The sequence below is a fragment of the Schistocerca americana genome, chromosome 2 (genome assembly GCF_021461395.2).
Source record: "Schistocerca americana isolate TAMUIC-IGC-003095 chromosome 2, iqSchAmer2.1, whole genome shotgun sequence".
In the NCBI taxonomy this organism is placed as follows: Eukaryota; Metazoa; Arthropoda; class Insecta; order Orthoptera; family Acrididae; genus Schistocerca; species Schistocerca americana.
The window spans coordinates 522047891-522192069 of NC_060120.1; the positions used below are offsets into that span (position 1 = coordinate 522047891).

Consider the following 144179-nt stretch of genomic DNA (forward strand, 5'->3'; position numbering starts at 1 on the left):
TATCAGATACAACAATGAAACTCCCAAGCCAAAAGAAAGAAAAGGTCTGAATGCGGAAATAGCACCATACAAGGAGATGATAGCCGTTAATGAAGTGAGCAGCGTAGAAGTGGACAATTGGATCTGGTAGAAAGGCACCGGCTATGCGACAATCTGCCATTCACTGAAAGCAAGCTCAGCACAGAATCTAATCCACAACTCCTGTGCGTAACAGGTCGGTAATTTGACTGGCGACTGCAGTCCGGGTGGTGTGTCTCGTCACAGCCAGCTTCCTTCGCGAAGTGGACGAAAGCTTCATTGCCAGTATGATTTCAATCAAACGAAATTATCGATATCGCCTTCTTGACACATCGATTCCAACACTTCGCTATTCCTTTATAGAAGTGGCTTTCCAGTCAGGCTGGTGCAAAAGTTTTAAAGTGCTATTAGACCATATAAAGAGTCAATGAGTAGAAAATATTGAAAAGCTATCAGCCGGAAACAGAAACAAAGTGCTGCCAGTATTGTGACAAGTTTTACTTCCATGATACTTGCCCCTGTTGTTAATCTGAATACCCCAGTCTTCTGCAGACATGGTAAGTAGTATGGGATTCCAGAAAAGTAACTGCCTTTGGAGCCGTCAGTGTAGATATATGTTGCCTGAAGAGACTGTCTCCAAAGTGCGTAAGAGTAATATGAGCCTCATGGTCAAAGGCAATGCCAGTTATTATGTTCACCTTCAACAGCCTCATTGGGTAATGAATGCTAAAACTGTTTAGTCCTCAACCTCTAATGATCATTCTTGAAATCTCTTGACTATCTAAATACGCTTGGACTAGAGGCGGAAGAGCTATAGAGGTCCAGAAGCGTCCATTTAACATTGTATGGTGAGGTTTTTGATTGTTGGATTAAAATTGAATCCACGTAAAAACCAATTCGCCACAGTAATACTGCCGGCGAAGATGGGCTGGAGGTTCATGTGCTTCACGTAAAACTGGTAGGGGTGGTGTGCATTGCGCAATAAAACGCTGTCATAGCTTTCCTGATTATGCTGATTGCAATCTCACATTTCGTAGCCATATATTTTGTGTGCAGCTTTCAGGATAGGTTGCGGTCGATCAAAAGTTACGGGTATTTGACCACCAGTTTCGTAGAGATCTGTTACAGGCCTAATGCTATTTCTGCTGGAAGATTCACTATATGATTGAAAAACAATTCTGCATTTGATTTTGCTGTGGACATAACCAGTCTGTTACCTGTTAGCCTCTGTTGGAATCCCAATTCAATTTAGATCTTACATAAGCAGCGATTTTTCAAGAGAAATAAGTCGCTGGAATTAGGTGGATTTCAATTGCAGAAAAGGTTTTTATAGCGTCCACAACATGATCAAACGTTGCAGGTAATATTCGAGCATACTCCTTGAATGACACTTCAGTTCTTCGTAGATGAAATTCTCTACGCATATATTTTTCCAGGTATTTAGTATTGGTTACACACCTTTTTCGTCGATCATGTTCCTTCACTATGCATTTTTAATTTAAACATTTTTTCGCCCGTCGACAGTGAATGAGCTGAACTGAGTGGGCGTTTGTGCGGATGGTGGAATACTGTTGCTGCGCTGTACTTGTAGAACAGTGTAATCGTTTCGCACCGTTTCACGTGGGTCATTCCAATGTTACGGTGGTCTCAGGCCACACGGTCCTCGCATCAGGTCGTTCACGTAGGGCAAGACGTGACGGTTATAGGGGACTAGCGGCGCTAAATTCCAGGTTCGTCAAACCTGTTCCCTGCTTGCGAAACTAAGGCTCTGCGGTGGGATGATTTGTCATGTCACAAAATGGTTCAAATGGCTCTGAGCACTATGGGACTAAACATCTGTGGTCATCAGTCCCCTAGAACTTAGAACTAATTAAACCTAACTAACCTAAGGACATCACACACATCCATGCCCGAGACAGGATTCGAACCTGCGACCGTAGCAGTCGCGCGGTTCCGGACTGAGCGCCTAGAACCGCTAGACCACCGCGGCCGGCCTGTCATGTCACAGTACAGATATGTGGCGTATTGAATGCCGCGAACGTTGGGATCATTACCCTCCATGAAACACTTCGTTCTAGTGACATCGTAACTCTGTCGAAATGCGCTAAGCTTCGGATTTACTCTCACGGTCCACCTGCCAAAGAGCTATTTACTATCATGCCAGTAAGGATAGGATGCCGCTAACATAGGGCGCTTGTCAGCAGTTAGGTCGCTTTCACCAACTTCACAGTACTCGCAACAACAGTCACCGCCTATTAAAACATGTCTTCGTAAAAATTTGGGTCCAGATCAGAGCAGGTACTTCCCAGTCGTTCAAAAAAAAGCTATTCAAAATTCACGAACAAGAAACGGCATTTATTGTTCGGAGAGGTGCTAAATGAATACCAGATCCTAACGAAATATTAATGGTACACGTAGAAACGGCGTTACTAGAATAAATTTGTATGTTCTAGACCACCAGGACAAATCGCACATTTCAACCGATACCTCAAATTTGTGCAAATGCACGAAAATGCATGAAAATGAAACATCAGAGTTATATTTTTGGGTGAGTAACACACTTCTTCAGATGAATGCATGAAAAATTTGCAACTTTCTCATGAAAATCGCATTATAGTCATATTCCCGTGAGCAACGCAATTTTTATACGAATGCATGAAAAATTCACACCGAGAACTCAAGATCATGATACTCGACGTCTTTATTCGCAAGTTTCTTCTTCTCGTTGTATTTCAGCTCCATTTTTCCCCCACCAACTAGTTCAAGATCCAACTCACCAATCATCTTGCAGTATCTGTTGGTTAAAATGATCTTAAACTCATGATTGACCTCCATACAAATTTTTTCACCAAATTTAGTCTGCAAGTAGTCACATCCGGTGATGGTGTACAGAACATTCGTAACCAACTCAGCAAGTTTCTTAGTCTCACTCGAGACACTCTCGTTGTTGAGCTTTAGAGCACAGCCTCCATTTATATCCAAAATTTTTTGTAGTGTACAAATTTTTGTAGTGTACATGTGGAGAAGCAAGTTGCATATAATTGTGTTCATATGTCAGCATGTTCTACGTGGGGGACATGCGCTAGCATATGAACACAATCATATGCAAATTATACTAAAAAATAGTGTCAGTTTCTGCAAAAAATCAATTCATTAATCAAAAATTTTCAGCAGGTATTCTGTGCTGTGAGTCATAAGTCATATTCTTCTCGCCATACATAATCACGTGTGCAGCTGTGTCGTTTGGAACATTTTCGTTGAAGAATGCACATAATTTCATCGATGTTTTTTGAGTGGTTACAACATTCCATCTCTTGCACATATGGATCACGTAGATCGGGTAATTTTGAATGAAGTTGAAGGGATTCAAGTTCACATCGGTGTTTAAGTGCGTTATTCTCTTAAAATCTCTGAACGCCTCGTAAGTCTTCAAGAACCTATTTGGTGGCTCAAGATCCCATAATTATTGAGGAAAAACTTCGTTTCTTCCATTTATGACATAGAAATTCTGCAACTTGACATGATCGAACAACGAAGAATCAAGCAGCTGATTTTCTTTTGGTTGGTTTGGAAAACAACGAAGATGAAGTAGGGCATGTCAAATTCGACAGAATTGTAGTAGTTTGTGATGTCCAGCTCAAAATTTCATTTTCACTGTAGTCCAGCAAATTAGATTGTTTGGGGCTCAAAGAAGGAGATTGGAATTTTTGGGTTTTTTAGCCTTTCTTGTTGTAATTCAAGCGAATATTCTGGATCATATCTAACAACGGTAACAGGATTTACATATTTTGAACTACAATTTTTCCTTCCAGAGGAAATATATCTTTTATTTTAACTCTAGCGTCATTGTAATCAGATCATCTAAGAAGCACATCTCCAGCACTCAAACTCCAATTAAACATTATTGTCTCCTCTAAGCATCGATAGTGGATACAATACTTCTTGTTCCTTTCTCCATATTTTTTAGTATGTAATATGTGTCCTTCTATACATCTTTCATCAGCAAGAGATGAAGTCAAATTAACAGAACTGATTAAGAAATAAAAGGATGTTCGCTTCTAGACAAAATATTATTTCCCTTCTTTATGGTGATGACATCGAACAAATTTGCCACATAATTCTCGATCAATCTTTTATTGGATTTCCCATCGTATTTTGGATAATCTGACCCATCAACTTTAACAACCGTAAAGTTCATGTACAATTGCGCATGATTTGGATGGACCCAATATTGATGTTAATCTCTGTCTCCTCTTTGGGAAGATTCAAGCTATTTTTTTGTTTTCTCATTCACGGGGAATGAGTAGAATTGGTAGCTCTTGATGTGATTCATGATGTAGTCTACAACCACGTTGACTGACGATGATTTATTTAGGAAAAATTTCAATGATCCAGTTTTAAAATTACGGTGACACAGGCACCATTGAAGTCGATCAAATGATCATTTTAGTCAGTTACAGTGACTTTTAAGTCATGAACGATGTCAAAAATTGGAACATTTACGGGTTAAGGTGGCTCATGAATAATTGGTCCCCCAAATTCTGCATTTGGCTGGAATGAGGTGATGATGTTGGTCTCCCTATGAAAATGGTCTGTGTGCTTCAGAAACATTTCATCAGCAAGGTTAAAATCTATGTTGATCAACTCAAACGGAATTATTTTGGGTACATCATTAGCTACAGTTTTTTGATTGGTTTCAATAATTTGGTTGCTAAAGCCTAAGATGTTGCCTACACAGTCGTCTCTGTCCATGAAAATTTTGACGTCACTTTCGATGGTAACTCTATTTAACGTCTCATCAGCCTTGATGTGAATATTTGGCATCTTTGAGCGAATGAATTTCTCCAGTTTTTTCAAGCTGTGCTGACCAACAGGAATCTCTATTGCTACTTCAGCTGCCGCTGCTTGTGCTGGTGGATAGTATAGTTTATTGTTTTTCGACGTGATGTTTGGCGTCAAAAGGTTGAGTAGAAGTCAATCAATGAGACAATTTTTAAATTTCTTATGTGGACAGTCAACCGCTTCTTGAGAATAGACGAGGTACCATTCAGTAGAAACAGACGACTGCCAACACCATCTTTAGAGTGCGACGATATACTCACTTATGCCAATAAAAACCTAAATAAATGAGTTGTAGACAAGACAACGTTGACAGTCGCACAGATTGGGAGTCAAAGGTGAGGACTCCAGAAAAGAAGTCAAAGAAGAAGCACGGTCAACTTTTGCCAAGTTCAATCCAATGTGCAATAATTGGGCCGAGCGGGTGTGGAAACACAACACTGATGATTGACAACTACATTTTGGCCCCCGGTTGGTTTAACTGGAAGAAGATCAACCATCTGTATGTATACTCCAAAAGTTTCAACCAGCGAAAGTACAATGCATTTATAAAAAGATGTAGAAGCATAGAAGACAGGCGTAATGAGAAGATTGCCTCACTTATCGAACACAGCGATGAAATTATACCATTGGATGCATGTCAAGGTGATTCAGTTGGAGTCTTCGACGACTTCATTCTCAAAAATCAAGACACACAAGACACACTTCACACAACAGTTTTTAGAATGGATAGGGATTGCAACTGCTGTCTTCGGATGCGGGATGAGTTGGCATCCCTTCACTCCCAGTTTCAGGCAGTGTTGGCTTCGGTCACACAGCTTGAGGCTGTTGCCAATGGGCATCACTGTGGGGGTCCGGATGGGGGTTTGTCGACGGCCAGCTCATCCCATGCATCCCCCCGATGGCACTATGGCTGTGGCTTCCTGGGATACTGCCCACATTGAGGCTGACCCCTCACCTGTAGTAGAGTGGGAGGTCGTCACGAGGTGTGGCAGGGGGCGAAAGACATTCCAGAGGGTTGAATGGAAGGCCTCGCCAGTTTGTCTGACAAACCGGTATCAGGCTCTGTCTCCGGTGGTTACTGATCTTCGGCCGGACATGGCTGATTGTCCTGTTCCAGACGATGCCCCTCAGTCTGTAAGATCTGGGCGGACGCAGAGGGTGGACTTACTGATAGTTGGGAGCTCCAGCGTCAGGCGCGTAATGGGGCCCCTAAGAGATATGGCAGCAAGAGACGGGAAGAAAACCAATGTGCAGTCCGTGTGCATACTGGGGGGAGTCATTCCAGATGTAGAAAGGGTCCTTCCGGATGCCATGAAGGGTACAGGGTGCACCCATCTGCAGGTGGTCGCTCATGTCGGTACCAATGATGTGTGTCGCTATGGATCGGAGGAAATCCTTTCTGGCTTCCGATGGCTAATTGATTTGGTGAAGACTACCAGTCTCGCTAGTGGGATGAAACCAGAGCTCACCATCTGCATCGTCGACAGGACTACTTGCGGACCTTTGGTACAGAGCCGAGTGGAGGATTTGAATCAGGGGCTGAGACGGTTCTGCGACCGTGTGGGCTGCAGGATTCCTCGACTTGCGCCACAGGGTAGTGGGGTTTCGGGTTCCGCTGGATAGGTCAGGAGTCCACAACACGCAGCAGGCTGCTACACGAGTAGCAGGGGTTGTGTGGCGTGGATTGGGCGGTTTTTTAGGTTAGATGTCCTCGGGCAAGTACTGAAAGGGCAACAGCCTCAAAGGGTGCGGGGCAAAGACAGGACATGCGGGGACCAAGCAGCAATCGGTATTGTAATTGTAAACTGTCGAAGCTGCGTTGGTAAAGTACCGGAACTTGAAGCGCCGATAGAAAGCGCCGAAGCTGAAATCGTTATAGGTACAGAAAGCTGGCTGAAGCCAGAGATAAATCCTGTTGAAACTTTTACAAAGACACAGACGGTGTTTAGAAAGGATAGATTGCATGCAACGGTGGTGGCGTGTTTGTCGCTGTTAGTAGTAGTTTATCCTGTAGTGAAGTAGAAGTGGATAGTTCCTGTGAATTATTATGGGTGGAGGTTACACTCAGCAACCGAGCTAGGTTAATAATTGGCTCCTTTTACCGACCTCCCGACTCAGCAGCATAAGTGGCAGAACAACTGAGAGAAAATCTGGAATACATTTCACATAAATTTCCTCAGCATATTATAGTCTTAGGTGGAGATTTCAATTTACCAGATATAGACTGGGACACTCAGATGTTTAGGACGGGTGGTAGGGACAGAGCATCGAGTGACATTATACTGAGTGCACTATCCGAAAATTACCTCGAGCAATTAAACAGAGAACCGACTCGTGGAGATAACATCTTGGACCTACTGATAACAAACAGACCCGAACTTTTCGACTCTGCAAGCGCAGAACAGGGAATCGGTGATCATAAGGCAGTTGCAGCATCCCTGAATGTGGAGGTTAGTAGGAATATAAAAAAGGGGGGAAGGTTTATCTGTTTAGCAAGAGTAATAGAAGGCAGATTTCAGACTACCTAACAGATCAAAACGAAAATTTCTGTTCCGACACTGACAATGTTGAGTGTTTATGGAAAAAGTTCAAGGCAATCGTAAAATGCGTTTTAGACAGGTACGTGCCGAGAAAAACTGTGAGGGACGGGAAAATTCCCTGTGTTTCAACACAAAGTTAGGAAACTACAGCGAAAGCAAAGAGAGCTTCACTGCAAGTTTAAACGCAGCCAAAACCTCTGAGACAAACAGAAGCTAAACTATGTCAAAATTAGCGTAAAGAGGGCTATGCGTGAAGCGGTCAGTGAATTCTATAGTAAAATTCTATCTACCGACTTGACAGAAAATCCTTGGAAGTTCTGGTCTTACGTTAAATCAGTAAGTGGCTCGAAACAGCATATCCAGAAACTCCGGGATGATGATGGCATTGAAACAGAGGACGAAATGCCTAAAGCTGAAATACCAAACACCTTTTTCCAAAGCTATTTCACAGAGGAAGACCGCACTGCAATTCCTTCTATAAATCCTCGCACAAACGAAAAAAATGGCTGACATCGAAATAAGTGTCCAAGGAATAGAAAAGCAACTGGAATCACTCAACAGAGGAAAGTCCACTGGACCTGACGGGATACCAATTCGATTCTACACAGAGTACGCGAAAGAACTTGCCCCCCTTCTAATACCCGTGTACCGCAAGTCTCTAGAGGAACGTAAGGTTCCAAATGATTGGAAAAGAGCACAAGTAGTCCCAGTTTTCAAGATCTTTTGTAGAATTTTACAACATGTTTTTTGCTCGCGTATCATGTCGTTTCTGGAAACCCAGAATCTACTCTGTAGAAATCAACATGGATTCCGGAAAAAGCGATCGTGTGAGACTCAACTCGCTTTATTTGTTCATGAGACCCAGAAAATATTAGATACAGATTCCCAGGTAGATGGTATTTTCCTTGACTTCCGGAAGGCGTTCGATACAGTTCCGCACTGTCGCCTGATAAACAAAATCAGAGCCTACGGAATATCAGACCAGCTGTGTGGCTGGATTGAAGAGTTTTCAGCAAACGGAACACTGCATGTTGTTCTCAATGGAGAGGCGTCTACAGACGTTAAAGTAACATCTGGCGTGCCACAGGGGAGTGTTATGGGACCATTGCTTTTCACAATGTATATAAATGACCTAGTAGATTGTGTCGGAAGTTCCATGCGGCTTTTCGCAGATGATGCTGTAGAATACAGAGAAGTTGCATCATTAAAAAATTGTTGCGAAATGCAGGAAGATCTGCAGCGGTTAGGCACTTCGTGCAGTGAGTGGCAACTGACCCTTAACATAGACAAATGTAATGTATTTCCAATACATAGAAAGAAGGATCCTTCATTGTATGATTATATGATAGCGCAACAAACATTCGTAGCAGTTACTTCCGTAAAATATCTGGGGGTATGCGTGCGGAACGATTTGAAGTGGAATGATCATATGAAATTAATTGTTGGTAAGGCGGGTACCAGGTTGAAATTCATTGGGAGAATCCTTATAAAATGTAGTCCATCAACAAAGGAGGTGGCTTACAAGACACTCGTTCGACCTATACTTGAGTAATGCTCATCAATGTGGGATTCGTACCAGATCGGGTTGACGGAGGAGATAGAGAAGATTCAAAGGAGAGGGGCACGTTTCGTGACAGGGTTATTTGGTAAGTGTGACAGCGTTACGGGGATATTTAACAAACTAAAGTGGCTGACCCTGCAAGGAGGCTTTCTGGCAGTCGTTCTTCCCACGAACCATACGCGACTGGAACAGGAAAGGGAGGTAATGACAGTGGCACGTTAAGTGCCCTCCGCCACACACCGTTGGGTGTCTTGCGGAGTATAAATGTAGATGTAGATGTAGACATAGCCAGAGAATATTTTACGAGAGGGAGGCATAAGGGGGTAGATTGTTTTTATTTCACCCAGACATACTCAAAAATGCCTAACAGCTAGTGCGGGACAACCTAAAGTTTTTGAACACCTTCAGGCAGGACGACAGGAGTTTGAGTCATATCAATCATGAATTAGTTGGTGGTGACTTGAAGTTCGACGACTTTAAGGAGCTGTGCAGTAGATGCTGGCATAGAGACAAACACGGTTTCATCACGATTGACATGTTAAGATCAAGTATAGAGAGAATATTAATGATTTTTTGAACGGTGAACGTAAGTGATGAACGATCAGCGTTGAACATTGAACGACGAACTATGAACGATGAAGGATCAACGATGAACATGAACGTTGAGTGATGAACGCAAAGGTAGAATGATGAACGCGAACGTTGAATGAATGAATGCAAACGTTAACGTTGAATGCACGTGTTGAACGATGATGAATGCAAACGTTGAACGATGATGATGAACGCAAACACTGAACGATGAATGCTAACGTTGAACGATGAACGATGGATGTCCAACATTTTTCTTTTAATAAATGTTCGCAAAATACGAGCGCTCTAAAGGGACGAGCATGTTGAAAGCATACGATCCCGAAGCCGTCAAGAAAGCCAGGCAGAATATGGGAGTAAAGGCACAACTAAAGGAAGAGTTCAAAAACCGCGAGGGGTAGCTGCGCGGTCTGAGGCGTCTTGCCACGGTCCGGGCGGCTGCCCCCCGTCAGAGGATCGAGTACTCCCTCGAACACACACGTGTGTTGTACTTAGCGTAAGTTAGTTTAAGGTAGGTTAAGCAGTGTGTAGGCTTAGGGACCGATGACCTCAGCAGTTTGGTCCCTTAAGAATTCACACACATCTGGACATATACGAACAGTTCAAAAGTGGAAGAAGTAGCCAAGGACAGAATATGAAATTTTTTTTTAAAAAAAAAAAGAACCAACTTGATTGAAAAAGTCAAAGAGGCAATTGAAGGCTTGGGTGATAAAGTACTGAAGGCCATTCAAGAGAATAGAGAAGTCGAAAAAAACAACACCATTTTGATGAATTTCACGATATTCCATCAATCAAGCATCCTGATGACGAAGAGAGAGATTACACGCTAATGTAATCTGCTAGCAAAATACGAAGGAGAGCGACGTAAAATGAAGATCAAAGACGATGAAGAACGAGGCATAATGAAGAGCAAAGACGACGAAGAACGAAGTGAAATGAAAGGTAAAGACGTCAAACGAATCAACATAAACGAAAGAATGCTAGAATTTATCAACCACAGTGAAGACCACGTCTTTGGAATAAAGCCAGTTGGCACCTCCAAGTATGTCGGAAAATTGCCGATAAAGTTTGATGATGACAGGTTGAAAGTGATAAGGAGTATGATGGGACTAGTGACCTAATGAGTCTCTTGACTAAAAATGATACAACCTTGAATGATTCTGATGACAAGTTTCATTCTCTCGACTTGCAGAATTACGCAAGAATTTTGTTCGATTCAAACGCTGTGTACACCGAGAGCAACCCCAATAAAATAAAGTCGAGTAAAGGCAACAAGTACAATAACTTAATCAGAATTATCGTTGATGAATAATTCCACGCCTTTTCAGCGTCAAATCTCAACGAGTCATTTGAACGAGCTGGTGGTAGTTCGGACAGTCAAAGCAGTTCTCAGACCATGGTTGGCGACGGTTTGGTTAAAAAATACACAACGAGACCGATAGAACATGTTTGGATGAACGATGTTCGTCAATTAATCGACAGATTAGCAGTTATCCATGGCGAAGAACTATCAGGGAACAAAAATTTTCACAACGAAAAAGTTGGCATAACGCAGGTGCTGACGAACAAATTTAGCGACTTCATCATCAACAATCCCAAGGGGATTCCATACTTGATTTTTGAACAATCTTCAGCACACATTCTGGACGCGTGAAAAACATGGAAAAAGTCTAGTAAACACTCTCATCAACAAATTGCCATTCGAAATGCCTCTTCCAAGCTACAAATTTTGTGGTCTGGGGACGAAGTTAGAAGAAAGATTAGCTAGAGGAGATGAAGGAATCAATCAATTGGATGAGGCATGCAAACGACATGACCTAGCATACAGAGACAACAGAGACTTAGAAAAAAGACATAAGCCGAAAAGAGCTTCAACTAGCTGCAAAAAAAGGAATGCATGCAAGTGATGCTTCATAAGGAGAAAAAGATGCAACTGTAGTTTGAGGAATAATGTACGGCAAACAAAAATTAGGCATGGGGATTGAAACTGACGGGGCCTGTAAAAATTTTTGTTCATCGCTTTTTTACCTTCATAGCTGGGTAGCCTTTCAGTTAATTATACACTGCTTCCAAGCGGTAAGACAAGGCCAAAATCAATCAATTTGAGGTTGAAAAATGAGCAAATATATGCGATTGAGCCATTCTTGACTGATGCCCAAAAGCGGAAGAATGAGAAGGAAGCAGGTGGAAGTTTGCTCGTCACGCTATCCATACCAGTTGTGAAAAAATCATCGAGTACCTAACAAAACAGAAGCATGAGGGTGCCTTTCTTCTATTATTTCTGGCAGCTTTACCATATCTCGCAACAACTGACTCACTTGTTGATGGGTCTGCAGCAATCGCAAAATCAGTCATAAACAAGAAAAAAGGTGATAAAGAGCTGGACGAAAAGAAAAGACACAATCAATTTGGAGATGGAGAAGAACCCTGGAAGAAGTCCTTCAGGTAACGCTGGACAAAAGTAACCAAAAAAAAAAATAATCGAAAAGATGTTTAAAAAAATTGATGATCCACTGTCGAATTTTGACATAGAAACACTGGCTAAACAACTAAAAATTGATCATTTTCGGGGTGTTTTCATGATTGATGAACTGCCGCCGGCTGGCGTGGTTGAGCGGTTATAGGCACTTCAGTATGGAACCACGCGACCGCTGCGGTCGCAGGTTGGAATCCTGCCTCGGGCATGGATGTGTGTGATGTCCTTAGGTTAGTTAGGTTTAAGTATTTATAAGTTCTAGGGGAATGATGACCTCAGATGTTAGGTCCCATAGTGCTCAGCGCCAGTTTTGAACTGCCCAATGAGGAGAAAAATTTTGAATGTGGCATAGTGAACTTAAACACTTCAAACCATGTTGGCACACACTGTATTTGCTACTACAAAAACAACAACATAAAGCTCGTTTTTAACTTGTTTGGTGGGATTATCCCTAAGCAGCTCGCTAGTTAGTTGGGTGAAGATGAGTTGTATCACAACAGCGAGAGAATACAAAATTTTGATGAATTTGTCTGTGGTCATCTGTGCCTGTTTGTCTTGAAACTCTTGTGTATGAATTATGGATTCAACGACATTTTAAACATGTTAAATGGAAACAAACTCGTTAAGAATTTTGAGTCTAACATCGATGGAGACTCAATTGAAGAATTTAGATCAGAAATCAATGATGTTTATGCGTCAATAGACTCAAAGATAGACTTGTAACCAGACGGTTTCGGAAAGAGTTGAAGAACAATTTTAAGGTGGCTAAGACTTTCGTTCACTTTAAGGGAAGAAGGATCGTAGATGTAAAAGACCCTGTAAATGGCTATGATGCTGTTACTAAACAATACCTAGAGAAATAGTGTGTTACAAAACCTGAATGCACGAGTATTCTGACACAATTCCCTCTCAATGCCAAGACCTTGATGAACGAATAATGCAGATTCATGAAGAGGTCTCTAACACAATAAGAAGTCTTGATCAAAATTTAACAAGCATGTGCACAGCCATCACGTTTGCTTTAGACAGGTGTAACAGACTAGAAAATTTAGTACATGATAGACAAATAGTTGAATTTACGTTAATGACTGTGGGCGAGCAAAAAACTGTGATTTCTGGCTTAAAAGAGTGGTTGTTCTTGGTAAGAATGCAAACAGAGACTTGAACTTTGATGACTCTGAAATCACTATAAGCGCAGTTGATAGCCTATATGAAGTAAACAATGGCAATCAATCAATAATGGTACACAACCACTAATCGGCCCAACAAACGCCATTACAGGTTCATTCACACATTGCTGCCCTTCAGTTGTAACCAGCAACTTGCTTCTCTGCTTTTACAATGATTTAAGGGGAGTTAGAACGGGAATTTTTTTTTCACATTTTCGTATATTTATCTCATTATAGAATTTGCAATTTTTCGAATAAAATGATGTAAATATCACTTATAAACTCACAAGGGGAGTATTTTATTTTATTTTTTTAAAATATAATCTACACCAGTTGAAAATCTTAAAATATTTACATGCATTACTTCAAGATCTAATAAAATCGGTAATTTTTTTTATATAGAAGGATGCAGACTGCTGTGTTATAAAGATCATGTCCAGGTGAGGATGGGCACCAGGTTGAGGAAGTTGAAACAAAGTTTGAGAGACAAGAAACTTTCTGATGGTAAAATCATAAGAGGCAGGGTGACAGACAAAATGATTGATAAACTACATCAGTATTATGGGCTAGCCATTAGATATAATACTGAGGATTTGTTGAAAATGAAGCAGGCAGGTTAGCTTCTTCCACGGACTGTCAACTGATGAAAAACTAGTACACCACCTTTGCCCTCCTGGAACTGATTCATGGTGCAACTACAGCAATGCCCAGTACTCAAACGGTTCATAGAGCCATAAATATTCCATTCAAGCAGCAGTCATGGATATCATAAAACCTATTTCCAGAAACCTGGAAAATTCTGAATTACTGAAGAAGTGTCTGCTTGGTGAGACTAAAAATCCCAATCGGTCTTTCAATAATCTTATATGGACTGACTTCCCATGGGCAAGGTCGCATTGGTAAAGCAGAGTATGCAGCACAGTTGGCCACTAAGGAGTCCAGAAAGAAGAAAAACTTGGAAAAAGATCAAGAGGATGATATACAGTATGGTGCAGAGTGCTTCTGAGTGACTAAAAATAAAAAATTAAGCACATACTAAGTGAGTTACAGTCTTTTCAAACTTTAGAAGCCGTTCCCGCAAGTTTACATTTTCTGTTTCCTTTTTTCCCTAAATATAAAAAATGACTTTGAGTAGATTACTCAAATTTTCAGGAAGTAATAACGTATATATTCTGAGTCTACTGAACCAAAAGAAGAACATAATGTTACGTTTAATTAAAATTATTTAGCATAACGTACAAAAAAGTTACATAACATTTTAACCGTGTAATTAAAAAATTGCATTTCCGAAAGCAGTAGCTGAAATGCAATTATTGTAGTTCATTGGACTCTGAAGATACAGTGTAATGTCCTGTAAAAGTTTCATGCCAATGGCTACAGTGGTTCCTGAAATACAGGAAAGCCAAGTCAGTAACTTTAACACTGTGGGGATAGGGCGTTCCAACTCCCCTTAATTTCCCCTGTCATATTACTTAAATTACAATTGAGTGGGTAAGAAGCAAAGGGGTATAAGTACACTTTTATTGTTCCTAGAAGACTGAAGTTAAAGTTCACAGGGATTCAAAATTCTCTCGAGATATCGAAATGGAGTTTCAAGTTTTTAATTTGTACTAGACATAAAAATACTTTGTAGCATTTTCTGTTCTCATGCTGGAGTAACAATTTAATATAAATGATCAGTTTGATATCACAGTTCATAATAGTCTGTATTATATTGTATCTCTTTGATTCCAGAATATTGGTAATTAAGGATATTCGATTCAACTTTTCTCCATAATACTTCATTATTGGTTGTTATCAATTCAGTTATCACACAGTTGCTATCTGGAGCAATATATATATAACGCTACATGAGCACTATCCCTTCTGTGGCTTACGATAGTGACACATACTAAGAATGAATACTGTGTAATGCACTATCTTATTGCTGAAAATATTTCGCACTGTATAGGTCACTTCCTTCTTGTCATGTGTCGTAAAAAGGTTAGTTAGATAACATACGACATAAAAGATCAATATAATCTTACAAGAGTGGAAGTCTTTCGTGACATCTTGTAGCTAGTTTTCTTTTCATTCACCGTGGAGCAATACAGAGTGGAATTTCAGTTGTATCCCTTTGACATGACAGTTTCACTTGCCTTACCATGCTCTAGGTGAACTTACCTCATTTTTGTGGGATATGTCACTTGTAGCCCTTTACTTCTGATCCCTCAATTCACCTTCTACTCACCTATGTAAATTATCCTTAGTTCGGATACTATCAATAATCTAAATTAACTAGCTATATTGATAAATAAAGGCACACCTACAAATTATGTCCGAAATTAGTTGAATATGATACAGTATTACAATCTTCAGGTGCTCAAAGCGTTTTCAGAAGTGATAGTCCCTCAAAAGTTCCAGAAAAAAGTGATACCTTGCACCAGTCCCAGATCCAATACCGCATTATTCCACGTGGTGTGAGATACAAATAGTGGCACGACTCTGCAATTATTTACGTACAAAGTGGCTATGCAGTTTTAAACATCAGATAAATACTGATATCTGTCAAAAGTTTCGAATGATCATGCGAAAGGAAAAAGATTCTTGTAAATGAATTGTAAGAGTTCACTGCTTTGCCTCAACTTTATAGAACAGTGGTTACAGTAACGTATAGTGAACAGGAAGTTCTCGCATTATTTTCACCTCTGACAAATGTTAGACATAAAAAAGGTGGCGTTATTTAAATTTTATACTCCTTTTAATGCTTCATTATATGATTGGGCAGAGGAAGTAGGGCAAGAACTTTTCTCTTATTTTCATGGAAATTAGTAAGTAATTATTTAATCTCACTGTATTAGAATGCGTATAAATAGACTAACATGTACAAACAAGCACACAATTATAAACAAAGTACAAATTAGTAAGCTGAAGTACTGACTGTGCGATATCGGCCGCAGTTAATGTAATCTCATGAAGTAGATTCTATTTTTATAACTAGTCACAGACGTTATTATGGTCTACAATGAAGGTAGTCCGTTAAAAGGATCCTTATGAAGATTACAACGAGTATTCTGCAGCCAAAGTCTGTTCATTGAGGGTCCTTGCCAGATTTCTTTCCTCTGCGGAACAGAGCTCTCGTCCGTGACAGACGATGTCTGGGTCCCACCACGACAGTATCATGTTCTTGAAAAGAGGGAGTGTTGTTTCGTTACAAACGAAGCAAACGAATAGCACTGGTCCCTGCACCATTGTAGCGATATGTACGTAGTACACAAACTGAGCTATACCCTGTGCCTGGTGGAACCCAATTCGAATGATTATTCCTACTCCACTTAAGATTACAGCCTTCACTGACATAAAAAGAAGTTGTTTCTTTGAAGCAAATTTAGCGCCACTAAAAATTTTGAGTTGCTTCATGGAATTCCGAGTACATAGGTACATGTATCCCAGCAGTCCGAGACAAATCAAATTGAAAGATATCGACAGTGTAATACCCAGCAGGAATAATATCCGACTGTACATCAGGTAATGTTTGCTTGTCTTTTCGAAAGCAATACATGCTGCACATACAGTACTCCAGGCTATTACTGCATACAGCGCCTGACGACGGAATATCTGGCTTGCTTCAGCACGTAGCAGGTCGTTAGGGAGTCTGAGATAACGAATGCATGCGAACATTTGGTAGCAGAATGAGTTTAGCCAGAAACAACTTAAAAGTGTGAGGGCGCTATCGATCAGCACTGCTGTCGATAAGTCAGGGACGCCTACCATACGATACACGACCTCGGAGCACAGGATCTGGACTATACCCGTGATCTGAAAGGACAAGAATATCTTTCCAGGTAAATTACGTAACTGGGGAAGGTACATATATACCCCTGCAGTCAATAAGCGGAAAAGAATATTTAGTGTTATAAATGAGATTTCTAATGGTTTTAAGTTGTCAATTTTAAAATCCTTGTATTTCAACGTGGCGCTGTTTAAACCGTATTTGTATTTCAGGGCTCTTTGTGTTGGCTTTCCATACTGTTTGTAGATACCTTCTCCCCAAGTTGCATTGAACACTGTAGAGTACGATCCATCTGAGTAAAGTTTGACGGCACACACCTCTAGAGGCTTATGTGAGGAAAAATCGCGACATTTCAGCAACAGAAGAGCTCTGAAAACAGAGCAGATGGCATCTGTATCGTTCGACTGCAGACACGACTGGTCGTCAGGGCTATCGAAATAGCAGCGAGCATCTTGTACGGACTGCGTCATACTAAAGGGGACGTCCTGACAAATGCTGTGTGAGTTGACAGTCATCCAGGCCAAGAGGCAGAGGTTGACGTTTGTCCTCTGCGTGTAAGCCAGGTAGCTGGTCACAGGTATGTGGGGTGACCTCTGCACCATGTCGTCCCAAAGTTGCACACGGCACTGATCACGCTGCTCGATCCTCTCTGGTGGCAGGTCTTCCAGTGGGCACGTGGGATGGTCCAGGGCATTCACCAACAGCTGCACGCAGCCAGTGTCCACGTAGAGCGTAGCGTTGCTTCTGTCTTCCAGCTGCCACTCCTCATCTGAAAAACAATCACAACAAACAAGTGTTGGTGATGCTCGTATACTGGTGGTATCTGCATTCGAATTTTCCTCCGGACAGCACAGTTGGGTGTCGTTTATCTAAATCATAGATGATCAATGAATAGAATAGGGTAGGTAATAATCAACAAATATCAAGGAGTAATCGCTCACAACGATGTAAGACGAAACGGAAATATAAATAACGTATTCAGAAAAACAGATATCTGAGATTGATGGAGTGAATACCACATACCTCTGCTTCATCTACAGCGTATCCGAGGAGTCCCCGTAACCCACTTGACTTCGTACAATTGAGGAAATGAATAGGTATTGCTCCTGCTCTGAAGCTGACAAATAGCAGTGTTGTCAGTTTGTGTTGTTTTGTTCCAGTGTTGTATTGTTTGCGCTGCGAATCCAATGTCGACACAGATAGATTGCAACGCAGCGATTGGTGGCGGCTACACACACTGTGTAGCTCACAGGTTGGGAAATTCTATTACAGAGAGGATCAGAGCATTTGCAATGATCTACCTAGCAAAGAAACCCTGCGTGGCAGAGAGAAACTTCGTGTATTTTCGTGCTGCGTCAAAGACAGGAAGTACCTGCCATCGTCCCTTAATCAACTGAACTGTCTCCAATGAGATGAGTTTCCAAAGGAGCAGATGAATGTCAAGCACGGTGGCCACAAGGCGTGGCTTCCATGAAAAAAGATCTGAAAATGGAAGGGTTTAGGTTATACGTTAAAGTCCCCTACCGCTTGTTTCTGTCCGTATGTGAACGCTAATCTGAAAAACTAATGTAGGATTTTCACTGGAAGAGGACAGTTTCCGAATACAATGCTGGCCATCCAAAATGCAACTCCAAGAAGGGCCGGAGATATCGCAGCGAAATTTATTTGGGAGATGACACGTTGTGCAAAGATCACATGATTGAAAATACGGCCTCATCTGATGTGAGGAAGATGATGAAGTCAGTATTGATCTGTTGCCACTGCTTGCTCTAACGGCTACTACACGCCTAGGTAATGAATGAAACAGGCTCTGAATGTGTTGTTGAAGCTGCCCACGATACTTCACACATATTGCCAAAGTTGATCTGGTGTAGCAACTAGTGATGTATCCCCGGCCAGGCTTTCCGCAATCACGGACGAGACGTTTCCAAAGGAGAGAGATTGTAAGTACAAGGAGGCCAAGCCTGCAATGCAATCCGATGGGTGAGACGAAGTCTCGAACACAGCATTCCAGATGTGGTCGGTCATTATCCTGTTGCAATGTGGCCATCAGCCAGCCCCGAAGGTATTGGAGGACAGCAGGCTCCAGCACTTGAGAGATGTAACTGTGACTGGCTGTGTAACAGCAGGGCGTAGTTGGGGGGTGCAGGAATTTAATGCAGTACCATCCCAAACCATAGTATCAGGTGCAGGACCAGTTTGGCGGTGGATGAGGCAACAGTCTCTCGCCGCGGTGCCTCCAGACAGTAATGCGACCACTGTGGTGGTGCTGGCAGAACCAGAATTCACCGGTAAAAACGATGTCGCCACATTCGGTTGTGAATGCCTGTCGTTCACCGCATCATTGCCGGATCGAATGCCTGTGCCGTTGACTCAGTGGTAAACGCACTAATGGATGCCTTGCGGACAGTAGTCCACTCTCCTGCAAACAACGTCGTATAGTACGCGCGCACACTACTTCTTGCGCAACAGACTGAATTTCTTCTGATACGGTTGGTGATGTGGCAGAGCGATCCATCACAGCCATGTGCACAGTAAGCCTGCCACCACGTGTAGCGGTGCAGCGAGGTTGGTGCAGCCGGTCCCGTCGGTCCGCCGTTCCTCCTGCGACCAGCGATTGCAGATCTGCATCACAGTTGTTCGGTTCCGTCCGACGTGGTCACCGATTTCTCTGAAGGATACTCCACAATCCATACAGGCAACTATTGTTCCTCGGTCGAACTACGAAACCTCACAGCCTTCTACGAGGCATACTGAAGCTGCTGACACAAAACAGCCGTGCGAAACATCAATTCCGGTACGTCCACACTGTTCCCCGTTTATACAGCGCTTGCAGGTGGAGCTACTGGCGCCCGTGATATGAACATGCACTGAAATGCTAATCGTGACACAAATTGCATCCGAATTGGATGTTTCCTTCATGGTGTTGCATTTTGGATGGTCATCAGTTAATATTTGCAGTGCGTCCAGCTTTAGAAAATGCTACCCATGCAAAGGTGGGGCGAGTCACTACTTTTCTAATAAATGTGCTACATATCGCAGTTCGCACAGGAGGAATACCGTTTTCTAGCCTAAGGAAAACCACTGTTATGTGCAAGAGTTGGAAAGGAACCCACATCGTGTTATATGGCCCAGGATATTATCACGACACATGTCTCGACAACACTTTTTTGAAGGGTAAATGAACAGAAATTTTCATTTGAAATTGAAAAACTCCTGAGCACGATAACAAGGCTGCCACGGATGATATTTTGTGGTTACAGTAGGATGAAGTACAGAACACTTTGATTTTCAGGCGAGATGCTTAACGGTAAACGTCGCTCTCGTTTGGGCATGTGTCTGCAACATCTGCAGCGCCAATGAAGTGGCCAACACGAATTCCAGACGTTACCACGCCAACTGGGATATCTGGGTTCCATGTGGTTGAAGGTTACAAAACCAATGGCAAATTTCGCTAAAGTGAAGCGGAAATGTTTCGGAGCGTCACTACAGGGACGCTTCGCGAGATGAGACGAGGCACAAGGAGAAACATAGTTCCCTAAGGCAAGATGGTTCACATACATAACTGTTAGATACAAATGTTTTCAGTAATCTACGGGTAGCATCTTTGATTACGAACCAACATGTCCTTGGATCTCGGGTTCTAACGCAGCCACTGCTTGAATTTTGAATAGATATCGTCATCAATCGTGGCTAAGGACACCTGGCGTAAGAAGTCACCCTCGTTCTGCCAAAAGCCTTGTCAGGGCGAAGGTGCGGATAGAGCTTCAGTGCAGTCTCTTAGCCTTGACGTGGAAAACTGCCCCTAAAATGCGAATGAGTCGGCAATGATCAACGGCACGAAGCAGAAGGAAAGGGAAACCACTGCATTAAATACACATACTGTGTATACACAGGACATGATTCATATAATAGAAGAAGTGTGATGATAATCTCTGCTGTGGGAAAAAATTCCTGATCAATCTCGTATTCGGATTTCCGGGAGTGCGCTGCCAAGGGGGAGGTAACCATGAGAAAAAGATTGAATAACCAACGACGGGTTAACATTCTACGAGTCGGACCATGGAATATCAGAAGGTTAAACGTGGTAAGAAAGCTAGAAGGTCAGAAAAGTGAAATGCAAAAGTTCAGTCCAGATACTGTGGGAGTGAGTGAAGTGAAATGGAAAGAAGATAAAGATTTCTGATCAGACTAATACGGGATAATATCAACAGCAGCTGAAAGTGATATAACGGGAGTAGGATTCGTTATGAATTGGAAAGTAGGACATGAACGGTTCAGTGATACTGTTGTTCGCATCAGGTTCGCCAGTAAACCAAGGCTGACTATCATAGTTCCGGTGTACAAGCTAACGCCCCAAGCATCGGATAATCAGACAGAGGATTGTATTGGGATACTGAACGGATAATTCAGTAAGTAATAGGAGATGAAAATATGATTGTTGTACGAGGGGGGATTAGAAGATAGGACTTTGGAATGTAATGGGCTTGGCAGAGGAGAAAGGCGGAGTTCCGCAATGAATTTCAACTCGTAATACCGAATACTCTGTTCAGGAATCACAGGAGGGGGAGATATAAGACGTGTAGACACGAGAAAGTTCGAGCTCGATCACGTGATGTTCAGACAGAGACTTCGGAATCAGATATTGGAATGTAAGGGTCTATCCAGCAGCGGATATAGACTCAGATTAGTAACGATTAAGAGTAGACTGAAGTTTAAGGGAATCTACATCTACATCCATACTCCGCAAGCCACCTGACGGTGTGTGGCGGAGGGTACCTTGAGTACCTCTATCGGTTCTCCCTTCTATTCCAGTCTCGTATTGTTCGTGGAAAGAAGGATTGTCGGTAGCCTCTGTGTGGGCTCTAATCTCTCTGATTTTATCCTCATGGTCTCTTCGCGAGATATACGCAGGAGGGAGCAATCGTCAGAAAAAAATCAGTGTGAAAGGAAGTGCGATACCGTAGTAGTGAGAAATGTCGAGACGAGCTTAAAGTTCGCTAAGGATGTGGAGACTGCAAGAAGGAACACCGGAGTAGACAGTTCAGTTGAAGAGTAGTGGACCTCTCTAAAAACGGAAATCACAGAATTTGGACAACAAACATAGTTACAAAGAAGGTAACTGGGAAGAAACCTTCTGAAACAGAAAACATACTTAAACTGATTGACGGAAGAAGGAGATACAGAAATGGCCAAGGAAAGACAGGAATAAAGCATTATAAATTACTTACGAATAAACTAAATAGCAAATGGGGTCAGCCAGTCCGAAATGGCTGCAAGGTAGATGTGAAGAAATGGAAAATAAAATGATCGAAGGCAGGACCGAAACAGTATAAGTATATGAAAGTCAAAAGAACCTTCGGTGAAACTGAATGCAACGGTGTAAGATTAGGAGTACAAAGGTGATTCCACCGTTAAAATCAGAAGAGTGAGTGTGTAGTGCAAATACCATTTAAGGCCTATGTGAGGAAGAGGACGTGTCTCATGAAGTGATAAAAGGGGAAATTGGATTCGATATGGATGACACAGGCGACCCGGTATTACAGTCAGAATTTAAAAGAGCTCTGAGATCAGATAAGGCACAGAGGATAGATTATATTCCACTGGAGTCTCCAAAATTATTGTGGGAAGTGACAAATAAACAAATATTCAAGCTAGTATGTAATATCTATGAGATGGGTGACGTACCATCACATTTTCGAGGAAATGCTATCAACACAAATCCGTGTATAGCTATGGCGAGCAAGTGCGAAAACTATTGAACAATCAGTTTAACAGCTCGCACATCCAAGCTGCTGACGAGAACGGTATACAGAAGAATGGCAAAGAAAATTGTGGATCTGTTAAATGACGATCAGAGCAGCTTTAGGAAAGGTAAAGTGACCAGACAAGCAGTCTAAACGTTGCGGTTGATATCGGAATCAAGGCTGAAGAAGAATGACGAAACGCTCATTCCTCGACCTAGAGAAAGCGTTCGACAATGTAAAACTGTGCAAGATGACGAAAAATATGAGTAAGCTATGGGGAGAGAAGTGAAGTATGTACAAGAAACAAGGAGGAGTCATAATAATTGATGATCAAGAAGCACGTGCTCCGATTAAAAATAGTGTAAGAAAGAGGTGTAGTAATTTTACTCTACTGTTCAATCCATTGATCGATAAAACAATGACGGGAAAAAATAAAGTTTGAAGAGTGGAATTAAAATTCATGATGAAAGGATATCGATGATAAGATTCGCTGATGACGTGCCTTCTCCATTCTTTGGATGGAATGAACAGTTTAACGAGTACAAAATATGGATCGAGAGCAAACTGGAGAAAGAGAAAAGTATAACATGTAGCTGAAATGAGAACGTCAAAATTAGTGATCTTGGAGTAGACGAAGTTGGAACTTGTTACCTTGGAAGCAAAACTGCCCATAACAGACGAAGCAAGGACACAAAATGTAGACCAGCATAGGCAAAGGGAGGACTTCTGGACAAGAGAAGCCCACTTGCATCAAACATAGGATTTAGTCTTATGAAGAAATTTCTGAAAATGTACATTTGGAGCTCAGCATCATAGACAATGGCAACATTAGAACAAAAAAGGATCGAAGCGTTTGAGATGTGTCGCTACAGAAGAATGTTGAAAATTAGGTGGACTGATAAGAAATGAGCAGGTTTGTGAGCAATTGGTTAAGAATGCATGGGGAACACTGTCAAAATGAAAAGATGATAGGTTATGTGCTACGACATATGAGTATAACCTCCATTGTACTAGACAGAGCAATAATGGCAAAAAACTGTGGCGGAAGAGAGAGATATTCTGCGAGTACAACTGTAAAACACTTGTATAAATGTATAACTTCCTTTCACATACATCTCTCATAGTGAGAATAATTATCAAGAAGAGGAAATGGGTTGTACACTCCTGGAAATGGAAAAAAGAACACATTGACACCGGTGTGTCAGACCCACCATACTTGCTCCGGACACTGCGAGAGGGCTGTACAAGCAATGATCACACGCTCGGCACAGCGGACACACCAGGAACCGCGGTGTTGGCCGTCGAATGGCGCTAGCTGCGCAGCATTTGTGCACCGCCGCCGTCAGTGTCAGCCAGTTTGCCGTGGCATACGGAGCTCCATCGCAGTTTTTAACACTGGTAGCATGCCGCGACAGCGTGTACGTGAACCGTATGTGCAGTTGACGGACTTTGAGCGAGGGCGTATAGTGGGCATGCGGGAGGCCGGGTGGACGTACCGCCGAATTGCTCAACACGTGGGGCGTGAGGTCTCCACAGTACATCGATGTTGTCGCCAGTGGTCGGCGGAAGGTGCATGTGCCCGTCGACCAGGGACCGGACCGCAGCGACGCACGGATACACGCCAAGACCGTAGGATCCTACGCAGTGCCGTAGGGGACCGCACCGCCACTTCCCAGCAAATTAGGGACACTGTTGCTCCTGGGGTATCGGCGAAGACCATTCGCAACCGTCTTCATGAAGCTGGGCTACGGTCCCGCACACCGTTAGGCCGTCTTCCGCTCACGTCCCAACATCGTGCAGCCCGCCTCCAGTGGTGTCGCGACAGGCGTGAATGGAGGGACGAATGGAGACGTGTCGTCTTCAGCGATGAGAGTCGCTTCTGCCTTGGTGCCAATGATGGTCGTATGCGTGTTTGGCGCCGTGCAGGTGAGCGCCACAATCAGGACTGCATACGACCAAGGCACACAGGGCCAACACCCGGCATCATGGTGTGGGGAGCGATCTCCTACACTGGCCGTACACCACTGGTGATCGTCGAGGGGACACTGAATAGTGCACGGTACATCCAAACCGTCATCGAACCCATCGTTCTACCATTCCTAGACCGGCAAGGGAACTTGCTGTTCCAACAGGACAATGCACGTCCGCATGTATCCCGTGCCACCCAACGTGCTCTAGAAGGTGTAAGTCAACTGCCTTGGCCAGCAAGATCCTCGGATTTGTCCCCCATTGAGCATGTTTGGGACTGGATGAAGCGTCGTCTCACGCGGTCTGCACGTCCAGCACGAACGCTGGTCCAACTGAGGCGTCAGGTGGAAATGGCATGGCAAGCCGTTCCACAGGACTACATCCAGCATCTCTACGATCGTCTCCATGGGAGAATAGCAGCCTGCATTGCTGCGAAAGGTGGATATACACTGTACTAGTGCCGACGTTGTGCATGCTCTGTTGCCTGTGTCTATGTGCCTGTGGTTCTGTCAGTGTGATCATGTGATGTATCTGACCCCAGGAATGTGTCAATAAAGTTTCCCCTTCCTGGGACAATGAATTCACGGTGTTCTTATTTGAATTTCCAGGAGTGTATAATGGATAGGTCGATGAGTGGTTGAGTGTTGGAATAAAACTCGAAACATCTGCTGTTCTGGGATAGCTGCTAAGATTTCGTTTCTCACTTATCGTTTTCTCACCCCTAGAATGGTTTGGCGACACAGAAAATGCCGAAACTGTGCAATGGCTGGAAGACCACATCAAAGCGTCCGTCTCCCACCAATAAACATAGGTCCATGGCCGGCAAAGCATTGTAGTGTACAAACCAGCTTGACCTCTTACTTTCTGAGATGCACTGGGAGCTGTTTTCTTGAACACCATTCAGATTCAAAATAGAAAGCGAAGAGAAATGATATATACTGTGCATCATCCACTGTATGTTGTGCGTTGGTTCGATGAGTGCAAATCTAGACCCAATAAGACAAATACATTACAAAAGAATGAGATTCCGGCACACAGTTTTAATCTACCAGGAAGTTTCATATTACAAAAGACTCTTATGCACGGGCAGGTATATGCAAGGCCAATAACACGGCTTTGATGTTGATACGTCTTTTTCTTTACTATTAATTTCATTCTCATCACATGATGGAGTGGTGGGCAGACTGCATACATACTGCTACTCCGCAGCAAACTGACATTGTAAAATATTTACATAGTTTTACCGCTAGAATGAATTAAATTAACAAGATTAAGATAAATTAAAAAGCAATGTATCTCTAAAGAAGCAAAGATGGCGATGGTGATGCTGGTGCTGGTGCTAAGGTGAAGATAAAGCTACTGCTTCTGGAAAGTCCTTTGAGGTCAGCTCAAGGTAGCTGCTATAAGGCTATTAAGATAGGATGGAGGTGAGGGCTGAAAAGGTTATATGGATCGGTAGGTTTGTGAGCGGGTGTAGGGAAGAGCGTGGGGAAATTTATGCTCATTGGGAGGTCAGATGATGTATTGTAGCCTTGACATACGGAGGCGATATAAACGCTACAATTATAGCTAGTAAGATGGGGGAATGTCAGCACGCAGTCCTGGGACAGGAAGTTTCCTTGGAATACGATTCGAAAGGTGCTGAACAGGAGGGAGGGTACAACATGTTAATATAGGTGCAACACGAACCAGGGGATTCGTGAGAAAACTGTTGCTTTCTTCTCCAAGTTTACAGGATCTATAGAATTTGTGAGATACACGAGGAACTTGAGAGGAGATGGCAATTTAATCACCTGGTAGAGGTTGTCTGTGAGAGGGGAAAGAGTGCTTGGCATTCTGGGCTTTAAAATGAATTGTAAAGTGTTCGGAGAGTGGAGATCCGAGCTAATTTGGGGGATGTGAGTCTGACACAGATAAGGCTTTAGATAAAACGAATGAAGTAAAAAGATTTGGGATCAGTGTCCTGTTCATGACGAAACCATTACAGACAGAGCACAAGACAGAACTGCGGAATTATGGGGAAGCAACTCAGCTGTGCCCTCCAAAACAACCGTCCTAGCATTCACCTTAAATTGCTTACGGAGCTCCTGGGAGACCTCGAGGGATAGTTCTAACAGTCTAATGCGAAACGCTCATCTTCACGATGGCAAATATCCTTCAACTTTCCCCTCAGCGTGATATGTTCATGTTTTACATCACCACAATCGGAGTGCAGCGACAACCGTCGATCTATCCCCTTTCAGAGCTGCCTCGGGAAAATCCTCAATTATGCAGCGTAGATATTAACATTTTTCAATAAAAATACCAATAAAAACTTCAATGTACATTTTATTCATTGCAACAAACCCAATTTGTCTACTACACTCCACTACGGAGAAAATAATCCTAAATTTGAGCAATACTTTCGTCCATCAGCCTGTCGTTCCTCTTTAAACACCCATATTACTATGTAGTGTAGCCTCTACAGACAGCAATGCAGGTGCTGAGTCTGGCTTCCATCGATCGTAGAGATGGCAAGTACTGTCCTGGAATACGTTTGCCACGGCTGCTCGACCTGTACACGTAGTTGAGTAAGAGCTATTAATGGACGAGTTGCGCGAGTCACTTCTCGTCCCAGCATATCCCTCGCATGGAGACAAGCCCAGAGATCGTGTTGGCCAGGGCAAGTTGGACTTCACAGTCAGCGTGTGGGCGAGCTTTATCCTGATGGAACAACACATCACCTACTGATTGCAAGAACAGCAAAAGGATGGGTCTAACAACATTATGCACGTGCCAAGCGCTGGTTATCGTTCCCTCCAGAAACACCAAAGGTGAACGGGAGTTAATGCTTTTCGTACCTCAGACCATAAGGCTTGAGATGGGACCGATGTGTCCTGGTGAAAGCACTCCACTAGACAGCGCTTACCAGGTCTACGCCATACGCGGAAACGGCCATTACTGATGTGCAAGCAGAATCCGCTTTCATCGCTGGAGACCACAGTGCGCCATTCCAAGTCATCCTCTGACGGGACCAGTCAAGCTGTGCACGTCGATGATACGGCGTGACTGGAAGATGGGCTAGAGGTGAGCGTGCCCGTAGTCCCACTGCTAATAAGTGGTTCACAACAGTTCGTCTTGACACATCTGGCCTCACAAGATCTGTTACCTGTGGTCATGCGGTAGCGTTCTCGCTTCCCACGCCCGGGTTCCCGGGTTCGATTCCCGGCGGGGTCAGGGATTTTCTCTGCCTCGTGATGACTGGGTGTTGTGTGATGTCCTTAGGTTAGTTAGGTTTAAGTAGTTCTAAGTTCTAGGGGACTGATGACCATAGATGTTAAGCCCCATAGTGCTCAGAGCCATTTGAACCATTTGAACCTGTGCTGTGTCCGGCACCGGTAGCTGAGTGGTCAGCGTGACGGAATGTCAATCCTAAGGTCCTGGGTTCGATTGCCGGTTGGGTCGGAGATTTTCTCCGCTCAGGGACTGGGTGTTGTGTTGTCCTAACCATCATCATTTCATCCCCATCGACGCGCAGGTCGCAGAAGTGGCGTCAAATCGAAAGACCTGCACCAGGCGAACGGTCTACCCGACGGGGGGCCTTAGCCACACGACATTTCATTTCACCTGTGCTGTGGTAGCCGTACAATCTGTCAGTGCTGCTGTTCCAATAGGAAGATCCCTGCAGGTGTCTGTGCTGCACGGGCATCCCCAACTTCATCTGTGGTTGCGTCAAAATGTTCACACGACCACTGATACCAGTAGCGCTGCACAAATGACGCAGGGCGTCCAAATTATATGGAAGTTTTACCAAAAGGGCCATTCCGCCACTCGGAAGGCCACGATTTGATAACCTTCCAAACTCGCTCGCTTGGCTGTAGGAGGCACTAGTGCATCTCCATGGCATCGTTGCCTGCTTGCTTCACACGTCTGCAGCTCACAAGCATTCTGGCTGTGAGCATTGGATGTTAGAGGGTAGACACAGACAGATCTCTGGTAGCTACTGCACTACGTAATTTGGTGGCGGACGACGTTGATACGACCAGCACATCTACTATCCCCCAGGTGGCATATGCCGCCACACAATCAAAGTCGACGTCATCTTTCCAGGTGTACCAACTTTGTACCGGAAATGTATATTATAAGCTTATGTTGTGCAATAAACTATTCAGTAGAAAAGCCAAATATTACTCATTAAATAAACATAGAAAGTATGAGAAATGTAGAAGGCTACATCACTTATAACAAAAAATTAAATTGTGTATGTTGCTGTTCCGTTAGAAGGTCAAATTTTCATTTTTATAACAAGCAAGATATACGGTACAAAATAAAATTATGTGCACATAGACTGTTTAGAGAACTTAAAAAGAAACAGTTCTTTATATGATACAATTGTCCAGTGCTCTGTTTCTGCACTAGGGTTATATGAACGTTTTGCTCGTTTTGCTGATAACGATGTTCACAGACGGTGTTCAAACTGCCGTGTGGTGAACGTTGTTTCAGAGATGTTGCTGACCTCCTATGGAAATTGGTTTGTGGACGAAGCTGAAGTGTTTCGTGTATGAGACACCGATAGACGCATCAGATCAGATCAGCTGTTGCCCATGTGGTTGAAGCTGTAACCATTATTCTTGAGTCACCTGTGACTCTGAGCGAGTTAGACAGTCATTAGAAAGTAGGTACCAGCTGTGCATTAATACAAATGCACCACATTTCCATCAAACAGCAGTTAGAATACCACCTCTGAATGTTACTAGCGTCAAAACCTTCCTCGCTGGGATACTGAGCAGCTATGACATTTCTATCACATAAAAATGTATTTTTTATATGTTTTCTATACAGTCTAAAATATTGTATACATAGTTTTTTTTACACCTTGCATAACGAAAGACTCAATAGCACGTCAAAATATGGTATTCATCTTCTGATAGATCCAAATGAAGATTTGCTAACCTTCGAAAAACTGACGACGAAAATAACACATTCAGTTTCCCTGTGTGACACAGAAAGTCATGGAAGATCTAAAACTAAATGCCTGAAGTGATTTGCAAACCTAATTCCTCGAATCAGAGTACGGTTGACTGTCATCAGTACATAAACGCGGAATGGATGAGGCCCATTATTAAACTTACCCACGGTCTTGGTATAATATTTATATTTTTGGTTAAAGTCCAGTGATCTGTAGTCCAGTGCTCTATCATACCAGTAGCGATGATAGAAGTTGTACAGCGCATCGGCGAGACCGAACATTTGTGAAGCCTCTGGATGTTGCACCTCACACAGCTCACTGAAGTCGTCATGAAAGGAGAGATACTCCCCATGGTAGACCAGTAGCGCATCACTCAACAGCGGTCGCCTGTAACGTGGAATGAGAGTTTAAAGAGTTGGAAAACTAATATTATCAGCTTGCTTAATCATGTACAGTACATACTGGACTGTAGGAATATGAAGAATGAATTTTGACTCAGAAGCAGGGTGTGCGGTGATTTGAAACTTCCTGAAAGATTGAAGCCGTGTACCAGACCCAAAATATACATGTTACCAGCATTGCGTGAAATTTCGTTGTTTTTTAGAATGCCTCGGTAATATAAAGAATGCCTGATGGTCTTAGGCAAACTATGAAATATAAGTTTTTTGTGAAACTTTACATACCTTTCGTAGGCAGCTTATATGACCCCTGTGTATTATACAGAATAACCAGGACAATTTACGCGAAGTGTTAAAATTTCGCATCATGAGAAGACTTCATTAATTAATATGTATTAGAAACAGAAAGAACAAAATTACGAGATAAAGGGCAGAATATTCTTACTAGAAAACAGTATAGCAGAACAGAGGCTGAAGTACTTATTGCAGTAAGTACTCACGTTTCTACTTCACGAAAAAAGCACTTTTCATTTTAGCAGTTTGATCTTGTGCATACATTTCGCGATTTATAGAAGAATGTGAACAGAATGCTGTTACCCGTAGAAGACAAAACAGAACTGGCACGACCTATTTCTTGCAACATGAAAGGCTGGAGTGATATTTTGAATTGCACTCAATTTTCTTTTTGATACAATGTCACCTCATATTTTTGCTTTCCGTGTTGCAGATACATCTGAAGAATCCCTGACTGTTTTCTGTGGACTGAGAAGTAGCTGCGGATCGGAGAGGTGTTTTGTGGTCAGGAATGTCTTCAACTCTCATCAAGTTCTTTGGACGTCCGGTGAATTCTGATCTTGCTTAGAGCTGCTTCAAGATTCCTTCTGCAGTCGTAAGTCGGTAAAAGCCTTCCACCGTCACGTTCATAACAAATGTCAACAGTTTGCTTGAGTCATCCCGCCCTTTGTAGACGTCGGGAATCGGTACTGGCGCAGAGTACTCAAAGGTGCAGGAAGAAATTTTTGTCAGAAGCCCTTTTCGTTTATTTCGTATGGACCTCAAGGTTCCATTTCGATTCCATTTCACTTTGGATAGCTTTCTCAATATTGACGTGAACAATGGACAAAAAGCTAACCCCATAACCTCCTACTTCGTCGCCGTCATCGGCTTTACGAAAACGTACACAAATGGCATGAACGTTTCTTCCAAACTTCTGACATATATGAGCACCCATGGTTTCTTTTAAGCAGACGTAAAAGATATCAGAAAAAGAAGGATGTTCGGTAAACACAGGAATGGAAGTCTCATCGATAACCATGGCTTCATCACTGCTTTGGTTTCCTCCATCATGGACTCCATTCACACCTACGTCTTCTGCAGGGAGCAGAATTCATCTCGTCTTTCTTTTCGCTGTCTGTACGCTCTCTATTACATTCTCCAGCTCTTCCTCAGAATCTACAGCTTGTCTTGTAAAACGTCGTCAGGCAAGGACAACGTCGAGAGACCTACTCTAGTCTTTCAGCCGAACAGGGCTTGGTGTGGTGACTTGTTAATTGCAGAATGGAAAGCTCTGTCTTTCGTAAACTGGACTAACCGCAGTCCGTCACTGCAGCAGGTTGTATCCAAGCCTGAAACATATTTTCAATATCTTGATTTGTTCTTTGTACACTCCCCTGACTTTGTGTGAGGCGCGGCTTAGCATAGACCATCTTCAAGGTGGGCCAATAATCCTTTAGGCTGCTTACCACATTGTTTGCAAAATTTTCTGCCTTTATCAGACAGTAGAATCGTTGGAGCACCGAGCAACATAAATACGAGGGTTGCCCAGAGAATAATGCACCGCATTTTTTTCTTCAACTATTCTTTATTGAACATAATGAGACACACACGAAAGAGTGGTGTTTTATCTGCATACCCTTTTTCCCCACGTAATCTCCATCCCATTCTATGGCATTCCTCCAGCGCGAAACACGGGCGTGTATGCCCTGTCGGCACCAATCCTTGTCCTGGTTCAAAGTGGTTCAAATGGCTCTGAGCACTATTGAACTTAACATCTGAGGTCATCAGTCCCCTAGAACGTAGAACTACTTAAACCTAACGAACCTAAGGACATCACACACATCCATGCCCGAGGCAGGATTCGAACCTGCTATCGTAGCGGTCGCGCGATTCCAGACTCAAGCGCCTAGAACCGCTCGGCCACACCGACTGGCCGTTGTCCTGGTGGCGGAGCCAGTGCCTCATTGTGTGTATCAACTCCTCATTGTCCTCAAAATGTCTTCCACAAATGGCATCCTTTAATGGCCCAAACCAGTGGAAGTCCAAGGAGGCTAGGTCAGGGCCGTAGGGTAGATGGGATAATACTGTAGAAACCTGTTTTTCGATGTGTTTAGCCGTCCTCAGACTTGTGTGGGCCGAGCGTTATCGTGTTGCAGAAAAACATTTCCAGCGTTGATGTCGGGCCGAAGTCACCGGAAGCGCATCTTGAGTTTTTTAATGTGTTGACGTACGATTCTGAATTAATGGTTTATGTTCCATAAGATTTCACACACATTTGAACAATTAATGGTGCCGCCTCTTGGAATCACATCAGTGAGAATCACACCTTCGCAATCCCAGAACACGGTTATCAGGGCCTTATCGGCGAAATTTTTCTTCTATGGGGAGTGGGAATGACACCGTTCCACCGACTGTCGTTTCGTTTCTGGCTCAAAATGCTTTCATCACCTGCCACAGTCCGGAACAAGAAGGCCTACCCCTCAGTTTCAAAATGTTGCAACAAATCAAGACAAATGTTTTTTCTGTGCGATTTGTGATCCACTGTTCTGAATATCCAAGAGTACGGATAATTGCATCCACACTTACTTTGCTGATTGACAGAAGAAGTGCCAACTGCCGAGTCGTAATGCGTCTGTTGTCGCGAATGACAACATCAGATCGCTGCAACACGTCATGTGTGACAGCCGTGGATGGTCTCCCTGACCGCTGCAAGTCGTGGAACTCCGCCGAATCGCCTTATGATGACCTGATCTCCGTGCCCAGCGACTAACTGTACTTCTGACAACAGCAGATGCTCTATAGACTATGCACAGGCGTTTGTGAATACTCCTCACTACTTCTTTCTCTGCAGTGAGAAATTCAAGGAAGGCACGTACATCACCTACAGACGCCATTTTGGAACTGTCTGCATCTATGCTATCTGTTGGAAGTGACGGAAACTCGGCGCGCTCACTCAGGAGACCTCAAATAATACATACATAACATTCCGCATTCGTAACATTGTGTTCTGCTGACAAAAAATTGCGGTACATTACTTTGTGGGCAACCCTTATACGTCGATGAGGTTGTAGGCTACTTCTTCCACTCTTTTTTCATTTCAGAGCCTTGAGAACTACAAAATTAGTCAGATGATCTTGCTAGACCTATATAAACTTTTATTCTCTGTGAGGATGGGACTGAAAATCGATAAGACCGACCTGACGTCGGGAACTGAATTCCGGAAAAAAACATTGGCTTGACCACAACGCCTTTTGGTTCCCACCGGCAATGCTTCCAAAAGTGAACGTACAGCTCAATATCATGACGTATAACGTTCTTACACTTGGGTGAGAGTTCTTCCAACATCCTGCCCCGCCCTCCGTGACCCATAGCCAAATGGGCCTTATGGAGTTCGTCAGATAACTCACAGTCTGTGACGTAAAATTGAATAGGACTCATACCTTCTTTAACAGGATAGACAAACTTAGTTTTGTTGTCGACCATTATTACGACATAGTGTTTCAGCAGCCAATAGTCCCCTGGTTCCTTCTTCATGGTCATCTTAGCCTTTTTCATATCGTTGACTATGTTTTGGTAACTGATTTCTACTAGAAAAACAAAGCTCTTAGCAACGTTGATTCTTAGCTGGGATATTTCACTTCGTTGTTTATCGTTGCATGTCAGCATGGCGGGATTCCTGTCTTGAAATTAAACTACCTTGTGCCGATACAAGAACAATGAGGAAGGATGATGGGATAGTATCTGTGGATCTACAGCGGGATTCTATGCACTGGAAATTATTATGGCAATATCCTCGGCATGATATTTGAACATTGCACAACAATACACTGTCTTCGCAACAACTAAACAAAGACTCATACACAACTTCAAATAGGGGTAGCCGGAAGAAAAATAGTGGGATTATTATATACTGTGTCAGAAGACAATCTGACAAAGTATGTAATGCCTAGGCTATGTATAAAATATACATTGACGTTAGATTTTAGGTATTCTGTATATTACCTAGGCATTGTATAGAATACTGGATTTCACATAATTCCGGTAACATACGAGATCAACACCTACAGAAAGCTATCCTGCAGATTGTGTCTGTGCCATTTCTCCGCAGTACCCTTCCTTCCAGAAGTGGTACCCCCTGAAAGTGTGAAAGAGAACTTCTGTGAAATTTAGAACCAGCAGAAGCTGCTGACGAAAGCAAAGCTGTGAGGGCGGGTCGTTTGTCGTACCTGGGGTGGATCGGATGAGAGAGTGGTTTCCCGTGAAAGGGAAATGTCGTGGTTCCCAGACCCAGGCTGACACGCAGGCGAAATCTGCTGATCAGCAAACGAATTCGATGATTCCTTTGTAGTAACCGAAGCGGGCCGTGGGCGCGGCAGAGCAGTGTTTTATAGGCCGTCATTTCGCGGTCAGCCTTTTTCCGCTGTCGGCCAAGCAAGAGGGTGGGAACGCCGTGGCTGAATGCGAAATAACACTTCTTTAGAAACTAGCGGCGCCGGGCATCCTGTCGCCGGCATAACTGCTTTATTAGCGACTGGACGGGCTGTGGGAGCCTGGTCTCCTTATCACATGTGCAGATCCAGGTAAAGCAGCGTCGGGCTGGCGCCCAGCTAACGTGTTTATTACAAGAACAGCGTACCCGGTGAGACGGGACGACGAATTTCTCCGGATGTCGCGTTTCTTAGATGCCGCCTCGCTCCGCCAAAACGCCGCCCACTAAATCGTTTTATGGACGAGACAGTGCTTGTTTCCACTAGGAAGCTTCCCTCATCTTGTGAAATGCGCCAGGGGTTGCGGCTGCAGGACCTCCAGGCATTGTGTACCGTTTTTTCGGAGAACAGAATGTGTATTGCACTGCAGTGATTGGTTGAGGAAGATCGGGCCTCCTTGCTAGAAAACATGATTGGCACTGTAACCACTGCCGGGCCATGATAGGTTTACTTGAGAACATCAGGGGGAACGGGATTTTCGGAAGGTTTTGACCACTTGCTTCTCGACCGTCGCGGAGTACAGTCGCTAGAGTTCTTCCAATTCTACGGAGAGAGCAGTTAGTTGTAAAGACGTCCGGACACCCGGGCGAGACTTTATATTTTCGCGGACGTGAGACAATCACCGGCGGACGTGGGTTCATCTTCCGCAGTACGATGCTTCAGCAGCGCCTGCACGCCGACGAAAGCGTCTCGTCCTTCACCCGCTATATCGGTAACGTGGCGCAGCTTCGCTAAATTCAGAAGACTATCAATCGTTTTCACGACCATCTTTTATTCATAGCAGCCTTTTACTCGCAGTAGTCACTCCCAGTGTCCATTGCATGCTTAATTGTATCTTCACCCGAGAGACCAATCAGTGGAACTATACAGCATAGTGTGCTTGCCTATATTGACGTTCTTCCACTCACGGTAGCCAGTCTCATTTACACTTAAATTTCAGTTCGGTTCCCGAAGTATATTGCCAACCAACCTGAGTTCGTGTTAATGAAATGTTACAATGTTGAAGTTTCTGTTTATATGTTTGTTCTCCCTTGCCCTTGATATTAGTTAATAAATCTCTTTGTGATACCGGAGCTCCTTGTTATTAGCTTTTCAATGACACTCATTCTCATTCTCTACGATGTCATTTTTTCGTTGTGGGTTTGTAGTAATTAAATTAATTTTATGTCTAGTTAGCCAACTCAGGGGTGACCCACACAGGGGCCACTGTTTAACGTAAGATTTCCGTGCGCTATCGATAAATGTGGCACCTCTTGTGTATGGTCGTTACGACTTTTTAGTCATTTGGAAGACGGAGAACTGCCACCATCATACGCTAGCTTGCAAACCATGGAACAGTTGCAACAATTCTGTTTCTCAGTACTGCTAACACTGTTGAAAGCAGAACTCTCTGGCAAAGATGATGTCTAATCGATGGACATGAATGTAACGTAAAATAGGTCCCCTTATCCAGTCTCTAGCTTACAATACGTTTGTTGAGGATAGCACGATTTGATCACTTGATGTATTTAAAATCCTTCTTTCCAACTACTGGAACTGTGTAATCATTTTACCATACGCGTTTTGTTTTATTAGCTTAAAAATGTCAGTGTTTGTGTTTCCATGGGGTTTCTGCTTATGTGCAGAATTGTTGTGTACATCCACATTTGCATGTACTCATGCGTTTGAGACTATTTCGACCTTCGTGTATAGCAGTACTAGTTTCCAGACATAAAACACAAAGAAATAACGCTACACTGTTGCAGAGAATTGTTTGTATACATGTTTTTGCAATCAGTCTCTGGGGACATCTCTTCGTGAGTGGGGCTTTGGGTCCCTTGCTCGACAGTGCAAGTTTCAAAGGGCACTTGATGTCCGTAAGACAAAGTAGATTCGATGTATGTGTATCACGTACATCGCATCATGGGACAAGGGAATGAAGAGCAGTTACTTGAATTCTGACACAGTTTCTTTTTTTTTTTTTAATTAATGTACGATTGTTTTCCCTGTTGGATGATGGAAGGTACAGATACAGCCAGTTAACATGCAGAAGAAGTCATTCCCTCCTAGAGTGGTCCTTGTATATCAGCGTTATCCTATTCTTTGACGTGATCAAATTTGGAGACACATGATCTGTTGTGTTAAAGCTATGGATTGAAAGAAACCCCTTAGTAATCTAGATCACAAATATGATTTTTTTGCTTACTACTTTTGGCTCATCAGCAAGTCATCTTCAAGTCTGCCACACAGAAATTTGCATCTAGGAATGCAGAAGTGCAAATTGCTAGTATCAAAGTTCCATCACACAATACGTGCGAGTACCATAACAAAATATGTTGCTTAGTGTACAACTGCATAACGAAGGGACTCATTGTCATATTTATCGTGAGCGGGATTGTTTCTTATAGAATCCAATGGATAAATGATGTAGGTAATTCTAAAAATATTTTTAAATAATGACAATAGTACCTGTATTATAATGCAGGAATACACAAAACGGAAATATAAGTTGAGACTTCAACTCTTACCCAGAATAAAGTCTCGTCATATATAATGCACCATGACAGAATCAGGCATTTGACATACGTGGACACTGATATCATGTCTGCCACATTAAAGTTTAGGATAACATGATGCGACAAGCATCATCTCTGTGTGTTCATATGTGAACTGTCTGATTTTGTCAATGCGCCTTGCATATTACGACATTTTATTCTGGGTAATTGTTAAATTTCCTTGTCGAGTATTCTGACATTATAAAGTTACTGTCGTGATATAAAAATGTCTTTAGGATAATCTGTATCATTGTTTCAATAGTCTGTATAACAAACGACACTGCTTTCGCGAACTATGACGATGGGTCCCACCGTTTGGCAGTCGTACACTGACCAATGTATTTTGTTATTGTATGTATCATGCGGTGAAATTTGTATATCAACAAGTTACTCTTCCGCACTAATTAGACGCAAATCTTCATGTTGCAAATCTGTATGTGGCTTGTAGATAAGCCAAAAGCGGTAATAAAAAAGTAAAGTAATAGTATTTTGCGTTCATGACTTTTAAGGGTTTCTTGGAGCAAAATCGTCAGTTAAGCAGTGAAAAGTTATTACAACAACTTCTGTCTGATTTCTGGGTCCCAGGTTTCACCGAAAGGCATTCGTTTGCAAGACACGTAATGTCACGTTGTTGAAGAAAACAAATCACTTGCTTCTGCCTGATTCCAGTTGCTGGCAATTGTGCGTGATCATACAGGACCATTCCAGCTCCGCTAATGAGCTAGGTACATGAAGTTTGGATCCATATCATAATGAAACTAGCCGTATAGAATGGCAACGTGGTTTGAGGCGCCATGTCACGGATCGCGGGGCCTCTTCCATCAGAGGTTCAAGTCCTCCCTCGGTAATGGATGTGTGTGTTGTTCTTAGCATAAGTTAGTTCATGAAGTGTGTAAGTCTAGAGACCGATGACCTCAGCAGTTTGGTCCCTTGGGAAGTAACACACCTTTGAACAACCGCCCCTGGTAGCTGAATGGATGCCAGTACGGTAGCTCAGCGGATCAACAAACAACCTGAACGAGTGTCATCGGACCCCCGCCACAAAGTAACGAACAATAGAACAAAATGAGATTAAAAAATAGTGGTAAGTGCGACAGAATGTCAATCCTAAGGGCCCTGATTCGATTCCCGGCTGGGTAGGAGATTTTCTTCGCTCAGGGACTGGGTGTTGTGTTGTCCTAATCACCATCATTTCATCCCCATCGACGCACAAGTCCCCGAAGTGGTGTCAAATCGAAGACTTGCACCTGGCGAACGGTCTGCCCGACGGGAGGCCCTGGTCGCATGGCATTTGCATTTTTTACCTTTGAACATTTTTGAAAGTAATTTATTTGTGTGGTGTCGTCTGCAGAAAGAGTTTCCATGCAGATGTTGGTACATTACGATGGCACCAAAAGTAAAGACAGTCGATGCCAGATGCAGAGAAGTCTCGGAGACGTCAGCATAGAAGAGCTGTCACCTGATTCCTTGCGCCGCTGCAGCCGCGATGTTAACTATGTTCCGAGCTCTGCCAGTCTCTAGGTATAGTGTGCAAAAAATCCCACGGCTACAAGTCGGCTGGGGAAGCATGGGGAGAGCAGCAGTGTTGGGGGGTCCCTCAGAGCGCTGCAGGGGAAATACTGGAGGCTAAGTGGCAATTTAAACTCAAGCCAACGCTCACATTTTTTGTAAATATTAAGTGGAGCCCCTCCACGCCCACACTTGCATGGTGACCATTGAAAAAGATCTACTGTCAGTTCTGCTTTCGTTAGTATCTCAAAAGAATTCATTCAAAAATGGTTCAAATGGCTCTGAGCACTATGGGTCTTAACTTCTGAGGTCATCAGTCCCCTAGAACTCAGAACTACTTAAACCTAACTAACCACCTATCTAACCTAAGGCACTCACCCAAATCCATGCCCGAGGCAGGATTCGAACCTGCGACCGTAGCGGTCGCGCGGTTCCAGACTATAGCGCCTAGAACCGCACGGCCACCCCGGGCCGGCTATTCAAAAATGCAGTGATTCATTTTCGCCTTGCTTGTTAACCAACTGTAACATTCAGAGAAGCGTCATGAGTGGCGAATTTTGAACAGGACCTACACATTTCTCTGGCTGCTACGACAAAATTTGCTTCTTTTGCCAAAACACAGCGGAGTTTACACTGTCTCATCTTACTAACATGTTGTGCAGACACAATTGCGAGAGAATGCTGAAACAGTGGTTTGTTAAGTTTATTAAGAGAGGAACTGAGGAAAACTAAAGTCAGTAGCTTGTAAAAAGCAAAAAAAAGTAATGTCTTCACATGTGATTCCAAAAATCTTTGCATTTCTCGTTTTACCAGCTACCGATGACCTTTAAAAATTACATTCGTTTACCAAAAAAGTCTGTACTTATATATAAGGCTCACCAGCCATTTGACCATCTTCTTCTGTGCGGATGCACAAACAGTGCCTGAACTCTTACGGAAATCAGCAGTAAAGCCACAAGTAATGAGTATAATGGGCAGGGGCACTATGAATATAGTGCGGGACAATAAGTTGCGAATGTGGATCTCACAGGAGGCGTGCCAGAGATAAGTCCCTTGCAGTCGCACTATCCTCTGTGTCCTTGGTGGGTCAGATGGATAGAGTGTCTGCCTTGTAAGCAGGAGATCCCGGGGTCGAGTCCCAGTCGAGGCAGACATTTTCGACTGTCCCCGTTGACTTATATCAACGCCTGTATGCAGCTAAGGGTATTCATTTCATTATAATTTCATTCCAGCGAGCTGCATAGTCACCGATGGTATCTGTTCTTTCGGACATTACCATCTTCATATACAGGGTGTTACAAAAAGGTACGGCCAAACTTTCAGGAAACATTCCTCACACGCAAATAAAGAAAAGATGTTATGTGGACATGTGTCCGGAAACGCTTCTCCTTCTGAATAAATGAACGAACTCACCCCCTGCTTTGGACGAAAACTAGTCACTGCGCATCGTCCACTGTATCCTGTACGAGCTGTAATCAGCGACTACTTGTAATCACCGCTTGCTACGAAAGTACCACCATAGTAGAGATCCTGCTGCGTGCGCATGGAACAGTTATTCTGAACTTTAAATCTAGTCAAAGAATTGTACTCTTATGTGAACTTTCATTCTACAGTGAACAGTGTGCTGGTGTTATAAGGGTGAGAGACAGGATACAATACACGTCAACTGTCTGTACTCTAATTGTGTAGAAAGTAAAGCATTTACCAAGCTCATGATTTAATAAATTACTAGTGATCTGTGCGAGTGTTGTAGTGTATGCTCGACCTCCTACTGAAGTACTTTGCTTGCTACAAGACGTCACAGTTTGAGTGCTGAAGATAGAGCATGTGGATACAACAGTCTGGATGACCACTGTACAGGGGTTTGATTGGGGACGAACTGTGGGAGAGGGTTGCTTTTGAGATGTGGACCAGGTTCTTTCCCAAAGACGACAGAAGCAAGCCTTTACACGCAGGAAGAAATGTTCAAATGTGTGTGAAATCTTATGGGACTTAACTGCTAAGGTCAGCAGTCCCTAAGCTTACACAGTACTTAACCTAAATTATCCTAAGAACAAACACACACACCCATGGCCGAGAGAGGACTCGAATCTCCGCCAGGACCAGCCGCAGGAAGAAGGTGAGTATATAATTTCCACTAAAGTAATATACAGTGTCTCCCGCATCAAACCGGTATACATCATGCCCGAGACTCGGGTAACAATGAATTAACTAAAAAACAGTAGATATTGTAACGTTAAAAAACGTGTAGTTGCCCGTTTATAAGAGATGCTGAAAGTTGTGACCATGGGCAACCAGACATCATTCATTTCGTGTGATGACGTTACCAGCGACACACTGCAATTCTGCAGGCGTGATGTTGTTAATTTCTCACAGTAGTGTTCCGTTTAAGATCATCTATTGTTCGAGGATTGTCAGCATACACCTTGCTTTTTAGAGTGGCCCATAAACAAATGTCACACGGGGGTAGGACGTCAAACGGTCCGACTTGGAGCAGGAGAGGCACCACAGGACATTTTAATTTCCACTGTCTATACTTTCACAAATAAATTCATAAAACTTTGTCAGCATGACCAGGGAGGATCCAGGAGTCACACTCATAGCAGTGTAAGTTCAAAAACATAAGAAAATAAACATTTTTAAATGTTAAATTTCATCATTTTTTCACGTACTATTGGCTGCATTTGTTGCTGTAGGTTCATTTTCCTTCATAAGTAAGAGTGTTTCTTCGATGAATTTTGTGCAGCTTACAAACAATATTTATAGGTGTATGAAACTCTAGAATTTTCCAAATCTATTACAAACTACTTTAAAAATTGAGATAATTAAAAAAATTTGAGTTTCTCCTAAACATCAAGTTTAAAATGTAAAGGCTCATCAATTTTTTCATAAGTTAAATAAATTGTAGAGTTTCATAAACCTGTAAGAATGGTTTTTATGCTGTGCAAAATTCATCGAAGAATCTCTCTTACTCGGAGAAAAGTGTACCTATAGGAAAAAATGCAGCCAATAGGACGGGCAAAAATGGCTCTGAGCACTATGGGACTTAACATCTGTGGTCATCAGTCCCCTAGAACTTAAAACTACTTAAACCTCACTAACCTAAGGACAGCACACACATCCATGCCCGAGGCAGGATTCGAACCTGCAACCGTAGCGGTCCCGCGGTTCCAGACTGAAGCGCCTAGAACCGCACGGCCACACCTGCCGGCTACGGAAAAAATGATGAAATTTCACAAAAAATTATTTTGTTTTATTTTTGAACTTCTACTGCTATGAATGTGAATCCTGAATCATTCCTGGTCATACTGACAAAGTTTTATAAATTTATATATAAAAGTGTAGGCAGTGGAAATTCTGTGGTGCCTCTCCTGCTCCAAGTCTGTCCGTTTGACGTCCTGCCCCCTTCATTCTGTGGACCTTTAGGGACAGAGGCTTCTACCGACAAGTCTGTCTTCAGGGAAAGTATTGGTGATGTACGCCATACTTTGATTGCATGTGTGAGCAGTTGCTCAATCCTGTGGGAATACTGCATACAGCTTCTGTGCATCTGTTAATTGTGCATAGAAAGAGTCAAAGAACAGTAGATATCTGTCAGTGTGTGAGATGTAATTGACAAATATGGGGCCAATAATGGGCATGCCAGACGACAAACATCAAACACGTAACTTCTCTCAGTGGAGAGGTGCCTTGTGCAGAATATGTGAGTTGTCCTGAGACCAGTATCTGAAATTCGGGGAGTTCACATAACGTGACAAATGAAACCAGGCCTTATCTGACGTGAAGTAAAGTCAGGTGTCCAGGAAATCACTATAAATTGATGTTAAGAATCAGTGAGACTAGTGGACTCCATTTCCCTGGTCCTCAAATTTCAAAGCTCGCACCACACCCACATGATGGGCTTTTAATTTAATATCTTTTAGTTCACGATGACATGATGTACGTTATACATTAAGCTGTCGGGATATAGTCTCCTTGCTGACTAGCAGTGACATCTCGTAAAGTTCGTGCGAATTCTGTTAATAGTTTCAGCAGTCCTCACCGTCACTCGCCTGTTCCTCTGCACGTTGTGAACGGATCCTACAGCCCTCCATTTCTTGTACAGTTCTTGAATAGCGCTGGTCGTGGGGCGTTTCTTACCAGGATTCTTCAGTTGAAACATTCTTTAACATTCCTTGATGGAAACTGTCTTTACATAAAAATCCACAACATCAGTTCGCTGTTCTAATGCAGAATGGTCCTTTTCTGTAGCAGTTCAACAGTACGGGCTTCTCACAAAAACTGACGCACGAACACATAGCCGCAATCAACTTTTCGGCTAAATGCTGTGTAGCCAAGTTTTGAAACAGTCCTGCCACTTCAGAAGCAGTTAGATTAGAGATGGTTAACTGGTTCATAAGACGTACTGGTTTTACGTATGACATCCTGTATAAGGAAAAGTCCTGAAACTTGTGAACGATTTGCCACTGTAGTACATACCAATAACGATACAATTTAGACTACAACAGTGAATGCAGGAGTACGTATTCTGGTGTCGCAAGGCGGGGAAGAGTAATGCGCGCCAGAGGGTATGGACCTGGATACCCACTAGGGGTCTCTGTGCTCCGGCGCGGACCTGCACCACGAGCCTTGGCCCTACTGCGTTCCAGTTGTGTGTGTTGAGATACCTACTGTCACTGTTTGGAGTGATCTTGTGTTGCTGTAGTGTTGTCGTGTTTATCAACTCAGTTTTTGATTGCTTGCCTCGTGTTGTCTCCTGGTCGGTCGTAGTGACTGTCGGCCGCTATTTGATCGTCTGTCCTCTCTGTTCGTAGTTAGCGACACCTCAAGCACCTGGCGCTATACGTCTCCATTCTCTGCCGTGCACCGCTCGCCGGTCGCTCGCGGCTATAACGTTCTCGACGAGGTGAAAGGTTTGGTAGCATGGAGGCTAAGTTGATCCGTCTCCTGGAGCAACAACAGCAGCTCATGCAGTAGCAGCAGCGCCAGTTGCAGTAATACTTGCAGTTGCTAATGGACAAAGTCAAGGCGTGACACGCCCTCCCGCATCAGCTCCTGGGTGTCCTGGATTCTGAACGCTTCCCCATGTCTGCCCTTTGACGACGCTAAGGGAGACTGGAAAAAATACTTGCATCATTTGAAACATTTCACAGCGTTTCAAGCCACGAATGACTCCCTACAGCGACCTTTTTTCTTGTACGGGGCATCGGCAGACACGTTCTTTCCGTTCTGCAGGTTGGCACCATTGTCCGACCCCATCGCTCTCTCCTTTAACGAGATATTTCTGCTACTGACCTTAACTACTCCCAGCACTACCATGTCGTGACGTCTGGGCTTGAGTTACATGAGTACCATAAACAGCCGGTTCAGTTATACCGTTCTTGGGTCACAGACTTGCAGGGTCTCAGCTGCAAATGCGACTTCACTTGCAGCAATGACCATTGCAAGGTGATATATGTGGTCTCCTTGATTAGGGATGTTGTCATTCACCTGGCACCCGATCCAGAGGTCCGCACGGTAGCATTGAAACTCGATAACCTCTCACTGAAACACATTCTGCGCGTAGCTCACTGTTTTGAAATCGCACAGGCGGCGGACGAGCGTCTTATGGCGAGGCAGTAGGTGGCAACAGTAGAGTCCTTCCCACAAGCGCCTCCCTCGCGTCGTCGGCGTGGTACAGCCCACAGAGAGCCACGTCGTCGAGACTCCGCATTGTCCGACATCTCTATGGCTTCGGAGCCGCCAGTCGTCCCTCGTAGGCGGTCGCGTGGGTTGCATCTGTCTTGCGCGCAGTGCTTTTCTGCCTGCTCTCGCGCGACATACACGCCTGGGTTCCCCGGAGCTTTCTTCCACCTCTCAGCGACTGGTCAAAAACAGTGATTGTCCTATCTCCCTTTGTGGGGAGTTCTCGGTCCTGGCCACCTATAAACGCATTCTGCACCTCCTGACGATCCCTCGACTTCAAACATTTTTGGACTTCATGATATTATGCTGTTTCGTTTTTCGATTTGAAACACCCCCGTTTAAATTTTTTTACTGGATTTTGTGTAATTTATCGAAGCCGCCAAACAGTTAATTGTTATGATTATATGACCGTATGCTTAATGGATGAAAGGCTATCGGTTTTTCTGCTATGGTTTCGGGGGTATTTCAACCGAGTGCGGCTGTTATGCAACTGAATAGTGGAATGATTGAAAGTTTGTCTATTATCAAGGACCACAAAGGTTGCGATGTACAAACTGTATTGTATTTTCTACGAACACACAAATTCTGAGGCAATTGCTACCTTCGCCTTACATGTCTAATTACAGTTATATCTTTTTATTGGTTGCTGATTTTCAGTACTTCGTCACACGCAATGCTGATGGTTAACATTCACGACAATCCTCACTGCAATCCATGGTTGTTGCTGGCCGACGCAGTTGACGCGAAACACGTAATTCGGCACTTGTCACTTTCTGTTTCATATCACTCGCGAATCGATATTAGTGAGGGTCAACCCCACGACGATCAGGGGGACGTGCTCAATCGTCATACTCCAGTGAATTTTACCGTTTACAACTCACTCGACCACCATTCTTGCCTGTCTTTCCCGCACCACCGCTCGCTCGACTCTCTCCAGTATCGCTCCGCACCCGACACTCGTCTCACTGCCTTCTGTAGCGCTCGACAATCGATTCCTGTCTGCTATCGACCTGGGCGTCGGATACTAGCTTCTATGTTCGTAAGGGATCACGGATCCCTTACAAATTTCTGACGAAGTTAAGGTCGTTTCCACTGCTGTTCCGTTCCAGGACCTCGACATTCTGTCCTCAGACTATGCCTCTATTTTTCAGTCTGACTTACAATGTGCTTCAGACTTCCAGGAGCACATTGCTCTCTGACCAGATACTCAGCCATGGTTCTTCTGGGGATTGACCTATTCCAGTGACGTTACATTCAGCAGTCAAGCAAGAGCTCGATCGACTACAGGCTGCTGGCGTCATTGGGCCCATGAAGGCGGGTGCTTGGGCGCCCCCATTTGTGGCGTTCAGGAAACCTAACGGCTCTCTTCGCCTATGTGGGGATTTAGTTACAATCAATGCAAAGTACCTGGTTGAAACATATCCCATTCCCCAGAAGGAAGACCTCGCCAAACTCATACATTGCGAGTACTTCTCTAAGATCGACCTGGCGGAGGCTTAACACCAATTACCCTTAGATGAGGGATCCCAGAACATCGTAGTCATCAACACGGCGTTCGGATTATATAAACACAAGCGCCTTCACTTTGGAATTTCCTTGACAATGGCAATTTTCAAGAAGTACCTGGAGCAGATTAGACAGTCCATCTCAGCTTTTGTCAATTATTTCGATGACATCTTGGTCACTGACAGACACGCCATGGGCATTTGCAAGACTTTGATACCTTATTCCACACTCTGCAGGCCACAGGCTATCGGATCACAATGTTGTGGCCATCAACGCCCTTACCCAACCCAAGGATTTATCTGACCTCCAAGTTTTTTTGGGCAAGGTTAACTACTACTTAAAGTTTTTACTCCAGGCTGCTAACGTTCCACAGGGCCTCAATCACTTGCGTCACAAAGGGGAGCTGTTCAACTGGACTCCTGCCTGTGATCAAGCTTTTCTCCACTTGAAAACTATGCTCAAGTCTGCCTCTTGCCTGATCTCCTTCTCTCCGGATCGCCCCCTGATTGAGGCAACCAATGCTTCGGCCTCACACACACACACACACACACACACACACACACTCAAGTGAACTGCCCAGTGTCTCTAGAGCTGGGCCCTGTTTTTATGCAATTACACTTATATAAGACCACCTCTCAACACTCCAACGCCAATGCCTTGTCACACCTCCCTCAGGCCCCCCACTGGATCGATTTCCCATCATGGCTGCACATGTCACCTCTGCAACATGCCAGGACCCCATTCTGTGGGAGGTTCTCCACTATGTGACCCCTTGTTGGCCCACATATCTGACATGTCGTTTGAAAACGGTATTCAGTCCCTGGCGGCACCTCTCCCACAGGCTCTCATTTGTGGTGGGTGTCCTTCTGTTGGCCATAATGGCTGGCATACATCACGTGATTTTCCCACCCAATTTATGTCACTGCATTCTACGCTTGCCACACAATGGACACTGAGGGATGACCTATATGAAGGCGTTGGCTCGCCGGCATGTGTATTGGCCCGACATCGCAACATCGAACATTTGGTCCATGGGCACACAGTTGCGCAGATCACCAGGTCAGCCTGTCACAATCATTTGCCCCCTGGCCCATGCCTTGCCTCACCAGGGACTGCATCCCTCTCGATTTTGTGGGCCTGTTCTAGGGATCGATGTGGTAACTCATTGTGGATGCATACTCCAGATACCCGTACGTTGTTCACATGGCGTCCACCACAACTGATGCCACACTCATGACCTTGGCTCAGGTTCTCGCCATCAAAGATCTGCCTCGTACCTTGGTCTCCAATAATGGCACCCAATCCACAGCAGTCTTCTTCCACACATTCTGTGAGGGCAACAGTATGAAACACATATGTGCCATTCTGTTCCACTTGCACTCCAATAGCACACCAGAATGACTGGTCTGGATGTTTAAACAACAGCTGACAAAAGCGGTTCAATTCTCTGCCACCACATCGGCCCTTACCTTAATCCTGAGTGCTTCCTGCACCATGCTCCTTTCAATCATAGTCCAGCCGAACTCCTCCATCGGTGATAACCACAAACCCTGGTCGATTTGGTGATGCAGTCACCTTCTGAGACCCACTTACGACCGTATAAGTGCTACAACCTGGGCACGGTCAAGTGGGCTTGCTCATATTGGGGCAGTGCTGCTTGGACTCCCGCCACAGCACTCGCGACCCGTGGGTGGCATGTGATGTTGGTACAGACGCAAAAGGGGCTCCAGCGCCGCCACCATAACCAACTCCGTTCTCGTTCCCATTTGTGGCACCACAGGTCACCCAACACTCCACCTCCTTCTGGTGTGCACAAGGCCCTCTACTCAGCTCCGCTGTCGCCGGCTCACTGCAGGCACCCTAGGTCTCCTTCTCATATCCACAAGGATCAGAAGGGCAATGCCATTACCAACCCTCTGCTGACGTTTTGATGGATTCCACAGACGGCCCTCCCAACCCACCACTGCCGGTCGGTGCCACAAGGTGCTACCCCGGCAGTCTGGTACTCGCCGTAGTTCGCATCTCGGCTGCATTGTGTTTGAGTTACGTGTAGTGAAATACCTACTGTTGTTTTTTGGAGTGCTCCTGCATTGTTGTTGTCTCGCAGTGTTTATCACCTCAGTTCTTACTTGCTTGCCTCGTGTTGTGTCCTGGTCGGTCGTAGTGTCTGTCATCCGCTACTTGTTCGTCTGTCCAGTCTATTTGTAGTTAACGACATCCAGCGGCTCCCCCACCTGGCGGCTTCACGTCTTCATTGTCTGCCGTGCACTGCTCGCTGGCCGCTTCGTGCAAGAAGTGGTAAATCAGAAGAAGATACAATAAATAATGCGATTGTGATTGTTTATTTTCATTACAGAAGCCTTGGACAAACTCAAGTGGTCAGTTTAGTTACTCGCTAAAGGAAACTATGTCTATATACACTGTACTACTGCCTGGGAGACAGCTACCATGGTAGACAATCATCTCTAGTGTGAGCAGAAAGACTTTCTGCAAGGGTCAGTGTTCTGTTTGTTATTTCGACTTGGGGCATTGGCTCCTTTACTATTACATGTCTGGAGTAATTAACTGCACTGGTGGAATTTTTAGGTGAGCTACTGTAAACGAAAAATATAGAACATGCGAGTAATGCGGTATTGCTGCATTCCATAAATTAAAAGAACGGCGTCAAATTTGCGCCACACCATCTCACCTCTGCCCCCCCCCCCCTCCCTGATAGACCGCCAGACTTCGTCTTTGCATCATACCGATAGTAACCTATGTCACCACCTAAGCTCCTTCACCTGCAGCCATCCTTTGCCAGTAATTTATCGTGCCTACTCGTCTTCCTCAATGTTTTACCTCTCACGAGGAGCTCCATTTTTGCAGCTTCTTCACCACTGGCACTGCCAAATGATCCGTCGCCTCACTGCCACCTACAAAAAAACCGTGATCATCGTCGGCTCCATCGCAAGTGACATCCCCTGCTCTATTGTCAAAAATCATCGCCACCTCATCACTGTGTACGAAAGCACAGCCAGCATCTTGGCCAGTCCCAGTGATTCCAGCCATATTCGCCACCATTGCACTGATATCACACCCACCATAAGCTCCTGTTCATGTCCCTACCTACACTCAACTAGTCCTACTTATTATCCCATAAACAATATTCACACAGTTATAAGACAACATAAACTAAATAGAGCAGACAATGCCTCCACTTTTTTAAAAAAGAAAAAGATCAATTCACAGAAGATCTCAGTGACTCATAGACATGAAACAAATACATCCTCTCAATTATCGTCATCCAATCTACCCATGTCCTTCTAATTCGCCTACCCAAGCACTTAACATTCATGCTGCCCCAACATAGAAAGAAATTTCAGAACCAGAAAATACTTTCACAGGAAATCCGAATATATTCCCCAAACTCATAAATATCGTAAGTCATGCCTATGAAACTTACTATTATTACCAAAACCATGAGTCCCCACTTCCAATCCTACTCTGCAGACATCCTGCTTTTTGTTTCCATACACTGTCACCTCCCTATACCCACCTGCCAAGACTTACAGTCATGATGTAGAGTGTCAACTCTGAGGTCATGGTAGATGAGGACATGCAGGAAATCAAATAAAACGCCAACTTAGAAATACGAACCGGCATGCACATCCATAACAACTATGGACCCATCGGTTTTATCTGCGTTTTATCAGAAACCTCCAGCAGCATTGACCAACTAGTTAAAAGCAGAACATTCATTTACCTCCAACGCCATAAAGTAGAACCATCCAAAGTCCAGTTGCAAGCCATCCATTGCCTTGGGTGTCTTCACTACGATGAAACAACACAAATCAGTCTAAAAACCCACCGACCTGTCGACACTACAGGTCTAATAACCTACACGAAGACTGTCATAGCGTACAGACTATAATATACTCAGATTTGTAAACAACGTCCTCATAATTATCCGTTATATCGAACATCCCCATACCCTACAACAGTTGTCCCTATGTGCCCCAGCTGTATTCCACCTCAATGTGATCGCTGCCTTCTCCCACGAGCAGCTCGACAGTTTATTAACGTTAACTGGAGCTACTCAATTCCCTACACTACTTTCTAAATCTAAATGGCGCCACAAATACACAAATCCTTGATTCCAACATCTGCTTCAAGACAGCCCAAGACATCAACACTCTTACCCAACATAATACCCATGCTTTTATTCTGTCACATTACCTTTATGTCTCCCTATAACCTACAGTGGATCAATAACCACACACAGTAGCCATGCCAGATGTGGAGTAGAAACTGCAAACACCCCGAACCAGCTACATGGCCTCTACAATAATTCTGCTGAAAACTTTATTCTAAACATGTATTTTACCTTCTCAACACTCAACTGTGCAGTGTTTGTATCTTTACGACTTATTCTACCCCATTCAATTTACTCGCTGTCATAGATTAACCTTCTGCATCTATGTTATTTTTACTGACTTATACATACAGCACTCCCATGCTGAACTTAAATGGGCCCCTCAGTTAATCACTTGCCTTCTGCGGTATATAGTTTGCTTCCTCGACGCAAAAATCCCCAAAATGACATTTCTGCCAACGTCCCCAGAAACATAATTGATAAGTCATCTGATTGGAAGCGATACCAACACCAGTCCAGCTTCAGTCCTAATCTACACTTCTCACATTCATAGCCATCTCGCAACAACAGAACTAAAATAATCCAATAACATCACCAAAAAATCTGGAGCACCTTCTGGGAGCTTACGCATATCCAAACAGCAAGCTACCTCCACACAACGAAGGTATCTCCAACACCACATCCTTCCTACAGATAAGCTTGACCGAAGCTGCAACCACACACACACACACACACACACACACACACACACACACACAGCCGCCCCATGCATCCAACTGACTTCAGTGAATCCTGCAAGCCTAACGCTCCTTCTCCTGCACCCATGACTGGTACACAACAACACCCACCCCCCTCCTCCCTCCTCCAGAAATTACACAGAAACGTCCATAATATGCTTAATGCAAAAAGACGCCTCGACTATAGTTAGACATGCTATAAACTAAATGCCACACTACTCACAGATTCAAGTAACTGTTGGAAAGCTTGCCAACGACATACCAGCCGCAATCCTCCCCATTCCACCAACATCCACTCTGTAATCAACTCCTCCATGATAGCCTATGTAAAGTAAAACTTCTCGGGCCTCACGTGCTACTCACCTTCCACGACAATCCTGACTTGGCTATTCCATGACCTCATATGTCCACCACTGGAGAGACACATACGCTGTCCCTCTCTCTCCAAGCCTGCAGCATTTACGCCCTATGCAATGAAATGATTTAAACACACCAGTCCAAATTGAGATGTTAAAACCACGTCTCCCCACTTCTGTCAACATCCCATTGTTTGTTTCATCCTCATCGTTTCATAGCTTTTCACTTCGTTTATTGAGATTAACATGACTCGCGGACTCTACTCCTCGCCGAAACGATGACATTGGTCCAGAGGCATTAATGTACGATATTAGCATGAATCTCATATATGGGCAGCTATTTACTATGTTGCGTTCGTTGTGACGACAAATTTAGTTTTTGTGTCAGGTACCGGATGTGTTTCCAAGTTATCGTTGTTGCCACAAATTATGAAACGTTAGGTAATATCTGGAAAAAAACAGTATTTCCTCTGGTCCAAGAATTAACACTGTTCATTGTAACGGTTTGGTCTGCTCATCTGGTGCGTAATATGAGGGAGATTTAAAGATAGAAGACAAACCTAAAAGCAGAAGATAAATTTGATCCGTAAAACTTGTAAATTATTAGTTGACGTAACCGTCTCATTCATTACTGTCTATCTACCAGTGCTCTCTTACTCTGTCCTCGATTAAATGATCTCAGTGATCTCAGTTGTTTGTATAAGAGTAAAGACTACGCTACTGGCAAAGAAACGAAATAAACATTTATGAATCACAGTGAGTTTGAAAAAGGTTTGAATGTGCGCTGGTTTATACCTGAGAATATACTTTCCAGAACTATTCTTGTCCTCTTCAATCTTGTAATTCACTGTCTGGTCGATGACGAATTGCGTATCTTGTACCCAGCCTCTTAATTTTGTGTGCAACATGTCTCTCACACGTTTTATGTTCTTAATCCATCCAGGAAGTAGTTCATCACTCATATGGTTACCCTGAGACACATGAAAAACAGTTCAGATTTCTTCCATTACATTCACAAGCAACAGCCAATCAAAATTTCCACTTCTAGGTACGGCTGTTATACAGCATTTAAATTATTAGTGAAGCAGGACTACGTACGTCTCTAGCGATATTTCAGGAGATACACACAAATCTTAACCTATAGCGCCAGGTAAGAGAGTTGTAGATATTTCTAAATAGTTACATTATAAACATTTTAAAGCACGAATGCATGTTCTCGTGGCAGTATGAATGATATATTCTGGGGGATGCCAACGGCGTCACGTTGCAACATGTGTGTGCCCACCTGAAGCGACTGGAAGTCTACGAGGATTTTGTTCTGATTTTTGAATGATTTTCGAAAAGAGGTATCGTCAACATATCACGGTTTATGGAAGACTTCGAGGAACGTGCTTTGGAGTCGGCGCCTTTGAAACCAGCCTGTTTCTTTAGATATGTTGACGATACTTTTGTTGTTTGGCCTTATGGTAAGGAGAATTTGAGTGCTTTTCTAGAATATCTGAACTCGATCCACCGGAACATTCGTTTTACGATGGAGGTGGAAGAGAATGGTTGCCTTTCTTTTCTTGACGTGTTTGTTAGGAGGAGGGATGATGGATCACTGGAACATGCAGTCTACAGGAAAAGTACTCACATCGACTTGTACTTACAGGCAAATGGTTCTCACCATCCGGCTCAGTGTGAAGGGGTACTTCGTACCTTGGTACACAGGGCACATGTCGTTTCTGACGCTGAGACTTTGCCAGCTGAGCTGTCCAATTTTGAAGTTACGTTTCGTCAAAATGGTTATAGTGATAAACAGACTGAACGTGCGTTGCGCTATCGACCAACTGTACATCGGATCCACTGCCTTTTTGCCTTACATAGGAAACACTTCCAACAAGATGGGTCGTATTGTACGGAAATACGATGTGAAATGTGTTTTCCGACCTCCATCTAAAATTAGAGTGCTTTTGAGTTCTGTTAAGGATGATCCTGGTCTGCTAAGGCGTGTGTATATCGCATTCCTTGTAGCTGTGGCATGGTATATATCGGTCAAACTATCAGGACCATGGAGGACCGATGTACTGAGCATAATCGGCACACACGATTACAGCAGCCAAGTAGATCTGCTATTGCCGGACACTGCTTGGATACTGGTCACCCCATGTTATGTAATAACACCGACATACTGGCGTGCACGACCAGCTATTGGGACAGTGTTATTAAGGAGGCAGTTGAGAGTAAATTAGCGATCAACCTCGTTAACAGGGATGGACCGAAGTTTTAAATTTGCATGTACGTCGCCTGTCCGTTGCAGTTTGCCTTGAAGATTGCGGGGTGTTCTCCCGCCGAAATATCGGTGGTCGCTGGAAGTGTTACCCGGCTGAATTCCCGGAAGTTATTTGAAAGTTGTATACACCAGGAGAAGCTCAGGTCTCAAGGCGAATAGTGTTTTTCGATTTATTGGGAGAATTTTAGGTAAGTGTAACGCATCTATCAAGGTGACTCCGTATAGAAGACCTGTGTGACCAATTCCTCGAGTACTGCTCGTGTGTTAGGGATCCAGACCTGACAGGGTTAAAGCAACACGTAGAAGCAATTCAGAGGCTTACTGCTAGATTTGTTGCTGGAAGGTGTACTAAACATGCAAGCTTTACGGAAGAGAAGATGACATACTTTCTACAAACGCTTTTGAGGAACGTGAAATATGAAATAGGCTCTGTTCCAAAATATTCCGAGAGAACCTTCGGATGTCAGTGACTTGCTGCCACAATATTTCGGAGAAGAGCTGTATTGAACTGTATACTAGCGGAAGTACACTGAACTGTCCCATTTAAAAATCCACTGGCGCTTGAATGGTGCACTGGGCACGGGTTACTTGAGGGCGTGCACTTTTACTGCAATCTGCGAGCTGCTGAGAGCACACTCTGCGGTAGAAACTCGTCTCTTCCTTGTTATCGGACAACGACTCCAGCGCCATTCACAAAGAGCATTAAAACTCCCTGTACTGGCCGATCGAGTGCAACAGCCATCGACATCCATCGCACAAAGTGACAATACAATGCATGCATTTTTGCATGTTTGCATTCAAGGTTCTGGCGGTTACATCGGTTATTACTGTATTAGCATGGTTGATCTTGTGCTTACATTGACGCCTGGTCTTGAAATGTCAATCAATTAAATTTGTTGCTCAGACAAATGTATTCCAGAAGAAACATTACTCATTGCTTGAGTGATAAGTAGGGGATTGTGGTATCTTTCTAGAGGTATCGTTTGAGCCTGGTTCTCGAAAATTTGTTAGTAGACTTCCTCTGGAGGTTTTCGTTTACCTTCTAAAGTCTACTAGTTCAGTCCCTCCAACATCTCAGTGACACCCTTCCGTGGGTCAAACAAGCCTATGACCATCCGTGCAGCCCTTCTTTGTATATGTTCAATATTTTCTGCTAGTCCTATTTTGTACAAGTCCTTCGAACTTAATAAATATTCTGAGATGGGACACGAAGTGATTTGTAAGTGATATTCTGTGTAGGATGATTGCATTTGATAAATTTAGGCAACATTGTCCGCGGGGCGCAGGGATCTGGTGCTAACTTTGATAAAAATAACAGTCGAGCTCGCAATAACATTTATTTGTTACTACTAGTCTCGGCTTATGTTGAAGCCATCCTCAGACTTCTTGTGTACCCTACGGCTGTTGCTGGCGGCTCCTCGGTTTTTCAAGTGATAATCACTGTGTACGATCGTTTCATCATGCGAAAACCGAGGAACCGCCAGCAACAGCCGTAAGGGGCCCAAAAAATTTGAGGATGGCTTTAACATAAGCCGCCCACTAGCTCCGCAGTTGCTGAAGCCATTCAATGTACATATTTTGAAATAAAGAAAATTATATACTTACGTTATACGAGGTATTATTTTTGGTGGGTGACTGGAATTCGGTAGTCAGAAAAGGAAGAGAAGAAAAAGTGGCAGCGCGGAAAGAATGAAATGGGAAGCACTCTGGTAGATTGAAATTTTCACTGTGGAAATTTTCACAGTGTGCGCTGATATGAAACTTCCTGGCAGATAAAAACTGTGTGCTGGACCGACACTCGAACTCGGGACCTTTGCCTTTCGCAGGTAAGTACTCTACTATCTGAGTAGACCCTCCTCTTAGCTTTGCTTCCACCAGTACCTCGTTTCCTACCTTCCAAACTTCACCAGGCTGTTGTAAAGCCATATCTCCGCAATAGTCTTTCTTCCAGGTGTGCTACTACAGCACGTTTCGCAGGAGAGCTTCTGTGAAGCATGGAAGGTAGGGAACGAGGTACTGGCGGAAGTAAAGCTGCGAGGAGGGGCCTTGAGTAGTGCATGGGCAGCTCACGTAATAGAACACTTGCTCTCTGAAGACAAAGGTCCCGAGTTCGTGTCTCCATCCGGCACACAGTTTTAATCTGCCAGGCAGTTTCATCCTGATAATATGTTGCACAGAACATAATTTAATCCTCGATAATACTTGGATTAAGAATCATGAAAGGAAGTTCTGTACGCAGAAGAGACTTGCAGGCACTGCAAAGTTTCACATCCAATAAATAATGCTAAGATAAGGACTTATAAACCAGATCTCCAACAGGGAAGATGTGGACTCCGATCATAATTTATTGGTTTTGAACTGCAGACTGAAGTTGGAGAAATCTGAAAAAGGTAGGAAATTAAGGAGATGGGACCTTGGTAAAACGAAGCAACCGGAGGCTGGCATCTCATTGACTGGAATAGAGTTGTCTTCAGTAATGGTTTCCTCTTAGAAATGAACGCCGTTGACCAGCGAACCGCGTCTGGAGACATTCCAGGCTGCTGTGGGATACCAATCTGCCTGTCGCTCGTCGTGTGACCGGACGACAAGGAGTGATGGTCTGGTGTGTGATTTCTTTGCAGAGCAGTATCCCTTTCGTTGTCGTCCACGGCACAATTACATTTTGGTGCCCTTCGTGGCAAGTCATCATGGGTTATATTTCAGCAAGATAACTCCCTCCCTAACACAGCGAAAGTTTCTACTGCTTTTCTGCGTGCTTGCCAAGCCGTACCCTGACCAACAAATTCACCCGATCTCTCCCCAATTGAGAACGTTGGGAGCTTTATAGGCTGGACCTTTGAAACATCTCGGGATTTTGAAGATCTAACGCGCTAACTGCACAGAATTTGACACAGAGGATATTTCACAAGTCTGTCAATAAATGCGAAGCCGAATAGCTGCTTGTTTAGGGGCCAGAGTTAGTGCAACACGTTACTGACTTGCTCGGTGTGTAAAGTTCTTTCTCTTGAATCGTTTATCCAACTTTTATGAAACTGTAGTCATATGGTCGCCTCCACATGTACGTTACGTCTACCGATTTCCGTCCCATTCGAGTAATTCGTTCGTTGAGCGCCGTTTTTCTTTGTCTTAGTATGTATAGAAGGTGATTCTTATTGTCACTAAGAAATCTCTGAAAGGATGTAGATGACACTGAGTCAAGTAATTTAAGATAGACATATTGGGCCTCAGAAGTCGGGAAATGTGGGTGACAGATGTTGAACATTTGACACCACCAGGTGTCGTACGTCGTCGCACGTACAGCGGTTGGGCTTGTCTATCTTATCCTCCTCGGCAGGGGGCAGTGCCACATATCGCTTCAGTAGTCTAGTCTGTTTTCGTTTTTGCTTTATCCGATGTGATGTGGTAGTGCTGGTGGTAGTGGTAATGCAAGACTCCGACGAATCGGTTTACATTTACGGTAAACGGATAGTCTACCGGAGTGATGTCGATCACTGTCCCCTACCAGCGAGAACAGTATGGACAATCCCAACAGCTACAAGTGCGGCGAGGTACGTCATCTGATGATGTCACATGTTCAACGGCTGTCATCCACTTTTAGGATATTTCCCGATATTTTCACCTCCGTGTGTCTTAAATTGATTGCGATAGAGTCACAATATAGAAAGGGAAGAGGGAGCAGATGAAGATAAAGTGGGAGATATGGTAATTAGAGAGTAATTTCACATCACACTAAAAGACAAGGCCCTTAAAGTAGACGGCATTTTTCCAGAATATCTGAGAATCTTGCGAGAGCCAATCAGGAAAAAATTATTATACCTGGTGTTCATGATGTATGACACAGGCAAAATATGGAAGAATATGATAATTCCATTTACTAAGATGGTTGGTGTTGAGAAGTTTAAATACTACCAACCCATAATTTACGTTTGGAAAATACTGACATGAATTATTTACGGTGAAACAGAAAACTCTTAGACGAAGACCTCGGGGAAGTACTTGTTGGATTCTGGAGAAATGTAGAAATCCGCGAAGTAATATTCAATCTATGACTTATCTTCGAAGATAGGTTGAAGAAAGGCAAAACAACATTAACAGCGCTTGTAGATTTGAAGAAAACTTTTGATGATTTGGACTTGACTAAAACTTTCAAATTTTAAAGTAGCAGGAGTAAAATACGGAGACCAATAGATTATTTACAGTTTTCACAGAAAACAAATTGAAATTAAAAATCTCGAAGGAAATAAAGTGAAGAATTAATTGATAAGGGAGTGAAACAGTGGTGTATGACACCCACGGTGACATTCAGTCTGTATGTTGAGAAACTAGTGAAGGAAACCAAAGAGAAATTTTGAAAGAGAATTGAAGTTCAGGAAGAAGACATAACAAGTGAAGGAAATTGAAGTGAAATTTTGAAAGAGAACTGAAGTTCAGGAAGAACACATAAGAACTATTGCAGTTTGCTGATGGCACCGTACTTCTGTCGGTGACTCCTAAGAACTTGGAAGAGTAGTTCAGCGTATTGGGTTGTGTCTTGGAAAGAGATTGGGAGGTGAACATTAGTAAAAGTGAAATAAGGGTAATGGAATGCTGTCGAAGTAAAAATGCTGTCGAAGTAAATCAGGTGATGTTGAGGGAATTAGATTGTGAAATGAGAAACTAAAAGTAGAACATGTGTTTCGTTATTTGGACAGGAAAGTAACTGATGACAGCCGAACTATGGAAGGTATAAAACGCAGGATCAACAGCATGAAATGTTTTTTGAAAATGCGGTATTTGTTATCATCTAATCTAAACCTAAGGATTAGGAAATACTTTCTAAAGGTATTTTTCTGGAGTGTAACCTTGTACGGACCTTGTGCGGACAAGAAGTAGGTAGAAGTTTTTGAAATGCCGTGATGTACAGGATGTTCTGCCGGCCGGAGTGGCCGAGCGCTTCTAGGCGCTTCAGTCTGGAACCGCGCAACCGCTACGGTCGCAGGTTCGAATCCTGCCTCAGGCATGGATGTGTGTGATGTCCTTAGGTTAGTTCTAAGTTCTAGGGGACTGATGACCTCAGATGTTAAGTCCTATGGTGCTCAGAGCCATTTGAACCATTTTTGAACAGGATGTTTCTAAATTTCCATAACAAATTTCTAGGAGTTGTAAAGAGCAGTACAATTCTGAAAAGGAATCCATGTCCGGAAACGTGCTGTTTTCGTGCTACAGCCATCTGAAAACATGTCTGCTAGGTAAGTATGCAACAGGGTAGTCGTCGTAGGGAGTGGTAACGTCGGATCGGCTGATGTCATATGACGACTGTCCTACCTCTCTGACCTGGTTCGAGCCTGATTCACATCCCTGTGAGTGTTAGAGCGACATCGCTGAGTACAGGTTTGAAGAATACACCGACACGAGCCTTGTGAATGATGCAGCTCATGGTAATTGAAGAGCTGCTTGTCGCCTTTATCGAGATCATTCTCCACAACATAAGACTCTATCGCATACTCACAATTCGGGAAATGGTATCTTCACTGCCAGCAGGAGTGACCGTGGTGCTCCAAGAAGACGCCGCGCATTACGCTGAAGAGAACACGAGCGATTTTTTTGGCTATTAATGGCTGGAACTGTAAATCAATTTATGTAAGGCGTTACGCTTAATCAGTCACTTGTAAAGGTGGTCACATTACCAACATGTTCCCACACAGCTGTAGCACGGACACTGTACGTTTGCGGACATGGGTCTCAGTTGACAATAGTGCCCACTGACTCCCCTCTACAAGTCTTAAAGTTTGTAACGGGAATTTTCGAACACACTGTAGCTGAATACTGAACATCAGATTGGTAAATGAAACGCTAAATAATTAAGAACGGGGAAAGAGAAAATTAGGGACAAATACACCGAAAGAAGTAATGTTTTTGTAGGATATACCTTGACGCATCAAGGAATTTATCGATTTGGCAAATGGATCGAAGTGCAGGGTGCGGCGGGAGGGGAAACTTGTAGACAGAGAGACAAAGATTTGAATAGTGAAAGCAGGTTCAGATGGATGTACGACGCACTAGGTATGAAGGGATGAAGAGGACCGGACAGGATAGAGTAGCAAGGAGGGCTGAGTCAAATCAGTTTTCATACTGAAGATCTCAACAACAACAAGAGATGAAAAAAATTTGCGCACATTTAATTGACTGTATCATTGTTATGAATAAATTGCAAATTGAGGAAAATCACTGTAAAGATTGAAAATAAATCAAAATCTATATCTTATTTTACAAATCAGCTAGCGCACATTTTATTTGCTCCTCGTAAGTTATTAAAAGTGTACACATTACTAATTGGAAACACAAGGAAAGGGCTGCAAATACGTGTTGAGAACATATTCCTTCCCAATAATTTTGTTTTTATTACAAATTTAATTTTAAATTCCATGCTTTGAGCGAAGCAAACCCATTACTTATGTCTCTAAAGCCAAATTCAGCATCTGTGTATTATTCTACCGAAAACATAACTTGCATTTGACAGCCTTTTTCACCTATACCCGCCTTTAAGTGGTTTTTAATCATCTTTAATTTTCTGAAACTCCGTTGAGAAGATCTTGTAACCTAAACAAACAAAAAAAGACAGAAAGTAGGAGAAACCTCTTCAAAATATCGAAATGTGCAGTATGTTAATGTTCTTCCAGCTATTATTACTGCAATTTGAAAGATACTACTTCATTAACTACCTCAGCTTTGTCTATATTTCTTCTGTATTTGATACCAAAATCTGCTGCATGTTACACGGTTGTGACTGAAGACGTTGCTACATGGCAATTAAAGTGAGATGAAATGGTAGTTTATATGTGAGAGCTGTTTCCCACATCACTTATTATTCTACCGAATAATCTGAAGCATTCTAGCTTAAACAGTTTCAGTCCAGTCCCCAGTTAGCATAATATTTGCTTCAGTGGGCAATTTTCAGCCTTTGGGTTCCTACAACACCGTTGCGGAATTGATCATGTGCTAACTGCATGGTCGACGGCTGTATGAAGCAAGTGCACTGTTGACACATAACTCACGTGACGTTTGTTGCGCAGAGGTCACTTCTTTATGATGCTACTTGGACGAAATGGTGCGGTGACAGCAGGATGCGTTTACTGTCTGGGGTCAATGGGGAGGCCTTTTCTTACTTACCACAGTAGTACAAATTAACACGGCAACTAGCTCCGCAGATGAGGAAGAGATTGAAGAAGTATATCATGAGATAAAAATAAATTTCTCAGAGAATTAAAGGGGAAGAAATTTTAATTGTGATGGGGGACTGGTATTCAATAGTAGGAAAAGGATGAATAGTAGGTAAAAATGGATTGGGGAAAAGGAATGAAAGAGGAGGAATCCGCCTGGTAGAACTTAGTACAGAACATAATTTAATCGTCGCCAACACATGACTGAGTATAAAAAAATAAGATGGTATACGTGGAAAAGACTTGGAGACACCAGAAGGTTTCTGATTGATTATATAATGGCTACACAGAGATTTAGGAGCCAGGTTTTAAGTTGTAAGGCTCTTCCAGTGGCAGATTTGGACCCTGACCACTATTTATTGGTTATGAACTGGAAATAGGAAATTAAGGAGATGGGATACGGATAAGTTGAAAGAACAGAGGTTGTTGACAGTTTCAGACAGAGTGTTAGGCAAGCTTGACTAGTACACGGGAAAGCAATCTTTGGAAGGCTAATGGATAGCTTTACGAGATGAATTAATGATTGCAGCAGAGAGTCAAGTAGGTAAAAAGACGAAGTCCAATAGAAATAGTGAACTGAACTGATGAAAGAAGAAAATTTAAAAATGCAGCAAATGAAGATGGCAATAGGAAATACAAAGGTTTAAAAATAAGATTGACAGGAAGAGCAGAATTGATATGAAGAAATGGCTAGAGGGCAAACGTAGGGGTTTAGAAGCATATTTCACTTGGGAAAGACAGATAAAGCCTACATGAAAATTAAAGAAGCTTTTGGGGAAAGGAAAATGAAATCAAAAGATCGTGTCGCATTGTTGGCCGTGATGTCCCATTCGGGTTCGGCCGCCAAGCTCAGCTCTTATTTCAGTCGGCGCCACAACGGGCGACTTGCGGTCGATGATGAGGATGAAATGATTATGAGGGCAACAAAAGAACCCAGTCCCCGAGCGGAGAAAATCTCCAACCTGGCCTGGAATCGAACTCGGGCGCAGTTCATGGGAGGCAAGCACGTTACAACCCAGCTAAGCCGGCAGACTGTGGAAAGGAGAAGCAGCTGTATGAATATCAAGAGCTTATATGGTAAACCAGTCGTAACGAAAGAAGGGAAAGTGAAAAGTGGAAGGAGTATATAGAGCTCCTATACAAGGGAGATGAAAGCAATATTATAGAAAGAGGGTGGATGATATGGTACTGCGAGAAGAATTTGACAGACATCTGAAAGACATAAGTCAAAAAAGGGCCCGGGGTTAGACACATCCCATTAGAACTACTGATAGCCTTTGGATAGACAACCATCACAAAACTCTTCCACCTGGTGTGTAAGTTGTATGAGACAGGCGAAATACCCTCATACGTCAAAAAGAATGTAGTAATTCCAATTCCAATGAAAGCAGTTGCTGACAGGTGTGAAAATTATCAAACTATCAGTTTAATAAGTCGTGGTTGCAAAATGTTGGCAAGAATTCTTTACGAAAGAATTGAATAACTGATAGAAGCTGACCTCAGGGAAGATCAATTTGGATTCGGGAAAAGTGTAGGGAAACATGAGGCTCTACAGACCATACGATTTATCTTAGATGACAATATAAGGAAAGACCAAGCTACATTTATAGCATTTGTAGACTCAGAGAAATCTTTCGACGATGTTGAGTGGAATACTCTCTTTGTAATTCTGAAAGTAGCCGGGGGTAAAATATTTCGAGTGAAGGGCTATTTACAGCTTGTACAGAAGCCAGACGGCAGTTGTAAGAGTCGAGGAGTAGGAATGAGATTCAGTGGTAGAAAAGAGAGTGAGGCAGGTTTGAAGCCTACCCCAAATGTTATTCCATATGTACATTAAACAAGCAGTAAAGGAAATCAGAGAAAAATGTGGAATAGGAATTGAAGATTAGGGAGAGGAAATAAAAATTTCGAGTTTTGCCGACGGCACTGTAATTCTGTCGGAGAGAGCAAAGGATTTGAGAGAGCAGTTGAACGTAATGGAAATTGTCTTGGAAGGTGGGGGTAACATGAACATAAACAAAAGCAAAACAAAGGTAATGGAATATAGTAGAATTAAATCAGGTGATGCGAAGTGAACGAGATTAGGAAACGAGACACTTAAAGTAGTAGATCAGGTCTGCTATTTTGGCAGCAAAATAACTGATGATGGCTAAAGTAGAGAGGATATAAAATATAGACTGGCAATGGCAAGAAAAGCATCTCTGAAGAAGAGAAATTTGCTAACACCGAATATAGATTTAAGTGTCTTTTTTGAAGGTACTTGTATAGAGTGTAGCCATATATAGTAGAGAAACATGAGCAATAAACATTTCAGATAAAAAGAGAATCATACGAGGGTTGTCCAGAAAGTAAGTTCCGATCGGTCGCGAAATGGAAACCACTGGGAAAATCTGGTGAAGCTTTGTATAGATGTGTTGGGCAGTGTCTGTACTGCCCGTCGATTGTGTCGCGTCGCTCTTTTCAGTTTTGAGTGAACAGTGAGCATGCAAAGATGCGTAGGGAATAGCGTCTCCCGCCAAGTATGAGTTCCTGGTTAGAGATTTCGCCTATGTCATCCACCTCGCGTAACACAACTGTCGAGCTGTTTCTTCTTCATGCCAATTCTCGGCCGCACACTGCAGGCACAATGAAGACGCTCCTGCAGCGTTTCCGACGAGATGTGTTTGATCACCCACAATGCAGTCCGTAATTGGCTACCCCTGAGTCTCATCTCTGCTCACAAGAACCGCTGGCTATGAAGACAAAATTTTTCCACAGACAACGAGCCGCAGACCAGTGCAGATAATTGGCCTAAAGCACGGGCGGCTGCTTTCTATGATGAGGATATTGAAATTTGATGTAACACTACGACAATACTCGAAGTTGGAGCTGCGAATATGTAGAGAAGTAGGTGGAAGGTGTACCTAACTGTTGTAAATAAAACGTTTCTGGTTTTCGTTGTGGTTTCCATTTCGCGACCGATCGGAACTTACTTTCTGGACAACCCTCGTAGCTTGCGAAATCTGTGCCTCAGAAGAATGGTGAATATTAGATGGGTCGATCATGTAACTGAAGATGAGATACTGAACAGAATTCGGAAGGAGAGAAATTTGTGGCACAACTTGGCCAAAGAAGGGGATCGGTTGATAGGACACATTCTGAGACGTCAATGGATCACCAACTTAGTATTAGAGGGATGTGTCGGGGATAAATATCTTAGGGGAGGCCAAGAGAGGCATATAGTAAGGAGAATCAGAAATGCGTAGGTTTCAATAGTTACTGGGAGATGAGGAGGCTCGCACAGAATAGAGTAGTGTGGAGAGCTGCACCAAACCAGTACTTGGACTAAAGACCAAAACAACAACAAGAACAGCAGCAACAACAACGGTTTTGAGCATTAATTACCTTTGAGGTTGGACGTAGCGAGTTGACTTTAGTCAAGAAGGCCTTTAAAACGGATAAGACGTCAGTATCAACACGTCATTGAGTTTGGACCAGGTTACTGCAGAATGAGCTGGAATGTAGCCACTGTACGTGATTGCTGGCAACGGTGGTGACGAAAGCGCACAGTTCTGCCTCTGTGTCAGTGATGACCGTCTGTTGGTAAGAGAAAGGCTACCTGAGGGCCTGGAAGCCACCTTTCTGAATGCCAGGCACAGCGAAACTACACCTGCAGCTATTATCTAGGGTGCCATTACATATGACACCAGAAGCACTCTCTCATTATCCCATACACCCTCACGAAACATTTGTATGTCAGTCTCGTGATTAGACATGTTGTGCTGCCATTCATGAACAGCATTCCAGGGGTGTTTTCAACACGATAACGCTCCCTCACATAGTTAGTTAGTTACGTGTTCCATTCATCAATAACACGGAAAACCGTTATGATGCGGAATGTGTCAAATGCACAAGAAATTCGCACAGGAAACAAGTTTTTTTTCTTTTCTTTGTTTACATTATAGTGTTATACCTAAATATTTCTATTATCTATCCCATTCCTTTAAATTGCACAAGATGCATACATTATATCTCCAGATTTATTTACTCATATTCAAGAAATCATCTATAGTATAGAAGGAGTTGTCAAGGAGGTATGCATTCAATTAGTTTTTGAAACTATTACGGCTGTCTGTCAGACATTTTATTTCATCTGTTAATTTATCAAAAAGTTTTATAGCCGCATATTTCACCCCTTTCTGTGTCAAATATAGGTTATGTAAAGGATAGTGTAGGTCTTTCTTTTTTCTGGTATTGTAACCAAGAATGTCGCTGTTTATTTTAAACTGGTCCATGTTGCTGAGAAAAAATTTCATTACTGAGTAAATGTACTGTGAAGAAGTTGTAAGAATTCCTAACCTTTTGAACAGATGCCTACACGATGTACGACTATGAACCCCACACATTATTCTAACTACTTTCTTTTGAGCAGTGAATACCTTTTGCCTAAGTGTTGAGTTGCCCCAGAATATAGTTCCGTATGACATCAGAGAGTGGAAGTATGCAAAGTATGTTAGCTTACTAATTTCTACATCCTCAGAATTGGCAATTATTCTGATTGAAAAAGTTGTTGAACCTAGTCGCTTTAGCAGATCCAAAATATGAATTTTCCAATTAAAATTCTCATCTATATGTACACCCAAAAACGTAGTATGCTCTACTCTGGCAGCTGACTTCTTTTGATGTGTTATGTTCTTTGAAGGAATTATACTTTTTGCAACAGAAAATTGGATGTAATGTGTTTTTTCAAAGTTCAGAGCAAGTCCAGAAAACCAATCAATAACTATTCCAAAGACATTTGTATAATTTTCTATCGGACTTTCTTTTACTGGATTAATAATTATGCTTGTATCATCAGCAAACAGTGTCAGATCAGCATCTTGTTTCACATAAGATGGGAGGTCATTCACATATATCAAGAACAGGAGGGGACCCCTGATCGAACCTTGTGGAACACCTCATGTAATTTCACCAAAGTTAGATGAAGTGGCAAACTCCTTTGAATCACTTAAGCATGTAAAGAGACCTTTTGCTTCTTATTCTGTAGATATGACTTAAACCACTCATATGCTGTTCCATTGACACCATAGAATTGTAATTTATCTAACATAATGTCATGGTGTGCACAATCAAATGCTCTGGATAAGTCACAGAATATTCCTACTGGTGATATTTTACTATTTAAAGACTCTACTATGTGGACAGTGAAATTGTATATTGCTGTCTCAGTGGAACAGTACTTCTGAAATCTGAACTGTGATTTACTAAGCATCTCATTACTATTGAGATGGCTAACCACTCTTGAGTACATTACTTTCTCAAAGATTTTGGAAAATGCTGTAAGCAAGGATACTGGCCAGTAAATATTGACATCTGGGGTTTCCCTCTTTTTATAGAGAGGCTTGACAATGGCATATTTTAACCTGTCTTGAAAAATGCCCTGAGTCAGTGATGCATTACATATGTGACTCAAAACATCAGCTGTAATTGTTCCACATAGTTTTAATAACTTGTTAGAGATATCATCTACTCCAACAGAACATTTATTTTTCAAAGATTTAGTAATTTTCGTTATTTCACAAGAGGTTGTTACATGAAACTTAATCTGACTAAACTTTTTCAACACTGACTCTTCCATGTACTGCCTGGCAATTTCTTTTGAACTATTTTCATCAATTTTTTCTCCTACACTTAAAAAGTGATTGTTAAATACATTGGCTACCTGTGTACTGTTGGTTAAGATGGTCTCATTCTCTTTAACAGTAATACTACCTATCCCGGTGGTTACTTTTCCTGTCTCCCTTCTAACAACATTCCGTACTGATTTGATTTTATTGCTGGAGTTGCTAATTTCTTCTCTAACATACATATTTCTTGATTTCCTTGTAACTTTTCTCAGTATGTTACAATAATTTTTATAGTGTACAACTACTTCTGGATCTTTACTATTTCTTGCTGTCTCATACAGTTTTTTTTTTGAAGACACTTTAATACCTGTAGTAATCCAAGGTTTCCTTGAAAAGTTTGTGGTGTTACAGTTAGTAATTTTCTTTGGAAAACCATGTTAAAAAGGGATACAAATTTATCAAGAAATATGCTGCATTTATCTTTAGCATTTGGCTCATTATATACATCTTCCCAGTTTACATTTCCTAAACTATCTCTAAAGTGATCTATAGATACCGGGTTGAGCACCCTCACACTTATACTTAATGGTTTCTGAAGTGTACAGCCTGTTAGGTTTTGGAAGTTAATCAGCTGTGCATCATGGTCAGATAATCCGTTTACCATAGGCAAAGTGTGTGCTTGTTCTAGATCCTCTTGCTGTACAAACACATTATCTATTAGAGTACTACTGTCCTGAGCTATACGTGTAGGGAAACTGATCACTGTTTCTAAGTTATATGTTGTTATAACACTTCTAGTTTACTTTTCCTATCAGAATTGCGTAGAAAGTTAACATTGAAATCACCACACTACTTCTTTTTGGCTGACAGACAGCATAATAGGGAATCAAACTTTTTTATGAAAGCTCCCAATCTCCTAGTGGAGACCTGTACACTGTTGCTAATATCAACACAACATTATCTAGCTGAAGTTCACAAGCACAAACCTCAAAGTGCTGATCAACACAAAATTAGCTTACTTCAACAGTTCTGTATTTATACCCTTGTTTTATAGAAATGGCAACTCCACCTTTATCCATACTAGATCTACAAGTGAAAGATGCCAAATTATACCCATTTATACTGACATTTTCCGTCCCTACAGTTACGTGATGCTCAGACAGACAAAGTATATCAATCTCATTCTTAGTTTTTAGATCATCTAAACACATTATCAGCTCATCTACTTTATTTTTTATTCCCCTGATATTTTGGTGAAGTAAGTTGATACCACCCTTAGCTTTATCCCTACTTGCTGTGTATGAAGTTTCTTTTCTTCTATTTTCCTTGATTGTTGTCTGTCTGGAAATTGGCTTTAACCTAAAAAACCTGTCTGCCTGGTCCCATAACCACAGGGATCACCCCTTGTGTGACTATGACCGTTAGTTTAACCCAACATTCTCTATGGAGTATCGACATGTGGCATTGGCCTGCTCGATCAGCAGATCTGTCCCCACCCGAGCACATATGTGTCATCATTGGACAATAACTCCAGCGTTATTCACAAATAGTGTTACCAGATCCCGTGTAAACCGACCAAGTACAACAGGCATGGTACTCCGCTGCACAACTAAAATCTGACACCTGTACAGCACAATGCATGCATGTTTGTGTATTTGCATTCAACATCCTATCGGTTACACTGGTTATTAATGTACCTGCATTTCAACTTGCAATGGCTTTCTTCGAGTATACCTTAACCTGTTCATCACTTAAATATGTTACATAGATAAATGTATTCCAATAATTTCACTAGTCTGTATTAATTACTTCTTGGTGTTGGGATGTATTTCCCCATCAGTTTACATAGGAGATTCGAAGAAAGTAAGAAATAAAAAAAAGATGCAGAAGACTTTCTTTCCTACCCATACCTATTTCGACTTTTCACTTTCTGTCTGACAGCCCCACGTGGACTGCAGCCTGAGAGATGGGTCAGAACTCCTTCAGAGTTAACATTACAGTCGGAGAGGTAAGGTAATGTCAAAGTGAGCCAGGTAAGTCAGGAAACAGATACTGAGAACTGAATACTTACACAGAGCTGTGTGTGTCAGGTTTTCAACCCATGCACATATAGCGCAGCTCAAAATAGGAGGAAAAAAAAGAACGCCACTTACCATGTGTTCGAAAGCGAGGGGAATGAACAGGTGTGAGAGATACGTCACACCGAGGGAGAGCAGCTGCGCGGACTCTCGCCTGTAGCTGGAGTAGCGTTCCAGGAACCCTGCAGGAGGAGGAGAAAGGCGACATACCAGTGAATAATCCAGCGCATCCACTTTCTGTTAAAGCACAACTTTCACTTCCTGCCTTAACCAGCCTACAGACTGTAAAACTGTAGAACTTTTGAAACTACATACATGTCGGAAGTGTTTAGAGTTGCAACGCGGACACTTTTACGAAACTCATACTCCAGTATTTTTTGTGTCTATGGGCTATTTTTATCGCATCATCCTTATGCGAGCTTATTCTCAGTATTTTCAGTCCAGCAAAATGACATCACTACAGATGGTATTTGGTGGTACGCGTGGTACATGATACAGGTGTTGTGTGTTTCTAATGCTAGTAGGGGCACAGCACAACAAATATTGTCGAGAGTATGTGCATGTGTAGTTTGTTGACGCCTTTCCGACGCTGAGGTACGTCGAATCTTTGGCGTGAGGGACTTGATAACGTCATACCGAAATATCACAAGTACAGTTGGCTGCAGTATATTGATGGCAGAGCATGTGGCGACATGATGGACTGAGGACAAGAGTGTGGCAAGAAGACCACCAACCGACAGGAAGCGATTCATGGAACCTGGTTTGAGATGTGGATTTGCCATGTAGCTTTTACCACTGACAACAGAGACTTGGATCGAGCAGACCCAGTGTCGACTGGGACATGGTGTGATATTCATCGACGGGAATGACTTTCTGTTTGTGGTAGTAAGCCTGGCGCTGCTTTTTCTTCAGACGACCTTCTGAAAAGTCTCAGGAAGCGGTGATACTCGACATACATATCTCTCCAATACATGGTATCATCGTTTGGGAAGCTACTGATATGTCAGCAGAACTCATTTCTAAATTGCTGAAGGGGGCTGTATACTCGCCACTATATAGCAAAATGGTAAACTCTGATGTCATACCCGTTGTGTGCATGGTACCAAGTGGCATATTTCAGCGGAATACCACACGAACTTATACTTTACAGACATCTAGAGGAATGCACGAATCCGTGAATAGCAAGCCGTGTCCCCTGATTTGTCAGCCACAGAGCATGTCGGAGTTGGGGCAGGAAGACGTATACCATCATAAAAGCCGCTGTCAGCAATGCTCATGCTTTGCATGCTTCACAGCAAGTGCAAGACTGAACATACAGACTAACAAGATAATTGCAAGACGAGGTCAACGGAGTGTACTCAAGAGGATGAGTGGAGCCTTCAACACCACATCACTAGAGACACGCTGCATTGTGATGGGGACTTAAGAACGGCAAGCTCGATAAATTCACCGAGATTACAGGAATCATCATCACAAAGAAAACACAAATGAAACAATGGCGGATTCAAACATGACAGAGAGAGTGCAAGGCATTCGACAAGGGTCGCCAAGTTCACTCTTTCTTCCCTAACGTACGCGAAATGTTGCAACTAAAACACGTCGACCCAAGCCAGAGGATGGTCCATTTCCTGACCGGCAACTAACTAACACTGAAATATGCATTTGTGGAGAAACTGGGACACCAGAACGCATCGTACTGCAATGTAACACGGTAGCACATGTGGGACCTATATAGAACGATAATGACATCGCCAGAATAATATGTAATCCCGTAGCTGATAGTGTATCGAACACATTGTACGAAGAATACAAGCGCCAAAACCTATATGTAAGGAGGCTTACACAAGCACAAAAACACAACAAACCACGTCGGAGGACGCAAGCACGACCATAGATTCCTAAACTGAGGAATAAAGCAACACACTAAGGTTGAATATGATTAAAATGGGATCAAGACGTAAGGGACCCAAACCAACAACACACGACTCTATACGTCATAACAGAGCCACGAACAACACAACAGGTAGTAACAATCATAAAACAAACAAAGCACTGACAGAATGAGTGACACCACATAAAAGGACTTTAGTAAAAAGGCAAACGTCGTTTGGGAGGAAAAGGCACGAAAGAATTTTTGTTCCGAGGCTCCTCCTTCCCAACGACGCACTGCATGTTGTGTATAGTATACTGTACACAAGCAGTAATGTATTATACGTTTTGTTATGTGTAGGCAGAAGTATATTCTGTTCTTTATGTAAAGCTACAACCAATGTTTTTTATACATCAGATGTATTTTCTGTATAAACCATGTATAAAACCAAAAATCTAATGGGTTAAGTTATTTAAGGATTACTGCACTCAAGAGACACTGAACTACATTCTATTTCTACTACTAAATTTACAACCAGACGTTTATTCTTCATGTAAAACTAAAATTCGTGTACCCCATGTATCAAATGCTAGATCAGTATATAATCTGTATACCACCAGGTGTGTATGTATGTAAGGTATCACAAATAATATACCACAATTACCAACAATTATACAAAAGTCTACTGAATATAATACAGTGTCCCAACGTGCAACTCCCCATGTATCTACACACACGAACACAAAAAACCCACAACAACCTCGTCTCTGATGTGATCAACCAACAAGCTACTTAGCCTATAGTAACACATCCAAATGTAGCATATTACTTCTCTCTACGTGTTGTACCTTATTTTTAACAAACTTATTGTATGACATTTTTTCGACTTTTGCATTATATAAATTATATTTTCCTCAACTAGGCAGAAACAACTTTGGCAGTCCTAAAGCATTAAATTCTCTGCAAAAGTAGAAAATTTTTTATGTACTTTGTTATTTACTTTATTTAAAATAGCTTTAACAAATGCGTACCAATAACACTGTAAAAATATGTGCTCTTTGCTATTAGATTTAGCAGCCCTCGATCGACCTTAGATTTCGAGGTGGAGGGTACTCTGTGCTGTTAATGAAATAAATAAATGAATGCTCATCAACAGACACAGCATGTGTTTCAAAATCGCAACTAATCCTTCAAGACGATACTCAAAAAGCATTTCTTGTTTCCATAGTCCATACGAAATGAATTTTGAACCATGTAGTACCCATAATACATTCAAACAAAAAAAAAAAAATATCAAGCCGGACCACGAGGTTATAAATTCTTAGTCCATACGAAATGAATGTTGAACCATGTAGTAACCATAATACATTCAAACAAAAAGAATATCAAGACGGACCACGAGGTTATAAATTCTTATTTATATCGACGGAAGATGCGAAATTGTAACTTTGGCGGCCGGCGGATGAATGTGTGTCACTGCAGCGCTGTTTCACCGCCCAGATGGTAAGGATAGTAAACAGCGGACATGACGATACGAGAGCATAAAGTTTTTTGAGAATTTATTTCTGTACAGGCAGGACGGGGTGAACCATGGCAGAATACAGCTTCCAGAAGGATGCGTCGACTTAGGGAGGCGACAGAATGTGAGGACCGAGCAATCGTCAGAAGCACTCAGAGCCCCGGATTCGTCGTTATCATCGATCCTACGCGCTTCTCGCGCTTCAGTGACCACAACTAAGCACTAAATAGGCGGCTCACAGAAATGGGCCTGAGCTCACGGCGCCCGTTAGGCCGACTAACACTGACAGTTCACCGACAAGCCCACTTGCAGTGGTGTCGGGCACATTAGACCTGGAATCTCATTCACTGGAGTAGAACTGACTTCAGTGGTGAGTCCCGTTTCCAGCTGAGACCTTATGACCAGCAAGGATGTATCTGGGTACCAAGCAGACTGTCGGCCGCCATACGGCCCACAGTCAGTAATGATTTCCTGCGGTGCCACTTCATTTCGTAGGAGGACCCATTTGGTTGTCCTTCGTGGCATCCTTATAGCACGGCTCTATGTCGGCGCCCCGTTGTGCTGCGCATCATGGCAAGCCACATGCCTTACAGTTCAGAAAGATAGTGCTCGCACGCACACAGCGAGAAATTCTACTGCTTGTCTTCGTCCTTGTCAAACGCTGCCTTGGCCAGCAAGTTCTCTGGACCTCTCTCTCTAATTGAGAACGCTTAGAGCATTATGTGCAGGCCCCTTCAAACACCTCGGAAGTTTGACGATGTAACGCGCCAGTTGGGCAGAATTTGGTGTGAAATCCGTCACGAGCACATCCAACAACTGTATCAGTCAATGCGAAGCCAAATAACTGCTTGCATAAGGGCCAGAGGTGGACTAACGCCTTTCACACAATTTGTAAAGCTCTTTATCTTGAATTAATCATCCAATTTTTATGAAATTGTAATCATTTGTTTATCTGAACGTGTACATAAGATCTACCGATTTCCGTACCATTCGGAGAATTCATTCGTGGTGCGTCGTTTTTTTTTTACTTGTTTTAAATTTTTTAACACGTGGCATTACAGCAACTGTGTGTCCTAACAGTGTCATAAAGATGGTCTTCGATCTCGATTCAATTCTCTCCGCATTGCTGCCATGCCTTTTATTAGTACATATACCGAATACGTTTTGATCGAAACGTGTATTTTTCATACTGTTTGTTGGATTGAAACCTATATACAATATTTTTTTATGAACATCCTTCAGTACCTGCAGTTAGATGTAAGAGACGACTAGAAAACTGGCACCTTCGTAGTTAAAAAATAACAAACTGGGAAAGAATTTACGCTTTTAGGAGACCTCATGGAAATGCCGTGTAACTCTGTCTCTAGCCTCTCTTCCTAATGACCTCAACTGGGAGAGCAAGAGAACACGTAAGAATCTTCGTATATGCTATAATCAGCCGGATGCGCTCGATATTGTTCCACATGAAACTAAAGCTATCTAAGGCAGAAGTGGCTGAAGACTTTCAAGTACAAGCGGTGAGGCTCGTTCTGCCATCTGCCTTGTTAACGAAACTACCCGAAAAGGTCAGAGGACTCAACAAGAATCAATGGCATGAGTATGCTGAAGGCAGTAGAAACCATGGCATTGAAGACAGGTAATGTAATCCACAGAATATGTGCCCTGTGATTGAAAATGTGTCATGAATGTCTCCATTGGCAGAAGATTCCGGATTTGTCTTTCACTCGTATCTGCTGGAGGGCACTGCAGAGTGAGAGGTGACCACAAGAAGAAAACTGCATAAACCAAAAGCCTTCGAAGCGTGGAATGACGTAAATCTGAACGTGGTAGATGAGGTAGAATATCTCAAAACGTAAATGAAGGCTCAGACTATAAATAGTAAGGGTCAGAGAAGTGAAATGGAAAGAAAAGAAGGATTTCTCGTCAGTAGTATATGGGCTACTATCAAAAGCTGAAAAAGAAGAGATATTTGTAAGGTTCGTCATGAATGGGAAGGAGGAGCAGAGAATGTATTTCTGTGAACAGCTCGGGGACAGGATTATTCTCATCAGAATCGACAACAAACCAACCACAACAACAATAGCCGAGGAATACATCTCGACGTCACGGGCATAGGATATTTCGATAGTGATTTCAGTTGAAGAGCAGTGGGCATCTCTAAAAAAGGGAATCACATCACTGGACAGACAAAATAGGTACACGGATGGCAGCAGCAAGGACAGCTTGGATAAGAGAGAAAAATACTTCAATCGACCAAATAAAGAAGAAGAATTCAGCACAAGTGGCTTAGGAATGAAATAAATATGAAGTACAGGGAAGACAAAGTGTAAAGGCAACTGAAATAATGTGGGAAAATATCATCCACTCAGTCCTTAAGATAGCAGGGGCAAATAAGTGCTAGGACTTTTATCACAATCAGCTTAGCAGTTCATGCATCCTAGTTGCTGACAGGTTTAATTTACAAAAGAGGGAAAAGAAAACTGAGGAAGTTCTAGAACACGATCAGTTTCGTTTTAGGAAAGATAAGGATACCATAGAGACAGAGGCTGTGATCGATTATTAAAGCAAGACTTACGAGAGATCAAGTCAGGTTCAGAGGGTTTGCCAATGTAGGAAAATCAAATGACAGTTTAAAATACTGCAAGATGTTAGAAAATCTCAGGAAACTACAGGAAAAGTCGGTAATATTTCATTTTACCAAGAAACAAGAAGAAAAATAATGGGAATCGGAGACCAACAACCAAGTGTTCGCATTAGAAAGGGAATAACAGGAGAATGTAATCATTCACACAGTACATCGAAGAAACAAAGATGGAATTAGAAGACAGAATGAGAAGTGGGATTAAAAATTATATTGGGAGGACACCAATAATAAGATTAACTGAAGATATTGCTATCCTGATTGAAAGCCAAGAATATCTGTAGAACTTGTTGACTGGAATGAACAGTCTAATGAACACACAGGATGATCCGATAGGAAACTGAAGATAAGAAAAGGAGAAAACTCTACAACCCCTTCAATTAATAAATCGGTCAAAATAAAAGTGCCAGAATTGACACATCTGATAAGCTTAACATAAAAATTTAGGGCGAGGTAGTGAATGAAGTAAAGGAATTCTGCTACCATGAAAGCATAAAACTCATAACGGAAATATTGAGGAAGACATAAGAACCAGACTAGAACAGGCAGGCAAAGTGGCATTCTCGCCCAAAATCCAAAACAAATCCACTATTATCAAACATTAGCTCTAATTTGAGGGCAAAATTTGGGACACAGGATTGGATGAAAGTGAAAAGAAGAAACTCGAGGCGTTCGAGATCTAGTGCTGTGGAAGCAATCTGAAAAATAGGTGGACTGATCAAAGAAGACATAAGGCGGTTTTCCGCAGAATCGGTGAAGAATGGAATATAGGGAAAACGCCGACAAGAAGAAAGAACAGCATTTTTTTCTTGCTCTTCCAGTCTTATTCTTGTTTTCTGAAGTATTGCTTCCATCACGAACCGCAACCTCAGAACCGCCTCTGTAATTCATTTACATATTTACATATTCTCACATATTCTCAATCTTCTTTTCGATTGCCAGGAACGTGGATACATGAGCTGTTACGCTGATTGTGCGACAGTTCGCACAACTGCCCTTGCTACCTTCATGGTAATGCGATTATATTTTTCAGAAAGTGTGAGGTGTATCTCCAAACTCATACAACGTAGATTCTACACTCAACTTCACTCATTGTCTGGCTGCCACTTCGACTAATGATTTCAGAAAATTTTTATCTATCCCGTCCACCTTATCTGACCGCAGGTCTTCCAACGTTGTTTTAAGCTCTAACTACTTGGATCACCTATGTCTTCCACTGCAGCTCCAGTTTCTTTTCAGTGACGTCAACAGACAAGCCTTTCCCCTCGAGGATGCCTTCAGTGTATTGTACACACCTATCCATTCTTTTATCTGTTGTTCAGTGGAATTAACTTTGCAGCCTCAAAGTTGATGCCCTTGATTTAAATTTAACCAAATGTTCCATTGACTTTTCGTTACAATGAATCAGTCCTCCCGACGAACACATCTTATTATAATTCTTCACATATTTCCAGCAACCATTTCTCTTTGTGTTCCTTGTACTTCCTATTTATTTCGTTCCTAAGGGATTACATTGTTGTATTCCTCCATTTTCTTGAATATTTGTATACTTTCTTATTTTGTCAATCAGTTGAAGTCCTTTTTATGTTACTCAAGACCTCTTCGCTGTTACCTACCTTATATCTACATTTGTCTGTGTAATTTCTCTGACTGCCCTTTTTACTGATGTCTGTTCTCTTCAAATGAATTGCCTATTGTGCAATTCATTAACGTAATATCTACAGCCTTGGATAAATTACAGCACACCACATCATATGCCCAGCACTTCAGTATCTCACTTCATCCACATTGGTTCTTGTGGACCATTCTCTTAAGCTTCAGTCCACTATTCATCATAACTAAGTTGTAATTCGATTTTACGAGGACTATTCGTTTATTGAGGTCCGATCGGTGGTGAAATGGAAACCACAGTGAAAATCCAAGAAAGTTTGCACAGACGTGTTGAGCAGTGTTTCTGGTATGCCCTTCGATCACATCTTGTATGTCCTTTCATCTCTGTACGTAAAGATGCCTAGAGAATGATCTCTCCCCATGTGTGAGAGCATGTTGAGAGATTTCGCCTGGTATCCTGCAGCTCACATAACGTAACTGTCATACAATTCCTTCTTCATGACAGTTCTCGGCCGTACACTGCAGAGGCAGTGAGGAGGGATATGAAGATAACATTTTTGCACACATAACGAGCTGCAGACCGACGCAGAGAATTGTCGAGAAGAACAGGCAGCTGCCTTCTATGACAAGGGTATTGGAAAGTTAGTACAATGCTACGACAATGTCTAAGCCGTGGTTTCCATTTTGTGACCGACGGGACCACAGTAAAATAGCACTGGATACACCTTACAATCAAATATCTGATTTCGGAGTCTCTGTGTGGTCATGATGCAATCAGTGTTGAATTTTCCCATATCTCGGGCCTCTTCTAATCACACGGCCCATGGGGAAGCTTTCGATACTTAGCGACAGTTCCAAGTTAAAACAAAGAGTGACAACGAGAAAGATAGACTCGCCCTTCGTTCCACTCAGCTCCAAGGCTAAGCCCGGTGCGGTATCGTTCTTGTTCTGCTGGCAGCCATAACTTCATGCAGCTGCGTACATAAAATTTTGATATTATTATAATGGAGTAATATGTTACTAGAATGGCGTAGAAATACTAGAAAGTAACGAATCCTGATTTTGAAAATCGTTAGATAAGTAATTTCTCCAAAATCGATGTTTTGGGATGTTTGACATCCGCATGAATTAAAAAAACATGGGGTTAACATTTTGGTAGTACGTGTATTTTGACTAAAAATGATATTACAGAGCATTTCTTAAGCTTCATATATTCATTCCTGTACCTGTTATTATTATTATTGCTATTATTACTATAATTACTATTACTTCTATTACGAGTATTGTTATTATTATTATAACTATATACTGTTGATGTACTATACATGTTGTAATGTTCAATCCCTAAGGATGTCTGCTTAGATGTAAGAGAGAACATGAATGCCCTAATTTGACCATGTGAAATAAATAAATAAATAAACAAGAGAATCAAAATTGTCGAAATTCAATGTGGTTTGGAATCCACGTTTACCATTGCATAGTGGCGCAGGGTCTATTCTTACTTTCTTGCAATTCATGTTTTCTGATCTATTGGGGTTTGCATTGGTAGTGGATCCATGTACTCTCCGTAGCGTGTGTTTAAAAGGTAGGTCTCAATAAACCTCCAGATGGGCTACTCAGGGCACCAGATGGCCTCAAATCTCCAGAAATTTCGAAAGAACGCCTTCTGGAGCTGTGCGTTGAAGTTTTAAAAACATGCAGCCTAGACGGCATCGCATAGTGTAGCAATTTCGTAGCCCATTCTTGTTCTCCATCTTCATTCAGAGCGTGCGGTGGACATTCCTGTCTTTCCAGACGACAGTCCCTAGCTTGACGACTACTCAGACGTCCTATAACGCATCCACTGGTTCGCTTAATCACACGGTTATAGTCTCACAGGAAATGTGACGGTCTGGAGCGTGAAGCACAACAGCCAACATCCTCGCAATTTGGTGTCTGTGCGGGATCTGATGAGTGGCTACTGGGTGTGGCACACCTGGAGAAACTTGTGGACACTCTCTTCCTCCCCGAACTCAGTTATCTAGGCTACAGGCAGTGAACTGTGCAGTAGTAGCGTCATCTTGCCCGCGGGCGACTAACTCTTTGTCTGACGTGCTTATCTGACGTCAGCTGAAAATTGTTGTCAGCTTTCGTGTTCATTAGTAAGCATAATAAATGCTTTCGTCCGATTCGCTTATTACTTACTTCTACGACAGTAGTTTTCTATGAATTTTGACACTGTTGTCGGCGCCGACACAGTAATGTCATGTATGTATACATTATCTCAGGAGAGGTTTTCTTGATGGCGTGCCTTACTGAGAACATTACGCGGTATTTAACAACATCAAACTTACCTAAAAGATACTCACCAGTTTTGTTCAAGTGCCGGACAGAAAACTTAATTTGTCGTCGGTAATAGCACCATCTCCTGACGATTATGGCTCTTGTGATGCGCCGAACAGCGTGCATTAAAGGGGAAAGAATACTGTCCCTCAGATGATCATTTGGCAGCGTTCCCAAGTTCCATTCCACGTCGTTCAACCTTTCAAAAGAAAATGGAATCAGCTGACGTAGTAAATGATATTATGAAACAGGACTGTATTTTCTGGAACAGAATAGAGAAAGCTAAACTCAACTGCCCCTTCCACAGTGTTTATTGTTTGCACTGAAAGAGTTCCAGGGCATTAAGGATTAAGCAAGGTATTGGTCTGAGTTATTCCGGTGTAAATTATGAAGGGTATACTAGTCTGTTGACACATTTTTGTAAACGGAGCAGCCTCTGCTGAAATCAAAAACGCCTGTGCACACATCCAAACTTCTGACAGGACTAGAACATGGTCTAGTACAGGAGTATCATTATAGCCCTGTCTCTTTATACAACATACAGATATTCATACGCAATATATTCCCAGGGTAATGTCTAAATCTGAAAATCAGATCGTTGCACTCGGTGACAATTTGGGCAAGTCTCTCAGGCTACAATGCGCAGCTCTCCGCCCTATTTCTCACTGTATGTTGCTGGCACCACACTCACAAGCAACACTTTCCATACAAGCTCGCTTATTGAGGATGTGCAACGTCTCCCTTGTGCCTTTCAGATATGGTAGGGTCTTGAGTATTCGTGAAGCGAAAGATCACACCCCGCAAATTTCTTCAGTTAATGGATTCTGGAATTCTCCGCGGTGCCTTTGATTCTCTTGGCGCCTTTGTCTAGTAGGAGCAATACTGGGCAGAAGAGAGAACCATTGAGTGGGAGTTGACATGTTAGTGCTATTAATGCTCCTCAGGCCATCATTCTGTGTTATTTGTATGTGGGCTGTTCTACCATGCAGCGACACCATGTTCAGTAGCTGAGGACACAAGAGAGGCTGCATCACTGCGTAGTGTATCTGAATTTTGTCCCCACTTGTTTCCTACAATGTGGTGTACTAGACTTACTATTGAGCCAATCTCGTTTAATGGGTTCGTGACCTAGTTATTTAGGGAAGTAGGTGTGGGAAACTTTTGATCCGATCTAATAGGACGTGTAAGTTCTTGTGTCAGTAAGATCCTGTGTCCCTCTTTCTTCTAGAAATGGAGGACTATGACCTCTCTTTTACTTGGATTTGGCAGAAGTCTCCATTAACTCTCATTCATTATGTTGTCAAATATGAGGACTACGTCGACCCAGAGAGTACTCAACCAGTTCCACACCATCAGTTTGGTTGCTTCGCGTCCATAAGAACAACACTATACATACATCAGGAACCTGGTGTGTAAAGAAACTGAGAAAGGGAACACTTCGAACGGAACTTGGTTTACAGTGTCAGATTACTTTCACTGGGTATTGCAGAACTTGTATCGAGCCTCGCGATCTTCGTAGAGGAGTGTGGAGGTAACCGGGTCTTATCCATGCAGTCCCACGGGCTTGGCTTGGGGTGGGAGTGCGGTGGCAGTTATGATTTGGGCTGGTACGATGAAGGGATAGGTGATACGTCTGACGGGTACCGACGGTAATATTAGCGCTACACAGTAGCCTTCAGCTTGCCGTCCAACTCTACACACAAGATTCCGGTAATGCTTCATCTTTCAAAAGGATACTGCGTGGGAACATCATGGTCTCCTCGTAAATAACTTTCTGCAGGCGAAGGGTATCAAACGAATTGCGTAGCTAGTGGTGTCTGTTTACAGGGAACCTAATGAGTCTACACTGACGAGCCAAAACCCTATGACCACCTGTCTAATAGTTTTTAGGGGTCTCTCTGGAACGAAACACATCACCAGTTCTACGCATCAGGGACCGGGCAGTTTTTTGGTAGGCTGTGAAGCGTCCGGGCGTCCAGAGTGTCACCTACTCAACGGCCACCTTGAATTGGAGAGGAACATGGTCCCCACAGTACGCGAGTGACCTCCTGAAGCTGGGCTTCAAGGTGCGGGAGCTCGCTGTCATCTCATCCAGGGTGCTGACATCGTGCTATGCATCGTTCAGGATCTTTGAGCGCAAGACAACACAGCGCCCGATGGTCAGGGCTGGCGTTGGGTAGAGGGCTGACTTCTCCCTCCCTGACTCCTGGGACTTTCACAGGAGCAATACTGTCTTTGTTCCCCTTTCTTGTCTCTTCTCTTATGTAATTGTTAATTTATTCTATTTATTTCTTTGTATTCTTCAACATCTACATTTGAGGCGTCGTCCTATGTAAGCTCGCACTGCGGTGGGGGTATTGGTGCGGTACAATATACCTGTGTACCATTTCATTTCATGTATGTGTTATTTCTATGGAATAAAGACGGCTGAAATATTTGGCACCAGATTTCTAGCGCAATTCATTTGATTTCCGCAAACAAAAGGCTGCTGCTTGTGGGCGCGGCGTTAGCGAGTGGTAGCGACCCAGATGGGTTCCATCAGTCGATCTTTGCGGCCTAGATGTCAGTGTGAGTTAACTGTCATGTTCCTCAAAACACTGTGCTACTGTTCTGAACAATTGTCTTGCTCAAAGATGACATCACCGTTGGGGAAGACGTAAAGCATGAGGCGATGCAGGTGAACCTCAGCTGTCTTTGATCACTATTACAGGCCCCATGGAAAGGCAGAATAATATCTCCCATAGCATAATACTGTTCCCACCAGCCTGCTCCCGTAGCGCGCTGCACGTTTCGAAGCGCCATTCGCGAGTTTGACGGCGTTTGTGGAGTCGGCCACCGACCTGGTGTAGCAAAAACGTTATTCATACGACGAGGCCACGCGTTTCCATTGATCCAACTTGCAGTCTCGACTATCCCGTGGCCACTGCTTCGTAATTGACGATGTCGTTGCGTCAACAAGTAGGAGTCGTCTGCTGTGGAGTCCTATGATCAAAAACGTGACAGGAATGGTGTGCTCCAAAACACTTGTGCGTGCACCAGCAGTGCGTTATTTCGGCCTCCGAATCCCAGGTTCTGTGGAGAGTCGTAGATGTCCAGCCACTTATCGTCCAGTGGTACTTTCACTGTCATTCTAGCACTTTCCATAGATGCTCAATACAGCAGCACGTGAACGTTCGACCAGCTACGCCTTTTTCGAGATACTCGTTCACAGGCTCTTGGTAATAATATCATGTTTGACAATGTTGCTCATGTTAGTATATTTCCCCATTTTCGGCCCGTTTCGTCTCTAGAATGATTCCCCATCCGCCTTTGATCCACTTCTATACTTTCCTTACCGTGTCACGTTCCCGCAACGCCAATAGGCGACATCCATCCTCGCGTTGGGCAGTGGCGATAGCGTTTTGGCGTATCAGTGTACTGGGACTGCTCCAAAGTTTTAATGCTTCGTTACAACCTGGATGATCACAGGAAGGCCGCCGTGGACGAGAAAGAGAGGCAGAAGCTGCAAAAATTCGACCACCTCGTGGACAAAACAACTGAGAGGGGAATCCAAACACACTACACAGCATGGGGCGGGGCAACATGGTAATGAATCTTTTCTGGCAACAGACATCGATTTAACTGAGGTTGGAACCGACCTCATTTATTTTGGTTGTTGTTTCGCTCTTCTTTTACGGTGAGGTTGCATTTTTAGTTTCATAAGTCTGATTTTCTCACACTCTGCTGCACCGGAATGTAAGCCCGTTCGTGTTCCCAGATATAAGGGTTGAGCGAAACGTTTGATGATTAGTTTATTTACTACAAGTAACTGTTACCCTACCTATCACGAATGCTCTCTGTGTGGTGGTTCCAGTGCTGTATTGGCAGGGGGCGTGTGGGGGAGTCTTTGTTGGCTACTGACGGAGTTCCAAGTGCATTCTAGATAATGGCCAAAAGGACTCAAATCTCAAGCATCACGAGCCAGTTTATGGAATCAATATCTTCATGTAAAAAAAATTCAGAAACCTCTGCAGCGCGAAATGCATTCACATTAACTTCCATGAACAGAAAGCATTGACGAGCTCTGACTTGTTGCACATGAGACGGCGGTACCTCATCTCTGTACCTCTAGAAGTTAAAGCTATTCTGGCGGCCATCATTGAAAACCACTACGAGGCTTCCCCAAGCAAATGCTCAGTTACCTTCAAACGAGTCTCTTTCTGCGTTTCTTCACTTTCCAGTATACCAGTTACTGCCTCTTTTTTGTAAGTGGACCGTATGGCGAGAGGAATTACTGAAATTTAAATGGAATGCAACTGTGAAAGAGAAGGCTCCTTTAATTGACGACCTAAAGAACTGCAAACACGCTCGATACATTGTCGATCTGAATCTGTACTTTCTCTTTTCTTTGAATCATGTTTCCGTCTGTAGCAGGGAACAGATATTTCCTACAATGATAGCTTAGTCTTGAATCTTGTGGAAATCTTGTAGGTGATTTACAGTGGCTGGACGTTTTGCTCTTTCCATAATTTCTGTTTTCCAGTTACATTTAATATTGGAATACTGATGCACCAATATAATGAGGCAATGAAACTTAATTCCTACAGAAACATTGCTTATGAGTGTTAATTTTTTACTTTCCAGTGCGGTGTTTGGTATGATGAAATGTACACTCTTCCATGCACTTCATACTGATGGGTAGCGTGTAGAAGTGGATCTAAATACAACACCTAGTCTTATCCATTCTTAGCATTCCCAGTGGCTTCCTGGGGAGTACATCTCCGAACTATTGTCTTTTCTAGATCACATGCTGTAGAGCCTTACTTCAATTGATTGATTCGAAACATTCCCAGTTGTTGACTTTCTTACTCTTAACATGTTACTCGGTACGCTATCTAAGAAGTAAAGAAGAAGACGAAGACGAGGGTTTGACGTCATGTCAAGCACAGGGCCGTCGGAGGCGGAGCGCAGTCTTGAAATGAGGAAAGTTGGGGAAGGAAATCGGCCTTGTCCCTTGAGAAGAAACATCCCGCTTTTCGACTAAGGGGATTTATGGAAATAATGGGCAGCTAACATGTGGATGTTGAAGCGCCGTCCTCCAGAACTTGCGGGCAGTTAATGTCTGACATAGCGCTGCTTGCTGCACCTGCCTCGCTCTGTAGGAACTGTGGGACTATGCCTGCAGCGACACACGCCAACAAATCTCTTCTTCTGGAATACTTGGTAGGTGCATATTATCTTAACGATAATATCCTATCCCAACAACAAACAAAACTTGCAGTCAACAAGTGCTAGAGTGCTACACAGCCGGAAATACGTCAATTTTGATCCGATAACGGCATATGCTATCTGGGAGACAGTAGCTGTACCGATAATGGTTTTAACGTCGTCCGCCAAAAGACAGCGTAGTGGCATAGCTACCAGGCACACCACTTAATAGGGAATACCGACAGAAAGAAGGCTCAGTGGTACAAAGGTGTGAAGCAAGCACTCAACCACGCCACAGTGACGCGCTAATGGTTCCGATGATCAACATAGCGAGTTTGAAAGGTGTCAAATCGTGGCCTTCCGAGTGGCAGGATGGTCCTTTCGGAGAACTGCCGCAGCAGAAGGTCGCGCTACATCAGTTGTGCAACGACGCTGGTGTCAGTGGTCACGTGAACACTCTCACAGTCGCAGACAAGATTCTAGATGTCCACGCAACACAGAACCGGTTATTAACAGTTGGACAACAGGCGCCCACCCCTTTAGCCTATCTTCCACTCACGCCATAGCATCGACTTGCATGGCCGATTGGCTTCATCAGAGGATCACTTAGAAGATGGAATGGTGTGCTGTGGTCTTCAGCGATGAAAGCAGATTCTTCCTGCACCCAAGTGATGGTCGTTTATACGTATGATGTAGACCTGGTAAGCGCTGTCGCATAGAATGCATTCGTCCGAGACACACTGGCCACACCCCAAACCTTGTGGTCTGGGATGCTTGATGCTACAACTCTCGTTCACTTTTGGTGCTTCTGGAGGGGACTCTAACCAGCCCGCATCTCGTGGTCGTGCGGTAGCGTTCTCGCTTCCCGCGCCCGGGTTCCCGGGTTCGATTCCCGGCGGGGTCAGGGATTTTCTCTGCCTCGTGATGGCTGGGTGTTGTGTGCTGTCCTTAGGTTAGTTAGGTTTAAGTAGTTCTAAGTTCTAGGGGACTTATGACCACAGCAGTTGAGTCCCATAGTGCTCAGAGCCATTTGACTCTAACCAGCACTTAGTATGTGTAGGATGTTGTCAGGCCCCTTATTTTGTCATTCTTGCGACAGGAAGGTAATGCGTTATTCCAACAGAATGATGCTCGCTCAAACACTGCACGTGAAACTCAAAATGCCATGCAAGACCTTCAGCAACTTCCCTGGCCAGCACGGTTTCCGGACTTGTCTCCAATTGGGCACGTGTGGGATATGACAGGAAGGGAAGTGGCTCGTGTGACTCGCCAGCCAACAACTCTCACAAAACTACATGGACAGTTCTGGCAGGTGGGATCCTGGGAAGCGATATCCATTGTGTCCCAGGATAACAGACGTCTTCTGTAAAATCGGTTGGATGCCAGACTCAGGGCCTGCACTGCCGCCCGTGGAGGCTCACTGTGTACTAATACGGCTGTTTCAGCAGGATGTATACCTCGTATCTCAGAGTCGCTTGTGCCATTGACCTGTAAACCTAATCATTTTATGTACTCCATATGAACTGTTGCAACAATGTATCTTGAGTGAATAGGAAATCACTAAAAGACTGAACTAAGTTTGTTTCCAGCAGTGTAACTTATTGAAATCATGTTTTTAATGATAATGATTTTCAAGAAAGCCTGCATTTACTTCTGAAAATTTCTGTTAAATGTTACTTACGAGAAAAAACTTGTATCATACTATGTGGTGAGTTCAGGATTCAGATTAAATTGTATTCCGCGTACAGAGATTAAAGAAAACATTTGCGTTCTTCATTTATTTATTTTCCACTGTAAAATTCCAAAGAACAAAGTAAGAGCATACTGTGTTGATCCTACAACACTGGTTATCACGACCGTTATTTGCGACTTTGATGATTTCCTTTTACAGGTGCCAGCGTTACGTGTGGTACCTCTCTGTCAATCCTGCTTTAGGATTTGAACTTGATAATATCTTCAGAGACGTCATATGAGGAGCTTAGAGTATCAGTTTAGCGAGTAGGGTGTATGAATCACAGTGCAATACCAAAAGACTTTGCCGTATAATGAAGATGGTGTGCTGCCCGCGCTTCTGAAGGAGAACGCACGCTGGCAGCAGCTGGCGAGCGGGCCATCTTGGGACCGTTTCAGAGGCGGGGCTTTCCCAGCGCCGCGTTCCCTGTCGAGGCACCAGTAAGAAAACGTCGCCTAACATCACAACGGCGGTGAGTGCGTCCATTGTGCCATGAGTCTCGATCTGGCAGGAAACTGTCTTCATACACTTGGTTCGCCTTTGGCATATTACCTTGGCTCAGTGTCGGCTCAGTTCCGCTTGTATTAAAGGGAGCTCCAGTGTACCGAATTTTGGCTCAATAGGAACCTGTTTTGTGTCGTAGGGACTGGGTTACGGACATCCTTCATCCTTTCTTACTGACAGCTTTAAAAGTGGTATTTTTTATTTATTTTTTATTATTTTTTAAAAATTTGTACAGATGTTTTCTACTCAGTGCTGACCATCATTCACAGGCTCCATGGTAATGTTGCCAATCGAATGACAGTTGTTGTGGTTGTCGTCAGTGGCGTCGATGATAATTTGGTTCCTATCTTTATTGTTAAGGTTTTGCCCACTGCTTGTTTTTGGGTGGCCCTGGTTAGACTATGCCTTAATTTTTTAAACTTCTGCTGATTAAAGTTTGGGTCTGATTTCTGTGGATGGGACAATCTGGATCTGAAATCAAAACGTGATTTACGAAATTGTTTTAAAAAGGAACGTAAACGCTGGCATAGACCTGAGAGTTTTAGGGGATACCTTTTAAACTGTGACATTAAGAGATGGGTACTGTCAGAGTTAAGTCTGAAATATTGCTATAGTAGTTATAAAGTTCGATATTTCCTATCTTATCGGACTTGCTTTAGAGTAGCTATCAGTTATGTTATTAAACTGTAAATGTTAACTGGAGTTCGCCTCTTGATTTGGATATGATTTAAATTGATGCTATTTTGAATTACCAACAAACTTCTTTCCTGACTGTCGTTACACACCTCTCAACCTGGCACCACAAGTACTAACTGGCACCACACTGTAGTAGCAAAGAGTTGTGTGGACGGCGGATAATTACTAGAGGTGAAAACGAGAATTTTTAAAATTTGAAATTTGTTTTGTTTTAGTATGGAGGCTTTACGTATTTCCCTTCCCTGTTCTAGAAACATCCTCCAGGCTGTGGCTAAGCCATGTCTCCGCAATATCTTTTCTTCCAGCAGTGCTATTACTACAAAGTTCGCAGAAGAGCTCCTGTGAAGTTTGGAAGGGAAGAGACGGCATTATGGCAGTACTGAGGGTATGAGGACGGGTCCTGAGTCGTGCTTGGGTAGCTCAATCGACAGAGCACTTTCCCGTGAAAGACAAAGTTCTCGAGTTCGAATCTCGGTCCGGCACACTGTTGTAATCTGCCAGGAAGTTTCATATCAGTGCACACACCACTGCAGAGTGAAAATCTCATTATGGAATTTTTCTTCTATTTATTTCATACCCGACACAGATTCTTGCATTGCTACTACAGCTGTACCGTTAATAGCTCAGACTATTATGTACTCTGATGAGCCAAAACTTTATGAACACCAACTTAATAGCTTGTTTGGTCACCTTTGGAGCGAAATACATCGCTGATACCGCGTATGACGGATCCGATAGCTTTTTGGCGGGCTTTTGGGGGTATGTGGCATTAGATGACTATGCACAGGTCATGTAATTAGCTAATGCATGAAGGGATACGGGTGGTTCGCAGTTGTGTGCGTGTCTTCGATTACGTAGCATAATACTACTCCCGCCAGCCTGCCTCCGTGGAGCACGTTTTGAGCCGCCGTTCACCTCGATTAAGACATTTGTGAAGACGACCATCGACCTAGTGTAGCAAGAATGTCATTCGCCCGAAGAACCGACACGTTTCTGTTGATCGACGGTAGAATACCGATGGTTCCGTGCCCACTGCAATCGTAGTTGACGATATCGTTCGGTCGACATGTGAACACATAGGGTGGTCTGCTGCTGAGTTGCATTTTCAGCAACGCACGATAAAGAGTGTGCTCCGAAACAGATGTGCGAGCACCAGTATTGTGCTCTTGCGGCAGAGCTGTCAAAGATCACCATCTACCCTACTTTACAGAGCAGACGAGCCTCCGAACCGCACGTTCTGTGAAGAGCCATGGACGTCCAACCATTCTAGCACCTAGTGGTAGTTTCACTGTCGTTCTACTTGGTTCCACAGATGCTCACGACAGTAACACGTGAACGTTCGACCAGCTCCTGCCCTATGTGAAAGTCCCTTATCTGAGTGGATTTCCCAATTAGCAGCCACCATCTTCAATAGCATGATCCCACATCCGTCTCTGCTGCGATTACATACTTTTCACAGCGCATCACTTGCCTGCAACGCCACCAGGCGGAATCTGACCTCGTGGTGGGGCTATGATCATAATGTTTTGGCTGTTCAGTGTACAATACATTCAGTGGTATGAAATTTTATAAAAAAAATATAATATTTTTTGTACCAGCAAACGAAGCAAAGTATTACAATATATTTACTTACAATCTCATGTTAAACTATAACTACAGCATCAGTTTACAGAAATTACGTCTCTAGGATTTTCTTTGCTTTGGTTACCATAGTTTGCTGACATAAGAGAAAATATTTTCAAATTATTATTTAATTACGTTTTGTTGTGTAAGTGCTGCGCAAAGAGTGAGTCAGTACATGGAAGACGTAGGTGAAGTGTCCATGTTTTATTTTATTGAAAATTATGTAAACGTTTGTTTGGGAAGTCCTTGCGCGGTTGTGAGAGCATCTGACGCAAGTCCAGTGCGCAAGCTCTTGTATAAATTCAGCCAGAATGAAAGTTAGGAGTACAATGGGCTAATACTTAATTCCTGGGATGAGTTGGACATTGTTTTGTTTGTCCATAATAATTACCCGGGCTGTTATGCCGTGGTCGGTTGACGAATTCTGTGTCGATTCCCAACGTTTCGTCTCCGACTGCGGGAGACATCTTCAAGGGGGTCCGTAGCTCAATGGAAGGTCCAACACACCCACTGGCTCGCTACTGACTCTGAGCATAACAGCCGGGATAATTACAATGGACATGATATTTCCAGCCGTGAAAGTCAACATTTTAGTATTGTTTTGTTTGTGTTTAAGTTTGCTTTCGCAAATTTAGAAGGTACCTCAAATTAGATTTCTATAATCCTATTCGACAACTTAGGGACTACAGAGGATATTTGTGAGCAGGAGCTATTGTGATAGGCTGTTCAGGTCATCACCCAGTGAGAATCAAGCACTTCCCGTGCTTAGCGGAAGGACTGGTGCTGTCATTGTGCAATGTCTTCTGGAGTCTCTCCTGTACTGAACTTCGCAAACGCTCCACACCAACTTCAGTTAAGGAGAAGTAAATCGCTCGTTCTCTCGGTTCTTTTACCGTGATTGTGAAGAGACTTCAATTTTAAACCGTTTATTGAAATATCGAGATCATTGGTCAAAAACAGTCTTGGCTGCAATTTTATTTTTTTATTTTTCAACTATGCGTTTCGCCTTCAGGTTGATCTACATAGAGAACAAATACGTCTATTTAAGAATCGGACTGACTTTTGAAATGAATTGGTTGAGTGGCGACATTAATAGTAAAATGAATTGCTTGATATCTGATATGATCTATGAAACCACTGGATTGTTTTCTGGGCTTAACCAGAGGTTTATTAAACATTAAGCAGAATTCTAAGCAAAATTAAAGAGTTTAAATGTGAAATACACTGGGAACCGAATAAACTGTTTCTAATTTAATAGATTCATTGACAAATGACATCTCAGAACTTAATAATAACTTGAAAGGACAAATTGGTTAAGTGGAACAGAAATGTAATAACGCTTATGTAACAGTGGAAAGTGAGGAAGTTGCTGAAGAGAACCAACAGTTTGAGGTAAAGTTGAATTCAGGTTCAAGAAAATTGTATTGAAGAACAATGTGACAGTAACCATAATATTTTGAAAAAAGGAACAAAATATAGGTGCGAAGAGTTTGGTGTGACCGTGTGAGCAAGAGTTAACAACTTGGAAAATAACTTGACGCAATGTAGTGCAGCTCTGAGTGATAACTTGCATCACCGTGATTGTAATTTTCAAAGAGTAGAACAAATTTTACCTAACAGTAATGGTCATGTGATGTACTGTGGTGTGGAGAATTATCTAGAATTGCATACGTTACCGATAGAAAATGTTTTGAGATTTTACCCTAATTAAACCGTGCTGCATAAGAAATTCTGGAGTAACTTTGAGGATGTATTGCCTATATTATGGAACAACAATCAGAAAATAGGCTCTGTGATATCGAAGTAAATGGCAGAAGCTCCTGTATGGGGAAACTTATCTGAAGTTAATTAACAGGTTTCTTTGAGGAATATTGGTTAAGCTGAAATAAATGTTAGTGCTGAATAATTTTTCGTAAGATAAGAAATACCCCCACGTATGATTCTAAAACACATTTGTGCAAAAGTGGGTAACAGCTTTATGCAACTGAGCACTGAATTACAAACTGAGAAGATTTTTGTGGGAACTGAGAATAAGTTGCCTTTGTACTGGGCGTACAAAGTAATTCCTGTACCCAGGGATGCCATTAATGAGTTTATTATCTGTCTGGAGAGAGTAGAAGTCAGAGGAGAATGCACATAGAGATTATAGGCCTCACAATAGGCAAAATGAGGATAGGATCAAAGCATATGTAAATAGAATACATGTACTACGATTGAATCATTCTAGGAGAATGTATAGATGACGAGGCTATCCTGCTAGAAGTAGATATTGTGGCAGGGAACAGGGAAAGGAATCCCGATTACCAACAGCAGCAACCAACCGAATGAGCTGAACGATATTCTAGGCAGCCAGTAGAAAGTAGTACTAGCGTTCATGATAGCACAGAAGGTGAGGAAAATTAATAGGAGTCTGTAAAAGGGTTAGCATTTGCATACTGTACGAGCACATGTCAAATCCGTTAGCAAATCTATTTGTAATCCCACACCAAACAAAAATTTGCAATATTGGTGCAGTAAAACAGTTGTAATAGAAGCGAGAGATGAAGGCTATGTATTTTTAAGGGGAGCGTGGCAGATTTTTGTGAAAGAGAGGATAATAACAGCAATTATAGGAATTAGATTGACAAGGAACGAATTTTGGATAGTAAAATTTTAGAGCAGGATCATATTGTAAACTAGTTAAGTACCTGGCGTTGCCGTGGTATGTGTTTATTTCTCCTCTTTACACCCCTATTCCCCCGTCTCTGTTTCCACCTACTGCTGACACACTGTGCTTCTGCTCCTGTCCCTGCCTTCATCCACCTGCTGCTTTCCCCTCCCTATGCCCATCTCCTGCTCCCATTTTATCTGTCCCGTTGGCTCCTTCCCTCATGTCACCTGAACTACATGCGAGTCGTACAGCAATATTATTTTGTAGGTACATTCAGCAGCATATTTGCATACTGTCTTGTAAATGTGTCGCAAATAGAATTAGTAGCAAAGAAGCAGTAAGTGTAAACATCATGACGTCATGCCTGACAAGACAGATTGCTACATGAACAGCGGAAATGCAGTAAGCGAAAAACTTTTTACCTTTCACCGTCTTGTGAGTGTTGTCAACGAGACAAATTTCGTAACGGTTTGAAATTATGTGTAAATTTCGTTGCAAGCCACCAAGTTCTCCCGTTCTCAAGTACTGGACAGTGCGCGTAGTAGCTGTACTTTACGCAACGTGTACATTATGCAACAAATAGTGCGGAAGTATGCAATAAACACGTTGAAGATTACATAAGCCTTGCATTCAGTATTTTGAATCGGATCATGAAGCTGGCCGGGGTGGCCGAGAGGTTCTAGGCGCTACAGTCTGGAACCGCGCGACCGCTACGGTCGCAGGTTCGAATCCTGCCTCGGGCATGGATGTGTGTGATGTATTTAGGTTAGTTAGGTTTAAGTAGTTTTAAGTTCTAGCGGACTGATGACCTTAGAAGTTAAGTCCCATAGTGCTCAGAGCCATCTGAACCATTTTTTTCGTATCATGCATCATGTATCAACCAAAAAAATAATTTTCACATATATGAAGAACACCGAAAGTCAAAGAGTAAATTGGTTTTTGAAAGGGTAAATATTTTTCCCCAATTCGCGTTATATTCTTCAATTTAGTATCTACTACCAACACTTTATAAAGTAGCCTACGTCCTTCCTCAGCATTCAGTCCATCTCAATATCAATTTTTTTTTCTAAATCGGATCAGCGAGTGACTAATAATTAATCTAAAAGTCATTGCATGACGCGGCAGATTTTCACGCATCTCAGCGTTGAAGACGTGATACATATTGATCTATTTTTGATGTTGTGATATATCTTGAAATATGTGTTGCACATAGATATAATTATGCAGGTACATTCAACGGTGTACGAGGTGCGACAATAAAGTAATGAGACTGATGTGAAAATAAAAATGTTGCTTACCGTTTTAGTCAAGTTAAGTGTTGTCACCATCAAAGTAGTTCCCTTCTGATTGCACACACTTTTTCCGGCGCTTCTTCCATTGATGGTAACATTTCTGGAACTGATCTTTTGTAATATCCTCCAAGACCCTCTTCACAGCTTTTTGGACATCTTGTGCTGTTTGAAAATGGTGTCCCTTTGACAGCCGTTTTTACTCTTGGAAATAGAAAAATGTCGCACGGAGTGATATGTGGTGAATAAGGTGGCTATGGTAGTACTGAAATTTGTTTTCAGGTTAAAAATTGCTGTACTGACAGAGCAGAATGGGATAGCGCATTATCGTGATGCAGAATCCAATTATCAGCAATGTTGCCACGGACACTAAGAACTCTTTTATGAAGTCTTTCAAAAATTTCTTTGTGGTAATATTAGTTAACTGTTTGTCCAGGAGGCACCCACTCTTTATGAACAATACCATTGGAATCAAAGTAGCACACAGGCAGGCATTTCACTTTTGACTTTGACATGCGAGCTTTTTTTGGTCTGGGTGATCCTTTGAGCACCATTGCGATCTTTGGCGTTTTGTCTCTGGATCGTACTGAAAAAACCAACTTTCATCACCAGTGATAGCATGGCTCAACAATTCTGGATTTATTTCTGTTTGCTCTAACAAATTGACTGCCATATTTTTCCGTGTTTCTCGCTGTTATGGTGTGATTTTCAGTCAGAATCCAAGGAACAAACTAGGCAGCAACACTTTTGATTCCCAAAACTTTCATGAAATTTCCCTCTAACGCTATTCCCGATGTTATTCAGTCCGTATATTGAGCAAGCAGTAAAGGTTCAAATGGGTCAAATGGCTATGAGCACTATGGGACTTAACTTCTAAGATCATCAGTCCCCTAGAACTTAGAACTACTTAAACCTAACTAAGCTAAGGGCATCACACACATCCACGCCCGAGGCAGGATTCGAACCTGCGACCGTAGCGGTCGTGCGGTTCCAGACTGTAGCGCCTAGAACCGCTCGGCCACCCCGTCCGGCAAGCAGTAAAGGAAACCAAAGAAAAATTTGGAGGAAGAATGAAAGTTCAGGGAGAAGAAAGAAAAGCTTGAGGTTCGCCGATGGCACTGTATTTCTGTCAGAGGCAGCAAAATAGTTGGAAGAGCAGTTGAACGGAAGGGACTGTGTTTTCAAAGGAGTATATAAGGTGAACATAAACAGAATGCAAAATAAGGCTAATGAATGTAGTCGAATTAAATCTGGCGACGCCGGGGACTTAGATTATGAAACGAGACACTGAAAGTAGTAGATAAGATTGGTTATTTAGACAGAAAAATAACTGATGCTGACTCAAATTGAGAGCATACAAAATATAAACCGTTAATGGCAAGAAAAGCGTTGTGAAGAAAAGAAATTTGTTAGCATCGAATATAGATTTAGGTTTTAGGAAGTCTGTTCTGAAAGTATTTTGGTGAAAGTGGAACATAGACGATAAACGATTTAGATAAGAAGAGAAGAGAAGCTTTTGAAATGTGATACTACAGAATACCGAAGATTAGGTGGTCATATCACAGGAATTACTGAATAGAACTGGGGAGAAAAGAAATTTGTGGCACAACTTGACCAGAAGAAAGGATCTGTTGGTAGGACACATTCTGAGACATCAAGGGTTCACCAATTTACTATTGGGTTGTACTATTGTGGGGGGGGGGGGGGGGGGATGGTAAAAATTGTAGAGAGAGACCAAGTGATGTATACAGCAAGCGGATTCAGAATTATGTAAGTTGCAGTCGTTATTCGGAGGTGAAGAAGCTTGCACAGGATAGGATAGCATGGAGAGCTGCATCAAACTAGTCTTTGGACTGGAGACCATAACAGCGAAGATAACAGCCAATACACGTACAGAGAATGCGCGGAAGTAGAAACCACTGAAATCCGAGAGATCGAGATAAGAACTGAAGAGTACAGGAAATATCGGCTCCGACAGAAACGCAGAAGAATGAGCTAAATTGGGTCTTGCAGAAGCATAATGAAATATTTTATGAGAAGCTTAGTTCGCGGTTATGAATGTTATCTAACCACACACGAATATAACACTTCCTTTTAGGAAGCTATTTGCTGTGGATGATGTACATAAGGAAGCGCTAAGGGAATTGATTCAGGAAACGCTCAAATGGAAAGTTTTTGAACAGGGTATTAGTGTTTGTAATAATCCCCTATTTGTCTTTCCCTTAAAAGACAATGAATCACGCCTGCATTGGATGCAAGAGCTTTAAACAAAATGACATTACCAGTGAGTGGTAGTCCTAAAAATATAGAAATATTATTACAGAGGTTTAAATGTGCAAAATTTTGTCACATTTATGAATGTAACTTATGGATACTGGAACCTACCATTAGCAAAAGACTGCAGGATGTACACACCTTTCCTATTTGTGAGATTGTCTTCTTTTTTTGTGTCTATTCCTAAGGGAACAAACTGCTGAGGTCATCGGTCCCTAGACTTACACACTACTTAAACTAACTTATGCAAAGAACAACACACACACGAGGGAAGACTCGAACCTCCGGCGGTAGCGGCAGCGCAACCCGTGACATGACGCCTCAACCCGCGCGGCCCCTCTGCGCGGCTTTGTGGGTCTGTGTTACCATTAAAAGATGATAGTTTTTGAACTGAGAGTCAAAGCTCGCTCTTTAGTTAGGACAATGTCCTAAGCAATAGCTGACGAATTGTTAAAGAGGATTGCAATCTACGTGGACGATGTGTTGATTTCGATTCCTAGTTGTTAAGAACATTGTGTGCTGTTGGATGCAGTTTTAGAAGCTATAGAAAGTGATGAAATAAAGTTGAAATTGTGCAAAATTCAATTTACGAGAAAAGAAAAGAAGTTCTTGGGATACGCTGTCAGTGGTATAGGTATTTTACTTGATCCTGATGTTCATTCAGAGCGCCTTATTTGAGGACACCGTTAAGGAAGAGTGTGCCATATAGATGGACAGAGGACTGTCAGCAGGTCTTTGGAGAACTCAAGGGAGCATTGTAAACAATAGGATTTTAAATCATCCTCAAATTTCCAAGCCTGTTTCGTCTAGGAGGTAGAAATGTTTCAGATCGAAACAGAAGGTGAAGGGCAAGTGCACAAAACCATAGCATTAGCGAGCTGATCTTTGCAACATGTACTGAGCCACCCCTTTAGACACACACTACTCGTAGAACTAACGCAGTATGAGCAGATTCTAGCAACACTGCGACACGTTAGAGAGAAAGCAACGCCGAACAGTGTGCCTCTACCTTGGAACACGTCATTAACTGTGCAGACAAAACAATACCTAAGATCAACGACGTAATCTGTGTATTCAGGAATGATCGTCCATCCAGACACAACGATGGCACGTATGCTTGGATGTTAATTTTCTCTCACTACAGATCACACTATCACTACAACGACGCTATGTGCTGAAGGATTGCCACAATTACTATTTTAGTGGTATAATGGGGCTATTGGTAGCTGCCGGGATATGTTAATACTGGTCTTAATGAGGTATCTGGCTCACATGATATGACTAGGTTCGTAAGGTTAACTACTACCAAAGCTAACCTCAATCACGATGAAAAAGTACTATGCACAGGAGTGTACGATGGATAGAAATCCAATATTTCAATTTAATACTTGCAGCGATAAACTAAAATCTTCCAGTATATGAACTGGCAATATGATGGCGAATTTCGCTAAGCAACACCGTAAAAGATATGCTACCAACGAATAAAGTTAATAAATGCCGGCTGTCTATCCCTCTGATTCCACTTCAATGCTTTTCCTATCGAAGCTGCAAAGTATCACGTAAATACATCATCTCAACGTAGGCTTTTTAAGTACGTGGGTGAGTCAAATGAAAGTCTTAAATATATTTTTAAATATTGTTTATTGTGCAGAAGTGGTACAAAGCTGTATCACTTTTCAACATAATCTCCCCCACGCTCAATGCAAGCCCCCCAGCGCTTACAAAGTGCATAAATTCCTTTATAAACAATTCCTTTGGTAGTCCTCGCAACCACTCATACACCGCGTGGCAAACCTCTTCATCAGAACGGAACTTCTTTCCTCCCATTGCGTCTTTGAGTGGTCCAAACATACGAAAATCACTTGGGGCAAGGTCTGGTGAGTATGGTGGATGGGAAAGACACTCAAAATGCAGGTGTGTGATTGTTGAAACAGTTGTACGGGCAGTGTGGGACCTTGCATTGTCAAGTTGCAAAAGGACACCTGCTGACAGCAATCCACGTCGCTTTGATTTGATTGCAGGCCGCAGATGATTTTTAGGAGATCTGTGTATGATGCACTGGTGACAGTGGTCCCTCTAGGCATGTAATGCTCCAAAATGAAGCCTTTTTCGTCCCAAAAGTGAGTCAGCATAACCTTGCTTGCTGATAGTTCTGTTCGAAACTTGTTTGGTTTTGGTGATGAGGAATGGCGCCATTCCTTGCTCGCTCTCTTCGTTTCCGGTTGGTGGAAGTGAACCCAGGTTTAGTCCACAGTAACGATTCTTGCAAGGAAGCCATCACCTTCTCGTTCAAAGCGCCGAAGAAGTTCTTCGCAAGCATCAACACGTCGTTCTCGCATTTCAGGAGTCAGCCGCCGTGGCACCCATCTTGCAGACACTTTGTGAAACTGGAGCACACCATGCACAATGTGGTGTGCTGACCCATGACTAATCTAAGGTCAACGGAATAAAAACCTAAAGTGCTCTGCATAGAAGGTGGGATGAAAACCACGTTCGACATCTGTTTCTAAATTGGAGATTGCACTACGAATATATAAGTCAGCTGCTACAAACAATTGTTCACTGACTGCCCTTTCACGCACCTGAAAAGACTCATTTATTATTTACGGTCATCCATTACGCAGGACTGAGTCAACAGTGTTGAAGTGCTCTCTATGAACTCTTACATAACGCAGCAACTATACTGTGAAGATGTGTTCGAGGAATTTACTACAGGGGAAGCACTCTCTGCTGATGTGAATGTGCTGGGTTCAGTACGCATGTATTTATTATTATTATTACGAGGGGCGTTCAGTAAATAATGTAACGCATTTTTTTCGTGGCTAATGCAGAATTTGTTGTGGACGAAGCGTGAGTATTCTCGCTTCTACAGTTACATGTTACAACAGGTGGCAGTGCAATACGTAGCCTTGAAAATTAAATGTAAACCGGAGGTTGCGTTCCAAGCAGAGAGTTGTCACTGAGCTTCTTTTGGCGGCAAACCAAAGACGCTCGCTCTACGTCTACTGAGACCAGGCAGTGGACAAAAGCACGGTGAGTCGTTGGGCGAGGCGCCAGTTATCTTTGCAACAAGGTCGAGCAAACCAGTCCGAACTCCCGCGTGCTGGAAGAGTGCACACAGCTGTGATTGCTGCAATGCTGGAGCCTGCGGACACTCTCATTCGAGGTGATGGACGGAAACACTTCGCTGCACAATTGCACTTCTCTGTTGGTAGTGCGGACACACTCGTCCACCCGTTGGGGTACACGGAGGTGTGTTCCCACTGAGTTCCTCACCACCTAACAGAACACCATAAAGAGAACCGCAGGACCGTCAGTGAGGAATTGCATGCACGGTACGAGCCTGATCGTGACAATTCTTTCATCGAACGTCGTCATACGTGATAAAACATGTGATCATCACATCCGGCAACAAAGCAGCAATCCATGGAGCGGCGCCATCCGTCTCTCTTCAGATCAAAAAGTTCAAAGCCGTCCCCTCAGCCGGTTAAGGGATGGCGACTGTCATTTGGGACTCTGAAGGGGTTATTCTGATTTCCTCTCTGATAATACAACGATCGTCTCCTAGGTGTACTAAGCTACCCTTAGGAATATAAAGAAAAACGACTTCAGCACGTTCGTCGCCATAAAAATGCAAAAGAGCTTTTCCTTCTCCACGAAAATGCAAGGCCTCACACAAGCCTGCGCTCCCGAAAAGAGCTCACAAAACTTCACTGGAGCGTTCTTCCTCATCCACCCTGCAGCACGGATCACGCCCCTTCTGAATTTCATATGTTTGTCGGAGTGAAGCATGTACTCCGCGGGTAGGAGTATGTGCATGATGGGGATGTTATTGATACAGCGAGACGTGGGATCCAATGTAGACCAGTAGAGTGATACCATGCGGGCATACAGGCCCTGCCAGTTAGGCGGTGTTATGTCGTCGTATTGAACGGAGAGTATGTTGAAAAATAGAGTTTTGCAGGCAAAGGGGTGGAGGATGATATGGTGTATTGGAATGGTGAATAAAACCAAGCCAGACGGTGTGGCCGAGCGGTTCTAGGCGCTATAGTTTGGAACCGCGCGACCGCTACGGTCGCAGGTTCGAATCCTGCCTCGGGCATGGATGCGTGTGACGTCCTTAGGTTAGTAAGGCTTCAGTATTTCTAAGTTCTAGGCGACTGATGATCTCAGATGTTAAGTCCCAGCATTTGTAATTGCGCTCCGCGACAGAAGCTGCATTAAGTGTACTCCGAAGGGACATCGTTGTTTTGTCTTGGTATAACATATCAACTAACGCAACACTGTAGCCAGTACACTTTAGATTGTCACGTTCTCTATTAACTGCGTCGTCAGATAATGGCAATTCGCATACATGCGTGATCATAGCTCTAAAAAACGTAAATCTTAAGATCTTGTATTTTGGGCAAAAGGGTAAGAAGTTAAACATTTAGGAAGAAATTGAAATATTTAGGCATATGGACGACAAAGATTTGTCCCTACTTAACGACCAAATATATGGCCCCAGTCAGGCCTTTTTAGAAGTTATGAAATCGGTACTATTAACGTAATATTGGGGCTCTCGTAATTCTGCAGAAATATGAGCCCTGTTCGTCTGTGGCCTTATGTCGTCTTGTAAGCCAAGCCATTAGGGGTTTTTGACTCAAATATGATACTTGCGAGTTTGTCGCTTTAAAAGTCGACGAATTTTACACATTTCAATGTAGCTATAAAATGGAAATGGGGAAAAAGTTTACCAACATTACCGCGGAAAATACTATACGAAAGCCCACCCCCCTAAAAAGTTTTGTGAGTTCATAACTAAAATTGCCCATAAATGGCAAAGAAATGTAATTGTGCGGCGGCCGCTGTGGTCGAGCGGTTCTAGGCTCTTCAGTCCGGAACCACGCGACTGCTACGGCCGCAGGTTCGAATCCTGCCTTGGGCATGGATGTGTGTGATGTCCTTACGTTAGTTAGGTTTAAGTAGTTCTAAGTTATAGGGGACTGATGACTTCAGAAGTTAAGCCCCATAGTGCTCATAGCCATTTGAACCATTTGAATAAAACCAACCCGCTTTCAGAAAAGAAATATTGCATTGCTTAGTGAACGCCACTCGTATTATTAGCAGCAGCAGTAGCTGTACAAGTCAATTACGAACAGAAGTAATTTACTTGGTGGTACATTTATGTCGAAATGAGGGTCAGAAAGCTTTTTCTCTGCCTGGGAACGACTAATATCTAAGTAATCCCGTGTCACACAGCCACGTTGAAGCAGACCAAGTGCTGTATAATGTGTGAGATACAGAGGTGAGCGAGTGCACCGGGACTTGCACCAGTTCACTGCTAGTAGCGCCACGTCACCTTAACGCGTCTACATGTAGCGCACAAGTATTGCACCACAATTTAGTATGAAATTAAAAGTCAAAATTTATGTTTAAAACTTTGTTAAATTATAGTTCAGTGTAATAATGTTCCATACCAAGTCTTGATGTTCTAAATTTAATAGTTTACGGAAAAATGCCGTTTTAAGAGGAAAATCAGAGGCGCTAAATAATGACGCTAGGAAGCCAGAATTTGGTCAGAAGGTGCAGTTAGAAGTTAGAAGTAATTGATGCTGGTTTCCAAAACCATAAAACAAAAATTAACGCCAGAATCCACGTTTTTCGGAAAAATCAGAGGCGCTAAACAATGGACTTAGAAACTTGAAAATTTGTTTTACGCTTCAGTACACCCCAAAAATAGTAACAGAGAGTCCACGTTAATCTACCTCTTATACATTTGAGTAAATAAATAGAAACTAATTTTGTAACTAAAATGTATCTAGGTGTTGTAGATTAAATACTTGAAATTTTAATGATAGAGGATTTTGGTTAAACCAGAGGATCAAATATATCAAATAATAGAGCTACACCAAGTTTAAGACTTGTAACATAAATAGCAACTGATATAAGTCTTAGCAAAGGTATGGTTCAGAGGCAACAATCTACCATTAGTTCCACTAAATAAATTCTATTAAGCAAAGTTTTCATTCTAGCGAGCTGAAACTTTCTACGTGCTTTCAAACTGGTTATCTGCATACCAGCAAAAATTAAGAAGTTTCTGAAATAATTGGTAACTATATTATTAAAGATTATGTGCCCGAGATAGCGGTCGTTTGTAGACTGCCGCCGTATGCAAGTAGACAGAGACAACTGATGTTTTCTCGGCAGTCCGCACCGGCACCATATAAATACAGCCCCTGAAGCAGTAGGAAGGTTCACTTCGCTCTCAGACACTGTGAGGTCCACGCCAGTTAAACGTCTGGTCGCGCTCTGCCTCGGATGACGTCAGAGCCGAACTGTGACAAGCGCGTATTTGGCAGTGAAAACGTATAGTGAACTCGCGAGGACTGTACACCTTCCTGGATCGTTTAGAATTCGGTAAAGTAACTGTTAGTGTGCCGTCCGTGTGAAATTCAATTCCGCGGGGCAAGTGGTGAATTTATTTCCACTTTTATGGCGAGCATTAATTTTTGAACATTTATTGCGAACTTTCAATTGAGTGATGCTAGTCAGGGCGAAAAACAATCTGGTAGGAAGTTACGGTAGAGGTCGCCTCTGAACTGCTAAAGGTGCTGTTAGATTAGAAAGACTTGTTTTCAATTGAACATAAAGCAATTTTAAGTGTTGTTTGTGAGAAACTTTAATTAAATTAAATCATGATTGGAACTTTAAACTTTTACTGAAGTCATAGTCCTGATCCCGCAAAGAAATGGGAAATAGACACTTTTCTTTCAGTGGGCTGGACCGGAATGTGGCCGTGCAGACTGGAAACTAAGGTCAGTATGTTTCCCTTCCCTTTCTGGCTGACCACCAAATTAGTTGCCAGGCTCACGTGATTAAAGACGGCATCAAAACATTAAACCAGTGAAGTAGCTTACTCGCCGCCCCACAACGTGACCCTCGGCTGCAGTCATCAGTCGTGACGATGTGGAGGTAATCGCTGTGTGGATGTGTCAGTTCCTTGTATCTTTAGTATCTCTGCATCGACCCATCTCAGTCGTGTTGATGATTGTGATGTATCGACGCGGAGATATTAAAGAATGGCAGAAAGTGGCTATTGTGTTTCGAACTACCCATGACTGTACCATGAAAGTTGTTACCGATTTTCTGGTGTATCAACGTGGACCGTCCAATATGTGTGTAAGGAGTGGTGTACCAGTCGCAACCACTTGACGCTGCGTAACGGCAGTGATCGTAAAAGGATCGTAACCGACAGATGGCGGAGACGAGTGACACTCCTGGTCAATGGCAGGGTGTTTCCAACACGACACGAATTGTGCTGCTATAGAAAGCAGGGCGGCCTGAACCATTTTCCGGGCTAGCATCACGAAGGGAACTGCAGGGACCAGAAACTTTGAGTCGAATGCCTGGAGAAATGCCGTTGCTCGCAATTGCATAGTTAATATACGCATCTCCATTGGGCTAGTTTACACAGGCAGCGAGCTGCAGCTGTGGGGAGGTATTTAGCGTGAACCGATATGTTGCTATTTCAGCTCGTCTGAAATGATGCGAGACGCCCAGGACACCGACGGCCATGAGAGACGTTTACCCTGCTGTGTGCAGAGGGCTAAGCTCAGGTCCAAAGTGGTTCTGTGATTTTTTTTTGTGGGGGGGGGGGGGGGTTAGTTTTCCTACCGCCACTTGGACCAGCTGTTTCAGGTTACCGTGGACATGAACCACGGTTTCATCTTCCTCAGTCACCAAACGATCCCCTTTCTCCCATATTTTTGTGATAAGTGTGCCGTGGACACTCTCATCTTGCAAGATGAGAGAAGCAGCCATGTCTATAGGGCGGCATGCACACATTCCTGGTCTGACAAACGCTCAGTCAACCCACCACACCTTGAGTGGCCCGCTGAATCACACGATGATTATCTCGTGCAAAACATCTGGGACTAGTTTTACCACTGGGCGAAAAAAAGCAACGAAGAAAGTGCAAATTACAGAGTGGCAATTTTACCGAATGATCGTCATGGGGTAACTTCTACTGTGTGTTATGGAACTGAAGAAACTTGTGGAGTTTCTTGCCCACCCAGCGGAGGCCGCTGTGAAAGCTAAAGGCGATGTCTACTGTATATCTACATCTACATCCATACTCTGCAAGCCACCGTGTGGTGCGGGACGGAGGGTACCCTGTACCACCACTAGTCATTTTCTTTTCTGTTCCACTCACAAACAGAACGAGGGAAAAACGACTATCTGTTTGACTCTGTACGAGCCGTAATCTCTGCGATCTTTTCTTCATAGCCCTTCCGCGAGATGACTTTGGCGACAGTAGAAATATTCGGCAGCCAGCCTCAAATTCCGGTTCTCTAAATTTTCTGAATAGTGTTTCTCGAAAAGTACGTCGTCTTCCCTCCAGTGATTCAAAAATGGATCAAATGGCTCTGAGCACTATGGGACTTAACTGTTGAGGTCATCAGTCCCTTAGAACTTAGAACTACTTAAACCTAACTAAGCTAAGGACGTCACACACATCCACACCCGAGGCAGGATTCGAACCTGCGACCGTAGCGGTCGCGCGGTTCCAGACTGTAGCGCCTAGAACCGCTCTGCCACTCCGGCCGGCCCCAGTGATTCCCATTTGTTTTTCCGAGGCGTCTCCATAGTACTTGCATGTTGTTAGAATCTACCAGTAACAAATCTAGCTGCCGGTTTCTCAATTGCTTCGATGTCTTCCTTTAATCCGACCTGCTGCAGATCCCGAACACTCGAACAGTCTTAACAACGACTTGCACTGGTGTCCAATATGCAATCTCTTTCACAGATGAACCACACTTCCTTAAAATTCTCCCAATAAACCGACTTCCCTACTACAGTCCTTATATGCTCATCCCATTTCATTTTGGTTTGCCACGCTACACCTAGATATTTCTTCATCATGACCGTGTCAAGCAGTACACTACTAATACTGTAGTCGAACATTATTGGTTTGTTTTTCCTATTTATCTGCATTACCTCACATTTTTGTACGTGTAGAGATGGCTGCCGTTCATCACAATAACTCCAAATTTTGGCTTACTCATCTTGTATCCAGACCTTCCCATACACCACAGCATCATCAGAAAACAGCGGCCGACTGCTGCTTACCCTGTCCGCCAGATGATTTATGTATATAGAAGATAGCAGATGTCACCTCACAATTCCCTGGGGCACACCTGACGATACCTTCATCTCTTATGAACACTCACCGTCGAGAACAACATACTGGGTCTTATTACTTAAGAGCTCTTCTAGCCACTCACGTATCTGGGAACCTAGTCCGTATACTAGTACCTTCGTTAACAGTCGGCAGTGTGGCACCGTGTCACGTGCGTTTCGGAAATCTAGGCATATGGAATCCCTCTGATGCCCTTCATCAAAGGTTCGGAGGATCTCACGTGAGAAAAGGGCAAGCTGGGTTTCGCATGAACATGGATCCTGCAGTAAACCTATGTTAAAGATAATGGCTTGTAATTTTTCGGGTTCGTTCTTTTATCCTTCTTATACGGGACATTTCATAAATAATACAGAGGTTGGTATTACTGCGGATTGTTTGATGCAACAACAACGAGAATTACATCAAATTTAATTGGTAGTTTGAGGAAGAAGCACAGTTTTTGTTTTTTCGGTGTGTACTCTGATCTGAAATTGACGAGATGTAGAAATGGACCCTGTGGGGGACTTCGGTAATGTGACTGTTGAAGACCAGACGTCGTACATCAAGATCCACAGTGCGTTAAGTGAAGTTTGTATAGAGTTTACAGTGCACCCTAGTACAGTTTCACTTTGCATTAGTCGTTTCAGTGGAGGTCGTATGAGCGTAGACGACAATCCAGAACTCAGAAGGCCAAAAACGTCAACAGAAGAACGAAGTGCGGAACTTGTGGCAGACGCTCTTCAAGAAGATAGCTGTACGACTTGTGAGTAACTCTCTGAAGCCACAAGAATTCCCCCGAACTCGATATTCCGTATTATGGCTAAAAATGGCTCTGAGCACTATGGGACTCAACTGTTGTGGTCATCAGTCCCCTAGAACTTAGAACTAATTAAACCTAACTAACCTAAGGACATCACACACATCCATGCCCGAGGCAGGATTCGAACCTGCGACCGTAGCAGCAGCGCGGCTCCAGACTGGAGCGCCTAGAACCGCACGACCACCGCTGCCGGCTATTCCGTATTATGAGAAATAGTTTGTGGAAGAGAAAAGTTTCTGGGACTTGGGTCCCACACTGATTGCTGAAGAGAAGCATAAACGTCTGGACATTATAACCTTGCTCAAACAACGATTCGGCAGTGAAGATCAAGCATTCTTGTGTCGAATTGTTGTTATTGATGAAACCGGAACAGAAATGACAGTCCAGTGAGTGAAAATCTTCATATTCTCCACTTCCAAAACATTTTCGACTCGTTCAATCAGAATTCAAGCAGTTGATGATGTTTACTTATGATTACCAAGGAATCGTCATGACTGACGGAGTCCCTCGTAAAAGAAGTGTGACAGCAGTGTATCATCGTAAATTCATGCAAAACGTGAGCAGAAAAATGCACAAAACCCGTCGTCATTTGCTCAAGGCTAGGCCGCTCATTCTCTATGACGATACTCGCTCGCATATCGGCAGTGCTGCAACCCATAAACTGCGCGAATGCGAATGGAAAGCGTTGCCCAAGCCTCCCTACAGCTCGGACATGAGCCGACCACACGTCTAATTGTTGTGGAACCTGAAAAGACATACATGGACGTCGTTATCTTTCTCTGGAAGAGCTTCCTACCATCGTTACTCAGGACATTCGATAGACGAAAGGAAGAGGTCTTGGATGGAATAATAGGGCTTCTGAGATGTTGGGGTTCAGTTATACAGAAGCAGGGAGAATATATTCAAGGACTGTAAAGATATATTGAAAAAGCAAGAAATAAGTAAATGTGTAAGTGGAACAAAAAGTTAGTGTGCATCATTTATGAAACGTCCCTCGCGTATACAGGAGTCACAAGCGTTTATTCAATGTCTCGTAGGAAGTGACCAATGTTTACTGATGGACGTCAGTCTGAGAAAATAAGAAAAGTAGTTGGCAGCGTAGAGAATAAATTTAAGAAGCAGAGGAGCGGATCAGGCGTACGATTACTAGATGTGGCCTTTAGTGGCATACTCACCCGTGTACACGGCAGGAGTCGATGCAGTCGGTAGCGATGTGGCACGGAATGTCTATATAGAACAGCTCCCTGGCCTGCTGTCCCTGAAGGCCGCGGACCGCCGCCAGGGCGCCGCCGCACCCCTCTTCTGCCGTGGGACCCGGGGATCCCCCTGCAGGCCGCGGGACTCCCCCTGTAGGCCGCGGGACTCCCCCTGCAGGTCGCGGGGCTTCCCACTCCACTGGTGGGGAAAGCCCGCGGCTCCAGCTGCGCGGCACCAGGCGTGCCAGGGCCAGCGCTGCCACGGACGGCGGTGCGAGGGTCTCGCACGTCTCGTGCACCCAGTAATCATCTGTGGAACGTTGGTCAGTCACCGTGAGGCTGTACCAGCTGCTTAGACAGGTTTTATTGATCACAGGTTGAAGTTTGCAGAAAAGGTAACAGTAACCAGCCACCTTTTACAGTGCGCTGTTGCCGGTTTCGAATCGATAGGTTCATCATCAGACGGCTTGTTGACGTTAAGGTACATCTTTTTGTGGCAGTTGTGGATTAATTTCCTCTTTTATTCCCCCATGTGCTGCAAATTTCTTGGAGTAATGGTGCCCTACAACCAAAATACGACGTGATAAACTGTCTATTTATCTGTAACTGTGCCTCATACCAATTTCAAACGATGCAAACAGAATACTATAAATAATATTTTATTTACTTACTTTGAAAATAGCGCACAATTATGTTGCAATGCAGACTGCTTGTTTCGTGCATACAGAAGACTGTATAAAACACTTTTTGATACTCACTGTTGACTATTTTAATCCATAATGGGGAATAAATAGGGATAGAAATGAGATACAGTAAAATGTTTGAGATAAACGTTGCAGATGGGGTGGCAAACATGGGTCACACATTTCTACTAATGGTGGCCGGTACATGAACGTGATTTAAAGTTTAGTGTTTCTCTTTTTGAATTGTATCCATTCTGTTTGATTTAAGATTTGAAAAGAGCGAAAAATTTTGCTTTTAAAACGATACTTATTCAAGATCATAGCCTTGGTTAATGAAGGTCAAATAAGCAAATATGTGTTTAGTTGTACTAGGGATTAACCCGGGATAGTGGAGGGATAAAGCACAATATAATGTCAGATAGAAATTCGGAGCGACGTCCTGAGGAATGAGATGTGATGGAACTCAGTCAGCGACTGTAAATTAATGATCTATATCTTGTGGATGTTTGTGCTGTTTTGTAGATGCCAAAATAACTTTTATAAGTTGCGTTGTATTTATTTTTGTCAATAAATACCTTACTTACAATTTGAAGTTGGAGTTTGTCTATGTTCTTTCCAAATCCGACATCATAAATAGGGATTTCCCTGAAACAGAACTCAGCCTTCGAATGACCGTCAATAATTACCTTTAAGATCACTGTTATTGGTAATCATAGGTGACCCCTCATGCCCCTTCTAATTTATATCTAACTGTGTATTTTGCTGCATTCCTCCTCTATTCCGAGTTAATAAGTAGCACAACTAAAAACAACTTTGCTTATTTGACCTTCATTAAACCTTGTCATGACTCTGTATAGTGTATTTCGTAGGTAAAAGTTGCTACTCTTTCCAAATCTTAAATCAAATATTAGGTTTCCCATTTAAATAAATAAATTTATTCTCCAAATAGTCTTGAAAATGACGTTGTAAGTCATGGCAATTAGTAGCAATGCGTTACCCTCTTTGTCAGTTGTATCTTTTATCTAAGGCATTTGGCTGTATCTCATTTCTATTTTGAGTTGTTCCCAATTATGGATTAAATAATCAATCTTGTATGTGTACACACTCAGTGTAAGCACCACTCATGAACATCAAAAAACTTACTACATGGAAATGTGGCTACTTCACAACCATAAAAATGCTAAAGCTGGCCACGGTGGTCTCGCGGTTCTAGGCGTGCAGTCCGGAACCGCGCGACTGCTATGGTCGCAGGTTGGAATCCTGCCTCGGGCATGGATGTGTGTGATGTACTTAGGTTAGTTAGGTTTAAGTAGTTGTGAGTTCTAGGGGACTGATGACCACAGCTGTTAAGTCCCATAGTGCTCAGAGCCATTTGAACCATTTGAAAAATGCTAAAGAATTTCATTCTCAGAGATATTTTGGTATGTACATTGATGTGACAGTAGAAATTTTACAAACTACAAACGTTTCATTACTTGCAAGTTATACTAAATGACAACTGATGAAAATCAAGATGAACAAATAAACAAGCCAGTTTGTTATAAACTGTTACTGGAATGGCACATCAATATTGTAGTATACACAGCAAGCAACGTAAATGATGAGGGATAGACGTACATAATTGAATATCACAATAGTGGACATTACATTAAAGCTTCATAGCTCGTTGAAGACATTGTATGAATAAGCAAGGTGTTATATTTTATGTACTGTTTCAAGTTGAGTTAGTGCCTGCATCTTGTTACTGTGAAATGGTGTTGTGCTTATTTTAAACTAGAAAGCGGATGAATGAAATTTTCAAGAAAGGCGCCACTGACTAGCTCAGTCTATTCATTGCTCAGACTTCGTGGTGATTTGCTTTTATGTACATGTATTTCAATCTCTTCAAGCAAATTCATAAAGCCACATTTTCCATCATCATGTCATACTTGTATGTGGTCTTCAGTGCTTTTTACTCCGTGATTGTCGATAGTTGTGCACATTGTGCACATAGATTTATTTCTGTTGTTCAAACGTATGACATCTATATGCTCTTTCAAATGAGTCACAAAGCTCCTTTCAATTCATTCTATATAGTAGGAAGGGCAGCTTTGGCAGCTGAGTTTGTATCAGGCAGATTTTCTGTACAGGGGTTCATTATTCTTTAAGTTGTGAATTGCTATCTGCTCAAGATCTTTATTTATGTGGAAGCTTATCTAAATGTTTGTGTTTTTAAACAGATTGCGTTTTTGTTTTGTAAGATATGCTCCCTAAGAAAAGTAGTGCATATTTCTAGTGCTTTTTACTTTATTTTGTGTTAAGTGCTTTGTTCTCTGATGAGAAGCTTTGTTGTCTGAAAGTTTTTGGATTTTCGTGATAGTCTATCTATCGTGAGAGAGCTGTATCAGTATTTTGAGGCTATGATTTTATTGACATTGCTTTCTTTTTCAACTGGTTCAAGTGCAGTCTTACGTATGCCATTTAGCGTGGAGCTAAAATATGTCATGTTATGCTGATTTGGATGACAAGATGAGCTGTTGATACACACATCAGTAGTTATCGGTTTTCTATAATTTTGAAAATGGTGTTTGTGGTTCTTGTTGATGATTTTTAAGTTAAGAAATTGGTGCTGTTGCTGGTCTCATGTACAACAGTGAACTGAACGTTTCTGTTGATGCTGCTCAGATCTGACGCTAATGTGGCAATTTACCCATAGGTACCATCAAAAAGAATTATTGTACTATGAACATTACCTTTTGTAGTAGATGAGTTGGTTGTTTATGTGACTGTTAACCTTGAAAAATGTTTGTTCTAAGTGGCTTATGTAAATATCTGCTAACATCCCAGCTAGGCAGCCACTCAAGTTCTAGTTACATCAACACTATCAACTATTAAAATCACAACAGCATGAAATGAATAAACGTCAACATGGCGTCAAGTGCACCACATGTTTCCACGGGAAAACGATCAGTGTTTCAGCTGACCGTCAGCACGGCGACCGTGGTGGTGGGTACCCTCAACGCGGACACAGAGAAAGGATCGCCAGTAATGGTGTGCTGCACGACGACCTTCTGAAAGGTTAAACACGTCGTCTTTCCACACGAGTCCCTGTTCTGACTTCAGCATCACGACGGACGTTTCCCTGTGTTGACGCTCCAAGGAGAGAGAAGGTTGTCAGGTTGAATTCGCCACTGTCATGCACGCCCAGCACCTAGCGTCGTACTACAGTGTGCCATCTGACACATATTTCATATCCGTTAATTTGGACAGTCTTCACTCCACTTCCGACTTCTCAAGCCGATGACTCTGCCATATGTTCGAGTCAGGCATTATATTTGCACAAATAAGTTCAAGACTACATGGTGCCCATGCTGTCACGCCATTCTTCAATACGGTGGATACAGAGCTTAGAAGTTTCCCCTGATCAGGATTTTCCCCAGTTCTGCCAGCCACTGTAAACATTTTGTCGCAGGTTGCTGAGAGACTGGCAAGCCACCAGTCAGCAGCCACTGACCTCTGAGACAGAGCTGAGGTAGCACTGAACGACATATCCTCCCCTCACATCCAAGCACTGTTCGACTAGACGACCAGCCAGTTTAGAGCCACAGCTGATGTCAGAGATGGCAGAACTGTGTACAGGTGCACTGGAAGAATGACTTCCTAAGTTACTCTGGCCATGAGGTAATTAGTCTAACCTTGTCTTCGTGGTGCCTAAGCGAATGATGCGTAGGTGGCTCTAGTTTAATCACAGAATCCTCACTTAGTACTGATCTTGATACTTCGTAGTCTCTTGTGGTGTAGCTGATCTCCATCTTCTGCAGTATTGCTTCTGCAAGATTCCCATGACACCCTGAAAGAAGCCTATGACCATCCGTTTTGCCCTCTTGTGTGTATGTTTGATGTCGCCAGATAGTCACATTTGATAATGATCCTATACACTCGAGTAACAACCGTTTTATTCTCATCCGCATGTATACACTGATTCCTTTTCCAGTTTTCTACTAACGGACCATAGTCTAGTACTTGCTTCTCCAGCTATTATTCCAGTGTGACAGTACCACATCATATCTCCACAAATTGTTATACCCAACAATTTCTACGAGCTGACATGTTCCGATTTGTGACCTGCCGAATTTTTTATTTATGAACTTTCCATCCAAGTTGTCCCTCTAGACACCAGTCTCAAATCGTATCAGCATCTGCAGCTTTTTCATGTAGCACTTCGATATAGACACCTCCACAACTTGAGGTTTGTGTTAAAAGTTTCTGCTAGGTAATTAACACAAAACACAAATATTAAGAGTGCCAAACTAATTCTCCGTGGTTACTTCTACGTATGTTGGAGGACTCTCTATCCATGCTAAGTCGGCCATTTAAAAAAATCATTTCATGAACAATTTGATAGCACTCCATTTAATAACTATTTCTGTGATCATTAGTTATAATTTACTTGTAAGTCAATATTGACTCCCTCTGATTGCCTTGAACCGTGGTCCATCGCACAACATGTGCAGGAAACTTCAGTCTTTTTCCGTATGAACCAAGTTTTCCAGGATCTATAATTGTTACCACGGGGAAGTGAATTCTGTTTGAGGTACTTCGACTTTCCAATATGTTATGCAACAAATATAAGACTTTTTTTATATTAAGGGTTGAAAGTCCTTGACGTTAAGATAACAAATAACTTTTTATATAGATTAACAGTTTCTGCTGCACAAAAGTCATCTTCACATCTAAGATTTAAAATTGCCGAAATGAATACAGCAACATAAACAGCTTATACAAACCAAATTACAGATCCAAAATACGAAATTTCACACAAAGCTATAGCAAAGTTCAATGCATATAACAAGATGCGTACCATAAAAATATTCTTGATATTGTAATTACCACAACAGCTCAACACATCTTTAAAATCTTTTGTAAAAGAGGCAACATCCATACATTATGTGTAGGTGAAAAAACTTTATATCGTTCATGACAAATCAAGTACAACGAAGGTCATAAAACTGAAAAACGTCTGTTAAGGTAAGAAAGAGGCAGTGAAAATGAGGGAACATATTGACAAAACTCAGAACTATCCACTAGAATGAAGATGTACATGTAACAGTTATCATCTTACTTAAGACGTTATGCTTTAAAACTTAGTAACTGACACAGTTTAATCGCTATTTGTGTTATCTTATAGAGGAGACTATCGTAAAGTACGTTATTACAACATGCCATATGAGTATAGTATTGCAGCTGATGGTCATTACAATGCTCAAGAAACACAGTATTTGAAATACACATCACCTAAACATGAGTTGCCACAACTGCAGTAATGACATGTCTGATGGCTGCTACCTTTGATGAGCTGCTTGAGGCGATGATGTCTAGACGGTGCTAGCAGACGACTGTGTAACTTATGTAAAATTTTAATATTCTAATGAAATTTAAATGAAAAACAGGATATAAATATATTTAAAATTCACCAGTACAGTCCATCTTAAAAAATTGAACGACCAGAGCTCTGACTGATAATAACTGATAATGAAATGACATAACTGAAGATAAAATGATAATAAGAGCTTACTAAAGGTATAACACATATTCAGTATTTATCACAAACTAATATGTACACACACCATCATAAATTCTGTACAATATGCTGTACAATATAAGATGTCTTATTGCTGCACAAGGGTACAGCAGTTACTTAATGTGCCATTGCCACAAAATGTGATTCTGAAGCAGCTTCTGATATTTAAATAGATAACAAATATTAACGATTACAAAGAAACACGTGTGATAATGTTGTCAATAAATTAAGTAAAAATAAACAATTCTTTAGAAAAAACTATAAAAAGGAAAGTAAAAGATACATTTCAAGGCCTTACAGCGGGATTATATCTGAAGAAACTGAGCACTACATTAAATAATGTAATATCACAGTAGGCTTCAGAACTGACAATATCTTGAAATCACGTCTTCAGCATCAAATAGGACCAAACAGGAATCAACTTGAATACTCAGGACTTTCATACTGTTATTTTATATTTAATATAAGCCAGTAACCAAGGCATATGTTGAGACTGACACCTGGTTGAACTGCTGCTACATCTTTTCAGGCACATGTACGTGATGTACAATGCAGATATTCAGGAATACGTTATTATACTCGGTTCTAGATAGGCAGATTAATCATTTTAATTCCTAACTTATACCTGCTATAATCTACACCTTGGCAACATTACCACTTGGCATTAGGCAACAACTACGACTCGTCTTTACAACTGTTCTCTGTATACATACATACATACATACATACATATATATATATATATATATATATATATATATATATATATATATATATATATACCGATGTATATTGTAAACAGCAGTTTACTCATATTGGTTTCCTGTCATTTACCTGCTGCACCTGAGACCTGGGTAACATTACTACCTAAGCCCTGAGCGACAACTTATTGCTAGCTGCAGTTAGTATATACTACAAACTCGTACATTTATCATGCCTGTGGAAATTGAGAAAAGCAGATAAGCACACTAATCATATAATTATACTAGGATTTACTGTTAAATTGTTGGCAGTAATCGATGTATCGTTACATTCACACCTAGCCTTCAAAAATTACATCATATTCTTTTCAAACACATGCACATTACAAACAATACAGACATACAGAAATAAATTATCACGCTTTGTCTGAGGGAGACAGTTTTATCACACTGGTTGCTATTTTACACCCGTTTTAACCTAGACCTTGGGTAATATTAACACCTTGAATTGGACGCATACGAGGACTGATTTCACTGGTGCAATGTTCATAGCACATAATTACTTAATCTGCACGTTTCTGCTCTTAAGAGCGGGAATGTCAACCTGGTGGTGGAGAATATTAGTATCATGGTACTGAGCCACATGCAGTTTTATACATTAAAAATGTGTTTTCATGTCCTTTGCAGTATCACTTATTTCGTATCTTTTTTCTCTTGTATAGCTGAGTAATCTGTTGTTATTACTTGTTACCGTCATTATGAGAATAATTGTCTACCTTTTTTTGATTTCATGTATGGTCCATAATTTATTTGATAATGATGTTCTTTATATTATGAGAACGTGTGTGCCACTTAAACAAAGACACGAACTGCGCCCAGCAAATCATTGTGAATTACCACTTTGGTAGGGCATTACATAAAATTAGATCACTTGTTTCATATAAGTTTATTAAGCTCTTATTGCCGTGTCATATTGATATCAGTTAAAGCCCTTTTAGTTCAGTTATAAGATGAGCTGTACTGATGCTAATAAATCAGCTGCAAATACATTTATAGTCTGTATTTCGTTTAAATTTCATTAGGATATTAAGGTTTTACTTGAGTTACTCAGTCGCTTGCTGCACCATCTAGCGAGCATCACCTCAAATACTGGAATAGCGTGTGTCTTGCGCCCACATATACATCAGCACCACATCTTGATGCATATCTGTAAATGAACAAAGGGACAGGCTGTACAGCAGCAAGACGTCATGCCTGCAGCGTCTGTTGATGTGCTACGTCCTCTGCCTGTCTCAGACCGCCAGCTGCACCGTACACACACAGAGACGTCACGTGCCTTGCCTGTGAGAGTCAAATAGCATACGTGATCAGTAAGCATTTTAGTGCAGTAAGTATAGGGGCAATGATGTGAGAACTGAAGCTGTTGCTAGAGTTGTAAACGCTTCGACATCTACACATGCTGCAGAGTGTAGTTCGTAGTACGAATTTTTGATGGTGCTACATCACAGTGCACATAAAACATGGAGATTATCCACACATCTATAAATCCAAGCAGGTAAGAGTCCCAAGCTGACGAACAAATCCATATATTTTGTACATAACTCACCTCAAAAATCGGAAAAGTGTTATGGAGGAAAATAATTGTAGATTGGATGGGAGAGGCTGATCGGTATTTATGCAAGTGCATATTGATAGTTGCGTAGCGTGGTGAAACTTAATCACATTTATGCAAATAATGTTTTATGTTATAGTGTTAGAACACTATGTCGTTTAAGGTAATGAATTACGTCTGCTTGACACGTAGATACAATTATTTACCCAAATCTGTGCTGTCAAGGCAGCCATGTATCAAAAGATGTGTAGCTATCCTTTCCAGCCCCATGATTACTGTCATGGAGACAATGGGTCTTGTCCTTATTCTTAACACAAGCAAAGAAAACCTCTGGAAAGCCGGTAATTATGCAAACCAAAGCAACCGCAAATAGCCATATGTTGGTGTATGGGTCGAAAAACGCAGGAATTTAATGCATTAAAGAAAACACGAAAATTGTTAAAAATGGTGGCATTGCATATAAATATGAAGAGAATCTTATAGCTTGGAGCAGAATGACTCATGTGGTTGACACTGTGTATTATACTATTTGTTTATAGTTCATCTATACTTTTTAAATTTGTTGCTTTAAAAATTTTTCCTATTGGTACTACATGATAAAATGCGATATACTGGAGGTTGAAGTTATTTGTATTGAATGTAAGTAATGTATGTAAAATACTGTCAATAAATTTCTTCAGGGTTTGAGGCCGCATTGTCATCTGTAAAATTCCGGCGTTCCGGCGACTGTTGCAAGGCATCTTCCTCAGGGTGTATTGCAATACAGTTTGAGGAAGGCGGCTTGCAACAGTCACCGAAACGTCGGAATTTTACAGACGACATTGCGGACTCAAACCGTGAAGAATTTTATTGACTGTGACAACGGCCTCGGAAGCCTACGTTTACATATGTAAAATAATATCTAAATAGTTTATTACGTTAAACAACTTCTTGATGATATTTTGTATTTAAAATTTTTGTGTGTATAAAATAGTCATAAATAATGAGAGTAATAGCTTTTAAAAGTAAATTCCTGTAAGAAACAGATTTTCTTGAAGTGAAATGTTCAGTATAAATAAGTGTGTACTTTTGTATCTAAGTATTTTAGTATTTAAGTTGGTTGGTTATAAAAAGTCAATATCTGATTTCCTTTTCCATTAGACACAACGTATGGTCAAAGCCTGTAAAAATGGTAACTCTACTGATTAGCTTTTCCTATTAACAGGACTACCCTCCAATAGTGTACTCTGGCTAGCAACATCATTCGCTCGAAATGTCCAGAAGGCTCTTCAAAAAATCGACAGTTACATGGCGCAACATCATCCATAAAAATTGGCTGCAAATGGTCTCCAAAAAGCCAAACATAGTCATTTTCAACCATTGATCGGTTCCTTTGGACCAGAGCACCTCGTGCATTCCATATAAACACAGCTCACACCATTACAGAGTCACCATCAATTTGCACAGTGTCTCGTTGACTACCTGGGTCCATGGCTTCGTGGGGTCAGCGCCGCACTAGAACCCTACCGTCAGCTCTTACCAACGGAAATCTGACTCATCTGATCAGGCCACGGGTTTCGAATCACTTAGGGGGAAACCCTATGGTCACAAGCTCAGGAGAGGCACTGCAAGCAGTATCATGCTGTTAGCAAAGACACACCGGTGATCGTCTGCTGCCATAGCCCACTAACGTCAAATTTCGCCGCACTGTCCTAACGGATACATTCGTCGTACGTTTGTCCTACATCGATTTCTGCAGTTGTATCAGGTAGTGTTGCTTGACTCTAAGCACTGAAAACTCTACTGAAACCTCTATGCAAAGACCGCTGCTCTCGAACGTTAAGTGAAGGCCGTCGGCCACTGCGTTGTCCGTGGTGAGAGGCAATCCCTGAAAGTTGGTATTCTCGACACCCTTTTGACACTATGGATCTCGAAATACAGAATTCCTTAACGATTTCAAAAATGAAATGTCCGATGCATCAAGCTCAACAATCACTGCGCGTCCAGCATCTGTTAATTCCTTTCGTGCGGGCATAATCACGTCGGAAAAGTGTTCACTTGAATCACCTGATTACAAACGACAGCCTCGCCAATGCTCTGTCCTTTTACACCTTGTGTACGTGGTACTACCGTCATCTGTATAAGTGCATTTCGCTATGCCATGATTTTTGTCACCTCAGTGTAATTTCATGTGTCAGTAACTTTAGGGCCTTCTGGCGCGCAAAAGCTTTTCTTCCAGCTGATTACCTTACGAAGGGATAGAATAATAATTGGCAAGTCCGACTGAAATCTTTTTGAGTAAATGCGTGAGAAAACAGACAGTGAGAGTCCTCTGCTGCGAAGTTAAGAAAAAAAGAATGAGACTTAATATCTCTGTAAAGAAACAGACGCTTAGCCGCGAGGAGTGACCTCAGACCCGTACAAGTACGATCTTTCACAAAGGAGCCGAGATGAGGTTATCTCGGCGGTCGTTCTCCTCAACAAGCATTTAAACCATTTCCTATCCACTGCGGGTTACCGCTATTTCTGAAGATGTCGCCCGTAATCTATGGCACTATCATTACTTCTGATAGGATTGCGGGTAGTTATCACTGTTAACCGAAAATAGGGACTCCATCGAAGTACTTTTATTTTAGTTATGCAACTTCAACGTTACAGTAACCCACATCTCATATGAATAAATATAGTTAATTTACAAATGGAAGAACTTCACACTCTTTGTATTCGCTACATCCATTTACAGCTGCTCTGTATTGTAGTGTGTGAATCTACATAATATGTGAAACGCATAATTATATACACTATATAAAGGGCCCGAATATGACAAGATACTTCACAACCTCCCCGCGAACACGCCTCAATGTTCAAAAAAATATCCGTCACGTCTGGCAACCTCTGCTTTCCACCTAGTCTCGCACATATGGGAAACGATTTGGACTCAATAAAAACGTTATCACAGCTATGGACGGGTATTTTTCAAAGCATACTTCATGATGAAACTTCCTGGCAGATCAAAACTGTGTGCCGGACCGAGACTCGAACTCGGGACCTTTGCCTTTCACGGGCAAGTGCTGTACCATATTTTTTTTCTTTATTAAAACAATCATATAAGCACAAAAGTACAAAAACAAAATAATGAAGTACAGGAACTGTTTCAACGCGAATTGTATCCTACAATAGACTGAAGAACACATTTCAATATAGTACCATATAGTGCCATTTGTAAGCTTACAAAACAGAACACAAATGTTAAACTGAGAAGAGCATCTTCAGTCCAGACAAAGACATAGAACGAAAACGCAAACATATGAAAGAGAAATATATATATATATATATATATATATATATATATATATATATAATTGTCAGAATTAGAATTGCAGTTCTGTCGATTGATTCACAACCGTCCAAATTCTTCACAGAAAGTCATTTGGAGCATACAAACAAATAACAAAGACATGCACAGGCAACATAAATTAAGGAAAACGTCAAATGAAGTTAATAACACCATTGAGAAGTCGGGAGCAGTCCTAGGAACAGGTGTAACCCCTTGTTCGTTGTGTAGTCTTGCACGTGGTTTGTGTCCTTACCGGCGTGGGGAATTACCCTACGCCTTGTTTTTCAAACAGTATGTCTAACATGTTACCAAACATCGTCCTGAAATTTGGGTAACGTTTCATCTTCCAAAGTGCCGTTCTCATATCAGCCTCGAAACTAATGACATTATCTTCACTATTGTGGGTGATGATATATGTCACAAATTGTCCTAACATCCACATCACGGTGTTTTTCTTGGTAGCTGGAAAATGTTTCGTGTCCGGCCAGAGCAGGATGTCGGTGCAGTGGCTGGCTGGGCTGCTGCGGGTAATCAGGCCCAGCCTCTGCTGCACCCATTTCCAGTTAATGGGATGGCCGCCACAAGTGAAGTGATGGCGTAAGGTGTCGACTAGACCACAGCGGACGCATTTATCACTGTCACATAAGCCGATTCTATGCAACCTTTCATTAGTGGGTATAACATCGTTTACCACTTTATACCATGTGGACCCCACCTCAGCAGTGTGGACGGTTAAACTTATGTTGTCCCAAACTGCCTTCCAATGAACACTCGGGCATTTAAGTTCAGTGGGATTCTGGACTATTGGAGATGTCCATCTTTTTAATAGCAGGTGCGTCGTCGGTAAATCCTGCGTGATATAATGTCCATCAAAATAGCTTACTTCAAGAAAAAACTGCTTCACATGTCGTAGTTTGTAATGTACATCAATGGGTGGGTGCAAATCGGTGGGTTGTAAGGTTTGGAAGAGCCAACTGGTTACGCTGAGAGGTTCCTTGTCCAACAAGTTGGTGATTCGTTTAATATATAACGCAGTACGCTTTCCGTTAATGTCAGGCATATTGAGTCCGCCAGCCTGTCTGGAAGACGTCAGCGTGGTGTATTTCACTTTGAACAGATGCTCTTGCCAGATAAATCTATTAGAGAGTCTCATCACGTGTTTGGCCTGCATCTTAGGGACTGTAAATATTTGGTCCGTATAGTACGCTATACTGAATGTATAACTGCTTAGGAGTCGCATGCGTTGGAGAATGTCAACGGACCGCCAATTGTTTTCATAGATGGCACCTTGCATTTTACTGGTGACCTACATTATTGAGCCACCCAAGCACGACTCACGGCCCGTCCTCACAGCTTTACTTCCGCCAGTACCTCGTGCAGCTATTCCCCTAATAAAAATAGTTCTTTCCTGCTGAGCCGAGAATGTTTTACTTCAGTACTAGCAAGTGAAACCATCTCTGAGTAGCTATGACTGTATGTTCGATGACGAAACGTGAATCGATACTGTACGAGACCGTACTCACCGAAACCTTCGCAGTAAATCTTCCAGATCACTCCTTCACCATCACAGATTCCGTCGGTGACGTAGTCGATGTCGTTGCAGACACAGTCGAGGCTGGAGGTGACATTTCTCGCCAGCAGCGCCAGCAGCGTCGTGGCCAGGCCTGCTGGATACATCACTGACTGTTGAGACTGAGGCGGGAACACAGAGTGGGCCGCGTCGCTGTGAGCACGGGCCCACAGTATAACGACAAGTGCGGCGGAAGTCTTTCCGCAGGACGATTGCACCACAGGAAGGATGACACCATCAGCCCGGATCACAGGCACATTTCTTTATGCCTTGAAGGTGACCATCCGCCAACACAAAGCCGACAGAGAAAATTACTCGATCGATTTATACGTACGTCTGCGTCACGCTTTTAGGAAGACGGTGAGTTTCACTAAGAGATTTATAGGGGGCGTGAAGAGGACACAAAAATCGTCTGGCCTGCCCTTATTTAGGACTAAATCGCAAGCTGATTGTACAAGACAGAACTTACTGTGAAAATAACTGTGTTGATCACAGTGACGATGAATATAAAAATGGCTCTGAGCACTATGGGACTTAACATCTGAGGTCATCAGTCCCCTAGAACTTAGAACTACTTAAACCTAACTAAGGGCATCACACACATCCACGCCCGAGGCAGGATTCGAACCTGCGACCGTAGCGGTCGCGCGGTTCCAGACTGAAGCTCCTAGAACCGCTCGGTCACAACAGCCGGCGACGATGAATATAGAGGGAGTCCCAAAATAATGTAAACAGTTTTTAACATTGAATATCTCTTTAATTTTTTCATAAAAGGTAGGAATACAATTTCTGCAGGTAATAAATCAGAAGGCGGCGAAAACATAACAACGTTTTATGTTGTTTCAGGATTGTAAATAACCAAGACGGTATAGCTGGATCACGGAAGTGGGTACTGGAGTGTTACTGAAAAAAAAAAAAAAAATGTGAGTGAGATACGACGTCATTGGAGAATTGACTTTGGAACACCAGAACCAACAAGGGTAAGGATTACAGACACGAAAGAGTTGAAGCAATAATTCATGCGTACACACAGTCCCCTAAGAAATCTGTGAGATAATGCTCTCGTGGGACTGGGGTCTGAAAAAGGAGTGTTCATAGAATTCTGCGGTCTCGGAAATCTAAGCTTTACATTCCAAGACTTTCCCATGCTCTTAACGGGGATGATACCGATACCGATAGGGAAAGTGAATTTTGCGAGTATTCATTAGCAAACGTGCAGAACATTAACGTTTCAATGATCTAATTCTCTGGTCGGATGAACCGAGCTATAAACTTAATGCAACAATTAACGGCTATAATGTTACTTATAATCCATCTTGATTGCAAATTTTTTTTATTCATATGACCGGTTTCGGTTCATTCAGAACCATCTTCAGATCTGATATTTCAGTGACGCAACGTGTGAAAGCTGCTGGATTTGGACGGTTTACTCCTGTAACTGAAATATCAGATCTGAAGGTGGTTCGGAATGAACCGAAACCGGTCATATGCATAAAAAACAATTTTTGCAATCAAGACGGATTATAAGTAACATTATACAATCACTGATGCTGCTATCGCATCAGACATTATGTCTGTTTTTGCACAGTTAACCGCCATAATTATCTATATTGGGCCAGTGAGAATCCATACGCAACCGACGAAAGGCATGCTAATCTACCAGGAGTATCCGTCTGGTGTGGTCTGTCTTCTAGAGGGTTTAATCGGATCTGCTTCTTTGAAAACACTGTCAAAGGGGCCTTTTACGTAGAAATGTTCCGTATGATAACTCCTGGTCTTAACGCCTTTCTTGAAAATGAAGATTATTACTTTCAACAGGATGGAGAGCTACCTCACTGTCACACTGATGTGAGTACATTTCTCAAGCTGACATTCCCTGCCACATGGATAGGACGAAGTGGGAGTGTGTAGATCCCAGCCCGCTCTCCCGGTTTAATCCCTCTAGACTTCTGTCTGTTGGGTACTCTCAAGAACACTTACACTTCAAGACCACAAACACAGGCTAATCTTAAAGAGAAATCTGAGCAGGCCTGTGATGCTATTCTATTCGGGGGGGGGGGGGGGGGGGGGGGGGGAGTACAGTTGGCATGCTGCCCTGATGTAAGTCGTTATCGACGGCGTTTTGCTGTGGAAGAAGGCCATTTCGAACATTTACCACCTTTGGTTGGACTTTAAGATGCACCACAAATATTTTACGGGTACTCCTCTAATTGAAGAGAGATTCAGTTTCAAAGAGTATTACTGAGCCGTGCACTACTCGTGTTTATCCCATTTATTGTCTGTCATCTTCTATTTTTTAAACACCAAAGGCCTTACGTGAAACAGTTCTTTAATGTAGGCTGAAGGCCTTAAGAGCAAAACAACTCAAACTCAAAATAGGATGAAGGCCTAACACTTAAAATTCAACAACATTAAAAACTTTAAAATTCCAAAGGTCTTACGTGGAACAGTTCTTTAAATTAGGCTGAAGGCCTAAAGAGTCTTATGACTTAAGTTCAAAAACAACCTTAATTTAAAAAAAAAAAACCGGCTAGAAGCCATACAGGTACAAACAACAAGAACGAATCAAAAAAACTGCAGTACGCCCAAGGGCGCTCAGATGTTCAGAGGGTAAGCCTGGAATTCAGACACTAACGCTCGCTTAGGTGAGACAGGCAGTTGGGCCAACCATTCACGATCCGACGACACCCCAACCGACCGACAGTCAACGGACCGACCGACAAGAAAACTGCCACTTCACCTGAGCAGATATTGGCGCCTACAACCAACCACGCATGGAACTGTCAAACTACACACCGTGCTGGACAACCACAACACAATGAGGAAACTACACTGCCTGAAATTTACGTCAACGGACAGGGGAGGTAACCGGAACGTTAACGGCCACAAAGCAGACGATTCCTCTGGTGCACTTCAATTCAAATAACCAAATACAATGAAACTCCACCGGAGGGTGGCTAGAATTTTCCAACTTGAAAACCACGTCGTTGCTCGCGGGAATATCCCAACAGCCGACAACGAATTCCAAACGACACAATGTGAACAGTCTTGACTTGCTTGCAGGTTAAATCCAAACTCAACATTCGTGTCCAGGGTCGTTGAGCCACGAGCCTCGTAACAATGGGAACAGCCGCACACACTCCGACACCGCATAGACACCGCCAGTGCCCCCGGCCAAACTACGTCCCGTAGAGAATTCCTCGCTGCTCCACGTCTACCAACCGACTAAAGGCCCGGAAGTATTCAAAGGGCCAAATATACGTCGGCCGATGAGACGACCAACCGAACGACCAACCAACGATCGTCCCGCTCCAATCTTCCTCCGTCGGACAGTTCATGTGTATCGCCAGCGGTCGGCAAGCACTGACTGTTGGGGCCTCCCTGGCGCTCCGTCCCTCGACTTCTCTACTGCTGCTTCCCGACTGCACTGTCAGACACACGACGACCCGGAAATACTATCGGTCACTCCAGAGATGGTACGACAGTGCACTTATCGATAAGCGCTGCTGATGCCACTCACAGGCAAGTAAGGCTGGAAGTTACTGACGCCAGTAAAGGAAATAAAAAAAACGAGGTAGTTAAAATTGCGGAAAGGGACCAGAATATGTGACTGTCAGTTACTCTCGAACATACAACTTTATTATTTGATCAAACATTACAGGAGCCTAAATACACAGCTTAAATCTTTGGTACTTAATTACCGGCTGAAAGCGGGTGTAGCAGGGCGTCTCGATTACATTATTTTGGAACACCTGTATTATGAAGAAACTACAGTTATAAGCTAAACGTCATGACCACTGTCCACGGCGACAGTCCGTGCCATCAGGTGTCGCCATGCCCACGTGGCGCAGTCAGTGTCTTGAGGTAGCGCGACGGCAAGTGTATGCAATCGAACTGCGATCGATCTCTGGCCCTTAGATGACCGGACAGATCCGCCATGGCGACTGACGCGGAGGTTCCCTCCAGCGTAGCAGGCTGCACCGCTAGGCCAGCTCGTTCCATTCTTCCCTGATTGGTTTGGTTGTTTGGGGAAGGAGACCAGACAGCGTGATCATCGGTCTCATCGGATTAGGGAAGGATGGGGAAGGAAGTCGGCCGTGCCCTTTCAGAGGAACCATCCCGGCATTTTCCTGGAGTGATTTGGGGAAATTCTTCCCTGAATGAGCTGTTACAAAATGGCCATCTCTCTCCGCTCGCACCACCAGCAGTGCCTCATCTTTTAGCAGATGATGATTTTGATCAACAATAGGGAGATACTATGACACAACGTGAGTACTAAGTCAGTATTTCGCAGCAGTGGGAGGGTGTGTGACCTGTGGTGGGGGACACGGCGGCAGCCCGCTGGCTCGGTTCAGACACGTGCAGCAGACTGTTGTGTGGATGCTGCCGGTTGATAGCTGATTAGAGTTGGGGCAGCAACCAGATTTGCTTGGGACCGCCGAGGCTCACTAAAAGCTTTATCAGAGTGCGGCAGCACACCAAGGTGGAGTGCCTAGACTTAGGTATGTAGATAATCTAAAACTAGGGAAGCCATAGCTAGAATAGTTGTAAATGATTGATTAAGAAATCATACAGTACAACAGGTGTTCAAAAACAGATGTTAGGACTGTTAGAATATGAAAGTGGCTCAAAAGTCCAATAGTCCACTGTAGCTCTATTTATTTACGTCGATTAGAGGCCCACAAAACCAGTTCAACAAATTTAAGGTTGCATCTTCTGGTGTATATATGTACAGAAAATGTTAAAAGTTAATGCTCTGATGATTGGGAAGTGCAGTTATCTGAGATACGTTTAAGTACTGAGTGAATAGACTTGGACAGGGAAGAAAATGTTACGCATCTAGTTAGGAAACTACATGTGGGTTACACCCCCCCCCCCCCCCCCCCCCCCCCGCATATGTTCCAACCCCACATTGGACGTCACATAGCTTGCACTGTCAGTTACCACAATTACTATTGTAATGGAGACAGACATACACGGGTCTGCTTTCGGTAAGTTTGACCATCAGCATAAGCTGCTTCTTTTCTATCATTGGTGGCGAGTAGGCCATCTGAGGACCAGGTTCCAATTTCAGTTCTTCGTTCTTTGTTCTTTTATTTTCTTCCAAAACGCTTTCTTTCTGTCTTGATACCATTTTGAACCTGTGTTTCTAGCTATGTTACCTTTAAGCCTTCCATTTACTATAGTTTTTCTCCGTTGTCTCCATCTTCTTTTTTATGTTGTTTCTTTCTAAATCCCTTTTATCTTCGTTGACCCATTTTGTTGTGGACTTCTTACGCCACAAATATTAGAAAATATTCTTAGTTAATCTATTGTCTTGCATTCAAAATAAATGTCCAAAGCGTGAGTCTTCTTTTTCTCATTACGTTAATTCGTATTTTCTAAATTTTGGTATATTTCAGCATCAGTTCGTAATTTCCAATCCTCTGCTATGTTTTGTGGTCATAACATTTTCCTCATAATTCGCCTTTCTAGTGTCTCTAATTTATCTATATTATAGTTTAATTCCAGGAATTTGCTTCCATCTAGACATTCTGGCTACACTATGTGTTGTAGTGCTTCATTTTTGCATTTTTTGGCAGGCTCTCCCATTTTATGCAACCTTTCCTGTACTGCAGATTTTTCCAAAGTATTTTCTTGGATTATCTTGCCATTCACTTAATTAGCTTTATTAGTCTTCATCACTAATTTTCCTGGATAGTATTTACAACGGGCGTCGTCTGTTGCTTGACATACGCCTACAGCAACATATTTTACGCAGTAAAGTGATGACAGTTCGTGATTTTAACATAGGTCAGTCCAAGGTTGTCTCACGTTACATGGGGACTTGAAAACCGCTGTTTATAGGCGACGTGACCCACCAAACACTCTGAGGGATCTACGCCGAATCGCCGTTGAGGAGTGGGACAAACTGGACCATCAGTGCCTTGATGAACTTGTAGAAAGTATCCCACGACGAAGACAGGCATGCATCAGAGCAAGAGGACGTGCTACTGGGCATTAGAGGTACCGATGTGTACAGCAGTCTGGACTACCATCTCTGAAGGTCTCGCTGTATAGTTGTACAACATGCAATGTGTGGTTTTCATGAACAATAAAAAGGGCGGAAATGATGTGTATGTCGATCTCTATTCCAATTTTCTATACAGGTTGCTGAACTCTCGGAACCGAGGCGATGCAAAGCTTTTTTTGATGTGTGTATATAGAGAAGAAAAGTTGCTATATCCTTTCACACCGAATATTATCTCCAACCTCAGACCTCTCTTTTATTTCCATAATTGCTTCTTCTACGTACTCGTGTAGATTGAAGAGTAGGCCTGAAAGACTGCATCACTGTCTTACTCCCTTTTTAATCCGAGCTCTTCTTTCTTAGTCCTTTAGTGTTAATGTTCCCTTGTTGTTTTTCTACATATTGTATGTTACCCGTCTTTCCCCGTAGGTTACTCCTAGTTTTCTTAGAATTACTAAGATCTTGCACCGTTTTACCTTGTCAAATGCTTTTTCTGGGTGAAGAAACCCTATGAATGCGTCTTGAATTTTCTTCAGTCTCGATTCCATCATCAAGCGCAAAGTCAGAACTGCCTCTCTGGTGCATTTATCTCCCTAAAGTGAAATTGACCGTCATCTAACACATCCTCAAGTTTCTTTTCCAACTTTATATACATTATTCTCGTCAGGAACTTGGATACATCAGCTGATAGGGTGATTGTGTGATAATTCTTGCACTTACAGGTTATTGTTGTCTTAGAATTTGCGTGAATTTTATTTTTCCGAAAGTCTAACGGTCATCGCCAATCTCATAGATTCTGCATACCAGCTTCAATAGTCATTTGGTTACAACTTCCGCCAACGATATTTGAAATTCCGGTGAAATGTTAACAATTACTTCTGTCCTGTTCGGTCTTAAGTCTTCCAGAGCTCTTTTATGTCCCGATTCTAATAGAGGATCATATATTTACTCCATGTCTGCTCCAATTACTTCTCTATCATGTCATCAGACAAGTCCTCCCCTCATAGAAGCATTCAATGTACTTTCTCCACCTATCCTTTCTCCTCTTCGCTTAACAACTGAATTTCCATTGCACTCTTAGTATTACCACCCTTGCTTTTAATTTCCCCTGAATGTTGTTTCGACTTTTCTGTATGCTAAGTCAGTCCTCACGATGATAATTATGAGACCTGGTATTAGGGAAAGGTAGGATTCGGTGTGGACGGGGTCATAATCAGTTACAGTTGGTTGCTCAGGTTTTTTTTTTTATATCACGTACACTTTATTTGGAATGAATTGCAAATAAGTTGACAATAAGGAACAATTATCAAATTTGACTGTTAAGACACAATGTCTAATTAAAAAAGTTCTTCAACAAGTTGCAGTCACGGCTGAAGGCCAGGAATTCAAATTATTTGTCAGCTGATGGCCCCAATAGTAATAACTCAAAAAACAATTTGACGGTTGAAAGCCTGGATAGCAAATTTTTGAGGAGCAACTAGTCTTCTTCGAGAGATATTTAAAGAACAATCATGAACATTTCAGTGGTAAGATATTTTGTCTAATTAAAATTTCTTAAGACAAGTTAAACTCATGGCTGCAGGCATTATTAGCAAGAAATTCAAAGTCTTTGTCGACTGAAGGCCGAAACAGTAATAATTCAAAATTAAAATATTTTTTTAAAGAATAATCATCACAATCTGACCAAATGAAGAGAGAAGTGGGCCTCAGACAGTGCTCCATGGATCGACCTGGGAAAGTCACTCAATTTCGTGAACGATGAGACAGGCAGCCAAGAGTTGTATTCGCTTAATAGGACGGCAACTCAAACTAGTGACAGTTTAAAAGCAGACCAAAACTCTTGCAAAATCTACCTAACGTCTGATAACCAATACAGTGATGGAATAACCCAGGCAAGGCAGGACGGGCGGACAGCACTGCGTCTTCAGAATCTGGTATTTAGAATATCCAGAAACAGAAGCAACCACTACGGCCAAAGTAGTCCAAAAGAAACAAAATATCCGAGCCACAACCAAGGAGCCTGTCGAACTACACGCCTTACCGGACAGCAGCGGCAAGGCGAGGAAAGGTACACTGCCGTGAAAATACGCTAACCTCCAGGTCAGGTACTGGGGCGTTAGCAGCCACTGGGCAGAAAATACCGCTGGCTAAACTTCACCAATAATAACACAAGGAATTCAATGCCTAATAATAAGAAGTGGAGGATGGCTAATTAATTTCGCCAACTCCAAACACTCCACTCGTTGCTCTTCGTCTCAGCGACCCTGCGAGCAGCAACGTGCAAACAAATGGCGTGATCTCAAAATCGTGGATATTTCACTACTGATTTAATATTCACTCAACTAAAACGTCCTGGGTCCGGTGGACGACGAGGTTGTGGCCCTCGCAACTACAGCCTCCTCGATCCAGCAGTGCCTGTGCGCCGCCAGTGGTCCCGGCATGTCCCCGCGCTGCCGGACCTCACTCCTGCTCCATCCCAACCGAACTCCCTGATTCACTCCGACGGGGAAAACACTTGACGTCCCTCCAAACACAGTACCATAGTAATAAATATCGATAACCGCTGCTGCTGCCACTCATGGGCAGACAGCGCTAGCAAATGTAGTGGCGCCAGTAAACACAAGAAGAAAATGAGACGCCACTAACCCTATTACACGATCCCAACCTACCAACAACACCAACGCGAGGTACAACACGGTTCAAATTAGTTTTTCGATTTCTTCATGTATTCTTGCAGCCATTATGCCTTGCTTGCCCTCTTCTTCCTATTTATTTAATCTTAAGCCATTTGTATAACTGTATTCCTATCTTTCTCTGAATACTTTCGAACTCCTTTCTTTCGTCGAGCAACTGCAGTGTTTCTTCTGTTGTGTTGTATGTATTGTATGTTAACTGGGGACCTACAAACGATGGAGAGGCTCCGTCCCCGCCGCAGCCGCAGTGGTCCACAACCCCACAACGACTACCGCAGTCCGCTTCACCCCTCCACCGCCACACACCGAACCCATGGTTATTGTGCGGTTCGGCCCCCGGTGGACCCCCCAGGGAACGTCTCACACCAGACGAGTGTAGCCCCTATGTTTGCGTGGTAGAGTAATGGGGTTGTACGCGTACATGGAGAACTTGTTTGCGCAGCAATCGCCGACATAGTGTAACTGAGACTGAATAAGGGGAACCAGCCCGCATTCGCCGAGGCAGATGGAAAACCGCCTGAAAACCATCCACAGACAGGCCGGTTCACTGGACCTCGACACAAATCCGCCGGACGGATTCGTGCCGGGGACCAGGCGCTCCTTCCCGCCTTGAAAGTCGTGATTTCTTCTGTTACTCAGGGTTTCTTCGCAGTTTCTTCCCTTGGACCTATGTTTGTCTGTCAAACATCAGTAATTGCTATTTTCAGTACTTCTCTTCAACTTAAGTGCCTACTATGCTGCACCTTATCACTGTATCTACATCTTTAACGAGCTTCATTCCTACTGCCAAGCCCATAATATCCCGTGACACTGTCTTCCATCCATTAAAACCGTCTTCCAGTCCCCTATAATTATCAGACTTTGGTCTCCCTTTACATATTGAATTACCAGTTCAGTATCCCCATGTATGCTATATCTTTTGAGCTGCTTGTGATGTCGTCATGCATAACTGAACTGTTACGGTCAGCTTTAGTTTGCTTCGAACTTCATGAGAACAATCCTGTCACTAAACTGCTCGCAATCCTAATCTTGTAATTCCGTTTTATGCTGCTTTTGTTATTATACTAATGCGTTTCACCAGAAATCCTTAACCTCTTTCCGTTTCACGCCACAGGCCTCTACTATTTCTAGACTGAGCTTTTGCATTTCGTTTTTCAGATTTTCTGGCTTTTCTACTACGTTCAAACTTCTGACATTCTTTGCTTCGACTCGCAGAAGTCATTCATTCGTTGCTTATTCCATCTTTTTATCATGGTCACTTTTCCTTGGCAACCCCCTCCCGGAGGTTAATCGGGGACTAATTCGAAATCTTTTGCCAATGGAGATATCATTTTTCCAGTTGCAGGCTATGTGTCCTATGGAGATACGTTATGTGTTTTTAATCCAGTGGTTTTCATTGCCTTCTGTATCTTAATACCGTTTGTCGTTGCTGATAATTCCGCATTCCCACACCAAGGGAAAGATAGTACCCTGAACCTGTACCCTCCTTGACATGGCCGTTGGCCGCATGAGGGTTCACTTCTTATTCAGGAAATCTTCAGCCGCCATTGCTAAAAATTTTCATTCAAAGTTTAATCAGTGGGTGGGTTCTAACCAGTAAATGAGGACGTTTTGATTGCGCTGCAAACACGCTACCCCTTTTTTTATTGTTTTTCTCCACTTCACGTTCCTCATTATGAAGGAACCTACACGAAAAGTCTATCTGCCACCGTCACTTTCGTCTCAAAAAAAGTAATATTTTTGCCACTTCAGGCACTGACCCCAAACTACAACTATCCCAGTAGCTCTGCCTAATCTAGGAGAGAAGGAAAGGAATGGGAGGTAGAGGGTATCATAAAGCTGTAACAGAGAAGAATTTCATTTATTCATTTTTATTTTTTTAATGTTTGTATTAAACCGTGTAGCGAAGGGCATGAATTCGCTCATAGCCATGCAGAAATCCGTACACGTCATCTCGAAAATAAAGAGAAATACCGTTGGGGATTATGGTATCAGAAATCCAAAAATAGTGAATCTGGTCAAATCAGGTTCTCATTCCAGAGGCATTTCACCTACGTAGTGGGTCGTAGAAAGCACTCCAAAGGAAGTTGGGTAAGTATTGCCTGTATTTTAGATGACAGACAACGGCGCAATGTCGTTTTTTCGCGTTAGTCCTATTATCGAGAACACTCTCTTCGCCAGTAACCACGAGATATCGAACTGCATGGCCACGGAACAGTTCACAGAGTCAGTCTTTGTGTGCGAGTAGTACGCGCCATCCAGGAAGATCACATGCAGTGTAATTCCGTTAGGAGTGGCACATGTGAGGAATTCCAGAATTCGCTGGACCATGTGCCAGACATCTACTGCGGGGCCCAAAAGAAGTAACGATCGTCCATGTGCGACACCCAGTATGCGACACAAAGCGGAGAGTCGGCGAGGTGAACTTGGTGAAGACGAGAAAGATTGGGTAGTATGTCCTTGACGGTGATATACCATGCAGAGTGTGGGGGCAGTGTCAAGAAAAGGGGCGTTCACGGCCTGCCATAAATTGCACCACATGTAATGCGGGTACCTCTGTTCTGTCTGTGGTGTCACCGCCAGACACCACACTTGCTAGGTGGTAGCCTTTAAATCGGCCGCGGTCCGTTAGTATACGTCGGACCCGCGTGTCGCCACTATCAGTGATTGCTGACCGAGTGCCGCCACACGGCAGGTCTAGTCTAGAGAGACTCCACTAGCACTCGCCCCAGTTGTACAGCCGACTTTGCTAGCGGTGGTTTACTGCCTACATACGTTCTCATTTGCAGAGACGACAGTTTAGCATAGCCTTCAGCATCGTCATTTGCTACGACCTAGCAAGGCGCCATATTCAGTTACTATAATCTGAACAGATAATATTGTGAATCATGTACCGTCAAGAGAGACGTCCATCATTAATGGATTAAAGTTAATTATCAAACTAATTACGTCCGCTTTCTGTATTCTAATTCTTTTTCATGTTCCAGTCTCACGTCAGTATAGTCCTTCCCTTCTCACGCCAGCCTGAGTGAGCTAAAACGCGTGCATTTCGGTCTCCTCTAGTAACACGATGTTGGCTCTTCTGCTAACACAACACTGTCAAAGTGGGAGTGTGGGCCTATTGCATCTCTGTGTAGGCCACCCAGTTGGCATAGAGGCGGAAAGGTGGCTACGCTCCGAAAAAAGAGTCCTCTGTGATAGTAGGGAGTTGAGATATTCGATGGGGCATGTGCACCAAGCAATAATGTGGTGAAGCACGTCAGGCAATGCCGCCACGTCACCAACTGTTATCTGGAGTGATGATAAACGCAGTACACCTACATTCCGGGGGAAGGGTTTGCGTTTGGCGAATGCACGAAGAACTTTACCTGCCCTCAGGCTTAGTGGCAACAGCGAAACGTGGAGGGGACGGTATTACCGGATGGGGATATCTCTCGTGCTTAGGTCGTGGTCGCCTTATTGTGCATAAGAAAACGCTAAATACGAAAGGATATAAGCATTTTACTGCACTATGTACTGTAGAGGAGCAGTTCGGAGGCGACTGTTGTTTCCATCAGCATGACAGTGCATCCTTTTATAAAGGAGAACTTACGAGGCAATGGCTTGGAGACAGTAACATTTCTGAACTCATTTGGCCCGCCAAGATTCCCGACCTGAAACCAATGGAACACCTTCAGGATGAGCTAAAACGCCAATTGCACTCCAGGAAATATCACCACCGGCTCTTGGGGAAGGATGGTCTGCTATTCCTCCACAGACATTTGGACACCCCATTGAAAGTGTACGTAGAAGAATTAAAGCTGTCATAAAGGCGCACAGTGGACGCACCCTCTCCCCCGCCCCCCTTCCAATATTAGTGTTCATTAATGGGTATCTGGATACTTTTGATCAGTTAGTGTAGTAAGAAGTGGTCAATTTTCTATAACGCATTCACAAACTATGTTGAGAAAAATCTCCGTCATTGAAATTTCGTTTCGATAGCGTTAAGACATGAAACGTAAGCTGACAAAACAACTGCTGACTTTTGTCTGTGACTTAACTGTGCATATGAAGATATGTGGATGGGCGCCAGCAGTGTTAGGTATAAAGTGAAGCATCCGAAAGATGGCAAGACGACCTTCCGAATGAGCTGCGTAGCTGTCGCCTTCGAACTGCCTTCGAGGTACGCAGAAACGAAGGAATTTCCGAGTTCATTAGAGAAGACAGACGTCGAACTGCGAATGAAATCGCAACAGTACTCATAAAAGGACATAGTCCGACACAGGAAATGATTACAATAGGTGTTATCGAAAATTTGATGTCGATTGCGTCCCACGTTTGCCAGCTCTTGGCTACAAAGTTGAGAGAACAACCACCACAGACGCTGAAGTTTTTTTTTACGAATATCGTGAGAAGCTAGGACAACTGGTTTCATTATTATGAGTCTCGAACGAGGCTCTGAAGTGTTGAATGATGAATCATGGATTCCCCATGAAAAAAGAATTAAAGGATGGTGAGACCTTGAGGCAAAGGTGTAGGCAATGTATTCCGGAAAGCAGAGGGTTGCATTCTGGTCGGCAAATCATAAATGTTGTCTGCTGCCCTGGAGCAGAGCAGCAGAACTGCGTGTGGCCTCGCACAGCCCGTGTCACTGCGTGGAGGACTGCGACAGTCGGGTGCGAGGGCGCCCGTCGTGCCGCTTGCGGCTCTGCCACTGCACCAACCTTTCAGTTTCTGTGAGAGAGCAGCTGCGAGGCGAGGCCTCCGCCACACAGCTCCACGCCGCGCCACGCCACGCTCGCGTGCGTGCAGGAAACGGTGCGTCAGCGTCCTCGGGAAACCGCAACGTCCTTCTTCCGCAGGGGAATTTCGGGCTTGCACAACGGATATAAAAATGTTTGTAAACACGTCGAAATTATATTGAAAACTGAAAGAAAAATGTGTAGTTCAAGGTGATTCTCGTGGATTGTCTATGAAACAAAAACCAAAATTTATAAAATATATTTTGCCGACGTGGTTCTTGGCGCTGCAGTCCGGAACCGCGCGACTGCTACGGTCGCAGGTTCGTATCCTGCCTCCGGCATGGATGTGTGTGATGTCCTTAGGTTAGTTAGGTTTAAGTAGTTCTAAGTTCTAGGGGACTGATGACCTCAGATGTTAAGTCCCATAGTGCTCAGAGTCATTTGAACCATTTGAACCGTTAAATATATTTTTCATGATTTCGTAGCAGTACCGACAAGTACGTAAGTTATCGCGCAATCAGCGCAATCCTTCCAAATTGACGACAAGCGTAATATACTGAAGAATGGAGAAGAAAATTGAAGATTGATGACGATCAAGAGGCAGTTCTGACGTTGCGATTGATAGTCGAACCTAAACTAAAAAAGAACAAAAATCAATACCCGTTCATAGGATTTGTCAATAAAAAAACTGTTCAACAAAGTCAAACGGTGTAAAATGTTAGAAATTCTTAGAAACATAAGCTTAAGCTATAGGGGAAGCAGGTAGTATACAATACGTAAAAGTATGAAGAGGGAACAACAAGAGTAGAAGACCAAGAACAAAGGGCTCCTATTAAAAAGGATGTTACGACAGGGATGTAGAAGCAAAGGTTCAAGAGTGGGATTAAAGTTCAGTGTGAAGATTTGCTAATGGCAGTTCTATACTCAGTAAAACTGGAGAAGAATCACGATCTGTTGAATGGCATGAAGAGTCTAGTAAATAAGGATTTAGAGGAAATCGAAGGAAGACAGAATCCATGAAAAGTAGTAGGAAAGAGACCAACGAGGATTCGTGATCACGAAGTAGATGAAGTTAAGGGATTCTGCTACCTAGCAGCAAAATAACTCACGACGGACAGAGCAAGGAGGTCATAAGAAGCAGACGAGCACCGCGAAAAGGGCATTCCTGGCGAAGAGAAATCTACGAATGTGAAACATAGTCCTTAACTTGAAAAAGAAATTTCTGAGAATATACCTTAGGAGCACAGCCATGTATGATAGTGAAACATGGATTTTTGGAAAACAAGGAAAGAAGAGAATCGAAGCATTTGACGAATATTGAAAATTAGGAAGACAGATAAGGTGACGAATGAGGAGGTTCCGCGCAGAATCGGAGAGGAAAGGAACATATGAAAAACACTGACAAGGAGAAAGGATGCGATTGAGGACATCTGTTATGACATCAAGGAATAACATTTTCGCTCCATCAGGAACTGACCAACGAACGATCGCTGTTCTACTCGGAGGATATTGCCCCCTTCTTTATCAGCCGCATTTCTCCCATTTCTGGACTTGTCAAGAACTGCGGCTCCTGGTTCGATATCTGCTTCTCACCGACACGTGGGAGACTGTGCACGGTGACCGTCCCGGGCCGACATACCTTACTAGTCACTCAGCCAGTCGCCTAGACCGCATTTATGTCTCACGCGCTATAGCGCCGGGAGTATTGGACGCCGAACGTTGGCCGCTTGCCTTCTCCGATCATAGCGCTTTCATATGCACACTCACTCTACAGCAGCAGCGGATATGGCGCAGCCGAGAATCCTGGAAGCTGAATGTGGCACATCTTCAAGCCCCGGAATGCCGTCAGATTATCACCAACACATGGTTGGATTGCGAACGTCGTATTCCCCGACACCCTTAGACTCTAGCATGGTGGGTGGAATGTGCAAAACCAGCGTTTCGGCGTGTGCTAACACAATTCGGAAAAGATATCGCAGCTAGGCATCGTCAGACATTGGACTTTTATTACTCGATGCTCCGCGAACTCGCCAGCCAACCACCTCTCCAAACCGACAGATGGAAAGCCGCCGAATTAAAGGTAAAATATTGTCTCTTACGAGGAAACGTTTGGAGGGGGTCGTCGTGCGATCGCGACGTCAAGACCGAGCGGAAGGAGAAAACCCGTCTATGCATCACATCGTGCTTGACAGCCGCCGACGCCGACAGCAGCTGATCACGGACCTCGTATTGCCAGGTGGTAGGGTCGTCATGACTCAGGCGGCGGTTACAGAAGCCTTTGCGGATCACTATCGCCGGTTCTAGGACGAGGTGAATACAGAGGAAGTGGACGATCACGACATACTGCAGCACGTGTTGCACACCCTCGACAATGCAGCAGCGGCGACGCTGTTGGCTGAACTTACACGGGACGACATCGAGGACGCGCTTAACAAGGGAGCCCTCAACAAATCTCCCGGGCCAGACGGACTGCCGCTCGAGTTTTATCGGACTTTCAGCGATCTAATGATGCCCCGATGGATCATCATGTACCAAGAACTGCTGACCCCCGGTTCCCACGTGCCACCAGCATTCGTGGAAGGGCTCCTTATACCGATACACAAGCCTTCCAGAGGTCGGACGGTCGAGGACTACAGGCCAATTGCAATGCTAAACTCGGACTATAAAATCTTCGCCCGACTACTCGCCAGCCGCATAAAGAAGGTTCTGCCCCTACTCCTCTCCATGGAGCAAACGGCACAGGGCGGAGTGACCAACATGCAAACGGCAACCAGCGAATGCAGAGATTTAATAGCCATCGCCACATCCTGTCGCCTTCGAGCTGCTCTGATCTCCATTGATTTCGACCACGCCTTCGACAGAGTTCGCCACAAGTTCCTTCTGTCCGTTATGGCCCGCATGGGCTTCCCGCCTGACTTTCTCGACATCTTTCAGCGCCTTTTCCGTGGAGCTGCATCCCGTGTACTGGTGAATGGACGGATTTTCTGGTCCCTTTCCGATCCGATGGTCAGTTCGCCAAGGATGCCCACTCTCCATGATCCTTAACGCGATCGCACTCGAACCACTTGTCGGAGGGTTGAAACACAGGCTCTCGGGCATGTCATTGAGGGATCACACCTTTCACTGCAGGATATATGCTGATGACCTTGTATTACTTGTCCGCTCTGGTGACGAGGTACGCTCGGTGATACAATGGATCAATCGCTATGGATTGGAAGCGGGCAACCTCATGAATGTGGCCAAGTCGGCAGCGATGCCCATTGGGAGAGGTCTATAGGAGGACGTTTTAGCCCCACTCCCACTAGTCAACAAAATCCGGTTCTTGGCCATAACATTTACACAGGATGTGCGCCGCACGGCTGCCATGAACAATGCACGATTACTACAGGCAATACGCACAGAAGTTTGCCGGAACCTACTTCAACGGATGGACCTCCTACAGCGTGTGGAATACCTCAACCTTCACGTGGCGACTAAGATGATCCACATGGCGAAGGCCCTACCGATATCGACAGCGATGGCCCACAGACTGCAAGCAGCGTTTGGATATTACCTTACCGCCTGACACCTATTCAAAGTCCGCTACGAAACACTCACCCTCCCTCCGCGTGATGGCGGACTGGGACTTACAAACGTACGAGCGAGAGTGTGGAGAGCGGTCCAGAAGCCGTTTCCCCCCACGCGGGTACGAGCCGCGAGGTACCAGGTGGTGAACGGGAAGGTTGTAACTCGACAAAGGATGCACGCTATTGGGATGACGGATTCCCCCCTTTGCCCACGTTGCCACCTCGTGGATACTGACGAACACCGTTTAACATGTGGATCGGCGTTAGAGGTATGGCTGCTAGTGCAGAAGATCCTCGCCTGCTACCTACGTATCGCGCCTCGTACAATTGAGCCACGGCTACTCCTTTGTCCTGAGGATACTTATTTCCCACCTGCGACGACTCACGCTCTCACATGGTTTAAAGGCAGTCCGCAGCTCGTTGTCGTGCGGTAGCGTTCTCGCTTCCCGCGCCCGAGTTCCCGGGTTCTATTCCCGGCGGCGTCAGGGATTTTCTCTGCCTCGTGATGACTGGGTGTTGTGTGATGTCCTTAGGTTAGTTAGGTTTAAGTAGTTCTAAGTTCTAGTGGTCTGATGACCATAGATGTTAAGTCCCGTAGTGCTCAGAGCCATTTGAACCATTTTTTGGTTAAGGCATGTCCATATACTACCTCTTTCGAGATGACGAGAAGATGGTACTTGATTACTGGCAATTTCTCCAGGACAGTCATAGCACAATTGAGTGTACACCTCGATACCGACGACTATTTGCGAACTATTTGCGCATTGTCTTCGATAACCCCCCTCACAGTTGGGGGGTACCGGGCAGAGGATAACCGCCGTCTAGAGCTCCAAACGCTGCGAAAGGTTGTACCGATTTGGAACAACGAATCTGTACGCAGATGGGCCATACACATGGAATGGCGTGCGGGATTTGGTTACATTTTTCTTTGTTTATTCTCTATCAACACACTATTGGTTTCAAATTCTATTTCATAGTTTAGGAGGAACTCTTTTTCTGTTGTTGCTACGGATGAACATTCTAAATTGTTTGTCGTAACTGAAAGACGCCTTTTTCCATTTAGCACTTGCAACCTACGTCCTCAATTATTTGCTTGACGTATTCCAATCTCTGTCTTCCTCTAGAGTTTTTGCCGTCTACAGCTCCCTCTAGTACCATGGAAGTCATTGCCTCATGTCTGAGCAGATGTCCTACCATCTTGTCCCTTCTCCTTATCAGTGTTTTCCACATATTCCTTTCCTCTCCGATTCTGCGTAGAACCTCCTCATTCCTTACCTTATCAGTCCACCTAATTTTCAACATTCGTCTATAGCAGCACCTCTCAAATGCTTCGATTCTCTCCTGTTCTGGTTTTCCCACAGTCCATGTTTCACTACCATACAATGCTGTACTCCAGGCGTACATCCTCAGAAATTTCTTTCTCAAATTAAGGCCGGTATTTGATATTAGTAGACTTCTCTTGGCCAGAAGTGCCTTTTTTGCCATAGCGAGTCTGCTTTTGATGTCCTCCTCGCTCCGTCCGTCATTGGTTATTTTACTGCCCAGGTAGCAGAATTCCTTAACTTCATTGACTTCGTGACCATCAATCCTGATGTTCAGTTTCTCGCTGTTCTCATTTCTACTACTTCTCATTACCTTCGTCTTTCTCCGATTTACTCTCAAACGATATTGTGTACTCATTAGACTGTTCATTCCGTTCATCAGATCATTTAATTCTTCTTCACTTTCATTCAGGATAGCAATATCATCAGCGAATCGTATCATTGATATCCTTTTACCTTGTATTTTAATTCCACTCCTGAACCTTTCGTTTATTTCCATCATTGCTTCCTCGATGAACAGATTGAAGAGTAGGGGCGAAAGGCAAGAGCCTTGTCTTACACCCTTCTTAATACGAGCACTTCGTTCTTGATCGTCCACTCTTATTATTCCCTCTTGGTTGTTGTACATATTGTATTTGACCCGTCTCTCCCTATAGCTTACCCCTACTTTTTTTCAGAATCTCGAACAGCTTGCACCATTTTATATTGTCGAACGCTTTTTCCAGGTCGACAAATCCTATGAAAGTGTCTTGATTTTTCTTTAGCCTTGCTTCCATTATCAGCCGTAACGTCAGAATTGCCTCTCTCGTTCATTTACTTTCCCTAAAGCCACACTGATCGTCACCCAGCGCATTCTCAATTTTCTTTTCCATTCTTCTGTATATTATTCTTGTAAGCAGCTTCGATGCATGAGCTGTTAAGCTGATTGTGCGACAATTCTCGCACTTGTCAGCTCTTGCCGTCTTCTGAATTGTGTGGATGATGCTTTTCCGAAAGTCAGATGGTATATCGCCAGACTCATATATTCTACACACCAACGTGAATAGTCGTTTTGTTGCCACTTCCCCCAATGATTTTAGAAATTCTGATGGAATGTTATCTATCCCTTCTGCCTTATTTGACCGTAAGTCCTCCAAAGCTCTTTTAAATTCCGATTATAATACTGGATCCCCTATCTCTTCTAAAACGACTCCTGTTTCTTCTTCTAACACATCAGACAACTCTTCACCCTCATAGAGGCTTTCAATGTATTCTTTCCACCTATCTGCTCTCTCCTCTGCATTTAACAGTGGAATTCCCGTTGCACTCTTAATGTTACCACCGTTGCTTTTAACGTCACCAAAGGTTGTTTTGACTTTCCTGTATGCTGCTGAGTCTGTCCTTCCGACAATCATATCTTTTTCGATGTCTTCACATTTTTCCTGCAGCCATGTCGTCTTAGCTTCCCTGCACTTCCTATTTATTTCATTCCTCAGCGACTTGTATTTCTGTATTCCTGATTTTCCCGGAACATGTTTGTACTTCCTCCTTTCATCAATCAACTGAAGTATTTCTTCTGTTACCCATGGTTTCATCGCAGCTACCTTCTTTGTACCTATGTTCTCCTTCCCAACTTCTGTGATGGCCGTTTTTGGAGATGTCCATTCCTCTTCAACTGTACTGCCTACTGCGCTATTCCTTATTGCTGTATCTATAGCGTTCGAGAACTTCAAACGTATCTCGTCGTTCCTTAGTACTTCCGTATCCCACTTCTTTGCGTAATGATTCTTCCTGACTAATGTCTTGAACTTCAGCCTACTCTTCATCACTACTATATTGTGATCTGAGTCTATATCTGCTCCTGGGTATGCCTTACAATCCAGTATCTGATTTCGGAATCTCTGTCTGACCATGATGTAATCTAACTGAAATTTTCCCGTATCTCCCGGCCTTTTCCAAGTATACCTCCTCCTCTTTTGATTCTTGAAGAGGGTATTCGCTATTACTAGCTGAAACTTGTTACAGAACTCAATTAGTCTTTCTCCTCTTTCATTCCTTGTCCCAAGCCCATATTCTCCTGTAACCCTTTCTTCTACTCCTTCCCCTACAACTGCATTCCAGTCGCCCATGACTATTAGATTTTCGTCCCCCTTTACATACTGCATTACTCTTTCAATATCCCCATACACTTTCTCTATCTGTTCATCTTCAGCTTGCGACGTCGGCATGTATACCTGAACTATCGTTGTCGGTGTTGGTCTGCTGTCGATTCTGATTAGAACAACCCGGTCATTGAACTGTTCACAGTAACACACCCTTTGCCCTACCTTCCTATTCATAACGAATCCTACACCTGTTATACCATTTTCTGCTGCTGTTGATATTACCCGATACTCATATGACCAGAAATCCTTTTCTTCCTTCCACTTCACTTCACTGACCCCTACTATATCTAGATTGAGCCTTTGCATTTCCCTTTTCAGATTTTCTAGTTTCCCTACCACCTTCAAGCTTCTGACATTCCACGCCCCTACTCGTAGAACGTTATCCTTTCGTTGATTATTCAATCTTTTTCTCATGGTAACCTCCCCCTTGGCAGCCCCTCCCGGAGATCCGAATGGGGGACTATCCCGGATGCTTTTGCCAATGGAGAGATCATCATGACACTTCTTCAATTACAGGCCACATGTGCTGTGGATACACGTTACGTGTCTGTAATGCAGTGGTTTTCATTACCTTCTGCATCCTCATGTCGTTGATCATTGCTGATTCTTCCGCCTTTAGGGGCAATTTCCCACCCCTAGGACAAGAGAGTGCCCTGAACCTCTATCCGCTCCTCCGCCTTCCTTGACAAGGTCGTTGGCAGAATGAGGCTAACTTCTTATGCCGGAAGTCTTCGGCCGCCAATGCTGATTATTTATCAAAATTTAAGCAGTGGCGGGGATCGAACCCGGGACCGAAGACGTTTTGATTATGAATCAAACACGCTACCCCTAGACCACGGGTACAGTTGCTTTTTCAATATTAAAAAAAAAGTTGGCAGAGAAATAAGTTACAATTAAAAAAATTAAAAAAAACAATAAAAAGAACTAAAAAAACAGAAATATAAAATAAATGGTCAGTGTGGCGAACTGCCGTCCTAAAGGGCCCGGGTTCGATTCCCGTCTGTCTCGTGGAATTTTCTCCACTGAGGAACTGGGTGTTCTGTTGTCTTCATCATCATTTAATCCCCATCCGGCTCACAGGTCGTCCAATGTGGCGTCGAATGTAATAAGACCTGCTCCAAGGCGACCGGACCTGTCCCGTAAGAGGCCTCCATGCCATTGACGCCAAACGCCCGTTTCCATATGAATGTCAGGGCCATATGCGTTCTCTTCACAGATTTTTGCGAAGGCTGACAGAGCGCTGAAATATTTTTCGTACTCCGGCCACCTCCATACCCCCACTTGGATCACTATAATTTTTTTTCAAAAATGGTTCATATGGCTCTGGGCACTATGGGACTTAACATCTGAGGTCATCAGTCCCCTAGAACTTAGAACTACTTAAACCTAACTAACCTAAGGACATCACACACATCCATGCCTGAGGCAGGATTCGAACCTGCGACCGTAGCAATCGTGCGGTTCCGAACTGAAGCGCTTAGAACCGCTCGCCCACCGCGGCGGGCAAAATTTTTTTTTTTTTTCACAAATGTGTTTTGCTCCTGGGTCTTTTTGACGAACAAATCAAAATTTATTCATCACTTCTACATCTAAAACTTTTCCAGTTTCAAAAGATGTGACAGCAACGATGCCGTTGAGAATCTCAAAAACGTCGGTGTTGAGAATGCTACATCAACGTCGATTGCACCCGTACCATATTTATATACACCAGGAATTGCATGGCAACGACTTTGAACGTCGTGTACGGTAATGACACTGGGCACAAGAGAAATTACGGGACGATGACAGACTTTTTGCACGGGTTCTGTTTAGCGACGAAGCGTCATTCACCAACAGGAGTAACGTATACCGGCATAATATGCACTATTGGGCAACGGAAAATCTGCGATGGCTGCGACAAGTGGAACATCAGTGCCCTTGGCGGGTTAATGAATAGTGTGGCCTTATGGCAGGAAGGATAATTGGCCCCATTTTATCGATGGCAATCTAAATGGTGCTATGTATGCTGATTTCCTACGTAATGTTTTACCGATGTTACTATAAGATGTTTCACAGCATGACAGAATAGTGATGTATTCCCACATGATGGATCTCCGGTACATAGCTCGCGTGCGGTTGAAGCGGTATTGAATAGCATATTTCATGACACGTGGATTGGTCGTCGAAGTACCATACCATGGCCCGCACGTTCACCGTATCTGACGTCCCAGGATTTCTTTCTGTGGGGAAAGTTGAAGGATATTTACTATAGCGATCCACCGACAACGCCTGACAACATGCGTCAGCGCTTTGTCAATGCATGTGCGAACATTACGAAAGGCGAATTACTCGCTGTTGAAAGGAATGTCGTTACACGTGTTGCCAAATTGATAAGTTCACAAAGGTACATGTATGACATTAGAACAACAGAAATAAGATGTTCAAACGGACCTATGTTCTGTATTTTAATTTAAAAAATCTACCTCTTACTAACTGTTCGTCTACAATTGTGAGCCATATGTTTGTGACTAATACAGCGCCATCTATCACAAAGCGAAAAAAGTGGTCCAACTAAAACATTCATATTTTTAAGTACTACACAAATATGTAATAAAAATGGGGGTTCCTATTAAAAAAAAAAGAACGGAGTTCATATCCGTTTGACCTATGGCAGCGCTATCTAGCTGGCCAACCATAGCGCCATCTGGTTTCCCCCTTCAAGCTAGACAAGTTTCGTTCTTTGTAGTTTTTTCATTTGACGCTTATTTCGTGAGATATTTGACCCGTTCACGATCAGTGGACCACGCAGTATACTTGTTCACTAGCCTAAAGCTGTTTGTAACTGAGATTCATAAGTCAGAGTTGATTAATCGAAAAATCACTGTAACCAATCAAATTAACAGTTACTGTGATAAATGGTTTTCGCACTTGATAAGAAATAATACATTACTGATAATGACGTGATGTCCGAAGGCGTCCGTAAAATGTATGCCCACGAACTTTCTATTGTTTTCCCAATACCGTTTGCTATATTCCATGCATATTACTCGGTCGACTTTCATGTTTCTCTGACACTAGTTGCAATCAGAGTTCCTTAACTTCATGTACTTCTCTATCTCCAAACCTGGTCTTGCTCGTTGGTCTTATTTCTTATATTACTTCCGTCCTTCTTCGATATACTCTGAAGCCAGCAATTTGTTGTAGGTCTTCGACTCTTATTTTTACCTCCTGGAGCTTCTACATATTATATATTACCTGTCTTTCCGTACAGGTTACCCTTATTTTTCTCGTAACCTCCAACATCTAGCACCATCTGGTATGTCGAACACATCTTTACCTCTTCAGATCTTGAGAAAGTGTTTTGATTTTTCTGTAGTCTTGCTTCCATTATTAACTGCAACGTCAGGACTGCCTCTCTCACGCTTTTACCTTTCTAAAGCCAAACCGGTCGTCATGTAACACATCCACAATTTTCTTTTCCGTTTTTCTATATATAATTTTTGTCAGCAATTTTGATGCGATAACCTTTTAGCTGATTGTCCGATGATTCTCGCACTTGGAAACTCGTGCAACCTTCGGCACTGTGTTTATGTTGTTTCCCTGAAAGTCTGATGGTATATCGAAAGTTGAAGACATCCTACATTAACGTTGACGGTCATCTTGTAGCCCCAACGATTTTAGAATGTTATCTATAACTTCTGTCTTATTTGATTTTAAGCCTTAGAAAGCTGTTTTAAATTCTTATTCCAATACTGGATTCTCTGTCTCTTCTATATCGTCTCCCGTTTCTCCTACTATCACCCCATTTGACACTTACTGATTTCAGTGTACTCTTTTGACCTATCCGCTTCCACCTCTGCATTTAACAGTTGAATTCCCATTGCACTCGTAATAGTACCATTCCGTCCGAACTCTCTCCATCCGGACAGGCCTTGCAAGGCCCAACGGTACCGACCGGCCGCGTGTCCTCCTCAGCCCACAGGCGTCACTGGATGCGGATGTGGAGGGCACGTGGTCAGCACACAGCTCTCTCGGCCGTATGTCAGTTTACGAGACCGGAGCCGCTACTTCTCAATTAAGTAACTCCTCGGATTGTCTAACATGGGCTGAGTCCACCCTGCTTGCCAACACCACTCGGCAGACCTGATGGTCACCCATCCCGGTAGTAGACCAGCCCGGCAGCTAAAATCGCCTTGCAAAGCAGACTTCCTATGCACCACTATCACATTACCCGTTATTTGGCTGTAATATGGGGCGTTACCAGAACACGCCAACGATTTAAAATTACAAGTAGGTAAACAGATACACCGTATCCTGGAAATACAGTGTAGACCATTGCAGCACTGGAGCCTATAATAGCAGAGATATTATTGCTTATCACATCTTTCAAGAAAACGAGGTGTACAACCGGGTCCTGGGTCGGTCCTGTTTCACGACAGACATGTCCATTGTTGTTAGGACCAGGAATCCCCGTAAAATAAATAAGTGTGAGTCTGTCGCGGTATGATTGAAAGGCCAAGGAAATGGTGAAAAATTAGTGACGGTTGCTGTTGCCTTTCATTATAGAATCTGAAATAAAGTATCTATTCCTTCCTTATATCCCGTGAGATCTCCATGCTTCTGTCTGAGGGTTATTATCCAAGGATTAAAGTGGAAATTGTTTCTTTTCCCTGAGTCCTGCTCCAGGGCTTCTTAATATTCACCTTTGTGTAGCAGGGCGTTTGTCGGAATTGTAAGTTACATCCCAAAAATATATGCAATTACGACTTCCTCCGCCGCCATTACCACTTAGCCAGATATTTGG

The 144179-nt window shown here is 43.0% G+C and overlaps 1 protein-coding gene across 1 annotated transcript; it reads right to left on the reverse strand.

Annotated features, from left to right (window-relative positions):
• Positions 1–16010: 16010 nt before the first annotated feature.
• LOC124595304 lies at positions 16011–119061 on the reverse strand. Its single transcript, XM_047133991.1, has 7 exons — positions 118894–119061; positions 105478–105808; positions 78394–78566; positions 68480–68586; positions 52045–52220; positions 29793–30016; positions 16011–17735 (listed from the first exon to the last, which is right to left on the reverse strand). The coding sequence occupies exons 1-7, from the start codon at positions 119045–119047 to the stop codon at positions 16234–16236; spliced, it is 2667 nt and encodes an 888-aa protein (XP_046989947.1). The 5' UTR covers positions 119048–119061; the 3' UTR covers positions 16011–16233.
• Positions 119062–144179: the final 25118 nt, after the last annotated feature.

Coding starts and splice junctions, on each gene's coding strand:
- LOC124595304 (XM_047133991.1), bottom strand. CDS start 119,047: ATGTATCCAGCAGGCCTGGCCACGACGCTGCTGGCGCTGCTGGCGAGA. Junction 68,587..78,393: donor CCGGCACTTGAACAAAACTG/GTGAGTATCTTT, acceptor CTCCTCCTGCAG/GGTTCCTGGAACGCTACTCC. Junction 17,736..29,792: donor ATATTATACCAAGACCGTGG/GTAAGTTTAATA, acceptor ATTGTTTTTCAG/ATGAGGAGTGGCAGCTGGAA.